General features: G+C 36.7%; 3 protein-coding genes across 3 annotated transcripts in view; 1 reads left to right on the forward strand and 2 right to left on the reverse strand.

Moving 5' to 3' along the window:
- Positions 1-11413, forward strand: part of LOC132546314 (LIM homeobox transcription factor 1-beta.1-like) — a 15636-nt gene extending 4223 nt beyond the window's left edge. The window contains exons 3-6 of the mRNA XM_060210040.1: positions 6137-6282; positions 7389-7466; positions 10864-11008; positions 11226-11413. Coding sequence (XP_060066023.1) covers positions 6137-6282; positions 7389-7466; positions 10864-11008; positions 11226-11413 — 557 coding nt within the window. The remainder of the gene's footprint in view (positions 1-6136; positions 6283-7388; positions 7467-10863; positions 11009-11225) is intronic.
- A 23910-nt stretch (positions 11414-35323) lies between these two features.
- On the reverse strand, positions 35324-105798 carry LOC132546284 (E3 ubiquitin-protein ligase UBR4-like). Its single transcript, XM_060209994.1, has 116 exons — positions 105683-105798; positions 104072-104169; positions 103443-103546; positions 102954-103083; positions 101841-102219; positions 101005-101248; positions 100736-100795; positions 100275-100420; positions 100115-100235; positions 99828-99968; positions 99493-99619; positions 99139-99326; positions 98724-98809; positions 97435-97517; positions 96704-96789; positions 95719-95959; positions 95387-95510; positions 95071-95173; positions 94335-94479; positions 93607-93683; positions 93202-93324; positions 92745-92927; positions 92447-92558; positions 91859-92037; positions 91420-91511; positions 91045-91273; positions 90327-90408; positions 89967-90045; positions 89334-89424; positions 88796-89024; positions 87659-87754; positions 87310-87404; positions 86813-86892; positions 86189-86383; positions 85917-85983; positions 84796-84872; positions 84455-84503; positions 84149-84214; positions 83743-83813; positions 82392-82539; positions 81942-82175; positions 81426-81596; positions 80856-81107; positions 80363-80452; positions 80077-80169; positions 79860-79919; positions 79113-79337; positions 78559-78643; positions 78256-78316; positions 77762-77939; positions 77486-77533; positions 77098-77257; positions 76752-76822; positions 76495-76584; positions 76085-76216; positions 75406-75493; positions 75046-75256; positions 74626-74689; positions 74272-74406; positions 73743-73914; positions 72444-72629; positions 72155-72276; positions 71707-71961; positions 71251-71424; positions 70995-71064; positions 70946-70953; positions 70595-70772; positions 70309-70462; positions 69668-69872; positions 69169-69282; positions 68433-68561; positions 67963-68130; positions 67607-67684; positions 67296-67343; positions 66764-66934; positions 66538-66616; positions 66036-66233; positions 65668-65839; positions 65174-65321; positions 64946-65031; positions 64634-64721; positions 64135-64263; positions 63728-63792; positions 63375-63614; positions 62442-62580; positions 61938-62063; positions 61331-61474; positions 60730-60890; positions 60451-60562; positions 59677-59859; positions 59405-59489; positions 59080-59213; positions 58812-58905; positions 58403-58670; positions 57982-58123; positions 57043-57298; positions 56619-56740; positions 56269-56422; positions 55295-55422; positions 54525-54612; positions 54107-54188; positions 52595-52748; positions 52249-52368; positions 50923-51113; positions 50580-50652; positions 50359-50468; positions 49663-49891; positions 49410-49499; positions 47220-47342; positions 46737-46996; positions 46376-46570; positions 45769-45853; positions 45415-45554; positions 45086-45179; positions 39108-39267; positions 35324-38470 (listed from the first exon to the last, which is right to left on the reverse strand). The coding sequence occupies exons 1-116, from the start codon at positions 105796-105798 to the stop codon at positions 38406-38408; spliced, it is 15534 nt and encodes a 5177-aa protein (XP_060065977.1). The 3' UTR covers positions 35324-38405.
- Positions 105799-122462: 16664 nt separating this feature from the next.
- LOC132546308 (tubulin polyglutamylase TTLL11-like) lies at positions 122463-141947 on the reverse strand. The gene is made up of 9 exons (XM_060210032.1): positions 141681-141947; positions 136954-137059; positions 135487-136187; positions 131005-131213; positions 129946-130139; positions 128971-129220; positions 127929-128032; positions 126478-126510; positions 122463-122857 (listed from the first exon to the last, which is right to left on the reverse strand). Exons 1-9 carry the CDS (start codon positions 141945-141947, stop codon positions 122463-122465), a joined length of 2259 nt encoding a protein of 752 aa, XP_060066015.1.
- Positions 141948-144179: the final 2232 nt, after the last annotated feature.

Below are 144179 nucleotides of genomic sequence, written 5' to 3' on the forward strand. Positions count from 1 at the left end.
ACATATTTGTTTAACCACGCCTTTTATTAATATGCCACACCTCCTACAAATGTCTGGGTTAACGAATAGGGCATGCCAAGTCACGTGTCATATCGAGCCTAATGAAGGGGGCATTTTTAGGGTTTACATTTACCACACCTAATGATTGAGGCTCTCCACGGGTTCACAGTGACCACACCTACAGATGGAGGCCTCCACGGGTTAACCGGTAGCAGACATTAAACATACATGGATATGATTGTAAATATTCTGTTGACACCGGCATACGTGTAAATTACTAGGCCTTCACATTGTTAACCTATGAACAAAATTAAAATGTATGTTTTGTCACTGTGTGTGACATTCATAAATCTGACCAAATGAGCTATCATTATATAATGCTTGAAAACAAATTGCCCTCTGGCGCATGCGTAAAGATAGACCACACAATGCCCCCTACCGCAGGGAGACAGCTTTGCTCGATTTACACTGATGGCATTGGCTCTTGGTCCTAACAGAGCCATTTGTATGATAACGTTATATTTGCGTTTGGCTGGGACGGACGCCTTAACATAAATCCTCTCAGTGTGCCAAATATTACCACATTTAGTTTGCAAATGATATGCTAATCACAAGTCGGCATGTCCAGAATGGCTCTTCTGAGTGGATAATGTGCGCAGGGTCAGCGGGTCAACTGCCATTAAAACTAAGACATGGAACGTGTAATGTTAATAGGAACATCGAATTTATGACAATCACATCGTCGTGGAATTTCTCTCCCACAAAAGTGACCATTTAAGTAAAATATGGGTAAGCCAAGTGCTGTTAAGTTTTGAAAAATATGAAAATTGTATACCTACATGCTTTTTGTTAGAAGGGACATTAATAAACAGCATTATTACATATGTATGTAAAAATAAAAATGCAGCTCTCGGTTACCTAGCCAGCTAGGATAGTTTAGGACAGAGACAGGAAACATGGCTGTTTTTTCAGTTGTCTTTGAGCATGTAAGCATCCTTTGGCATCACAAACGAAACGACATTTTTGTTGAGCGTAAAATAACTAACTGGTTATATCCTTGTTGAGATTATCGGGCTAATATATAAAACAGGAAATCGTTTGTTCATGCCAACTTTAAGCAATTTTTTGGGGTGGTGTCATGAGAACAATTTATTGACTATGGTACAATTTAGATAAGTTATGGATTCGAACCCCGATCTGCCAATATTAAACAAATGAACAATATAGCGTATGATATGCCTTATACAGACATGTCACTGCCATATGTTGCATGTCACCATGTTCTAACATCGGTATAGATTACATGTTACCTATAGTTATACAGGTACAAACCCATTCATAGCCTTGATCCTGGCCCCGTACAGGTAGGCGGGCCCCTATCCGTCGATCTCACATCTCTACGACTGCCAGTTCTCCGTGACACTGTAGCGGGTGCACTGGTCATCGATTCGGATATTTTGTGAAAATATAAAGTAATTTATCGATTGGAAAATTGAACTCTTGGTTTTGTTACACCTGTGTAAATGAACTTAAAGGTTTCATTTTCACCTGTTCAGCATCTTTGCAACAATACTGAAAAGTTGATACGGCAGAGCAATGCGACCTTGCGACAGAGTTTTCCATTCATTAACTTATTCCATTGCGTGCTGTGGTGTGGCTGGGTGGTCTTGGCTTGTAGGTAGCGGTGTTAATAGACATATATCCATGTACACAATGCATATAATTTTACGGTGGTGCTCTATATGTTTTCACCTGCCCACAGCCATTCAATACAGCTGTGATTTTATACCCTACCAGGTGAAGCTGGATGATGTAGAGTATACTTGTCAGGGCAGTCGGTTTTCTACTTCCATCCAGATGTTGACGATATTGGGTATACTTATCAGAACAATTGATTTTCCTATTTCTGGCAAAAATGTTGGCGAGGCAGCGCATTTTTTCGATCCAATTTCTGTTCAGATGTTTGAAGAGACGGGGCATATTTGTCAGAGCAGTTGCTTTTCTTATTTCCGATCAGACGTTTGAAGAGACGGGGCATATTTGTCAGAGCAGTTGCTTTTCTTATTTCCGATCAGACGTTTGAAGAGACGGGGCATATTTGTCAGAGCAGTTGCTTTTCTTATTTCCGATCAGACGTTTGAAGAGACGGGGCATATTTGTCAGAGCAGTTGCTTTTCTTATTTCCGATCAGACGTTTGAAGAGACGGGGCATATTTGTCAGAGCAGTTGCTTTTCTTATTTCCGATCAGACGTTTGAAGAGACGGGGCATATTTGTCAGAGCAGTTGCTTTTCTTATTTCCGATCAGACGTTTGAAGAGACGGGGCATATTTGTCAGAGCAGTTGCTTTTCTTATTTCCGATCAGACGTTTGAAGAGACGGGGCATATTTGTCAGAGCAGTTGCTTTTCTTATTTCCGATCAGACGTTTGAAGAGACGGGGCATATTTGTCAGAGCAGTTGCTTTTCTTATTTCCGATCAGACGTTTGAAGAGACGGGGCATATTTGTCAGAGCAGTTGCTTTTCTTATTTCCGATCAGACGTTTGAAGAGACGGGGCATATTTGTCAGAGGAGTTGCTTTTCTTATTTCCGATCAGACGTTTGAAGAGACAGGGCATATTTGTCAGGGCACACCCCTTATCTCCACGTCTCCACGTTCCCCACATGTTGTTCACTTAAAACGGTGTTAGACTATTTAAACAGTCCGTAAAAACATTGATAATGTGCAGTTTGTTCTTGTGAATGTTAATTTACATTTGATGATGTTTAACTTCCTGTAGTCGAAATCGTTTTTTTGTGGTTTTTTAATTATTATTATTATGTTTACACATTAAAATAAACAGTTATAGCATCGCCTGTCTGCATGGTCACATGTTGTATTTTCGGAGTTCTTTTGTGTCCTAAACCGTTTAAAAATAAGGCTCGTTCTCTTCAGCTTACAAGTAATTGTTTTAAACATACAATTTAATATCAATATATTGCCAAACAGAGTGTTGATTCCGAGTGTTTACAATTCCGATAGATACATTGACCGTGTGATTTCATTACGCTCTAAATGAGTCAGTTTTCACTTAAACAATCATATAATTCTCCATGTTCTGCAAGTGTACAACATACAAGAAATAAAATAGAAACAATTAAAAAAGGTGATTTTAAAGTACCATATCACGCGCTTTTAAGACTTAAGTCTATAAATAGATAAATAACGCCGGAAACGGATCACAAAATTATGAGAAGTTTAGAATATCGTAAGCTCATTTTGAGTGAAAGTGCATATAGATTATTATTTTTCGTGTCTTTTCGTGTCTTTTTCGAGCACTTTTGCACGGTAGGACCTTAACGACAGGGTTTTTTCATTATAATTTACATTTCATGATCATTGGTGACAAGTCCAAGATCCACTCTGCATCGTCAATGACGGATTTTATAATTCATATATGTGTTTAGGTCATTCAATTGACCCCGTTTCCTTAACTGCGCTCTTGGGGAAACCACTGCTTATCCTCTCAACTTCCTATCCTGATATCGGCGTTGTCGAATTCCAACAAAACCATAAGGTTTTGGAAAAAAATATGGCATTTACATTTGACACTCAAATTTGAATAAAGATGACACTTCCTCATGAAATTCGTTCTAAAACTCATAATTATTGCGCCGTCGAAAACACCTTATATCCTCTAATGTTGTCTGCAACCATCGTGGTAGAATCGTAGAATAAAATCATTGCTTTAAGCATCGTGTATATAAAACTGATTTGATGTAGCAATACATTGGTTAATACATCATTATCTGTCCTTGCTACACCAATCTTAAATGATATTAGACTTTATTTTTTTTCTGTCCCCATTACCAGATTTATACATTATGTTAAAAATATGTTAGATATTTTTATCAAGTATCAGAGGGAAAATATTACTACTTTTCGACTGTATAGACAGCAATTTATATAATAACTCAAAACACTATGTACAGTGTTTGGTGCTCCGTAAGGAGGTTGTCGAGTAAAAGCATCAGGTATGTCACACAGGTAAACACCACCCTGCTCCAATGAAGCACATAATAGGTTAATGAAACTATGCTGAATTACCTGTAGTTTACCTGTATTTGCTAGGTCGCTGATGTGTGGGAGATTCACCTGGCCCCCGACAGGTGCCATGATACAGGTAAAGAGCATTGTTACAGCAGTGACAAATAGCTGTTCTGTAACTCTACCTGGTCCCAGCCGTGGATCAGTATAGATTCTGGACCATTTAAACAAAGCAGTAACTTAATAGTCCCTTACTCGTCAGTAAAAGGGGCAGACCGTCATCCACATCAGCCTTTTAAACAAAGCGACACTGTGAAGCTCTGTTGACATTCTCTGCATCAGAAATTGTAAATGGTGATATTGGAGAACTGCAGTATGATCCCTGACCAGCCGTTCAGTATTACGGCGCTGTCACCATCACCCAACCCAACATCCATCATAGTAAAAACCAGAAAACAGTTTATATTTATAGAAAAACACTTCATAATGTTCATGTCTAAGATTGGGTGTCATAGACATCACTCGGTATTACAGAACAAGCTCTAATGAGAGAGTAAACTTACCCCAGACCTAACCATCTGAAAGTCGCGTTGCTGTCCAATCTGCATTAACGGGCATACAGACGCACTTTCTCTTTTCACTTGGAAAGTGTATATTCTGCTATTGTCTTGGTGTTTCACGTGAATAGAACCGATATCGATGGAGGTATTGTATAGTTTAAACCCTGACATATCCAATATATGCCTAAATTGGCACGTCACAAAGGAAACCAATAGAAAAAAACAGTATAATCGATTTTTAGATTAAGAAATTGAAGTAGTAAAAAGGGACATGTTATGCTACAAGTATTATCAAGAAATGCAGGGAACGAGAACACAGCTAGACAATAGCAAAACTCCCTGCAACAAGAAAGGATAGCCATATAGTTCAATGTTTTTATTTATCGAGACTTTTCAGTAAAAGAGAAATACAATGACAGTGCGACTTGATGTCGATACTTCATAAAAACATTTAAAGTGTTCGAAGATTATAAAATGAATAATTTTATTATGATATAGAAAGTGAAGGAAGACTCAATATTATAATCATAAAAACTCGTTATGATGTTGTTGGACAGAAGGACAGATTCCATGTAATATTTATAAAAACTCGTTATGATGTTGTAAGACAGAAGGACAGACTCAAAGTTATACATATAAAAACTCGTTATGATGTTGTTGGACAGAAGGACAGATTCCATGTAATATTTATAAAAACTCGTTATGATGTTGTAAGACAGAAGGACAGATTCCATGTAATAATTATAAAAACTCGTTATGATGTTGTTGGACAGAAGGACAGATTCCATGTAATATTTATAAAAACTCGTTATGATGTTGTAAGACAGAAGGACAGATTCCATGTAATAATTATAAAAACTCGTTATGATGTTGTTGGACAGAAGGACAGACTCAAAGTTATAATTATAAAAACTCGTTATGATGTGGTTGGAAGGAAGGACAGACTCAAAGTTATACATATAAAAACTCGCATGATGATGTTGTTGAACAGAAGGACAGATTCCATGTCATAATTTTAAAGACTCGTTATGATGGGGTTGGAAGGAAGGACAGACTCAATGTTGATTTTATATTGTAATAGAGCATGCGCATACCGATTCGATGTTTGAATTTGTGGAATCTGTGTAGTCGGTAGATAATTCTGTAATACAAACAAACATCTTTAACGATGAAAATAATTTTAATTATCATGTTTTATGGTCCATAACGGACAATTATGAAAACGTTTTATGACTAACATCACAAGTTCTCTTGATCGTTCTGCTAATTTTAGTCCCTGATGCCATCCATCATGTCAGTTGTGGTGGTGGTGGTCGGGGGAGGGGGGATGTCGTGAAATCTAATATGCTTAATGGCATGTTTAAAAAGTGTTAATTATGCTTATTTATCATTATATAATTATTTTTCTATAGCCCATAATGTTCAAGATTACTAATAATACGATTTGTCTGGTATCTATAATATGTCTGTAATTTTCTACTCGTTTCACTACTTAATACTATATCATATATCATGTTATATAATTGTTCTTCTCTCTTTCTCTTTCCAGATGCGATGGATGACGACAGCGATAGTTATGAAGACATGGATACCGACAATGAGAGACATACAAAGCGGCCACGGACGATACTGACGACGAGTCAACGTCGCAAGTTCAAGGCCGCATTCGAGATTAACCCAAAACCTTGTAGAAAGGTGAGTATCGTGCAAGTTTAAGACAACCTAAGAAATTGTTGTACTGAAAGTATAGGTCAATCAGTTTCAAGGTCAACACAAATCTACCCGAAGTTTTAAGTGTATTTGTCGTACAAAGCCAACATAAAGATATTATCCACCCGTTCAGGAGTGCAGCTCTGAAGTTCATGGCCATAATCAACCATTCTGAAAATGTATTCCTGAATTAGGATGCAATGGTTCCTGCCTGTAATATTCTGTAGGATATTCGCTGGCAATATTCCAATGTAGCGGTATGTTTTCACGACAACCCTGCTTTATCCAATAGAATCATTAAACTGGTGTTACACGTATCATAGACGACTGCGTCTACCTAGATCACCATTTCCTGTAGGATAGTCCCCAAAATTACAATAATATTGTGTGGTTGTACGTTCACGGAAAAGCTTAGGACACATGGCGACGGTTTCCTCAGGTAACGGGGCCTCTCATTTACGCTATATACTGTATTCTGCAACCACGCAAAAATGTCACAATATAGGCTCTCTAGCATGACATTCAAAACCTGTAACATAAGAGTGACATAGGATAAAAAAAAGTTCACCATTTCAAGAAGGAAAGGACAAATTTTAAAGATATTTGTCTCGGTCTGGGAACAGAACACTTAACCTTGTTTGTTTTATTGAACGCTCAACACAAAGGCTGAACGTAAGCTGACAATGAGACACAGATAGTAAGATAGAAGATCTTACAAAATCCTAAACTGTTCGTTTGTTGTATTTTCCATTGGGTAGCACGGTTCCCGACTTTCAGAGCATTTTTCCATGAAAATTTCTACCCGACATTCATCAATAATCAAAATGATCCCGCATCTGGTCGTTGTATACGTTCTAATTAACATAAGGTTCATTAAGTATCAAACCAGCAACCCGATAGATTGGTCTGCGTTTCGGTGATAGGTAATTTTGACGCATTAAGACGGGTAGATCGTGGTGTACACGATAAAACGGACATTTTTATGTCTCCAACTACTGCTCAAGTATATACTACAGACGGTCGTATCAGACCAAACACACGAGTCTTTACCCCACCACTTAGTTACTGATTTGTTACTTTTTCTCCTGTAGATACGAGAACAACTAGCTGCTGAGGCTGGACTTACTGTGAGGGTTGTTCAGGTGTGGTTTCAGAACCAGCGAGCTAAGGTAAGTCAAACATAACCCGTTTATACAGAGGGAACAGTTAGCTGGGTTTCGTAATGTTAGCAGGCAGTCTGGGAAACCAATAGCTGGGATGGGGGATTATAGGCCAGTGGGAAACAAACTCATGGGGTATATCGGCATTGTCTGTTCACAAGGCCAGACTGGTGACGTCACTTCAAAGTTAGGTACAATCACGTTTTCACAAGAAGAACGTCGAATGAAATGGGAGATAGAGGAAAAATCAATTTAACAGGAAGAGCATTTCAATGTGATATACAGCAGAGGAAGGTCATTTTTACTAGAACAGCTTTCACTGAAATGTACGACAGAAGATCACTTTGACAGGAAGAACATCCACTGTGGTGCATAGTAGAGGAAATATCCATTTGACAGTGAGAGCTTCCACTGTGCTGGATGATAGAGGAAAAACCAATTTGGCAGGAAGAGTACTCACAATGATGTACGGTAGAGGAAAGACCGATTGTGCAGGAAGAGTATCCACTGTGTTGTGATATACGTAGAGGAAAGACCGATTGTACAGGAAGAGTATCCATTGTGTTGTGATATACGTAGAGGAAAGACCAATTGTACTACAGGAAGAGTATCCACTGTGAGGAAAGACCGATTGCACAGGAAGAGTATCCACTGTGTTGTGATATACGTAGAGGAAAGACCAATTGTACTACAGGAAGAGTATCCACTGTGAGGAAAGACCGATTGCACAGGAAGAGTATTCACCATGATGTACGGTAGAGGAAAGACCGATTGTACAGGAAGAGTATCCACTGTGTTGTGATATACGTAGAGGAAAGACGAATTGTACAGGAAGAGTATCCACTGTGCTTTGATATACGTAGTGAAAAGAACGATTGTACAGGAAGAGTATTCACCATGATGTACGGTAGAGGAAAGACCGATTGTACAGGAAGAGTATCCACTGTGTTGTGATATACGTAGAGGAAAGACCGATTGTACAGGAAGAGTATCCACTGTGTTGTGATATACGTAGAGGAAAGACCAATTGTACAGGAAGAGTATCCACTGTGAGGAAAGACCGATTGTACAGGAAGAGTATTCACCATGATGTACGGTAGAGGAAAGACCGATTGTACAGGAAGAGTATCCACTGTGCTATGATATACGTAGTGAAAAGACCGATTGTACAGGAAGAGTATTCACCATGATGTACGGTAGAGGAAAGGCCGATTGTACAGGAAGAGTATCCACTGTGTTGTGATATACGTAGAGGAAAGGTCGATTGTACAGGAAGAGTATCCACTGTGCTGTGATATACGTAGAGGAAAGGTCGATTGTACAGGAAGAGTATTCACCATGATGTACGGTAGAGGAAAGACCGATTGTACAGGAAGAGTATTCACCATGATATACGTAGAAGAAAGGTCGATTGTACAGGAAGAGTATTCACCATGATGTACGGTAGAGGAAAGACCGATTGTACAGGAAGAGTATCCACTGTGTTGTGATATACGTAGAGGAAAGGTCGATTGTACAGGAAGAGTATACACTGTGCTATGATATACGTAGTGAAAAGACCGATTGTACAGGAAGAGTATTCACCATGATGTACGGTAGAGGAAAGACCGATTGTACAGGAAGAGTATCCACTGTGTTGTGATATACGTAGAGGAAAGGCCGATTGTACAGGAAGAACATACATAGTACGTAATACGTGTATACAATATGTAGATGTTTCGAGTCGCATTTCATAGGTTTAAATGACAGACAGGGATGGTAAAGCATAAGGGAAACGAAATGATTTAAGGTATAGAAGTTATCATGGAAAAATACAGTGACCACAAGAAAGAAAGTGAAATTAAGTGACCACAAGAAAGAAAATGAAATTAAGTGACCACAGGACAGAGGGTGAAATAAAGTGACCACAGGACAGAGGGTGAAATAAAGTGACCACAGGACAGAGAGTGAAATAATGTAACCACATGACAGACAGTGAAATAAAGTAACCACATGACAGACAGTGAAATAAAGTGACCACATGACAGAGAGTGAAATAAAGTGACCAGTGGACAGAGAGCGGGACGTGGACTCTGTCCTTGTGTCGTGTGTACGACAGGAAGGATGGCGATGGACAAATTTCACTTACTGAAGTTTAGTACAAGGCAATAACGACAATTTGGACTTGTGAGGGAATTAGTAGTCACAAAGAATAGATCTGTGTTGGAGTTTCGTGTGCACACAAAGTACGACTATTTACGAAAAAAAACAACACAATCGTCCTTTTCAGTACCCATACCCTGAAATAATTAAAGACGATAATTACACGCCCGTTCACGTAATATATACGCACCTTTCAGTGTTTGTATGGGGTATGGACAGTTATAGAAATGTCTGTCTCACCACAGCCTTATTACGTGGTGAGTATCACTACTGGAACAATACCCCGGGTGTCTCGTGTTTCCCGTTTGGTCAAGGCATGGCTGTAATCCACACCCCAATTACAGCACAGACCTTGAAATTGTCACATGACACTGTTCGGCGCCGCCTGGTCAACTATTGCCCATTGTATAGGAGGGACATTATTACCCTGCCAAAACATTTAAAACTTTTCTTCTCTCTTGATTTTCCTTATACTTTTCAATGGTATATAATCAATATGTATGAAATCTAATTGATTTCTGTACCGCTGATATCACACCTGTCATGACGACACGGTTACTAGTTTGGAGATTAATCACTCTTTCATCAACCGATATCAATGGCCTGTCCCGCAGACAAAAACGGAGAGATGATATTATACAAGTAACCATTGTTTCCCGAAAATAACTTGTCAAGTTTCTTAATTCGTCCAGATAACAGTTTCTGTAATGATAAAATAGTCATCACATTTTATGAATGAGAAGTACATACGCCTTTTCATCTGTCTAGTTTTGGAAATTTAGAACCTTACGATTTTGTATTCACGCTGTCCTGTAATTGTAAGAAACATGAATAATTCATCGAACATTTCACATGTTGATGGGAAATGTTTAAAGTACACGAGCCGCAGATCGACGTGTTGTCGTGCCTTTACTGTTATACCGTAGACAGAAATCTGGACATTTGACACTTTGTTCGGTACATCGTGTTCTGGTTTTGACCACGTGATGAGTGATGTCGTTAGAACAGGCGTTATCAATATATTTTAATGTCTGTTTTTTTTCATTCATTTGTGACAATGCCTTTTGTAGACTAAATATATTACAATGATGTCCTGACGACAACGTTGGCTATCCATGTAGACATGTAGAATTCAAAATATCTTTTTTTTTTAAATAAACATGTAAAACAATTATTCCCTAAATAAGCTGTGTGTGCAATTTGAAACTGTTATTGAATTTTTGGCAAGTGTAACCTTTGGTAACCTTTGACCTTTCTTGACCAGGTGAAAAAAATGTCACGACGACAAAGCCCGGACTCGTGCAGTAAAGAGCGGAAACGGAAGGGGAAGAACTCTGATATAGATCAAGATCGATTTCCGGTCCAAGAGGGCGATGAGAACAGAAAAATGTTTTCCGCTGACATGGAAGGTAATATTCGTTTGGAATGAGAATCTAAATTCAAGAACGTTTTTATATAAAACCGACGGTAAAAACTCGTGTCATAACAATATATATACGACAATCAAAGTTTCTTTATAATAAAAATTGTGATACATTTGATGGCATGGTAGATTGTCTTGTGACCCACGGGTCTGGGACAAGGGAAACACAATGTTGATAATTTTTTTTTGTGTTGTTGTTACAGGTGCCGTGTTTCCTGTCGTGGACGGATCCAATATATTCATGGATATGCCGACATCTTCGGACGATTCAGCTGGCTCACCGGAACAAAAATCACAGGAGGGCGCGCAGGATGGAATGAAAAATGGATGCGTTACCAATCATATTAACAAACTGTATTCAATGCAGACGTCGTATTTCTGTGCGGAGTGATATGTTGATCAAGAGTCCGGTTCCGAAATGTTGTTACGTTGTTAGAACGACTTGTGACTGTTAAACAGCCCGTTCTATTAACGTACAATGTAGTGACAAATATTGGGTACGTTATGACAAGTGAAGTGTGAACCTCGTGAGTTTGACATTCCGTGCTGGACATTTACGCATCTCAACAGGAGAAACAGAGCCGTTGTGAAATATTCGTATTCCGCCCATATTGGAGACAAGAATCTACACCTTTACTACTAACTGTGTTAGGACAGCATTGACTGATGACGTCATGGCAGGTTTGTCGACAGCCTGTCAGAAAATGACGTGACCATGGCTACCTAACTGGCACATTCTAGGAAGGGTTACATGTACTTTACCGTCATATCCTCGCCAGAGAGTAATGCGCATGCTCGTCGAAACGGTTCTTAGCAGCAATATAATGTCCTATCATATTCACACCTTTTTTTCTACATATATTTTTTAGGTAACTTCACATTTTTATAACATGACATTTGGTTATGGATAACGGCAGCAAGCACGGTTCGCCGAGATTGCTGTTCTTTTTGAGGGTGTTACAAAGCGTCTAGAGACTTCCTTATGGAGTTTGGGAACTTAGCTCGTGAACATAAAGCGACACCCTACACCAATCGCTCATGAAAAGTTTAAACTTATCAATGACTTTTCAAATATTCCCTTCGGGCTGTGTTAATTCATCTGTGAATGACATTTTGAAAACCCTTACAAAACAAAACAAAAGTATGACTTATAGTTGTCATATTTAGCTATTGGTATGTATACAATTACGTAAACGGATAAATGTGGATTGATTTTGTTTTTGAATTATTCACAGCACGTGCTCTCACGTGTAGCACTTGTAGTCCAATACAGTAGAATCATTTGAATTTTAGAATACCATATTCTTTTCTTATTGGATGATACACGGAACCCGGTCATTATTTCGGTTTTTATCGATTTGTCTTACAAAGAACATTATGTCATCATTAATGTATTACATGTCTGTACACGTCATCATTTTGTGTGTACTTCCGTAATATCATCAGAATATCAATGACTTTTCAATCTAACGTGTCTTGTTCAACACTTTGCGACATTTTTTTTGTGTTATATCACCAGATTTACTGAAAAGTGATTACAGATTAATTTGGAATCGATCTCTAAATGTTTGTAAAAATATCTTATGATTCCGTGTTTCTCACGAGGCATTTTGTTTGAGAATGTTGATATATAAAGTTATTTATTTATTTATTGTGTATAGTATTTTATACGGCAGTGCTATATCAATGGGACTTCTCAAACTAAATAGACTGTCTACTAATTTTTCTTTGTTTTTTCTCCGTCAAATGATAACATATTATGATCAGTTTTCATTTTATTTCATTTTACAGACGAAATCGTTTTCGTTGCTCTATTGTTCTTTCTGCTTTTCTCATGTAAATGAAATGAAATATATAAAATTTCAAACGATATTGAAATTCAAATTGTTTATGTATGAACTGTTTAGTAAATACCAGTACCGTAATGTCGAAAGAAAATTATTTATACATGATGATCAAGATGAATAATTTTCACCTACTTTCTTTGATAAGGTTTAAATTTCAGGTGTTCCATCCGGGTATCATGTCCTTACATGTTCCTAACATGTCTGATATATTCTGATGTAGATGCCTTTTTTAAAAATCAAAATCAAACTTTTAATTCTTTGTTCGTGACTTGTACTGACAAGGAGGGAGGATTTTTTTTATCATTATTAATTTAAAATCAAAATTCACCGATCTTAGTCTACAATGATAGGCTTCCTACGTCATATTAAATGACGATTAAACTCAGTTGTGACACACGTGTTGAGCCAAGCTTATTATCTGAACATTTCATTAAAACGTTCTCACTTCTGCGCAAGTCATAAGAAATTGCCGATTTTCACACCTTGAATTATTACCGTTTTGTCCCCAAATGTATGTGGTCCATATCTCACGCACGTGTAAAACACGCCTGTAAATATTATTACATTGTATTTATTTATAACACATTACATCGCAATAAACTTATTTCATGTTTCATCCTCGTCCATGTTGTGATTGTCGCGGGTCACTGTGAACGTTATGCTTTCAATATCATAACTGTGTTGAGCCAATATACAGAAAACTATTGCCCTTGCAGTTAATCCTTGATAGGGACAAGATCCTCATCAATGCTTTGACTGTGGCGGGTCTCTGCGTTTGACCTTTGGTCAAGGCAATATGTACCTGAAGGGGTGCATGTCGCCCCCTCACGTTGCCAGAACACTGATGTTCCGATATCCGGAAGGGAGGAGTCACGGTACGGAAAACCTGTCAATCAATCAATCAATCAATCAATCAATGAATTAATAGCATCACTGCGTTTTACCCTTCAGGACACGATTCACCTCACTGCTATAATTGTGTGCGGTTTACCAGTTAGGAGAAAATGTATAGCGAGATCACTTACTTTTGTTTTTGTTCTTCTGAAGAGACAAATTGAAGTTGCAGCGTGACAGTCCAACATTAATTAATTACGAAATGTGAAAGTTTATAAACTTCAGGGGACAACTCTATTAATTTAAGAAACATCGCTGGCAGTTTATGGGATTTCTCACAAGCAAAGCAGATAACTCTTATCATTATTATTCATGAAGCAATTTCTTGTCCTGGAGATAAAATCATGGTATACGGCGGTTTGTAAAAAAACAATACAAGTATTATAGCTGAGCCTACATCACTACAGGAATCACAGCTGATTACGTGTCTACAACAAGACAGGCATTACAGCCAAGTTAGTGTCTATACTGATTTAGTTATTACAGCTAAGTTAATGTCTACATCTTCACAGACATTACAGCTTACTAAGTGTCCACATCCTCACAGATATTACAGCTTACTAAGTGTCTACATCCTCACAGACATTACAGTCTACTAAGTGTTTACATCATCACAGATATTACAGCTTACTAAGTGTCTACATCCTCACAGACATTACAGTCTACTAAGTGTCTACATCCTCACAGACATTACAGTCTACTAAGTGTCTACATCCTCACAGATATTACAGCTTACTAAGTGTCTACATCCTCACAGACATTACAGCCTACTAAGTGTTTACATCATCACAGATATTACAGCTTACTAAGTGTCTACATCCTCACAGACATTACAGTCTACTAAGTGTCTACATCATCACAGATATTACATCCTACTAAGTGTTTACATCATCACAGATATTACAGCCTACTAAGTGTCTACATCATCACAGATATTACAGTCTACTAAGTGTCTACATCATCACAGATATTACAGTCTACTAAGTGTCTACATCATCACAGATATTACATCATACTAAGTGTCTACATCATCACAGATATTACAGCCTACTAAGTGTCTACATCAGTATTACAACCGATTTACTGTCTACATCAAGTGGTGTTTTCCTGCCGGTAATTTATTTGTTACAGTTTTGGTACCAAAGATGTAAACACCGAAAAGTATTTGAGCGAGTTTGCTACTTGGTGTTACATTGTTACAGGTCCACCCGCCCTATACTAAGTGGTAGTGTCTTGTACTAGCTAAACGGAAACGGCCTGGTCGAAGTGTTGAGATGTTCAGCTTTCAGCTGGCATTCATAGGCTTATGAATACAAACAGGATAAGGAGAGTAGCATTTCGTGTTGAATTGAATTGTGAATAATCATCAGTTCATAGCATATATAAATCATTTTTATGTTTTCCCTGTTATGAGTGAAAACACGATTAGTTTGTTTACATTAATTACAGTATTCCTACGACGTTGGCAGTTCATGAGCTGGTAATACGCATTGGTTAGATGACACTGTATATTGAGTGACAGTAAACTGTCTCTCTGAATATGGTCAAAATATCGTGGTATCAAGGAATATTTCTTTTTAGGTTTTCCGTGTTACGTATGTACAGTGTTACTTTCAGTTGGACACTTTCGTACACACGCGGTTGTAAACCGTGAGCTAGATTTTAGAGGCATTAGGATGCGTTATAAATTGACACTTTTGGAAAACGACAAACTGAAAGTGAGATGGATTTTTCTAATTTGTAACCATTCCCGTTTAATGTATATTCCATTAACCAGCTTTGTGTTTGAAGTACCAGGCAGATATGACTGTTTAGTGGATCTGGACTCCATGTATTTAATGGTAGACCTTCATTGTTGCGGTGCCTACGTCCCTTTGTGTGGTCCTTACTTGGCCACTCCGACCTACCTATTGATAACAATCCCACCACAACAGATACATATTTATGGTTGTGGTCGGGAGCCTTGAGACAGTTATTGAACGATTTCAGTGATATGCACTAATACTTGTACATATGTGTATACAAAAGGCCTATCTAGTCCTCCCACGGACAATCCGTCACATGCACCTTTGTGGAATTGACAAGGTGCTGCAGATTTATATAAACTCGCATATCAGATCATCCGCCAGTTGAAAGAATGTATATACATTGTGATTTCACGAATAGCAGAGTTTTGTGATCTTAAGTAGATTGTTTCTAGCTGGAGCACGATACACAGCTATTGTTGGTTCAATATATAGGCATTGTTGAGGACCCTCTAAATCCACCCATGCTCTCAAGCCTCTGACGGTATACCAACATACACACGTGTCTGACGATATACCCAGCAACATAAACACGTGTCTGATGGTATCCCAGGCAACATACACACGTGTCTAATGGTATACCAACATACACTCGTGTCTGATGGTTACCCAGCACCATACACACAGGTCTAATGGTATACTAATATACACACGTGTCTGATGGTTACCCAGCACCATACACACGTGTCTGACGGTATACTAACATACACACGTGTCTGACGATATACTCAGCACCATACACACGGGTCTAATGGTATACCACATACACACGTGTCTGATGGTTACCCAGAACCATACACACGGGTCTAATGGTATACCAACATACACACGTGTCTGACGGTATACTAACATACACACGTGTCTGACGATATACTCAGCACCATACACACGGGTCTAATGGTATACCAACATACACACGTGTCTGATGGTTACCCAGCACCATACACACAGGTCTAATGGTATACTAACATACACACGTGTCTGATGGTTACCCAGCACCATACACACGTGTCTGACGGTATACTAACATACACACGTGTCTGAAGATATACTCAGCACCATACACACGGGTCTAATGGTATACCAACATACACACGTGTCTGATGGTTACCCAGAACCATACACACGGGTCTAATGGTATACCAACATACACACGTGTCTGACGGTATACTAACATACACACGTGTCTGGCGATATACTCAGCACCATACACACGGGTCTAATGGTATACCAACATACACACGTGTCTGATGGTTACTCAGCACCATACACACGGGTCTAATGGTATACCAACATACACACGTGTCTGATGGTTACCCAGCACAATACACACGTATCTGATGGTATATCAACATACACACGTGTCTGACGATATACCCAGCAACATAAACACGTGTCTGATGGTATACCCAGCAACATACACACATGTCTGATGGTATCCCAGGCAACATACACACGCGTCTGACGGTATACCTATATACACACGTGTCTGATGGTATACCCAGCCACATACACACGTGTCTGATGGTATACTTAGCAACATACACACGTGTCTGATGGTATCCCAGGCAACATACACACGCGTCTGACGGTATACCAATATACACACGTGTCTGATGGTATACCCAGCCACATACACACGTGTCTGATGGTATACCCAGCAACATACACACGTGTCTGATGGTCACCCAGCACCATACACACGTATCTGACGGTATACCAACATATACACGTGTCTGATGGTTACCCAGCATCACACACACGGGTCTAATGGTATACCAACATACACACGTGTCTGATGGTTACCTAGCACCATACACACGTATCTGACGGTATACCAACATAAACACGTGTCTGATGGTATACTCAGCAACATACACACGTGTCTGATGGTATCTCAGGCAACATACATACTTGTTTGGCGTTATCCCTAGCGACATACATACTTGTTTGACGGTATCCCTAGCGACATATATATTTGTTTGACGGTATCCCTAGCGACATATATACTTGTTTGACTGCATACCTACCGACATATATACTTGTTTGACGGTATCCCTATCGACATATATACTTGTTTGACGGTATCCCTAGCAACATACATACTTGTTTGACGGTATCCCTAGCGACATATATACTTGTTTGACGACAGTATCCTTGGCGACATACATACTTGTTTGACGGTTTCCCTAGCGACATACATACTTGTTTGACGGTATCCCTAGCGACATATATACTTGTTTGACGGTATCCCTAGCGACATATATACTTGTTTGACGGTATCCCTAGCGACATATATACTTGTTTGACTGCATACCTACCGACATATATACTTGTTTGACGGTATCCCTAGCGACATATATACTTGTTTGACGGTATCCCTAGCGACATATATACTTGTTTGACGGTATCCCTAGCGACATACATACTTGTTTGACGGTATCCCTAGCGACATACATACTTGTTTGACGGTATCTCTAGCGACATATATACTTGTTTGACGGTATCCCTAGCGACATATATACTTGTTTGACGGTATCCCTAGCGACATGTATACTTGTTTGACGGTACAGCCAGCAGTATACACTTCTGTCTGACGGTACATATACCAATCTACATACGTGCATGACGGTATACCCATCAACATACACACGTGTTTGACGGTAAACCAAGCGATATATACTTTCTTGAAGTTGTACGTGTTTACCGAGCAAACATATCACACGAATACTAAGTGATGAACACACGTATCTGAAGGTATACCTAAAGACTTGTCTATCCGTATGACAATATATCTAGTAGAAATGGACGCGTTTCTACCAAGTAGACTCTGAAGCCTGGTTTAATGCTGAATCGCAAAAGACACACGTATCTTACTCAACACTCATCGATACACGAACGTCACTATTTCTGCAATGTATCTGTCTACACTGTGCCTGACTGGACTACCAGAGTGAAGATAATTCTACGGGATAATCAGTGATATTACGTCAGTAACCATGCGCACTACGTCAGTAGCATGCACATTACGTCAGTGACATACACACCACGTCAATGACAGACACATTTCTTCTGCACACGGCACTAGAGACAATCACACTGTGTCGGAACTCCAGTGCACACGGTACACTGTTCCATCTCCAATGAGATTTATGCTATCGTTGCCGAAATCTAGATCTTGCTGTGACCCATGGTGGAGAGGTTAAGGGCTTCTTCACGCGCCCAGTATACCGGTAAACAATGCAGCTGATAAGAGGTCCCCTTGACGAAGTCGCTCGTCTGAATGGTCTGATACCTCAGAAAAAATGACGGGTATGTGGACGAAATCTTATGAAGATAGAATAGCACTGATGTAACCAGAAATGACGAATATAAGCTGGTAGTGTGTTTGGAGGGGGAAGGACGTGTTTGGACGGTTACCAGTATATGTGAAGGAATGGTGACGAGTAGACTTAGGGTTTGGACGAGTACGTGTAATATGTTACAGTGAGGACGGGTTAATGTACCTATAAAGTGTTGTTGTGAGGACGAATATGTACCGGTGATGTGTTGGGGTATGAACGAACTCGTATGTTACAGTAATGTGTAATGGAGGGGTCGGATTTGTACTGTACAAGTTTACAAGTTAAGTGTTTAGACGGGGACGTGTATACACTGAGTATATATCGAATAAATGCCTGTAGTTAGGTCGGAATAAGGAAGATTAAATATCAGAATTGGAAGTTTAGGGACAACAGATAGTCCGCCTGCTGTCACACTTATCTACAACAAACAGTTATACCCCCCTCCCTCGACACATACCCGAGGTTTAACCCTTCTTTGATCGTTCGACGCAGACAAAATTTATAGGCGAGCGGACTTTTAAAAATCGCGGTGAGCTTCGCCACACGTTTACAAAGGGATAAAGCAGGGCGACTTTATTGCATAAAGGAACAAGACCAAGAGATACGACAACTATTTTTATGATGACGTTATATGTCCCAAAGCAGGCGGCCATTTTATCGCCGAATCATGTAAAGTTACGAGCGGATTGCGGTGATAAGAACATTGTCACTTGGATGTAAAACACATCAATGTAACTCACAGATAACGCCCACAATTACAACACAAATGTTTGATCTGACTCCTCCTAACGGTTCGCTGTTTGTTTGATACAGGTGGCGAAACGGAAGCTGTCAACACTGGGTGACCTTACACTAAAGAGAACCCAGCATCGAAGTGCAACTACGTATCATATGTCTGTTTTCTCCAATACATATCAATGTTTTGTCAAACTTTGAATATTCCCTTCCATTAAACTACTTGACAGAAATGTCTTTTTTCTTACTATTAATGCCATTGCTCGCGTGGTCATTATGACGTCACTATACTCGTTAGTATATGCTCTGTGGTTTAATTGCTATTCATCCGGCAGTATCAATCTACAGAAGCAGAAGACGCCTTCTCTTCCGGAACACCTAGTCTTTACTTGTTCTCGCTTAATCGGCTGCTTGCAGTTGAGTAACAACATTGTTGCCTCTGTCGTTTTTAAAAGCATGGACACGGCGATGGTACAGTAGGCAAAACGACCATTCTATCTATTTAACACTGGCGTCGATAAGAAACAGTTTATTTGTTTGTTTTTTTATCAAAAAATAACATTAATCATTTGAATCTCTGAATGTGATTCCCATTGCGAACATGAATGAGAAAACGCTGTTGTAAACGTACCATACTGTGCAATTGTCTTCAAAGGTATAAATGCCACATCAACAGCTTCCATTGTTTTATTTCACGGGAATTGTTGGGTTTTTTCCCGAATTAACACATATAAACTAGGATGTACGTAGTCTTTGCATAGTCTGAGTTATTGAATAAAAATATAATCGATATTCATGGATGACTTCATAACATATATGTATTATATCAACGTACCAAATTCACCGATACTGATACAATCAAATCGTTTAAAGGTTATCGACAGCTCTGCTTTTATTCGCTAGACCAATCAAAACATGACTTGCTGTTAAGAGTCGTTTTCGCGATGACGTGTTAAAAAGTCTATTCTCGTTTTCTATATATGGACACAGAAAACACAGTAGTTTATCAAGTATGGGTAATGTACATGTTTTGAGGATCCGATGTCTAACGCCACAATATCAGACCGGACAGTCCGGGATGTCTAACGCCACAATATCAGACCGGACACTCCGAGATGTCTTACTCCTTAATATCACCGGACAGTCCGAGATGTCTTACTCCTTAATATCACCGGACAGTCCGGGGTGTCTAACTCCTTAATGTCAGACCGGACAGTCCGGGATGTCTAATGCCTTAATATCAGACCGGACAGTCCGGGACGTCTTACTCCTTGATATCAGACCGGACAGTCCGGGATGTCTTACTCCTTAATATCAGACCGGACAGTCCGGGATGTCTTACTCCTTTATATCAGACCGGACAGTCCGGGATGTCTTACTTCTTTATATCAGACCGGACAGTCCGGGATGTCTTACTCCTTTATATCAGACCGGACAGTCCGGGATGTATAACTCCTTAATATCAGACCGGACAGTCCGGGATGTCTAACTCCTTAATATCAGACCGGACAGTCCGGGATGTCTAACTCCTTAATATCAGACCGGACAGTCCGGGATGTCTAACTCCTTAATATCAGACCGGACAGTCCGGGATGTCTTACTACTTAATATCACACCGGACAGTCCGGGATGTCTAACTCCTTAATATCAGACCGGACAGTCCGGGATGTCTTACTCCTTTATATCAGACCGGACAGTCCGGGATGTCTAACTCCTTAATATCACACCGGACAGTCCGGGATGTCTTACTCCTTTATATCAGACCGGACAGTCCGGGATGTCTTACTCCTTAATATCACACCGGACAGTCCGGGGTGTCTAACTCCTTAATGTCAGACCGGACAGTCCGGGATGTCTAACTCCTTAATATCACACCGGACAGTCCGGGATGTCTAACTCCTTAATATCAGACCGGACAGTCCGGGATGTCTAACTCCTTAATATCAGACCGGACAGTCCGGGATGTCTAATGCCTTAATATCAGACAGGACAGTCCGGGATGTCTAATGCCTTAATATCAGACCGGACAGTCCGGGATATCTAATGCCTTAATATCAGACCGGACAGTCCGAAACGTCTAACTCCTTTGTTTCAGACCGGACAGCTCGGAATATCCTTAATATCAGCAAGGAATTTAAGGTCAAGATTTTTATTGACCTTGAATCTATCGACTTGTCGGTTTAAAGACCACCAGTTTTACAGTATTTAAAATTATACTCATTCATATATAATGCACCTGTTTTTTTTTTTTTTTTTTTTTTCTTTTGTATTCTTAACATCAAATGATTCTTTCATTTAAAACATACTCGGTTTCAAAAAACTTTTTCAAAATAAAGAAGAATTCATCCTCAACAAAGTTCAATTTTTGAAAAAAATACACACTCTGCTCTGAAAATCTACCCTTTTCTTTATTTAAGTTCTGATCTGAAAACTTTATTTTCTTTAATTTTTCCCGGTTAGCACAGCAAATCCACTCATATTTCAGATGTGTACAAATATCCCTTTTCGAAGATGTTCTCTTTGCAATCTTGCCTGAAAATAATCACAAAATAAGAAAAATAATCTTGAAAAAGAAAAATAATTTTGAAATAAGAAATCTTTCCTGAAATAATATGATAGAAATGGCCGCTGTTTTCCGTTTCTCTATTATATCCTAAATCATCTGTTTTTGTTCGCTAACATATCTTTAGAGCAAGATTTAAAAATTACAATTATCTATTATTTAAAAAAACCGTATTTAAATATTCTTCTCTTTTAAATAATGTGAACGGAAATCTACCAAGTCGCAATAATTATAAGTCCTTCCACGCACTTTTGTTAATATTTTACAGAACATCGTATAGGATGTTTCAACGCGGGGATCCTTATATACACCCCGTAGTAACTTACATATCAAAAGCTATTATTTTGATCTCAATAGTAGTAAAATATTTTACGTCATACATTAGTATCAGGAAATAAACAGTTTAGTCCCTGATCTGTGATATTTTGATGAGTTTTTTTCTAAACATTCCATTGTAATTAAGTAAAATGTTCAGATAAGTGCACATAGGATATTCCATGCACTTTGAAATCTGATCACAGGGTGTACCAATATTAGACTTGCATACGTCCCTGTACAGGACTAGAGCAGCGTGACGAGTTTAATATCAGATACGGGATTTAGTGTTATATCAATATATGCAATGTCAACATGCAACAAAGAAATAATAAATCTTGGTTCTTATTAAATTACAGTGATATGGAGAAAGATCAAACGACTATTTCTGAAAGATAATAGTAAGTTTGATTGTAGATTTGACAAGGCCATTTTTCCAACATGGGCGATCTCGTTTGTGATAGTCCGTGATAAACCCCAGTTGAGTGGGAATGACGCTGGATCATCTATATTTCAACAAAAATCATTTTTAAAGTTCAGTTTTTCATCACTCTAACAATCACTCAGAAATCAGAATGAAAATATTATCACGTCATATATTTTTGAAAGTATGAAAGGCGAAAGGAAGGGTAAAATATTTTACGGAAATAAGATAAAACTGTCATTTTACTAAAAATATAATACTTTACTTACAATAAACCAATAGATAAAGTAAATAGATAAATAACAAATATGTCAATAAATAAAACAGCACTGTATCTGTACAGTTCTATTTACCTGTGTAGTACAACTCCTGGAGACATGGAAGTCATTCGTGGTACAACAGTACAACTCCGGGAGACATGGAGGTCATTCATGGTACAGCAGTACAACTCCGGGAGACATGGAGTTCACTCGGTGTACAGCAGTACAACTCATGGAGACATGGAAGTCATTCGTGGTACAGCAGTACAACTCATGGAGACATGGAGTACATTCGGAGTACAGCAGTACAACTCCAGGAGACATGGAGGCAATTCGAAGTACAGCAGTACAATTCCTGGAGACGTGGAAATCATTGTGAGTACGGCAGTACAACTCCAGGAGACATGGAGGCAATTCGAAGTACAGCAGTACAATTCCTGGAGACGTGGAAATCATTCAGAGTACGGCAGTACAACTCCTGGAGACATGGAGGTCACGCGGAGTACATCAGTACAATTCCTGGAGACGTGGAAATCATTCGGAGTACGGCAGTACAACTCCTGGAGACATGGAGGTCACTCGGAGTACAGCAGTACAATTCCTGGAGACGTGGAAATCATTCAGAGTACAGCAGTTCAACTCCTTGAGAAATGGTGGTCATTCGGAGTACAGCAGTACAACTCCGGGAGACATGGAGGTCATTCGTGGTACATCAGTACAACTCCAGGGGACATGGAGGTCATTCGGATTACAGCAGTACAACCACTGGAGACATGGTGGTCATTCGGAGTACAGCAGTACAACTCCGGGAGACATGGAGGTCATTCGTGGTACATCAGTACAACTCCAGGGGACATGGAGGTCATTCGGATTACAGCAGTACAACCACTGGAGACATGGTGGTCATTCGGAGTACAGCTGTACAACCACTGGAGACATGGTGGTCACTCGGAGTACAGCAGTACAACTCCTGGAGACGTGGAGGTCATCCGTGGTACAAAAGTACAGCTACGTGAACTAGTATGAAGGACAGACATTGTCAGTATCATAGTAAGTGCCTCGTAATCGAGCTGGAAGACCAGATGAGAACATTCTCTATGGAAAGAAAATAGGCTGTAGTATGTCGAAGTCGATTGAACCAAACAAATTGATGAGTGAACATCTGCAACAGACCCGATGTCACTTGTTCCTGAGAGAGAGCTCTGCTGTGAGAATGCTAGGCCGTCAACTACCTACATAAACATCTATTGACGTTCTTATTTATTGCAATATGGTATTTCTTTGATAAGACATGAGATGCAGGTTTTGTAGACCAGCAAACTATCATTTTAAAATTCTTTATAGTTGTCGTTAAGGTAAAGGCAGCTGATAACTCGGACGTTTAATTTGTGTTTGATGCGCATGTGCTGTTGCCGAATATATCCAACATACACTAGTGCAATTGTTTATTCTAAATAGTGTGACTATATAATGCATATTGATAAAAATATTAATATTTCACAATAAATTCTCTCAACCTGCAGGTCGCCTGCGTGCTAGGGGTAGCACAATACGTGACCCCATCCTTATTATGGAGATATGAAATCAACCCTCCAATCACTGCATCGTTATCTGCCTGTCACATCGGTATTTGTCCCTCCCCCGGGATACAGCATACCGCACCCCTTTCCTCGGAACTTCAGCAGTGCAAGTAACGTACCTCGCACGAGACAAGCATCGGGGGAAATTAAAAACATCAGATAAGCCTCTAAACGCCCTTTTCCTTCTCATCAAGGCGACGATCGTACAAACGTGGGGGATACATAGAGAGAGACTTGATTACAGAGTGCGGGACATCACCTGTATCATTAGCGCTAATGCAGTGAAGAGGCGGTTTATACACGTAAAATTCCACTCACCCGATACCCACATCTATTGTACCTTTCTGCTCATCGTATATCTACGGCTTTTTTCATTGAATGGACATGATGGAACCGAGGCTCTCGAAGGAAGAAATGCTTCCTTAGTGGAGAGAGTAATATCGAAAGTCTCCTTGCGTTGGAGACGTTGCACCGTAATAGGCAGCAAGATTACTCGGAATGTTTCCCCGGCAACAAAACATGACTACATTGTTTCCTTAGCGACACGATCCTTTTGTAAAAGTTCCTTAAGAAACGACATTCAGACACAGTTTCCCCAGCAACGCGGAAAGTCCCCATGGTTACAAAGCTTTTTTGTCCAGCAAATGTCCCCTGAGACAAGGTCGGTTTTACAAGTTCCCTTGCAAAGAAACTTCTTCGAATGTACCAGCTTGTTTCTAACACGACTTCTTCGCGCAATTTTCGTAGCAACGTGACCATTACCTATCCCAAATTGGTAGTGACAAGACTCACTGGCATAGCCTCCCTAGAGTCATAAGTTGACCGTACTTTCAACAGAATGTCTCTACCATCATGACATGCTTGCACACCTTCCTTCAATTTTACCTTGAATCTAAAACAAATTTCAAATTCTATTTACGCGTTTTCATTACAAAGACATTTCATTTAGTTATGTTTTACCTGTACAGTATAATACGGCACATGTACGTAACCAGGGGAGGCCCCCTTCTCTACACCCCCGGGAGTCCTCTGGTATCGTTACCTGTGCAGCAGCTTGTGGAAATATGTCACATTGACAGCTACTTATCATGTTTTCCGTGAATAAAAAGGTTCTGAACCTTTACTGACCCTTGACGGCAGAGTTTACACGGGTCGATTAGTTTCCGTGTGTACCTCTGTTAATTTGCCGTAATTTGTGGAAATGATAGGTCGGGCGTCAGTAAATTGTTAGCCACCCGATACCTACTCGTCTGACTTCCAAGTGATAAATTCAATTAGGATGAAGTGTGTAATCGCTTACTGGGATCTGGGCAGGTTGTTCTAGTCGCTAGCCGTGGGTATTCAGAACTTCCCTTAAAACAGTTTTGAACAATTTTCGTTTCTTATCATGAATATCAAGTGTTGAACCTTCTAATCAAATTGATTTATTTGAGTTCCCTTTACTTTAAATACGTGTGTAACGTAAAGACAGAAGCAGCACGCGGTACACGTTATGGTGTTTCCCTCTCCACCCTCTCTCGCCAGGCACAGTGAAAGACGGGGGTATCGAGTGACTACAGGGGGGCCAAACATGTAAACTAATGACACCAGGTGTCGCTCAGATCCGGGTACTTGGAGTCAAGGAAACGTGACGTTTGTTCCATGCGTTATGTAATAAGATACTCATGTATCTGCTCTTAGGTGTCAAAACAACAATTGAAGACCACGGTTGGTAAAAGTTGATGTCACTGAAGGAACTGTTTCTGTTCTAGACAGGCGGGGGTTCACCTCCCCGGGGGGCGGCACTGCTCAAGTGTGACATGAAGTGTCCCGTCATCATATCAAGTTGGTGTCGTGCCCTAGAATCTATCATCGCTACAAGGGCGTGAGTATATAGAAATATCCGCGTTTAATAAGTCCAGCAAACGTCATTTTGAATTGGACAAGTCACTGATGACTGTATGTGTAAACCTGCATAATTTCTAATCAAACGACGGCTTATGACAGCTGAGACAACGAGGGGAGACAACCGCACACACACCAAACAAATCGTCGAGTTTTTATCATCGATCATTTATCACGAAGACAGCTTACACAAGGGGAACTATTTTCTGTCAGGTAATTTCACACTGCGTTCTGTAATATTCTGACACCTCACCATTCACAGGGATGAACCAATCAACGCCTTTAAGACTCGCGCATTGAGAGGTGAGATGTCGTTAATGTAATATGAAGAATGAAGATTTAATATCTCAACCACAATGGACGGGATTTTAAACTCCAATATACAGCACTATGATAATGCAGTTTATTTAAATCGATTATTAAACTAATTTGAAAATGATGTTATCATTAGATGTGGGATGACATGGATCTGGCCAGTCGGCATTGTTGACTGTGTCATTCCCTTGGTCAAAATTCCCAGACCAGTTTCAGTCCTGCAACGGGTCAGTGGATTAACGCGGGCAAAACTTTCTAAGTTGCAGTAAGAAAGTATTGTTATTTTTCAAATGAAGTTTATATATACACGATGCTTTGATATTTACTGATCTAAATAACATGGTAAGTCACACAGAAGACTGTAAATATATACTTATCAAAAAATGTTCTTTTTAATCTTCGTGACGTATGAGTAGAATAATTAATTATTTTTTTTTATCTTTTTATTTATTTATTAAACGAGTTTTAAATCCGCTATAACGGCCAGTCTTTTTTTAACTGGACGAGAGTTGGAACTCAAAATATAAGAAATAAAGAATGTGGGACGCTACTTCCGGTCTGTGAGAGAGCCGGTGTCGATAAAGACTGGCACAATGAAGTACTCATTCTGCATGTGAATGTTATTCGTATTGTAATACTTTCAGTCTGTCGAATTTTTGAAGCCATAAGAATTTAAAATCTACGATACAACTTGTCATTGACGAGCAAATGCAGAGCAATGCTTCCGTGTTGTGATTTGCGGGATATCATTGACGATGAAACTCAGACCACTTCCGGTTTGTGAACAGGTATAATGACAGTACTGCAGTTTAGAATTAGCATAAACTGTGCATTTTATCGAATCCTTTTTGCTTCCTATAACATTTTTTCTTTTGAACAAACAAACAAACAAACAAACAAACAAAAATGTCATTGTATTGAATATTGATGACAACAAATATAAGCTGAAATGTAGGATGCCAGTAAGAAATGCTGTAGTAGTTGTACAATACTTTGGGGCTGTAATCCTAGTGAATAATGACGATTCAGTAGGAACTGAGGAACCAAACGTCAGGTAAACAATTGGAATTTTGTAGACGGTACAATTGTGGCAAGAATTTCGCAAACATTCGGACATTTGTAAAATAAACGAATTGTATAAGTCCCTGTTGACCAGGAAGTTATGCAAGAACAGGCTTTAGTTAGGGAGGGGGTTGGGGTGGGCTGGGGGTTAATTACCTCGGTCGCTATCCCTGGCTAGGCATCAGTAACATTTCATTTCGAGGCTCAGAACTTTTGTTTCGTTTGTCATTTGAGGAAGACTTATTTATTTCACACCTGGAGGATAAGACAAGTTAAAACTGTTAAGAAGGGAACAATCACAGTCTGTCGTTATTTGGAAGGACAGTGGATACTTTGGTAGCTATTTTTACGGGTATCTAGGATGTTTTGTGCTGAGATCTCTATCGTCACCGTAACTCATCCTCGCCTACGTCATAAATTACAGCGCGCGGAGTTTATAGGCGACGATGAGGGCGTAATGGGCCCCGGATGGAGTGAGTAATCTGACGATAACAATGACGGAAGTTTCTCTGATCTGTGATCAAAAGTGTCCTATCACCGATACTTGAACATCAAAGTTTCTAACATGGTTATTTAGAGCACGGATCAGTGTTTAATGCAGCCCAATAGGTATTTCGTGTTTACATTCGGAACGTTTCTAGGTTTCACATCTTTAGCGGTTGGACATACTCGGTAATATACGAGAGAATTGAAATGACAGAGAAAAATCAAACTTGACCCGTCCCATTGAGGAGGTTGTCGAGTTTCTGTTTATGTTTGTACATGGTTATACCTGTGATGGATTTTGTCTTTTGAGCTAGATACAATAAATCAAACACATTTACCGCCACGGGGGTCTTCATTGACTAGCTAAACTAACGAGCTCCTTTGATGCTTGAAGACCACAGCACAAGCAAACATGAAGACACTGTCCTACCTTCACCGACAAATCAACCGTTTCACCAGTGTCACATCTGACCTCAGTGGGGTAGCGGTTTGTGGACAGGTGGATGTGACTGGGGCTCAGTTCTCCTAAATTTTTTTACACATGTAGATACTAACTGTCCCGCCTATACTGCAAAAAAAATCTGTAGTTATATTGAAAATCAAATTGGGATGAGACTGGACTATGGCTGAGGATGTGCTGGACCGTGACTGGGATTTTACCGGACCGTGACTGGAGTTGTATTGGACAGTGACTGGGGTTGTACTGAATCTTGACTGGGATTGTACTGGACCATGAATGGGGTTATACATTACTTTGACTGGAATTTATTGGACCTCGACCGGGTAATACTGGACCATGATTGGGGTATTACTGGACCGTAGCTGGGATTGTACTAGACCGTGACTAGGAAGTGACACTGGACCGCGGCTAAAACTGTACTGAAAAGCGATTGGGGTAGCACTGGACCGTGACTTGGGTTGTACTGGACCGCGATTTGTGTTACAATGGCTCGAGACTGGTGTACTGGACCGTGACTAGGGTTATATTGGACTGTGACTGGTATTGTAGTAAATGTAAGGCTGGGGTGATAATGGGTGTTTAATTGATTCAGAGTTAATTAAGCTGTATTTTATATCAAGTTGAATCAACACTGACGTAAATATTTTATAATGTTGTTATATCATCATTGGATACTGTTTGACGCTGATGCACGCGACCACACATCCGTAACTACAGCCTTTTGGTGATATACTTTAATATTATTTTTTTTTTATTTTACGGAAATATTAAAAATCAAATTAATCATTATAATTACAGGTCATTAACGTTACCAAATAACCAATCACGGTGTCCGAAATGTTCCGCGAAACAGTGTACTGGAAGAAGTGCAGTCAATTTTAAAACCATGGACAATTCGAAAACAACAAGAACAACGACGACGACAAAAAACAAGTTTTCAATACTGATATTAATAATACATTTTTATTAACGAAACTCTAACATTACCCAGAAAATAATGTCTGTAAACACTGGTGTTGGACATTATTGCACCCCTATCATGATAATATTTATAAATAATAGTTTGTACAAGCATACACGAATGCCAATGATAGAGAGAAGTTGTTGTATACGGCTGTAGACACGTCACTAACAATGAATATTATAATCTTGTTGATATTTACTCTGAATTTACGAGAAATGTTAAAGCAACTCCACATCAACAGAAAGTCAACTTGAATCAACGGGTGTGAGTTCCAAACATCCTGGTTAATTTGTAAACACGAGATCGCACACTGACACACAATGAAGGTATTCTCTGTATATTTCTCATTGTTTCAAAAGTCCACTTTTTGTTTTTATATCAACATTTGTCTTACCCATTCCAAATTTATATAACATTTCACTGTTTATTATTTTCATATATGATTTTTAGAATGTACCTCCCTGAGTTCCCTTTTCATTTCACTGTTTATTATTTTCATATATGATTTTTAGAATGTACCTCCCTGTGTTCCCTTTTGTAATAAACTGACACGAGTTCCCATGCGTTACTTGTGGTTGTAGTTCATTCCTCTCTCACAAACAACAGTTTACACAAACATATAGACTAAACAATGTAAATAATTAATGTAACAATTATGTAAATCAACTATTACAGCAATTATGTAAATAAGCTTTTATAACAATTATGTAAATAAACTTAAATAACAATTATGTAAATAAACTTAAATAACAATTATGTGAATTAACTATTATAAAAATTAGAAAACTTCCATCTACAATCAGAAAATATATGCTATTTTTTCATATTTTCTCTTACAATAAAATGGAGCACCCTCTCCAAAATTTTTAGCTGACAATAAGTTACGTTAGCATAAAATAATGAGAGTTACAGTAGAAAAAGGCATATTCATGATAATAATTGTAAGGTGACTGATGATATGATACTAGAAAGCTGGTGGTAGTGATGACTGTTGATATGATACTAGAGAGCTGGTTGTAGTGGTGACTGATGATACGATACTAGAGAGCTGGTTGTAGTGGTGACAGTTGATATGATACTAGAGAGCTGGTTGTAGTGGTGACTGTTGATATGATACTAGAGAGCTGGTTGTAGTGGTGACAGTTGATATGATACTAGAGAGCTGGTTGTAGTGGTGACAGTTGATATGATACTAGAGAGCTGGTGGTAGTGGTGACGGTTGATATGATACTAGAGAGCTGGTGGTAGTGGTGACTGTTGATATGATACTAGAGAGCTGGTTGTAGTGGTGACGGTTGATATGATACTAGAGAGCTGGTTGTAGTTGTGACTGTTGATATGATACTAGAGAGCTGGTTGTAGTGGTGACTGTTGATATGATATTAGAGAGCTGGTGGTAGTGGTGACTGTTGATATGATACTAGAGAGCTGGTGGTAGTGGTGACTGTTGATATGATACTAGAGAGCTGGTGGTAGTGGGGACTGTTGATATGATACTAGAGAGCTGGTTGTAGTGGTGACTGTTGATATGATACTAGAGAGCTGGTTGTAGTGGTGACAGTTGATATGATACTAGAGAGCTGGTTGTAGTGGTGACTGTTGATATGCTTTTAGAGAGCTGGTGGCAGTGGTGACTGTTGATATGATACTAGAGCTGGATGTAGTGGTGACTGTTGATATGATACTAGAGAGCTGGTGGTAGTGGTGACTGTTGATATGATACTAGAGAGCTGGATGTAGTGTTGATATGATACTAGAGAGCTGGTTGTAGTGTTGACTGATGATATGGTACTAGAGAGCTGGTGGTAATGGTGACTGGTGATATGATACTAAGATTTGTTGTAATGTTTATTGTAGACGTGCAGCACAGTGTTTTGTGCACGTAGACGTGACTCGATATGATACAAAGAGTACGCTCTGCCTGCAGTGGTTACAGTTGGTGTGATACAATCCCATCAAACTGTATATAATTACAGGTTCAAGTTAGGATGATCAAATTAGAATCGTCGTTTCTTTGTTTAAAGGCATTATGAAAGCCGGCAACTCCAAAGGGTATCCCGAGTGACAGTCCACAATCGGGACTTATCTGGAGTGTCTCTGCGTGCTTAAGATATCGTATCGCTGTTAACATTTGGTCGTCCTTTTGAAGCAATTCAAATTGTTAGTCTTTTGTCAATACACCTCGATAACCTCAACAGATATACTGAAGACGATCGAAAATTTCTCGAGTACTCAATTCCTCCTCGCTATCAGTATAAAATTCCGGATTCTCCGATAGGGGGCGTGTTGATATGTACTTGTCCTCTCTGGTTATTTTACCTACAAAACGTCAACTCAGTCATAATTCTACTGTTGTGTTTCTCTTTTCTTTTCATAAATATATTTGTTAATTTAATTTTAATCAAGTACATCTACGTAGCTGGCAATTGGCATACTGTCATAAGACGAGCTGAGGAGAGAAAATGCTGTATTAAGATATTGTTATCTAATAAAAGGGATGGAACGAGAGTCATGCAGCGAGTGAAACATACTGTAGGCGTGGCTTTATGATTGACAGCTGTGCACACCTGGTTATCCGGGATAAAGCAGGACAAATACTGGCGGAAATCGACTATTGATAATGTTAATCGTTTAAGACTTGGCTTTCCAAAACAAGTGTTCCTGTGCTATCTAATTCTAACAGTTTCTCGGTTTGTAAAGTTCGTGTTCGCAGTTCACTACAAAATGGCTCGTTTGCAATCCTTATCGTTATAATTGTTAAATGTAACTTTAGAACAGGATTTTCGATATCAAATGTTATTATACTAAAGTATGAGTCCCCAAGCTTTAACATAGTGTGTAGTATAATCATCACCCAGACGACTTAACGTTTTGTACAGTAAAAACTTCATAATTCCAATGACTACAATATATGTAGTACGAACTTCATCATCCTAATGTCTGTAATCTGTGTAGTACGAACTTCATCATCCTAATGTCTGTAATATGTGTAGTACGAACTTCAACATCCCAATGTCTATGAATTATGTGTAGTGCGAACTTCATCATCCCAATGTCTATGAATTATGTGTAGCACGAACTTCATCATCCCAATGCCTATGAATTATGTGTAGTACGAACTTCATCATCCCAATGTCTGTAATATGTGTAGTGCGAACTTCATCATATGTGTAGAACGAACTTCATCATCCTAATGTCTGTAATATGTGTAGTACGAACTTCATCATCCCAATGCCTATGAATTATGTGTAGTACGAACTTCATCATCCCAATGCCTATGAATTATGTGTAGTACGAACTTCATCATCCCAATGTCTATGAATTATGTGTAGCACGAACTTCATCATCCCAATGCCTATGAATTATGTGTAGTACGAACTTCATCATCCCAATGTCTGTAATATGTGTAGTACGAACTTCATCATCCCAATGCCTATGAATTATGTGTAGTACGAACTTCATCATCCCAATGTCTATGAATTATGTGTAGTACGAACTTCATCATCCTAATGTCTGTAATATGTGTAGTACGAACTTCATCATCCCAATGCCTATGAATTATGTGTAGTACGAACTTCATCATCCTAATGTCTGTAATATGTGTAGTACGAACTTCATCATCCTAATGTCTGTAATATGTGTAGTACGAACTTCATCATCCCAATGCCTATGAATTATGTGTAGTACGAACTTCATCATCCCAATGCCTATGAATTATGTGTAGTACGAACTTCATCATCCCAATGCCTATGAATTATGTGTAGTACGAACTTCATCATCCCAATGCCTATGAATTATGTGTAGCACGAACTTCATCATCCTAATGTCTGTAATATGTGTAGTGCGAACTTCATCCTAATGTCTGTAATATGTGTAGTACGAACTTCATCATCCCAATGTCTATGAATTATGTGTAGTACGAACTTCATCATCGCAATATCTTTACATTGTGTGTAATACGAACTTCATCGCCCAAATTAACACTGCACTAAATCATGGCAGTGTCTCCATGTTTGTGTCAGAGCTTTATCGTCCTATGATATTTGTTTACTAAACTTCATACATGTAATACCATTAATTAATTTTCATGCCCTTTCTAATGATCTTTGTTCGTCCGTACGAAGCATGACCCTGGCGGACGGACCAGGTTAACAGAACCAAACTTAGATTTGGCGGTCCCACGTCCATTACTTAGTATCTATTGGGACGGTGCCCCGTTCGTTGTTTTTTGTTTTTTTACAAGGATATCAAAGCCATTTCCGACGTTTGAGGAGAATAGTGTACATCTGCAGTAGGGTTCCCTGACAGGTGGACGACCCTTTAGTTGTGACCGTCCAATTACCGCCGATAAGGTCCTTGCGGGTCTTGGACGGAGCCCAGGGGATCTGAGGGACAGGCCCGATAACAAGCGAAATGTGACTTTAAGTACTGGCATCGAGTTCTGCAGGCTATCGGGGGCAGTGCTACAACATTAGCGCCTTCGGTCGCTAATGAGGCAACAAATTGGCTTCCAACAGGTGCTCCCTAACCGTACTGCTCCAGTCAACGACGCTGGTAATGGCAACATCCAGTTTTATCAATCGAAATATTGGTAAAATGTAGCAAGGTATAGGGGTGGCTTCTAACGAACATAACCAGCAACAGCGCAAAGCCTCTCATACCCAGTCCGCGTTTCCTAAACGGAGATACACATGTTCAATATGATTTGTTTCAGTGACTAAAAAGTCGTAATTAAATTTAAATTGCGCGAATGTTTGATATTTTAGACACCAGATCCAAACTGGAAACTTCCTTTTGCAAGTTTTATTGTATTTTGTAACTGGTAAGGCCGGGTACTGATTCGAATTCAATATTTAATCTTTGTTCTGATGGATTGGATTTATTGTAACAACATACAATATCCGCTCTATACCGGGCGGCTATCTTATTCCGGACAAATTCGGTGCAAAAGCAGATTATCTTACAACATTCGGGGTGCCAGGATTTATCAACTGCATCTGTGACCCCTGGGTATTTCTTATGTACATTGTTGTAACTCCGAGATCCGTGCGTGTTGCCACGGTAATCAGTGTAAATTCACCCGGGTGTCGGGGAAACTCCGTACACGTGAGAAACATTTCCTTGCCCAAGTGCTAATTACCTATTGGCTCTCTTAATGCTGAAGTTTTGTCAATGTACGATTGCTTTGCCAGCGCCTTGGTGATACAACATGGTTCCCATGACCAGGGGCTGCACGTTATTGGAGCATGCATGTGCGTCGACATGCACGTGGGAAAGTGGTCATATCTGACTAACTGTATCTGTACAATTAATAAACCTAATTAGCTGATATCTCCCTTTTAACAAAAAACAAAAGTCCAACAAACACAGAAAGCTTGTATTGATAGTTTAGAAAACACTGGACTACAATGTAACGTCCGCCAAGGTTTCACATTCCAAACGTCCGCCATCATTTTCATTCCTTTCCTTTAATGCATCATTATGGTAAAATAGTTATTTTTGAACCTTTAAATCACGTGTATAACTACTGTTATCTGTCAGAAGATTCTTACAGAAAACCGTGTTTTAAGTATTGTCAGGGACGTATTTTATCAACATTTTACGTCTATGATATCATTACCTATCGGACAGTTACAATATGAAACGTTTGTGTAAATAGAACTGCTTTTACGTATCTGAGATGACACTACTGAAAACTTTATTGTTAAGGAGAAGAGGGAGGCACCTTTTCCAGATGTTTAATATCAAACACATGCACTGCTAACCATAACTGGTGCATACCTCAAACAACCAATTAATTTTCTGGACAGTAACAGATAAATTCAATTCCAGTTCCAGAACATGGACATCGGCTAGATTAGTCAGTCAAAACATTCCACACAACACATACACTAGTACAACAGTTCTGGGTTCACACAAATACAGGTGGCTGTGAAAGTTTTGGGGAGTACTTCACAGTATTTCACTATATTCTTTATGTCACAAGTAATACATAATAATGATTTTTTTTTGTCTTGACATTTTGTAGAGATTGAAAAACATTCCTATATTACACTATATTTGGTCTTCCCTCCAATACGGAAAACAGAGGTCAGGTTTATGGCGAATTATTGTTACGTTATCAATTCATTTGTTATCAATTCATTTGCCACAGAAAACCAAGTGTTGAGATTTTTTTATATAGAATTTTCTACAATTATTCAATTAATTTTATGAAACAGGGACTGAAAGATTAATGTTATGTTCCACCAATACTACAGGTAACAGTGTAAAAAGTGTTATCAGCATCTTCAACTCATAAAACAACAAACCCACCTACAAAAAATAAAATGATTTCTTATAAGTGCCCATTCCAGTAAAGCATTATGGACATTTGGTGTTTACTAATAAATGGCCAGTGCCTTACTCAACAGTTCTTGTGTGTTTTAGTAACAAGAGACCTGTGACTGACTCAACAGTTCTTGTGTGTTTTAGTAACAAGAGACCTTTGCCATACTTAACAGTTCTTGGGTGTTTTAGTAACAAGAGACCTGTGCCTTTTTCAACAGTTTTAAGTCCCTCACCAAGTCTGGTAAACCATCCTTAATCTGCAGACTCCTTCAGTCATTGTTGAATTGCTCCAGCAATAATTTTGTGTAGCAATCATCACAAATTTAAGCAGTGTTATAACACAGGAATTGTCTACAGTAAACAGCTAAGTAACTCTACATTGTAAGGTACTATAGACTGAAGGACTGTACAACACCAAATTAATGCAGTTGATATACCAGGGACAGATCTGAAGGCCGCAAAACTTGTGGGTGAAATGTTATCAATATGGCTACCAAAATACAACATGTATGCCACAAGTGCGTTATTTAGTTTATATGGCATTACCATACCGGAACAGGTTTTAGGATTGTAAAGGGGCAACGTTGTTGACATAGCTACCAAAATAGAAAGAACTGATTATATGGGTGAACACAAATGTCATATGTTTTAATGAATATCTAATTCAATTACATCATTAAACCCTTTCAATTAAATATTGATTTGCATAAACTGTTCTCCATGCATTTTTTATGGTTAAATAACTGTCTATCTAGGATGACAGTTTCCCAGAGAAATTACCAAACATTGAATTGTTAAATAGGTAAACTTGGCGAAGTTTTCCATCCTTCTTTTTTTCTTAACTTTTGAGAGTAAGCCAAATAATTCTATTGGTATTAAAGAGAACTTGAAATGGTGGCGAATTGTAGTAACTTAGCAATTTTCCACACAAATAAATAATGAAAACATACAAACAAAATTCACACAACAATATCTCCAATCATAGACTAGCAAGTAAAATACTAACATTCCACCACCGAAAGTTATCTCCCTTGTCACTCTCCTACACCCCACTCCAAATACAGTCAGATATCTCCCTTGTCACAGTATCTCCCTCTCCTACGTCCCACTCCGAATACAGAAAGTTATCTCCCTTGTCACTGTATCTCCCTCTCCTACATCCCTCTCCAAATACAGCCAGATATCTCCCTTGTCCCTGTATCTCCCTCTCCTACACCCCACTCCAAATAGAGCCAGTTATCTCCCTTGTCACTGTATCTCCCTCCCCTACATCAACTACAGCTACAGCCAGATATCTCCCTTGTCACTGTATCTCCCTCTTCTACACCCCACTCCAAATACAGCCAGATATCTTCCTTGTCACTGTATCTCCCTCTCCTACACCCCACTCCGAATACAGTCAGATATCTCCCTTGTCCCTTTATCTCCCTCTCCTACACCCCACTCCAAATAAAGCCAGTTATCTCCCTTGTCACTGTATCTCCCTCCCCTACATCAACTACAGCTACAGTCAGATATCTCCCTTGTCACTGTATCTCTCTCTCCAACACCCCACTCCAAATACAGCCAGATATCTCCGTTGTCACTGTATCTCCCTCTCCTACACCCCACTCCAAATACAGCCAGATATCTCCCTTGTCACTTTTTCTCCCTCTCCTACACCCCACTCCAAATAAAGCCCGAGATCTCCCTGGTGCCTGTATCTCCCTCTCCTACACCCCGCTCCAAATACAGTCAGATATCTCCATTGTCACTGTATCTCCCTCTTCTACACCCCACTCCAAATACAGCTAGATATCTCCCTTGTCACTGTATCTCCCTCTTCTACACCCTACTCCAAATAGAGCCAGTTATCTCCCTTGTCACTGTATCTCCCTCCCCTACATCTACTACAGCTACAGCCAGATATCTCCCTAGTCTCTGTATGTCTATTTTCAGACATCCACTCCAGTTTCCATCACTATGAGGGCTGTTATTACTTAACTAATCACAGTTTACAATATTGCTGAAGAAAGCTGACATATATATAACATTTAATTCCAAAAGTCTTTATGGAAGGAAGCAACAGAAAAAACACTGAAAGTTGAAGTTTCCACACAAAGGTATCAGTGTAGTCTACGGTACAGACTGGAAGAGTGATGACAGGAAACCATCAGGGTCTGCTACGTCCTCTAATAAACCTACAAAATAGTAGTCCAATGTTAACATGCATGGCTCTGATGTCACAGAATATTTAAAATGTCGCAGTATTTAATATCTCTGACGGATCGATAAAATGTGATACTAAAAGTTCTGATGTATCAAATAATGTCTTTAAAAAGTAATTGTTCTAGTAAGAATTTTTACCAGATCAAGCAGAGTTTGATATTTATAGAAGGCTTGATATGCAGGTCAGAGATTATTGTAACACCCCTTGTTCCCACAAGATATTAAAAGGATATAACAAATGGGGCTCTTTAGGAAATCAAAATGGAATTGTAAATATCTAACTTAATTTATAGTAATCACCACATATACTATGTATCAAAGAAATTGCTGACTGAAAGAAGAAAAAAGGTTTTTGAGAAAGAAAATTAATATACAAAAAATTAACAAGCATAATGAAAAAGAAGTTCTATTCCCACAAAATCATCTAAATCAGAAATTTACAAACAAACAAACACATGACTACTGTAATCAAGGGCTGATCTTATCAACCACGAATCAAAAAATAGTCTACAGTCAGAGGACATTCACAGTTCCAATATACCTCACCCTGACTTCATTACAGGGAACATAAAAACATGAAACAGTCAAAACGTAACAAATTTGTCTCACCAATAACATCCATGAACTCTGCCAAGGATTCACACGGAAGCATCTCCTCCTCGTACGCGGACATTACACGATCACACGACTCCACCAACACACGGTCATTGTTTCTGATGTAGTCTGCGGCCAGGTTACTCCACACACCATCTGGGGTAACAGTCACTTTCTGCAATACAAGAAAACCACTACTTTAAAGGGGAATCACAACTATAATATTAAGTAGAACCACACAAGACAAGTGGGTGGGGATGGGTGGAGGTGGGGGGTGTTGGGTGGGAATATTCAGAAACTAGCACAGAATCAACAGTCAATTTTTTTTTTGTAAAATGAGACATACAAACTGACAAGGGCAGACAACCAATCTTGTCTAGTAGCAGGAGACATGGAAAGTGACAAAGAAGATGAGGAATTTAATATAAATGTGTATATATTTAAAAAAAAATTTTTTTTGATTTGGAAATAACCAATACCAGAAAACAATGACAAAGGGAAAAGTCTAAATTGTACATTAACTGATACTGAACATGTTTAATTTACACATTACATGATATGTATGTTAGGATAGATTTTGATCATTTTACAACTTGTATATCTTGGAGCCCTTCTATTATATACAGGCAATAATATCACCTCCAACACCTTCACAATATATCTGTTGTATTTCAAGACCTGCATAAACCTACAGCTGTAAGGTGTTAACTGTGTTCAAGTCAACAGCAGTAAATCACAGAACTTAATAATTAAGAAACATGCTAAATATTCTTTTTCAAATGATGGGAATTAAAAAAAAAAACCAAAGTAATACCTAGAGTCGTATATTTATATCTGACTGTACATTCAAAAGATTGTCAATGATAATTAACAATAGAATCCAATAAAAACAAGTTAATATATTTAAATGTATTCAACATCTAGAAACAAGAATGACTCCAACCATAGCTTTGTCATTGTGGGTACAAGACCGCACACACCTTATTATGTAATAATGTATATGTACTGTGATCAAAATTCCTCCGATATGTTTGTTAAAGTTAGATACAAGATTTCTGACGAAGGCCAAACCCCAGACTGCACATCTCCAAATACTTTAAAAATATACACTATTATACTGGCATTTATCTATTTGTATTGACAAATTCCACAATTCCTGCACTGGTCTACACTAAAATCTGCACAGGTAGACAGTCAGATCTGATCTTAAAGTACACATGTCACATTTATTCAGATATATTGGTCATTTTCACAATTCCTGCAATAAAGCGAAAACCCCTAAGAATGTGGAAAGAACATGATCTACTTAACAGAGATAGGGGCAGGTCCGTGATAAATTAGGGACCAGCAGGAAATGCTCAGTGCAATGACATCACATCCCCCAACACTGCGTGTATTAATCTCTGCCAGATACTCTGTACAAACACCTCTAAATCCTTTAGGTATCCCGCACCATTGACAACGCTGGCCCGCGGCTCGCCACCTATTCCAGGTCTCTATCCCCTTCATCTCTTGGTGTAAGTATTGTCATAAATATGCTATTTTTGTATCTAAGTATCATATATAACCGAGGCTTTACAAAGCTTACATCTTTCACAACAATGCAGTAATTTTTCATTTTACAATACAAAGTCTAAATTTTGACTTCATTCCTTTATAGGGTTTGAAAACTGAATTTCTGCTGGTGTCTGTTCTTTTTTTGAAGTAATTCCCTAAAAATTACATATTTTCGAGATAAGTCATGAAAATTATAGAATTTGTTTTAATCAAAAATTAAAAGAAACATCTGCAACAATTGAGCATAAATAGTTCTGAAGCATTAAGTAAAGCTATTTCCTATCTAGCCTCACCCATGTTAAACACCTGTGTATAGAGATAAGTACCGATAAATGGCCCTAGTTCCACTCACGCTACCGATAAATAGCTCTGGTCCCCCTCACCCAGGCTTAACTGCTGCTGACTTGGGGATTAGAGGATTAACGTCGTGTGAATCCCCCATTGTGCCCCGCTAATCCAAGATCTGGTTCAACAGGGAGCCAGGATAGAATAAAGCCATTCCACTCACATAAGGTCCCCCCTCTCCTCCATACCAGAATCCATGTACAATCTAAAGAAAATCCTGACTGTCTACCCTGGCCTCATAAACATTTGTTTATTTGTTCACCCAGAGTTTTGTTTCTTAATAGCATATTGTATCGTACATATCAGAATGGACACTAAATTTTCCCCAAAACTCTTCCCAAAATTGTGAAATCTCAATCAACTGAGAAATACAAAATCCAATCTCTAAGTAATGGTTATAAAGCCTACCAAATTTCAGAAAAATTAGTTAAAACTTTAAGGAGATCTCAAAACAAAATTAAAAAATTTGAAAAAAAAAAAACACAAAGACAATAACTCCTTAAACATTGTTGCATCAAACTGCTTTCTAGGAAAACACAACTTCATATCATGTTGATTAAGCTTACAAAGTTTGAAAGAAATTGGGCAAAAACTGAGAGATCATCTCTTTACAAGATTAACAATATGAAAACAACAACAAGGGGCATTATCTCCAATTAGAGTCAAATTAAACTGTTGTTCAAGGGAACACAATTTTCTGTCATAGTGATTAAACCTACCAAATTTCCAAAAGATCAGTTGAAAGCTGTTGTCAGAGATCTCCAGACAAATTAAAGTTTACAATGGACAGACAGAGAGACAGACTACGCCACATTATGTCCAGTCAAATTTTTTGACATGTACATGAAAATTAATTGACCACGACCATATCAGAATCTGGCTTGCATATCATTACTACATACCTATATACAGTTCTAAATCTGCATCCTATACAGAGTAAATGACACTCAAAGGTACCAATATTTGTCCCTAACCATGAAAAAGTGAGAACATTAAAATTCTAATTGATCAAGAAAATAAAATTACAGCTTGTAAGTAGTTAGAACAATTCTACTGTAGGAAATTGATCTTTGTACTTTGATCAATTTTTCATCTCATTTCTCTCACTTGACATATTTTCCCCTTGTACTTCAGAACACAATGTTTGCACTTCAGTAAATGAGTAAACAATACAACAGCCTGATTAATTTATCATCATATCAATTTTCGTCAGCATTGACTAAGTTGTAAGAAATATTCCGACATAACTCCACTTTTCAAAATGTACAATCACGTATTGACAGTTTTAATTGCACGTGACCTTACACTATTGACCCTTTTACGGAGTGCCAATTATGTAAACATGTCTCATGTTGTTTGAATACAATGCAACAATCAAAGGTTCTATGTGTCACAACTAAGGAATTTTGTGACATCTGAATGATTTCTTTGTAATAAAAAATTATCTGTAAATCCTCCTTTGGTCTGGGACGGGACTTTTGCCTTAAATACACATTTCCCCTGGCAGAGTCATCCTACGCTTGCTATTTCACCGATACCGTAAGATTACACAAATCTTGTACATACAAATCCAATTTTTGAATGTGTATACATGTAAATATATTTTTCAGGGAAACATTAAAATACTTAAATTTTTAATATTTAAGAGGATAAAAGAAACGGGAAAAATGAAAATAGCGAAAAAGAAAGCCTGAAAGCTGTGACGATATACCAAATAATTGGTGTCAGCTACAGGATGTTTACCGTACTATATCGAGATCATCGCCACTACAGGCTTTAGGGGCCAGTTGATCCACCCCTTTCAATAGCATGCCCAATGTGCCGAGCTAGTTAATACATCCATTCACAATTCTATTTAAAAAGATTTACCTCTGCATTACATCTGCATCAACCAATCAAAACAGGGGTTAGAGGATTAGCAGTGACATGATAAATAGGGTGGTGTTTTGTGTTGGGGGGAGCGGGATCATACAACTGATTGTCAGATAGCACAATTCCACACACAACACCTCCGCCTGTTAATCTATTGCCACCTCCAAATACACTCTTACTTAATGTCACCCAGCCTTTATTAAATTCAGTGAATACAGCACTAATTCTGGGTTATGTAACTGTGGGTTTGATACTGTGCACTAATGCACTCGAGGTCTGTAGGTGGCATTTTTTTTAGTTAAACTAAATGGAGAAATACTTTCACTTTCAGTTTGGTTTCATCTTTTATTATAATATCATATGGTCTGCTTATGTTTCTCATATAAATCCAAAACCAAAATGCAAAATGAGGCATTTAAAGCAATATCAGTTCTCAAAGATGGCAGATAATTTTTAATCATGTAGCAGCCACTGATATGTCAGTCTTAAGTATGTACCTCAGTAATTGATTTGTAGTTTATAGATCATGATCTCTTACAAAAAAAATTTCACAGTCAAGAATATTTGCAAATATTTTTGTATTTGGGTCCAAGGGAGCACACATTCTTTAAATTATCAGAGAAGTAGATTGTTGATAATTTCAATCACCTGCATACATTGTTCCATTCTGTTATGATAAATGGAACATTATTTAATGAGAACAAGAAAATTCAGTTGCTGATTGTTCTATTCACTTTGACTAAAGCATGATTAGCATTCTTCTTTATTTTAAAATCCTAAAATAAAGGGATAAGCTTATTATTTGATGACAAAGTTTTGAAAAACTAAAAGCCCTTTTTCTAGGGTCAAAGGTCAAGGTTAATTTTATCATTTTATTTTATATACAAACAAATATCTTTCAGAAACTTGGCAACAAAGGTGGGAAAAGCAAAATCTACTCTGAAAGATAGCATTAATTGAGTTATACAGAAATGACAACATGAAAGAGAGAGTGGCGATTGGGGGTTGGGAGTGGGGGATGGGGGTGGGGGATGGGGGTGGGGAGTTGGGGGTGGGGGTTGGGAGAAACTTCTCTGTCATAACTTTTGGATACATCAGTTACATCCTGAAGTTTTTTTACCTTTGAACTTAAAATAACCTAAACTTTTGACATACAGGTCCCAAAAGTGTTACACAACATACTATATCCAGTTCAACCTTGACATATATAAAATTCCATTGACCTAACTTCCATGCACCAAAATATAAGGACCAGGCCCTGGGATTATGATACCATCTTAATCTTAAGTTTTTTGTTTAGTTAATCTTGTATGACATCTTTTTTTAATAATGTAATCAATGTTTGTTTAAGTCCATTTCAGACTTAACAATAAGATAGTTTCAGGATCCCAAGACCAGATAACAAATTAGATTTTTATCTTCATGTGACCTTGACCTCGACATACAGCCCTAAATACAGTATGTGACACACTACCTTAATATCGTATATATATATATGAATAAGTTTTCTTGGCTAGGACTTCATTAAGTGAGAAAGAATGACTCAGACAATCAGCTTGGAGATACAAATGAACATACAAAAGGAACAAAAAGCTATATTCTGCTGACAAAACTTTTCAATGGTGCATCAAAAGTTCAAAATATCTCAGAAACCAAAATCACACAAGGGCCGTCAGAGACAGGTTATGCTCCCCAACTGGGACTTAATTCAAGTATGAAAAATTATAAAGGACAATAAGTGCACTGCCCTCCTTCTTGTTGAGATCTATCTACCTATGAAGTTTTATGTTGACACCTCTTGATAGTTTTCGTGTTATGCTCCGGACAAAATTATCACGGATGGATGGACAGACGGACAAAGCAGTGACTAAATGCTCTCCCTTTCGGGAGTATAAAAAAGCCATTGCTAATCAATGTTATGTCTATCATAGCTGACCCAAGTTACATCACGCATATCAGAGCTCATACAGAGCTCTGACCAGACAATAGAACACCAAGTAGTAATGTTGGTCAGCTGACTAATAGGCTTTGTCATAAAAAGCTCAGACCAGACCATAGAACACAAAATAGTAGTATTTGTCAGTCTATCTTACAGGCTTTGTCATACAGAGTTCTGACCAGACCATAGAATGTGAAGTAGTATCATCATCAGCCGACTTTTAAACTTTGTCACATAGTACTACGACTACAATAGGAAGAAGTATCTTCGATCAGCTTACCTTATAGACTTTGTCATACAGAGCTACGACCAGACCATAGAACACTAAGTAGGGCTTGTAGGCAACATACTCCTTGGCCGTCTTGTTAGATAAACTAGAAAAGAGAAAGCTGGCATTAAATAGCTATCATGTTAGATAAACTGTAGAAAAGAGAAAGCTGGCATTAAATAGCTATCATATTAACTAACGATATCTATCCAGACAATATTGTTGGAGGAGATATACAGACTGTCTGACTTACCAACAAATGGGCCCAAGCTGGCCATGAATTTTATGTTAAATTACATGACTACAGATATCTGTGCAAATGTCATAAACACCCTGCCTACCTTTTGGCTCCACCAGGGCTAACTGCACGTGTGTGTGCGAGGACCAGAATTCTCTCCAAGAACTTCACACGATTCTGCTTCCACTTGTCCCAGGACATAACATGCAGTGCCATCACGGTCCAGTAGAGGGCACCCTCCGTCTACAACACCAGAAAAAGTCAGTCAAAAGAGATTTTACTGATCACGGTCAAAGGCAAATTATTATTGGGTAATACATAGTCCCAAACTGGTTAAAATTTCTTTATTGAAAAGTACTATTATCTTCAGTTTACCCATTGATACGGGACCTAGCTAGTATGTTAATGATTCAAAAATATGCTACATACTTTAAAATGAGTTACGTAAATCACTCACCTCATAACTGTTTTCTACCCATTTCTCTTTTGGTTGTTCTAAAAACGTTGTCAGATTTTTTTCCTCTCTGCTGAATGACCTTGTACTGGAAAAATAAATTTAACTGTGAGAAGGGAAGCAACTCCTACAACTAAGTTTTTCTTTTCAACTATAAGTTAATATCACAAGCTGCTACAGCTTGGATACTCATTATTTACCAACTTTAAATACTTCACTTCCTCCATTTAAAGTATTTCAAGAGTATTTATTCTACAGCACGAGTTAGTGGAACAGTGGATATTCAAGGATAATTTGGGAAATGATAATGACTACTATATAATACAGTACGTCAAGATAATTTCTATAATAAATGGTCTATGAGTCACATTCATAATTTATACATGGATTAATAATTATCCTAATCAATCTTGAGCAGAATTAATACAGAAACTTGACATTGTTGATCAGCTATATCATTGTTTTATTGCGTCGTAGCTATTAACAAAAATATGTCAGCACTTCTCAAATTAGTGTCCCATAAACAAGACACGAGTATATATGTTGTAGCCTAAAGGATATTATCCTGTCACTGACAACAAACCTTGAGAGTATGTAAATCTCTACTTACGTGTTTATGACATACAGGGCCATATGCATCATGTGTGGTATGAGGTGTACGTTACTCTGGCGCCCACCACCCCCACTGTCGTCACTAAAGGACCGTTCCTGGGAGAAGCGAAGGAGTAGGATCTTGAGGTCGTGTACCGTGTAGAGATAGGTAGGGTCTCTCACACCTGTACACTCTTGCAGGTACGAGTTGTGGCTGAAACACAGAGCATACATAACCACTCACTAGCTCATCAATCATCACGACAATAAAACTGTTCATCACACGTCTAAACTTCACAATCATATCTTAACAAAAAGTATCATTTAACTGTTAAATATTCTGTATCTGCAAATAGCTGTAGAATGACTGGAGGACTTACCGGGCAAGGCAGGTGGCAAAGGCTGACTCCTGGACCTGTGGTCCCCACAGCGGCAGTAAACCATTACATTTGGTGTTTGCATTCTGAAGAGCTGCACTCTCCCATTCCTCCCGGCCACGAGCATGACGCACCGCTGCTGTATGACAGTCTACGTGGATGACATTGAAGTGCGATACGGTACTGTAGCCTGGTGTTTTACGGAGCTTACACTCAAAGTCATCCAGGTTTACCCGTTTGGTAAATGTGTACACTCCAAGGACCTGTCAATTTAAATGTAGATTTCAATTTTCAATTTATATTTTTCTGACCTGATACATGAAAATGCAAGATGAAGGCAAAGCAGATCAGAAATGTCTCCTTTATAAACAAGTGGAGCTCAGGGATGGGTTACTAGAAGGTATAACTTTTGTTTTGCATCTCTACCATTTTGCCATTTATATCACTCAAGATAAGGCGATAGAATGCTGACGTTGCAAAATGTACCTTCTGTGGCTGATAACGGTATCCTTCCCTACATATGCAACATGTGAGACCAGTCTCCTCCTTCAGATCCTCCATCTGTTTCAGCACCGAGCTCTTCACAGTCACCTGACCTTTGTCATTAGTCTGAAACAAAAAGGATATTAATTATATGACAATGAGATGTTGACTGATGAAAAAGGGGGTGGGGCAACTTGTCAGAACGACAAAGACAAGAGGCCCATGGACCTTAACGGTCATCTGACAAAAAGCAAGCCAAACCTAGAAAGTGGGTTGAGGTCATTCATTTGAACAAACTTGGTAGCCTCTCCTCCAAGCATCTTACAGGCCCAATATCAGCACTCATGGACTTTTGCTTGTTGAGAAGAAGTCGTTTGTATATTTTAACATATTTGACCCCTGTGACCTTGAAAGTGGGTTGAGGTCATTCATTTGAATAAACTTGGTAGCCTTTCCTCCCAGCATGCTACAGACCCAATATCGGCACTCATAGACTTTTGCTTATTGAGATGAAGTCCTTTGTATATTTTAACATATTTGACCCCTGTGACCTTGAAAGTGGGCCAAGGTCATTCATTTGAACAAACTTTGTAGGGCTCCATGCCAGCATGCTATGGGCCAAGTATTAGTCCCCTAGGCCTTCTAGTATTTGAGAAGAAGTTATTTAAAGATTTTGACATATTTGACCCCTGCGACCTTGAAAGTTGTTCAAGGTCATTCATTTAAATAAACTTGGTAGCCTTTCCTCCCAGCATGCTACAGACCCAATATCGGCACTCATAGACTTTTGCTTATTGAGATGAAGTCCTTTGTATATTTTAACATATTTGACCCCTGTGACCTTGAAAGTGGGCCAAGGTCATTCATTTGAACAAACTTTGTAGGGCTCCATGCCAGCATGCTATGGGCCAAGTATTAGCCCCCTAGGCCTTCTAGTATTTGAGAAGACGTTATTTAAAGATTTTGACATATTTGACCCCTGCGACCTTGAAAGTTGTTCAAGGTCATTCATTTAAATAAACTTGGTAGCCTTTCCTCCCAGCATGCTACAGACCCAATATCGGCACTCATAGACTTTTGCTTATTGAGATGAAGTCCTTTGTATATTTTAACATATTTGACCCCTGTGACCTTGAAAGTGGGCCAAGGTCATTCATTTGAACAAACTTTGTAGGGCTCCATGCCAGTATGCTATGGGCCAAGTATTAGCCCCCTAGGCCTTCTAGTATTTGAGAAGAAGTTATTTAAAGATTTTGACATATTTGACCCCTGTGACCTTGAAAGTTGTTCAAGGTCATTCATTTAAACAAACTTGATAGCCCTTCATCCCAGCATGCCACAGGCACAATATCAGCAATCTGAGCCTTTTGGTTATTGAGAAGAAGTTGTTTAAAGATTTTAACATATTTGACCCCTGTGACCTTTAAAGTGGGTCAAGGTCATTCATTTGAACAAACTTGGTAGTCCTTCATCCCAGCATGTCACAGGCCCAATATCTACACTCTGAGCCTTTTGGTTAATGAGAAGAAGTTGTTTAAAGATTTTAACATATTTGACCCCTGTGACCTTTAAAGTGGGTCAAGGTCATTCATTTGAACAAACTTGGTAGAGCTCCATGCCAGTATCCTCTGTGCCAAGTATTAGCCCCCTAGACCTTCTAGTATTTGAGAAGAAGTCGTTTGAATGAAAAGTTTACAGACGGCGCACGGCGGACGACGACAGACGAAGCATGATGACTATAGGTCATCGGACCCTTCGGGTCAGATGACCTAATAAAACAGAAACAGGTCAGAACAATGAATTAAGGTGGCAATATACAAGGAACCTGTTTTCTCTAATTTGAAAAATATTTTTTTATATCAAATAGATATATAACAATTTGCTTTTGGTACAGAAATGCACATTTAATTAATATCTAACTTTTTGTTATGGAATGAACATCAAACGAATATCAACTTTTTGCAAAGGAAATGTACATCAAATTAATATTTAACATTTTACTTAGAAAATGCACATCAAATTAAAGTGTAACATTTTGCTATGGAAATGCACATTAAATAAATATTTTGGCTTTTTCAAGATTTTTCATTATGGTCTTATAGTTTAAACTGAGAAAAGGTAATGGTACGTCAGTCCTAGTCTCTAGACTGCCAGTGTATGTATTATTTGAAAGAAGTCTATTATCTGCCTCACCATCATTCCCAGTGCACCCAACTGTTTCTTCCTCTTTGCCATGGCCAAACGCTTCTTCTCTGCTTTGGTTTGGTGGCGGAAGTCTTCAATCTACAAATGAGTTGACATTTTCTTTTAAATTTCAAATAGGATGACGAAAAAAGTTATATGTTACTAGAAAACAAACAATGCAATGCAATTCCTTCAAAAAGTAGTTTAACAGAATATTAGCTTTTCATCAAACACTATTTGATTTTGTAACGAGAAGGATTACCTTAGCAGCAACCTCATCATGTGACCGTAGGGCCTCCAGCAGGTTCTCTGCCATGGTGCCTATATGTTGGTCAGACGAGGCCTGCTCCAGCTTGTGGAGGATAGGTATGCACTCTGCACCGATCAGTAGCTGGGATGGCGGATGGCCACTACATAGTCCTGTTAACAGGCGCAGTACATAGCTCAGAGCCTGTTTACCTAAGAAGTCCTTCCAGTTCTCAGCATCAGTCCTGAAAAACACAATCTAGAGTCAACCACGAACTTGATACGAAAATGACGAAGAACTGAAATTTAAGAAGTTGAAAACCAAAAGGAATGACAAGACTACTTCATGGGAGTGCAAAATACAAAAAGCTTATAGAAACATGTCTAAGTATACGAATCAAACAGAAAGACACCAGCATTACTGAACCAAAAGGAATACCTTGTATAGTTGATAATGTGTCTGACATTTGTAACAAGGTATGCACCTACATAATAACAAACTCAATTTAAGCAGTTATATTAATCTTCAATGCTTTAATGAATACCTTTTCTTACAAAGAAACTAATCTAGAGAAATTTATAATTTTGAGGTGAACAGAATAAAAAATTTCAAAACTTCAACATATATTTGAAAACTTTGGGACATTTTTAAACTCCTAATGTTGAAAATCACAGGATATTGGTGGTACATAATGAGGGTTTAGATACTTACGCCAGGAGGGTCTTGAACATGGGTGTGTTCTTTAGTATATAGTCCACAGCCATCTTACAGATACCATGGTCAACAATCATGTCCTTCAACTTGATACCATTAGCATTACTCTGAAAAAAATATTGTAATATAATAATGGCATGATTCAATTATCACTGTTTATTATCTATAGATTGTTACAAAATGGTTTGTCTACACAAAGTTTCGTAAATGTTGCTCACCTCTATACTACAGGCCACAGCACAGAAACAATCCAGGTGGACAAGCTCGTCTTGGCTATGTTCAAGGTCAAATCTACAGGTACCAAAAATCCAAGGATTAATGAAGGGTACAACAATATACAACCTTAGGTAAAACGAGAAAATATCACATATTAAAATCTTTGATCCTACATAATGATTAACTTCTAAAAAAGTAACAGTGACCTAGAATTTGAAGCCTTAGAGTACAAATTCAATCTTTGTGATTTTACTTTTATTAAAGTTGACAATGATGACTTAAGATTTTACAGGTACCAGTTGTTACAACACTATACTATCTGATACAGAGTAATTGATTGCTTACTTGGCAAAGTCCAGGTAGGGTTTGAAGTGGTTAATGAGAGCCAGCATCTTATCTTCTTCTCCAAAGGCAAGGAAGGGGATCAGTCTCATCAAGCCCTGCAGCACGCTTGCATTTGAGCGTACAAATGGACTGTTGATACGGTCCAGTAATAACATCAACTGGTCCTTATCTCCACACAGCTTGGAGAATTCCTAATCAAACAGATCATCATAAGTATCACTAATAACATAAAAGTTACTCAACTTTAAAATAAACCTAATAATTACAAAAACACAAAAAAAACAAACAATGAAACAGTTGAAATATCATTAAAGATCATCCAAATCAACACAACTTACCCTGTACTGCTCTGGAGGCTGTGAGCTGGCCTCCAGGAGTAACAAAACTTACCCTGTACTGCTCTGGAGGCTGTGAGCTGGCCTCCAGGAGTAACAAAACTTACCCTGTACTGCTCTGGAGGCTGTGAGCTGGCCTCCAGGAGTAACAAAACTTACCCTGTACTGCTCTGGAGGCTGTGAGCTGGCCTCCAGGAGTAACAAAACTTACCCTGTACTGCTCTGGAGGCTGTGAGCTGGCCTCCAGGAGTAACAAAACTTACCCTGTACTGCTCTGGAGGCTGTGAGCTGGCCTCCAGGGGTAACACAACTTACCCTGTACTGCTCTGGAGGCTGTGAGCTGGCCTCCAGAGGTAACAAAACTTACCCTGTACTGCTCTGGAGGCTGTGAGCTGGCCTCCAGGGGTAACACAACTTACCCTGTACTGCTCTGGAGGCTGTGAGCTGGCCTCCAGGAGTAACAAAACTTACCCTGTACTGCTCTGGAGGCTGTGAGCTGGCCTCCAGAGGTAACAAAACTTACCCTGTACTGCTCTGGAGGCTGTGAGCTGGCCTCCAGAGGTAACAAAACTTACCCTGTACTGCTCTGGAGGCTGTGAGCTGGCCTCCAGGAGTAACAAAACTTACCCTGTACTGCTCTGGAGGCTGTGAGCTGGCCTCCAGGAGTAACAAAACTTACCCTGTACTGCTCTGGAGGCTGTGAGCTGGCCTCCAGGAGTAACAAAACTTACCCTGTACTGCTCTGGAGGCTGTGAGCTGGCCTCCAGGAGTAACAAAACTTACCCTGTACTGCTCTGGAGGCTGTGAGCTGGCCTCCAGGAGTAACAAAACTTACCCTGTACTGCTCTGGAGGCTGTGAGCTGGCCTCCAGGAGTAACAAAACTTACCCTGTACTGCTCTGGAGGCTGTGAGCTGGCCTCCAGAGGTAACAAAACTTACCCTGTACTGCTCTGGAGGCTGTGAGCTGGCCTCCAGAGGTAACAAAACTTACCCTGTACTGCTCTGGAGGCTGTGAGCTGGCTTCCAGGAGAATCACTTCCATGATTTGTAGGATTTGTTCTGAGATGGTCTGTCCTTTGGTGGCTGAGCTTTCTTGTTCAGCCCATAATGCCTAAAACACAGAGAGATTCTTACTGAATATTGTAAATTAAGTTCATGCCTATAATACAGAGACATGGTGAGAAAACATTTCTGAACATTTCATATTTAATTTTGACATCTTTCTAGTGATGTAAATTGTTCTATAATGTTTAATATGGTTTTAATTCATAAAACCATAAATCATTTTTCTTTTCTTTTGAACCAATATTTGTGTGAGTAACATGTTATCAACCAACCATATTGAGGGCCCCCAGCATAATGTTTATAGTGTTCATCGCTGGTTTGATAAGCTCCTGGCGGTTGGCCTTGACGTTGACAGCAAATCCAAACAGCTTCAGGAGGACAGTCATCAGTTGTTTACCTAACACTAAGTCTTTGATAGATGACAACCTGTACAAAATAAACATTGGTTAGTGGGTAACCTGTACACAATAAAAAGTGGTTAGTGGGTAACCTGTACACAATAAAAAGTGGTTAGTGGGTAACCTGTACACAATAAACAGTGGTTAGTGGGTAACCTGTACGCAATCAGTGGTTAGTGGGTAACCTGTACGCAATCAGTGGCTAGTGGGTAACCTGTACACAATAAAAAGTGGTTAGTGGGTAACCTGTACACAATAAACAGTGGTTAGTGGGTAACCTGTACGCAATCAGTGGTTAGTGGGTAACCTGTACGCAATCAGTGGCTAGTGGGTAACCTGTACACAATCAGTGGTTAGTGGGTAACCTGTACACAATAAACAGTGGTTAGTGGGTAACCTGTACACAATCAGTGGTTAGTGGGTAACCTGTACACAATAAACAGTGGTTAGTGGGTAACCTGTACACAATCAGTGGTTAGTGGGTAACCTGTACACAATAAACAGTGGCTAGTGGGTAACCTGTACACAATCAGAGGCTAGTGGCTAACCTGTACACAATAATCAGTGGTTAGTGGGTAACCTGTACACAATAAACAGTGGTTAGTGGCTAAACTGTACACAATAAACAGTGGTTAGTGGGTAACCTGTACACAATCAGTGGTTAGTGGGTAACCTGTACACAATAATCAGTGGTTAGTGGCTAACCTGTACACAATCAGAGGCTAGTGGCTAACCTGTACACAATAATCAGTGGTTAGTGGCTAACCTGTACACAATAAACAGTGGTTAGTGGCTAACCTGTACACAATAAACAGTGGTTAGTGGGTAACCTGTACACAATCAGTGGTTAGTGGCTAACCTGTACACAATAATCATTGGTTAGTGGCTAACCTGTACACAATAAACAGTGGTTAGTGGCTAACCCGTACACAATGAACAGTGGTTAATGGCTAAACTGTAAACAATAATCAGTGGTTAGTGGCTAACCTGTACACAATACAGTGGTTAGTGGCTAACCTGTACACAATAATCAGTGGTTAGTGGCTATTCTGTACACAATAATCAGTGGTTAGTGGCTATTCTGTACACAATAATCAGTGGTTAGTGGGTACCCTTGAAAAAAACTTCGGTTTGTCCCAATTCATTTTTACAATGTTCTATTTAAAGTTGATAAACAAATTTTTCTGCATAAATCAAAATGGCCCAATTCTGCTCATAATTAAGATGACTAAAGGTGCTGGATACCATGGAAACAATTTATAAAGCCTTATCTGCTATTCTACAGAACTGATTGTAGATTTTAAGAAGAAAACATATATCATGATTATCTTGCAGGTTATGCATACCTTATCACTTATCCTATCCTACAGACCAGATTTTACTTACCTCTGTAAAATGACTCGGAGTCCTTCTCCTTCATTCAGCACATTTGCCATCTTGTACACCTCTTCCTTGTCTACATCTTCCTCTGTAAGACACCATCTCACATGTAACCATTTAATGTCAAGTCATATTAATGTAATATAAATCATATAAAAAACACCGTGATACTTTCCATAACTATTTAATTTAAAAATTCTAAATTCCTTTTCTAACAAAAAGTGTAAGTTTGTTACCAAGTCAATAACATCATCTTGTATCACTTCCTTTCCATTAAATTAACAAAATAAATTATATTTATGTCAAGTCGAAGCGATCTTAATTTTAATTTATATATATTTTAATGCCTTAAATTGTTACAGACTCAGAATCCAGCTATAAATCACAACAGCTGGACGCTCGTGTAGAAACCATGACTACTGACCGGTACTGGTGTCCAGTGAGTTCACCATGTCTTCAGTAGCATCTCCTAACAGTCCTCTCATCCGGTAGATAATGGGCATTGGTTCCCCCTAAATATGATGAGTGTAAACATTTATATACTAGTCACTAATAACAACAAATAGCAGTTGAAATCCATCCATATCAAATAGATGCTTTGAGTCAGAAATTAGTTGTAACTTTAGAAATTTGGTGACCAAGTGCTACTGTTGAAATTGAGGTACTTTTGGGTCAATAGATCATAAAAAGACACACATGTATACATATAAGAAAAAAGACTAAATCATTATTACTGACAATTAATGTTAACTTGTACTAATGGACCATAATGTAATTAAGACATATAGCTATTATCACTTTGAATTAAGGGCCACAAAACACTGAAACAATGAATGTGAGATTTCATTCAGATCTGCACCAGGAAGACATTTAGCTGTTTGATAAGAATTTGAATATGACCCAAATAGCTGATATGATCAAAAGGGTGTCAAAGTTGTACATGACATATTGGTCATAAATTATGCGAGTTATATTTTCTTCATGCATCTGAATAAAGGCTGACCTGAAATTTGATCTGAAGAATTGACCTTGACTGGAACAAGAATTCAGAGAAATGTGAGTAATACTTTTGCCCCCGATATATTAAGTCTGGAGACAGAAGTATAAAAGTTGATAAAATGGAAATCTTCAGATGTTTATTATTATCAGTGTGACTTAATTAAAGACAATATGAGGAAGTGGTCAACTACCTACCTCACCATGCTCCACTGCCCAGACTTTCTTGTAAACATCACGTACAGGTAAGTCAAGACTGATGATTTTTTTATTCACCAATAACTCCATCCCAGTATCATCTTCTAGGAGAGCTACCAACTCACAGTCTGTGGAATACAAACACTGGATTAATAACTAGGTTAATAACTAGTAAAGGCAAAAAGCTTGAAAAAACAAAGATGCATTTATTGTGAAGTCAAGAAATAAACTATGGTTTATTCTAGTTTTAAATCAATTTTCAAAGTGTTATTTTCTCAATTATATTCCATCCTTGATAATAACATAAAATTGAAACTCCTGATTGTAACACCCTTTACAGAGTATATACAAATAACTGTAAATATGAATATTCTAGTGGTAAATTAGTGCTTTCTGCACTGAAAACATTGTGATAAAATATGGTAATGCTAATTCCAGTTTCCATTTGCTGCTTATATAGCAATTATTTGGGAAGTGTTAATTTATCAACCCCATTTTTCTAAAATATGATAATGCATTAAATTTGATAGTGCAAAATACAGTATTTCTTAATTCGCAGTGTTCTTTATGCCCATACCTTTCCACATCTCAGAACCATCTGACCATCCCCAACTCAGAACCATCTGACAATCCCCACCTCAGAACCATCTGATCATCCCCAACTCAGAACCATCTGACCATTCCCATCTCAGAACCATCTGACCATCCCCAACTCAGAACCATCTGACCATCCCCATCTCAGAACCATCTGACCATCCCCATCTCAGAACCATCTGACCATCCCCAACTCAGAACCATCTGACCATCCCCATCTCAGAACCATCTGACCATCCCCATCTTAGAACCATCTGACCATACCCATCTCAGAAACATCTGACCTTCCCCATCTCAGAACCATTTGACCATCCCTATCTCAGAACCATCTCGGAATCTTTACAGTTTTTATCTTAACATAAAAATGATAATACACAGACCTTGGCAGATTTTATTTTTGACATCCCTCATCAGTGGCCCAAGACCAGGTTCATTTGAGCTGTAAGGATTACCCAGCATCCTCCCCTGCAGGAAGTCCTCCTGTTGAGGATCTTTCTCCAGGATCATAAGGAACTCTCCTGTGTCACTCTCCTCCTGTTAATATCACAAACATTGGATTACATTCTTGTTCATGACAATGAAGATTTTAGTAATTATTTATAAGGAAATACACAAGAAAACATTGCTGCTAACTTCTGATACCCATTCCACACAGCTACCCTAAGATATTAAAAAAAATGACAGTCTTCCACAAAAATGATGCCTTTAAAAAATACAAGCTCAGACTTACAGGGAAGATAATGCTACACAGCCTCTCAAAGATGAATACAGGTGACCTGTAGTCATCCTCCGGGTACTTCTTCACTGTCTGTACACACACCTGCATGAACTCCTTAGTCTCTGACTCAGTACCTGTAACATTGAGTAAATGTTAGTTTCTGCCTACCTCACAATTATCAAAAATAAAAAGTTGGTTAGCTTGTGCATTGTTAACTTGTATATTCTATCTTAAAAGCTTTCAGTCAATAGGAGATTAATAGATTGCATTGGTAAATTTAATTCCTAAAAGTTTCTTTACTGATAACACTGATATAGAAAGTCAGTGTATGTCTGATTCTGCTGCAAAGATTTAGAATATGAAGTTTATATTCTACTGTTTGTGGTGAATAGGATTATTAACTGTAACTTTGTAGAAGAACAGGCATGATATTCACCTGTGGTAAGCTCTTCCAGTAGCTCCAACAATTTGTCCTGTGTGTCATCAATCAACTTCGTTCTCTGGACGACAAGTTTACGTAACGACAAGTAACCGTTGAGGACATACCCCACCAGCTTATTTTTATAGTGTCTTTTGATCACGTCCTGTTCTACAAACAGGGACAGTAACTCTATCATAGCCTTAAGTGCAAAGCCCTGGGCAAGGTCAGAGGTCAAGGTCGTCTCCTCCAAGTACTGAAGCTGTTCTACCTCCTGTAATAGACAGTGTAGGTTAACCATTATCCAGAAAAACTTAAGACCAGATAATAACAAGGTTGGTATGTCTCATCATTTTGTATCTTAAATACCACTGTATCATGTCTTTTCAATCAGCAGATCAGGCATCAAACAAATGTTTCGTTAAATGAATGTTTCAAAATATTATAAATACATTTTTTTTTTAACAGAACAGCCATCCTTGATAATGCTATCTGCTTACTTAGGCAATCGTGAACAAAAAGACACTTCATAATTATATCATTTCAATTCTTGTGGGTGTTTTGATGTTCCATGTCAGTCAACAGTCAAAACTATTGACCAGTCAATAATTTAAACTGTTGTCCTGTTCCGAACAATTTTCTAGCAATTTTCCTGAGAAACAGGCAAAATTGCTAAATTTATATTCCAACAGAAAGTCAGGCAACAGTATCAATCATTAGCTAATGCCACATTGCAGGATTAATAGCAAATGTATATGTGCAGACTACTAGTATGAACCAGACATGCTGGCTTCATAAAGAAACAGTGTGACGGCTCTTCTTTGTGAGCACCAAGGAAAGAACAAACGACAAATCTTATTAACTACAAGCACTAAAACTGAACACCTTTCAATGAAGAGTTGTTTCTGTATTGAGAGTACCATTCCATGCAGCTAACGGTTCAATACCGGTACTTGCCTTTGTTATGAGTTCCCCAATATGGAAGAGCAGACCTTTGATAGCAAGGTAGTACTTCCAGTAGGACGGTGTGATGAGACGTTTATACAGCACCAAGAAGTTAGTAGCACTTTCCCCACTCTGACCAATGTCATCCAGGCAGCTGTAGGAAAATAGCACTTTTCTGAGCAATGTCAGGATACAGCATGTGCAAGCAAGTCATTAAATAACTAGGATTTGTTCTCATTTTTCACTCTCTAACTTAACTGAGGTACATAGTATAAAACAATCCAGATCAGATACAACGCATTCAAAGTCTAACCACTTTTTGCATTTCATTATCATTGCCAAACTTTAGCATTAATTTTCCAGATAATGACTTTATACTCACTACATAAGGACTTGGAGTGAGCAAATTCATGGTTTCATAATTCAGACTTACAGTGTGAGCATGTCAATGATTTCTTTCTTGCGAGTAGGTATTTGGGCGATGGATTCTACAATGCTGCAAGCTGTCTGACGTGCTGATCTAGATGAAGGGGAAAACATTGCCTGCTTTAACCATGTGGTCTGAGTCAACTTGAGCTGGACAGCAGGGGTCTTCCACATCTTCTGGCGCCACCTAGTGGCATACTTCTCCATCAAAAAGCGAGCTCTTATCTCTTTTTTGTTTGGTTTTTCTTTCGGTTTTTCCTCCAATTCTTGTGATACTGATGGAAAATAAAACAACTTTGATAAACAATGGCAACATGGTTACTATGTTGAGTAGCTTGTAACAACTACTTCATCAGAATATACATTAAGTAACGATCGATATTTATTTACAGAAAAATACATTTTGACACACTGACCTTTCTTAGGAAGACGTTTACGCCATGACTGGAATGAGTTCCTTGGATCACCAGCTAGCCATGCTTTACTGTTAACATGGAGCTCGGCAGGCAGCTGCCCTGCACTAGATGGCACTCCTTGTACGTCTGGACCTCGGTTATCCTGTAGGTGTAAATATTCAACTGTAACTACAACAAATCTTCACAATCACCAAACTCTTGTATCAATATATATATCAGAAAGAAAAATTGCTTAGTATTGGTCAGTATTGCATACCTTTTCATTGACAACAGTCACAGTGGTGCTGACTGTGGCTCCAGATGGCTTGATGAGATGCTGAAGGATCCGGAGGCAAGGCAGCGTGATGCTGTCCATGATTACAGGCTGTTTTAGCTGCATCCCCATTAAAAACAGCCTCATCACTGAAACAGTTAAAATCTCCCAGTAAAACAAGCATTAAAACCTTTAACTAGCTATACATCCCCATTAAAAACAGCCTCATCACTGAAATAGTTAAAATTCCTCAGTAAAACAAGCATTCAAACCTTCAACTGTCTAAAGTCATCAACATTACAATACTACAGTCTAACATAAACAATCAGACATGTCTTACCACAGCGGACGCGCTGTTCCCAACATGTATCCTCTTGTTGTAATGACCGAGCCAACAAAAGGATTTCATGTCTTACTGATGATCCCTGCAACACAAACAAAAGTTATTTAGAAATACACAAATCCTCCAATCACAAATAATCAGAACATTTCATATTTTAGAATTTAACACACAATCTATGAATTAATAAGACAAAGTGTCTTATACTAAATTGATTTGAGGTTCTTTAACTTAACAGTCTAAACAAAGATTGGCAAAGCGATTCTACTGACCAGATCTGGGTTGGAGAAGTGACCTTTGAGGGCAGCAGCAATGCGGGTCATAATGAGGTTGTTCATTTCCTCTGTACCACGACGGCTATCCTTGGTAAGGAGACAGAGGAGGTGGCGTACCTCTGTCCTTACATGTAATGTCCCATGCCTTAGGTTGTAGTCAATCAATTCTTTGATCATTCCCTATAAAAACAAAAACTCCATGTCATACACTTACAATGACAATATCTGAAGTATGCATTTGATTTAAATGTTTTTGTGAGAGGTTATTATGTTAAAGTTAATTTGACTACAGAGAAACAGTACACATTTACCCAACAACAGTGTCAGTAAGAGCTTAAACTTCCACTGAGTGTCTATGAGAGTTTTGCTGACCACTAAGAGTATATGAAAGCTTAGCTAATCAATGAGCGTTGATGAGCACTGATCAAACAAATGAGGGTCACTGAGAGCTTACATGATCATTGAGTATTTGTGAGAGCTTATCTGACCACTAATGGTTTATAAGTGCTTTCTTAGCCATTGACTGTTTGCAAGAGCTTACCTGATTACTGAGTGTTTCTAAACGCTCACCTGACCACTGGGTGCTTGTGAGAGCTTACCTGACTACTGAGTGTTTCTAAACGCTCACCTGACCACTGAGTATTTGTGAGAGCTTATCTGACCACAAATGGTTTTAATGCTTTCTTAGCCATCGAGTGTTTGCAAGAGCTTACCTGACTACTGAGTGTTTCTAAAAGCTCACCTGACCACTGGGTGCTTGTGAGAGCTTACCTGACTACAGAGTATCTGGCGGAGGTTGGTGTTAGTGACAAGGGCTCTCAGCAGTGTTATACAGTGCTCAACAGCTGAGCTAGCACATCCATAACAGTTACTAGGACGTCCTCTGTAACAGAATTATTGATAAAATAGAACAAGAAGAATTCAATAACATGATAAATCATCTTTTATAATTTATGTATTTATTTGAATTCATTATGCAACAATCACTGGATATCTTTAATCTATTCTCACAACTTGGACAATCATCCTTGTAACTATTGCCATACTTACATGTCTTTAGTAGCCTTTGGTTTACAAGTGACCTCCCTGACCTTAGTGCTGTCTGCAGTGTCGCGAGGAGAAGACAGCGGAGAGGCACGGCTGGCTGCAGCCACTGCTTCCCTCTGCTGACAATCATATTCAACCAACTCCTTGCGGCATGCCAGAACTTTCTGTTAAACAAAAAATTGATGAATGATACTTTACAACCAATAAATAAATAAAATGATGAAAGTGATAATAAAATCCTTGTAAAATACATAATCAATATTCCCTCATTAAATGAATATTTTTTTCATTTTTACTCATAAAATAATTTCATTGGGGATTGAAGTAAATTCCTAATAAACTCTTGAATCTATGAGAAATTTGATTACATTTTCTAACTAGAATCATAGTTACATATTTCATACTTGCTTTCAAACTTCATCTTTTCTTATTTAAGTTTTTTTGATGGTAGTGTTGTCTTATTCCTTATAACATCCTATTGACAAGGTTGTTTGTCTGGTTCATCACCATTAACTATTTGTTCAGTAGGATGTCCTTACCCGACACAATAATAAAAACATCCTCCGGGTATTTTGAAGTTCTATAGGTATTTTTGATCCCTTACCTGTATAGTCTTGCTGAGTTCATCAAACGAGGACTTGCACTCACTACAATATTTGATGGCGAGTTGCTGTATGGACTTGTTAACACTACTGTTGGTAATGGCAGCTCCAGCTCCAGCTCCTCCACCAGAACTAGCAGCAGCTGCCTCGTCCTGCTGTGTATGGAGAGATTAAAATCAAGTTAAATAGAATCATATTGCAACAACAGTAATCCAAAAAATATAAAATTTTAATGTAATACACAATACAACAAAAACACCAATGCAATATTGTCTTTTTTAGAAAATTTCAACTTGAATTTACCTTATAATCTTTCAAATTAAGAAATATTTTAAAGACACTTTTTGAAAATTGACACTATGATTTCACTCCAGGATATATGATTTCACCCCAGGATATAAGATTTCACCCCAGGATATATTAGTTGTGTAGCTATCTCGGCAATTTCCTGATTATTTATGTACAATTTAAATTTTTAGTATATAATTGTGTGCTTCATATATTATTTATCACAGAAATCTGGCTGTAGATTTAGTGTGTTTAATATGTATAGAAATCTAGTTATGATCACATGTTCTTTTAATTATGCCAGGAAGTGGAGTGTTGTACCGGTAGTTTCTCTGAACTGTGTTCTGTGACTTGTACCAGCAGCTGCTCCAGCAACGGACGGTGGTGTTGTAACTGTTTGTAGATTCTGTCAGCCTTCTCCAGTAGGCTGTTGATAGTTGAGATTGTCTACAAGAGAAAAAGTCACATATCAATACACAGAGCTTCAGTATGAATTCTCCCTACAGGATAAAATTAAGTCCAAGACCTTTTTATCAGGAAACAAAGCCCCAGTGTTTTTGGGGTTTTTTCAATCACTGATTAAATCTCTTCATTTTCTAAGGTGCTGAATTTGCTCATAAACACATGAAAACATATTTCAGCCCAAACGTTGAACATTAACCCATCATTGAACATAAGTTGCCTTAAAAGGATCCCTTCTGAATATAACTTTTCAATCTTTAACTGACCAGTTTGGATAGGATTTTTTCCCTCATTATATTTTTCAAAGATGATCAGGAATTTTATAGATAATATTGACTTCCATAAACCAGACAATTGTTATACCTTTTTGCGGTCCTCTTCATTCTCTATAGGATCGACAGCACAGCAGGTCTTGGCCGTCAGTGTAAAGTCAAACTTGGCATATTTACAGAAGCCACAAGCATTACACAGGAATGGATCCTTCTCATCATAGTTTATAGCTCTGGTAAAAATCCATTAGTTCTCATTTAATACACTACATAGTAAGAACTTCATATATTGACTATTTAAACCTACATTACAATTTCTGTCGAAGTATCAACACTACAGCATTGTTCAACACTACAGTATTGTTTAACACTGAAACATTGTTCAATTTTGAAACATTGTTCAACACTACAGCATTGTTTAACACTGAGACATTGTTCAACACTACAGCATTGTTTAACACTGAGACATTGTTCAACACTACAGCATTGTTTAACACTGAAACATTGTTCAACAATACAGCATTGTTTAACACTGAAACATTGTTCAATTTTGAAACATTGTTCAACACTACAATATTGTTCAACACTACAACATTGTTCAACACTACAGCATTGTTTAACACTGAAACATTGTTCAACACTACAGCATTGTTTAACACTGAAACATTGTTCAACACTACAGCATTGTTTAACACTGAAACATTGTTCAATTTTGAAACATTGTTCAACATTACAGCATTGTTTAACACTGAAACATTGTTCAATTTTGAAACATTGTTCAACACTACAGCATTGTTTAAAACTGAAACATTGTTCAACACTACAGCATTGTTCAACTCTACAACAATTTTTGAAAATAATAAATCTTCTATAAAAAACTGAAATCAGTTAATAATCTTTATTAATAAGAAATGACTAGATTGTATATGAAGAGACATTCTTCCAATCAATTCAATAATGGTGCATTTAATCCATTGCTTTAAAACACATACAGCTGGTTGTTCAGCTGGTGGTATGTGATGCATACCTGCACTTGTGGCACTGGAAGACATTCTCTCCACAGTTACCACACACTCCTGGGTTAGCAGGGACAGAAGCACTACATCGTGGACACTGTAGAGTCTCTGCGGTCGCCTGCAGGTTGTCATAGAAATCAGCATACTCTATCATCAGGTTACAAGCCACGATGGGAATGGGGAAGTCTACCTTCACATCTGTCTGACCAGCGGACAGGGTCACCTTTCGTGCCTTGTGCCAAAGTCCTGGTCTGCAAAATCATATTTAAAGGGTTGAGTTGCAATCATTACTCAACAATATTAATCAACAAACAGATTTGACAACAGTATAAAAACAGGCATTTTATTTCCAGATGTAACTCACTTGTTTTTGAGCTCGACTACAGCTTGTACTGTCCTGTTGTTGTAATAGATGTTCATCACACGTACCTGTGGTAAGAGTACAATATCACTGGCACAATCAGAATATAAAAGTATACATACATTGCTTGACTTTCACTTTTGCAAATTGAAAAACCAGCCATACTTTTTAAACATTAACATACAAAATGCCAGCTACTACATGACATTATTTTCAATGAAAAAAAGTGAACTGCAAGATATCTGTTATTTTTCAGTAATTCTTTTTAAACATTTTGAAATTTCAGACACCAAGTTGTTAAATCTAACGAAGTGTCAAATAAGAGGACCAGATACGTAATTGACGGCAGACTTATCTCCCTTACAAACTAAGACCTTTGATGGACCACAGATTGAGGTTACTATACTTACCATCTTGGTGCGCTTCAGGTCACTGATGCGGAGGGAAATCTTGGATATGGTGTGACTCCCTACCAGCTTCACAATCTGTGTAGTGGTGGTAAACTTCGAGTCAACCTTGATAGCCGACAGCTTCAGGTTCTGAAAACATACACCACACAGAAATCATAGTATTATCACTTAATTGTTAAAGGAAAAGATACCCTTCGACAATGTGGCAGAAATTAAATAACAACCAAGTACAGATCACAGACTTACAGATTAAGTTACATTTTTTCAATTAAATTAATGATCACACAGTCATTGATATACCCTGAGTACATTTACTATCTGTTCAGTAAAATATGAATGCACAGAAATAATTCTTTCATTTGAAGTGTCAAAGACAAAATTTTTCATTCCATAGCAATTTTTTTATTTTTCAAATATAATGTTTGCATGTGTACAATTCAGTTTAATATGTAAAAAACAACTAAATTATAAGCAAGAAGTATTATATTTGAAGGGTTACTGTGGATTCCTCTTCTGGGTTGTTACACACAAGGCAGGGGTCACTTTCCAGGTAGTACCCATCAAAGTCAACTAGCCCTTGTAACATACTGCAACAAACCATCACATCAAAATATATATTTTGTTTGGTCATGGATTGAGATTTCTGTTAATTTACAATATTCTGTACAAAAAAGGTTTGTCTTGATAAAGAATTAGACATTTTTTCCATCTAAAAGATGTATATAAATAGAAATCCTATGAAATCTGCATTCACTGAAAAAATAAAAATCAAATGTTGAGGAAAGACTATGTATAAATTTGAAGTACTTACTTGTAGATCTGGGCGTTTGGATGGTTTGACAGGATCTGGTTTTCTTCCTTAAGTACTGATATAGCCTTCTCCAAATATTGCTTTGTCTGTAAAAGAAAGTTAATACAAGAAGTATTATCACTGCTTTAAGCATGTTTTACTGATAGAATACAAAAAGGAGTAAATATTTTCTCCACTACATCCCCTTCCAGGTCATCACTTAAGGATCCTACGTGTTTGTCTGCTTACCTTTTTCTCTGATGTCTGTGGTGTCTTGAGTACAAAGTATCCCAGCAAGTCAACAAATTGTGCTGCCTTACGTCCATACAGAGGCAGTTCCTTCCATAGACTCCACATCAGTTCTAGCAGATGTTCCTGTTCCGTCAGACCGGAGTTCCTGGTACAGAAACACAGCGGTTAAATGTAGAATCTTCTTCTATGTTCAATTTCATGGGATAAAAGTGAGAATTGTTTTTCTCTATGTCACCTTAATAAATTAATCATGTCTACCAGGTCATTATTGCAGCTTAAAATTCTGCAATCTATTAACTCAATAATTAATCGATAGCATTCTGAATGCTACATCTGTGATCTTTAAGTTTTAATTCATCTTAATTTAGAAGAGGTAAAAGTTTTAATAGAAAATGTACTGTTTATATAGAAGTAAAGTTAGACAAGCTGTTTATATATACTTTACTTAGAGATATTAGAGCAAACTTGGTCAACCTGTTTATATCCCTTACTTGTAGATATGGTAGAGCAGGCTGTGAGCCTGCCAACGTATACTAGTAGCATTGGACTCCAGAAGGAATGTACGCAGGAATCGAATCATCAGGTCTTTGTCCAGGACACGATTTAACAGTTGTACCAGATTGACACACAGTTGTTCATCATGGCGCTGACCATCATCAGAATCTGTGCAAAAACAAATCAGATGTCATGCAGTTTCAGTTGTCTTGTGGTAATCCTTGTGACAGAAAAAAACAACAAAAAATCAAAAGATTTTATCTGATATCAAAAACTCTTTTATGATATGCTTCTAACATGGTGTCTGTATATTGCAGTAAATGCCACATCAGAAGGCTATAAACTTGTTTGACCTTTGACCTACCCTCATTTTTGTCTTTGTCTTTATCTTTGTCTTTCTTGTGTTTGGCTGGAGAGCTGGTTGCAGCTCCACCCCCTGTCCCTGTGTGTCCAGTAACTGGACCCTTTGACCCACACAGAGCACACTGAAGCAGCTGTAGAACCGTGGGTGCCACTCCCTCGTCTAACACGATACTGGCCCTTACTAGAAACGCCAACACTCCTACAAAATAAAGTTTACTACATGTAGCTGACTCCTATATTCCTGGCATAAAAAAAATCCCAAAATCTATCATGTGTATCCATCCATACTTAACAAAAAAAAATAAACAATAAATGGTAAGATTCAGTTGGGTGAGACAAAAAATTTCTGCAGACTTCTATCAGACAAGGTAATGATATGGAAATGAATCAATGCTTTACAGGTGTACCGTACAAATGACAGCACCTTTCGTTTCTGATGATATAGTGTAAAATTACTATCTGGATGTGGCTGTAACATTTGTACCACATTGTGCAGCCCGTACCTTGGTGATCTCTACAATATAACTGCCAGTTCACCGGACGTTCACTTGCAATTTCAGCACAGATCTTCAGATGTTCAACCTGTAAACATCATTATACATGATAATAGTTAGATGGTATTATTTTAACTTCTAGTCAGAACCTTCCTCTAAATTGTCACACTCTTTTTATTTCAAATCAGTCAAGTCAGTTACCAATATTACTAAGTGCTGCACCACAGATACTTACAATGTTAAGCAGCGTGTCGTATGATAGTATGATGGGGGTAGGTATGTTCTCCGACACAACAAGCCCTCCTTCTCGACACTGGTCCATCACTGTGTGTAGGTGGGACTCCACAGCATAAAGATCTCTCAGCTGGCGGTATTTGTCTTTGGTTCCACAGATAAACAACAGGAGCTGTAACACAAGTCATGAGTAATACTTCTAGTGTTAAACATGTCATTCTTGAACATATAACCTATTGGCTGATATTCATTACTAACTTTTAGAGTAGTAGATGTTACAAGCTCCTGACAGCTATCCACAGACTTAATGACAAGTTAACAGATTCAGCACTGACCTATAGCCCCTCCCATGATTTCAACATAATTCACAAAAATACCTGGACAAAATATGTAATTTTAATCTAATTGAGACAGATATTTATCTAGTATAGAGTTAATGTATAAAGATGTATGCTTTTCATATCAATACACAAGTATTTAACAAAATACTTCATCTTGAACATGGTTAACATCAATGAGAGATAATGACTTACCTTGCGTACTTGTCTTTTGACAAATGGTGTCTGCTGTGTCATCATATACTGCAAAGCAACCAAAACAAATATCATTAAAACAACCAAAACAAATATCATTAAAACATCCTTAACAAATACCATTAAAACATCCTTAACAAATACAATTAAAACATCTTCAGAAATGTAAAGGAAGATCTAACAGACTATTCAAACAATTACTAACTGCTTTCTACACCTAGGATTATTTTCATCAGTAATAAATACGGTAAAATAAAGATTTTGATATCTAGGTTTCTGAAATATAAAAGGACAGCATGTATTGTACGAACCTCGGCCAGTGTTGTATTCCAAACATAGTCGAAGCTGGCAGCTGGTACACTGGTGACGCTGTCAGATATCTTCTTTAGCTGTGTAAGAGAATAGGTCAGTGAGCAGTTAAAAAACTGATAGTAATAAAATGAGAATATACATACTAATATCTAAAAGTACTACAGATTAGATCTCTTATGTAACTTGTACATATTCAATGATGTCTCTACAAATTAAATATGAACAGAAAAACTATGCAACTCAACTAAGCACATCTCCATGTGTTATCTGTAAAATTGAATGCCATGTGCTACCTTTACAACAGAAGCATACTTTGATAATCTCCTTTTGCTACCTGTACTTATCTAAGAGTTACCTGGTATGGCAGTCGCAGAACCATTTCTGTGAGAAGTTGTGGGTAGTCTTCAAACACATCGCTGGCGTGACCTTTGACATACTGTCGCAGGAAGAATGGGGACATGTCTGGGGGTGGATGTGTGGGGTGTGGCTTCAGTAGCTGACCTGTCACAGCACTTCCTTCCTCCTGTTAATGTTTATTAAGACAATTATACAAATAAACATCAGATTAATTTTACAGATAATTATCAGATTGGCTGTGTTTAGTTTTCAAAGAAAACTGACAATGAAACAAAAACAGATACAAAAATTATTTACGATTAATATCAATCTCAACAGGAAGAAAAGGAAACTGGAATGCACCATTTGATGCTGAAATGAACATTTTCATGCAGATGTAAACCTGTCCGAAGGAATTTACACCAACTACTGATTACATGTACAGGATTACTAGCGATACTAGTTGTTGATCTTCTTTTCCAAACTCACCTCTTGAGAGGAGAACTGCTTCCAGAAGGGCAACAAGTTACACAGAATGTTGAGACAGTAAGTGATACCATCACTGGAGATCAGAGCTGTGGCTGATGTGTTGCTGATGAAGGAGGACGAGGTAGATGACTGAAAATTATATAAATGTAATCTAAATGCCTCAAAAACATTATTATATGACCCATTTTATGAAATAATCCATGTACAATTTCACTTGATGTAAAGTTTTACTTGAGCAGCAAAAAGGCCAGTAAGTTTTGAAGTCAGGGAATAGGAAAATGAAAATTCTAACATTATAAATCGTGAAAATACAGCTCGCCCAGTCAACTTTTGTAAACTCTGCCTCTGGGTCAGTAACTAAATCATGGAAATATGTGCTTCAAATAGTTATAGTTATCATCTAAAAACTATTTCTATCTTAAAGGACAATTCATATTCAATCCAAAATATGAGATAACCATTTCTGGTTAGTAAGAAATATGAATCTTCATAATTTTCTATAGTTAAATCATTGCTGTTAACAGCAATATTTTTAACTGAGAATCATATGATGAGCAAAACCTATGTTATATTAAAAGACAATCACCAACTCTTATTATACACAATATATGTTTTAGAGTTAACATCCCCCTTGACAAGATTTAACAGACTTGGCCCTGTGCTCTATTCTCTGACAGATCTACCCTAGTTACCAAACTGTGTCCCATTGTCAGGTTTAACTCTGTGATTTACTTACCTCAGAAGAAGGCTTGGTTCCAGCCTTGGTCCTGGACAACAACACACTTAAAAGTCTCAGCAACACCAGCTTCACCTCGTAGTTTTTACTCCTGCATGACACATTCTCCAGACCCTGGAATATTCCATTAATATAATAGCAACTAGTATTGAAGCATGCTGTCTAACCCTGTAATATATAATAACAGCCCATAGTAATGTATTTTAGCATGATGTCACACCCTATACTACATACTCCCAGTTTGTGATAACGTATCATAGCATGCTGTCTAACCATGTATTACATACTCCCAGTTCGTGATACATATCATAGCATGCTGTCTAACCCTGTAGTACATACTCCCAGTTCATGATAATGTATCGCAGCATGCTGCGTAACCCTGTAGTACATGAGCTGTTTTTGACCTGGTTCACCTAAGTTGATTACTTTACAATTATCAGTCAGATTTCATCTGTTACTTTATCACACAGAAAATGCATGTGCTAATGTTGATAATTACCTGTCCAGAGAGGTCCAATTCTTTGATAAGAGCGGTCAAAACATTGTCAAGTGCAGCTTTGTCCTTCTCATCATCACTGTCCAGGTCAGAGGTCAGCATGAGAAGCACCTGCATGAATGGAATTGCACGGACACCACCCACTTCACGCACTTCCGGTATGTACTGTAGAAGGCGTTCCAGTAGGATCAGGCGTAAGTTGTGTAATCTACAAAAAAAATTATATCACCTATTAGGCTCAGTACATCTTAGTCTGGAAACAACATCCAAAGAATGCTGTGAATTTTGGACAGGAATTCAATGACCTCTTACCTTATACAGAGAAAAAGTTGGCTACCTTATAGTTTGCCTTTGCCTTTGTAAACTCTGGAAATGACTGTTGGGTTTAATATACTGAGGAATACTGGATCTTAAAATACATTCATTAACATAAGAGGAATCCCGGTTCTTAAAATACATTCATTAACATAATAAAGTAAACACAAGGAAATTGAATTGATATAAAAATGATACAGAATACAGCAATTTTAGGTGGACACTTTTATGGTCACAACACAGCACAAACCAACACCACAAGTACATTAAAGTAGAAATATAAAATTCTGTTGTTCTCCACTTTTCACTGTATCTGGAAATTTGTATACCTGACACTTGTGTCATAGTCAGCATCCATTTCTGACCCTTCAGTCTCCTGAGGGAGGGAACCACTGTGCATTCCCACACTACTTGTCTCACTACGGGCACTAAACATGGTGCTCTCCCGGTCCCTCTCTCCGTATGCACTACTTCGTCCACTAGCTAAAACATAAATAAAACAATCATTTAATTTTGATTTTATATCATTTACAATTAGCAACATTAATCATTGTGAATGAAATCCTCCTGACAAGGTAATCATAGTTTGTAAGGAGTTACCTCCCCTGTCAAAACCTCCCCTGAAAAATTCAGTAGTGTTGTTTTGTTGAGAATTACCTCCACTTTCTGAGCCCCCACTGCCTGCATGTTCTGCGGGAGATGTGCGTAGAGTAGAACCATCTGTTGCAGCATTACTGCCAATCTCATCATCACTGCCTGGGGCTGAGGCTGTTGTATCTGACAATGGTCCTTCCTCCAAGGAAATGGCACCCTGCAGTAAGTAAATGCATTTATTAATACAACGGTTCTGATTTCTTGATTGTTCTAATTTTTAATGACATTTATTTTCATGACACATATATGACAATAAGTAATTCATATATCGATAAAAGTTGTTTGTCCTAGACAATAGCTTGATACAATTACTTGTAACTCTGTATAGGCAAAATATTTGCAAACATCTAATGACTTTGACTAGAACTACATACCTGTTGTGACCTGTTCATGCCTAGGCCCTGCAGTCCAAGTCCTCCACTGTGACCAGGCTGTAACAACAGAAGTAAGCATTATCACAACTTTAATTTAAAACAATAATTCATCAAAACAAGATTGTTTTTCCTTTAGTTCCTACTTCTTCATGACCTCAGGTCTTATAAAGGAAATATCAATATATTCTAACATTTTTTGACAAAGTTTTTTACTGCTACAGAAGATACTTCAGTTGACCTTACCTGATCCTGCAGACTAAGAGCAATAGCAAGCTCTACCATTGTCTCATCATCAGCATCTGGGGGAATGTCAACCATGGGAGGGAAGTTTACTCCACCCGCAAACAGGGCTTCAAGTGGTATAGGGCCTCCATGGCCTTGTTCTCCAGGCTCCATCACCATAGGCTCATTGTTCTCCTGGTACAAATCAGGGACAAATATATCACTCATTAGCAAAGCCTTCATACAATGTATGTCTTGACAAGTTACATAAAAACAGGAGACAATGCAATTTGTGTCTAATTTATCTTCCTACTATGAACGTCCCGATAAACATGTTACACAAAGCAGGAATAACACTATCAAATACTACCTACACATCATTTTGTATTTGAAAATTCCCTACTGAAAAACTGCAATATATCTAGGTCAGCGTGCAGACCTTTCTGTTATAGTACAACATGCAGTGTTAACACTTACCACCACCTCAAAGTGATCATCTCCATCCTCATTGTCCTGCTGTTCAGGGACTACTTCCTGCATCGCAGGCTGTACAGCTTGTGCTGGCTTATCTCCCTTGTCATCATCTTCATCGTCATCATCATCCTCATCATCATCTGCTCCCCCTGGAGAGCTACATCTTGGGGGAGAAGGGATACAGACCCGGCGACGGCGATGTCTGGGACGAAGACACCGGATCATGGCTTGCTTACAGGCAAAACTCACCGTCTGGTCCTGTAGAATGAGATATTGTCAAATCTAATTCCCTTTTCTTATCTCAATCTTTCATTGTTTTGTTTCGGTGAATGTGGATCTTGAATATAATCACACATGTCAAATGAACAACAATGTAAGAGAATCACCAAAGTTCCCTAGTGACATTTCAATTTATTCCTGTCACAATACCTACATATGATGATGGGCTTACCTGACAGAGTAGGAGGCGAACATACATCTTGGTGGCCAGAGAGATGTTATCAAACTCACACACAGTGAAGGCATGGATAATTTCTACAAGGGCACCTACAGTTGCATCTACATGACTCAGACCTGTAGATATAAACATAACTGACTTAATTATACTTGGTACATATATACCTGATAGAGGTCTTCCAACAGACAGATCTTGTACGTCACGAGACACTAACATAACTTCTGAGGCAAAGAAATGACACAAAAACATCAATATATAGACTTCTGAGATAAAACTTGCTTACCTGGCAGACAGACAGGAGCTAGCATTGGATTGGGAGGTTTCAGACTGTGTAGTTTCCAGAAGGCCTCCATCAAGTGTGTAACAAAGTGTCCAGTCTCCTTACTGTCCAGCTGGGAAAGGCTGGACATACAATGACCATCAAATTTCTCCTCTCCATCCTCTTGCTCCAGATCAGTGACTTCCAATACTACAAATCATCACAATATGGCCTCAATTATACTGTAGATAAATCTGGATACTTTGAAATATGGCCTCAATTATACCGTAGATAAATCTGGATACTTTGAAATATGGCCTCAATTCTACTGTAGATAAATCTGGATACTTTGAAATATGGCCCCAATTATACTGTAGATAAATCTGGATACTTTGAAATATGGCCTCAATTATACTGTAGATAAATCTGGATACTTTGAAATATGGCCTCAATTATATTATACTGTAGATAAATCTGGATACTTTGAAATATGGCCCCAATTATACTGTAGATAAATCTGGATACTTTGAAATATGGCCTCAATTATACTGTAGATAAATCTGGATACTTTGAAATATGGCCTCAATTATACTGTAGATAAATCTGGATACTTTGAAATATGGCCTCAATTATACTGTAGATAAATCTGGATACTTTGAAATATGGCCTCAATTATACCGTAGATAAATCTGGATACTTTGAAAAATGGCCTCAATTATACCGTAGATAAATCTGGATACTTTGAAATATGGCCTCAATTATACTGTAGATAAATCTGGATACTTTGAAATATGGCCTCAATTATACTGTAGATAAATCTGGATACTTTGAAATATGGCCCCAATTATACTATAGATAAATCTGAATACTTTGAAATATGGCCCCAATTATACTGTAGATAAATCTGGATACTTTGAAATATGGCCTCAATTATACTGTAGATAAATCTGGATACTTTGAAATATGGCCCCAATTATACTGTAGATAAATCTGGATACTTTGAAATGATCTGAACCTTATAAATCATCCACATATAGCACATCTGACATACACTATTCTTACACTTTTTAAAGAGGTATTTTTCAGGTAATTGTTTCAACTGACATGAAACAGGACTCATCCCTGAGGCTGACTTTGACTTAGAGTGAAACTCTCTGTACTTGACTTTGACTGGACTATGAGAACTAACATTCCTCCTAGCTGACTAAGAAAAGTGAACTCTCCTTACTTGACTTTGAGTAGACTATGAGAACTAAAATTCCTCCTAGCTTACTTAGAGTGAACTCTCCTTTACTTGACTTTGAGTAGACTACGAGAACTAACCTTCCTCACTGCTTACTCCTGTGGATCCTTTTTCTGCAAACTTGACAAGGTTGTGTGGTCTGGCTACGGCCACTGATCTGGCAGTGACCAGTAGACGTTGGTATGCCTCTACATCCATGTCACATTCTTCATGCGACAGTAAGGTCATCACATGCACAAGCTCGGCCTGGTCCTTAGGTCAAAAAGTCAACAACAGTATTATTTTAGCTTTATACTACATAGCTATGTCATAGACTCATGAGAGTTTAAAATAGCTTGATCATAGAATCTTCAAAAGATATCACATCAATAGTGATATGTTAATAGCGTTATCTTACCCTTAAAACATTATGGTAATGTAACAACAATATATTAGAGAATGATATAATAACATCATTACACTTTGTATACAATGAGGTCAGATTATTATATCCAAACGAAAATAAAGACTAAAGTCAAATATGTTGACCCATGTATTATGATACTCAGAAACAGAAATGTTATAATACACTGCATACTTTTACCATTAACTAGTCTGACGGTATAATACCTTGTGGTTGTAGTAGGACAGTCTGTTAGGGAACAGTGAAGCCAGGAGAGACTTTGTGTGCTGTTGTACACTGGGAGGTGTCGGCAGAGTCAGCAGACTGGTGGCAATATTCAGGGTCAACTGGTGTAGTGGATCCTACAGCACACAATATTGATAAACTAAGTCCAAATTACCATGGAATGTATAAATATTATCATGGTTATTGTCCTTCTATATATTACACATATCACCCAATTCAAATGACCTCTGTGAGTTATAAAAATCATAATGGTTGATGTCAATTTTGATCAATTTCTCACTCAGTCAATTTAGCAAAGAAAACTAGTACAATGAAATATCTTTCAGAGTTCTTACCTTTTCTTCACACAATGATGAAGCAAAGGCTCCATCTAATACCTCTAGTGCACTCCCGAGCAGTCTGGAAAAGAACAATCATTTGTAAACTGAAACACTAAAAGCAAAGATACGTTTTAGTCCATCATAATCCCAGAGCCAGGATACCAAATGTTCCACACTAAATTTCACACTGATATCCATCTTGTGGATGTGCATATGATAATATTTTTTCTGACATTTTTTCCACTTAAAATATTTACCAAGAATTAAATTCCATGCCAGTTTTCGTGACAAAAATAGTAGAATTATATTCTCCACGAAACCAACAATACAGTATCTCACTCTACAGTTACCTTTGTAAATATGTTTTTACAGGTAAAAATGAATATTTTTTCACATGATGATGGAGGTGTAGAGTAGGTTGAATATGAAGGTTACCTGTCAGCTGATGTTAAAGGTAAGGGAGTGGAGGGTATAGAATCACTGTCACTGTTTGTTATGGCTGTAGTTGATGCCGCAGGTTTGACTCCGGCCTGAGATTCTGGGAATTCATCTACTTCCTCTGGCCAGCCAAATACTTCCTTGGGCTTTACAAAAACCTTGATGGAGTCTACCATGGTCACTCCAGCAGAGTCGGCACTCGCTCCAACTACACAGAAACCAATGATAGTGCTTTATGTATCAATCTTCTATTTACTATATACATCAAACTCTGAATAAATGCCATTATCAGTTGTCAAGTTTATTTTTTCTAAATTGAAATTCATATATCTTCAAAAACACAGAATCTGTTCTCACCAAATAGAGTAAATTTCTTGTCAGCCATAAGGGATTCTTCTCTAGTGAAGGGCAAGTCAAACCAGCGGTACCTGCTGGTGAGGTTAACCTGAAACACACACATACCATCATTATAATCAATTAGTCACAGGTTAATATACAGTGGACAATTCCACACTAATAATTAGTTAGATAAGTAGCTCCTCTGAAATGAAAATACCTCAACATTTTACATGAAACTACTGATGTTTTCCAATGAGAGACTAACATTTCATAACAAGAGGCCCAACGGGCCCACAGTGCTCACCTGGTATATATATATATGTATCAGCCAAATATCATACATTTAGGACTATTAGTTCATGAGTAGATGTCATTTAAAGGTTTTAACAAATTTGACCCCTATGACCTTGAATATAGGTCAAGGTAATTTCTTTTCACAAACACTGTCAGGCTTCATCCTGGGAACATGCCAGCCAAATATCATGCCTCTAGGCCTTTAAGTTCATGGTAAGAAGTCGTTTAAAGATGAGTCGGGCCAGTTGAGCTAAAAATTTATCAAGAGCAACAACAAGCGACTATCCTTTACACTGTTTATATTACTATTACTCCTGTTCTTCACAATCATTGTGGATAATGCCCACAGTTACCACAATCCTGCACTAGTCTGAAACTTTGACATAACCTTTGAAAACCATACCTGCGTTGTTCGTCCAAACACCTCCAGGTAAGAGGGTGCTCTCTGTACATTCTGACTGCCGACCAGGACACGACAACCCACCATCACATTGGCTGTATTGGTGTTATTTACTTCAATGTTAAATCCGGCCGGCTAAAAATAAATGACATTTGACCCCGATAATGCATGGCTCAGAAGAACAGATGAAGCACTTCATAAATACTACATTTCAATTAAGATTTATTTAAAATTTGTCAATAATAATAATAACTAATCACCCTTCTTCTTTTATAACTCATTTTGCACAAAAAAAAAACTATCCTCCAGATAAATAATCTGCTGAGAAGGGTATTAAATATTTATCTTTATTTTCAGCATCCCACACATAAACAATCCTGTATCAACAGCGATAAGTGTTGCTGATTACTCACTTTGGTGCTAGCCACATACATGCCGGTTGTGTTGAGTCTGTGTTTCACCTGCTGGGTGTTATACACCTGTAGAAGGTCATTACCACCAAACTGGAAGGCAAGTGACATAACTGAAACATAGTCTCTATATTAAGGTTAAAATCAAGGTCAACAATGATCAATTTGTTTTTTTTCAGTCTAGTTGCTTCAAACTATTTCATTACAAAATTTGTTTCTATAAAAAATCAATTATAATTCTATGGAGTCTAAAGACAAACCTCTATATCGCCGTTCTGCTGGCAATGCTCAAAAAAGTCTATGGGGAAAGACACAGAGCCGACTGGTCTTCCTGTAACACAACACAACATACATATATAGCTAATGACCATACAGACAGGAATTGTGTCAAGTTTTTACTGCATAATCCAAGGTGTTAGTAAAATACTTAATATTACAAACTGTAGTACTACATCAGTCAACCAAAGGACCATGTTACTATAGGGAATCATAAGTGCTTCAATGTCACAAATGTGTTACATAAATAAATCTCAAGATTTACAATGAAAAAGACACTCCTTGGAGATGTATTACTTAGTATTTCATCAACGCTGTTAGGTTATATACCTGTTCTGCTGCTCTTCCTCTTCTTGGCAGGTTTGAGCACTGCGATGGGTGACTGGGGCTGGAGATACGGGGACAGCCAGAAGCTGGTGCTGTCTACATTAGCCATGTAGATCCTTAAGGAGCCGTCCTCACACAACAAGATCATTGTTGTCCTTTGTTGCTGTAACACAGACACATGAAAACTTGTTTATGAGTTTGGTGTAAACAATGATTAAATAAACAGGCAGATAAAAGTGATATTTTTCACATCAAAGCCTCAAATTACAGAAATATTTGCTTTTAGAAAGTTTACATTTATCAAAAATTTGACAGTACATCTCAAGGTCAGCAAATCGATATATCCTTTTCTGTAAGATTTTATCTGAATTAAGAAAAATAAACTACAGACCTGATCTGAATTGGAAGCAGAGTGGCGGATGGCAACTACATCTTGGATCTGTAAAAAAAATATCAGTTAAAGATATATAGGGTGACCACCAATATGTCAACTCTTCTGAAACCCAACTTTCTACAAATTACAAGTGATGTTTATGGAAAATGATATATCAGATATACTAATATAATAAGAATCAGAAATGAACTTTTTTTACTAATACAGCACACACAAAGACATACTGATATGCTTACTAATACAATAGGTTTGTATCATTGCTGGTGTACTGACCTTAGCCTTGGCAGGCACAACCTTAATCTCCTGTGCCTGGATGATATCTGGTTTGATCATGAGGACGACTGGATTGTTGGAGGTCTGGGTCATACAGTACATGAGACCTGTGTGTCCTGGGATCTCTGACCACTGGACCAGAGGCTGACCATTGTTACCTCCCTTTCCTCCACCATTACTGCAATAAGTGATAGTTGTTTATTTGGTTTAGTTTAAAACAATGAATGCCCTCAACATAAATGACAAGTTATAGAAGGATGATAGGTATGTATGATGAAGCTTAATTCGTTATTTGGCTTTAATGTATCTACTTCTAAATTTGTGTTGAATGATGCTGTTGGCTTTAAACACTTTCCTACCTAATTTAGGAAACAGAATATGATATGCCTGACTGTTCTGGGGATTTATATGATAATGGCTGAATATGATGGACCTTGAACTGTTTGCCAGATGTAACCTTGTGTTGGTTTCAGCAATGGAGAGAGGTGACTTACCTTTTGATAGCAATAGGGAACAGGAGAGGGTCCTCGGTTATGTAGGTTGCAAAACTCTTCCCTACAACCAGAAATTAGAACTGTGATTCTCCATGTTCTAGTTTTCATGAAAAGGATTCAAACTATTGACCACTGGTATCTATATGTCTCATAAAATTTCATGCACATATCACCAATTTTATGGATCATAGATCTGACTCATGGATACTGTAACATTATAAACGACAGAGGGACTCACTAATTCACTGACATTCTGATGCAGAAAATAAATGTAAAAGACTTAAAAAAATTAACCATCCTTACCTTGGGTGTAGCTGAAGAAGAGAAGCTGAAGTGAGTGTGAGTAGTAGACAGACACGCCCCCTCCAGCAATCTGACCATTACTCTCCTGTAAAACAAATACAAAGAATCAAATCATCCACTGAACTCATATAATATGATAATGAATATTTTTGTTTGAAACAGTTCTTGATTTTCACATATATCTAATACTAGAAAATGTGATGGAATATGAACGTTACACTTAATATGATGAAATTACTTCCAGACTTGAAGAGCAGGGTTATTTAATCTGCAGCTCATTCATTTATACCTGTGTTTTGTCATATTATTTTCACCATTTAGGAGAAGGAATTAAAATTTTATGTTACTCAATTCACCAGTAGCATATCTTCAGTGCAATCTTAATAGCACAAAACCTGTCTCATGGTACTCGTGTCATTGTTTTCCAATGCTGGGTTAAGTTCTTGCTCAAAAACCTGTCACATGATATTTGTGTCATTATTTGACTAAGTTAGGTTAAAGAACTTTCTCAACATTCAGTGGATTAAAATCTCACTCCATCACTTTTTGTTTACCTTGAGGTCAGGGTGCTGGACTTCTAGTACATTGGTGATATAGAAAGGACCATGTTTAGCACTACTGCTGTCTTCCATCTGTTGGGTGTACACATAGCCAGTGGACGACATCAGTACAATTTGACGTCCTTCCTCAGAGAAGATGAAGGTCGCATCACGAATCTTACCACTTGGCAGGAGGAAGAAGTACTGTGGACTGAGTGCATCGGTTCCGAGGTCGTAAATCTGTAATAGACAGGAAGAGTTCAATGAACAAACTTACAGAAACAGAGCTTTTACATACAGTTTTGAATGTCTGCTAAGTGACAGGTCCTTGGTTTAAAAAAAGAGCTACAGCTAAATGTATACAAATTACCATAAGTTACTCCCAGCATTTACTCAAGGTATGGGTTGTAATTAAATCTATTAATTAAGTTTCTGTAAACAATTGATATTTTATGCATACATCTAGGAAATTGTGAAAGGGTGTAAACAAATGTCAATGTTACAATTCTAACTGTTTAATTTAACTGTGTTCCAATATGAAACAAGATCACCATTTGCGAAAATTCCAAAAAAACAATTTCATCGTGTGCTGCAGTCTAGATGCTAACTGTGAATAATACAGAATTTGATTAACTAATTTGATCAAATATGCTAAAAAAAACCATGAAAAAGGTCTTAATAGATAGACAATTAACCAGTATTACTTAACACTGGAAATATTACATGAGTTTTATACAGGTGATGATAACAAAGGTTGCTTACCTTGACAAAGTCTGCTGTGACAATAGCCAGTTCAGTCTGGGTTCCTGGTAGCCACACAACCTAAAAATAAAACTTTAATGTATATATACTGTTTAAACTAGAGTTATGATAATGCTATTACTACCAAGGGTTGCACATTTGAGAAACAGCCAACATGCTAGATGACATTTCAGTGTGGAGATAAAGTGTTTGGTTATTTAAGGAGCAGCAAACTAACCTTGATGATGAAGTTGCCAGTTGGTAGTGTTGGGTGTAGAACAAGGTGATCAGCTACTGATCCAGAACTGTTGAAGGTCAATACATGACAGTCCTACAAAGTGAAAGTAGCCACATCAACTGTAATTCTAATTCTCAAACCAGTTAACCATGGTTTATATATTCACTAAAACATATCAATATATGCCCACAAAAATAAAGTACTATATTGTCATAAAAATACTCAGGCAGGCATCTTTTTGATGTCAGTACAATACTTCGAAACAGCACAACATTGAGATTATTACCTTGAGCCCACAGACGGCCAGGAAGTCCTCGTTACAGGGATTACCAGTGATGGACAGGACGGTGAAGGGGATTGGTGCTGATGCCAACCTCTGCAATAGATGAACATTTTGGCTTAAATCATTCTTTAGAACCAGCAGATACAAAGCATTTTCATCTGACTGTCACAGAGACAAAATGTTATTTTAAACCTTTCTTTAGTATCTAATTGACAAATAATTCATAGAATAAGTATCAGAGTGTACTGTGAGTTTTGTAGTCTACTGCTTACACACAGTTTTCCCATGTGAATGTTTTAGGGTATATACTAACTGATAGATGTAGCAAAAACTTTCACAAATTTGTATTTAAGTTTTTATAACACAACCAGTAAAAGAAATCAAATCTTCTGATTATGTTTTAAGAACTTTTATTCTACTGACATAATCAACTTGTAGTATTAGTCTTGCCCAAGAATGAACTGGGAATGAGCAAGCAAAATCTACATCAACTTACAGTGAGAGTCAGTTTCTTTTTACTGGAGTCGGCCTGCTTGAGGAGTGCTGAGAGCTGCAAAATTGTGATCTTTCCTTTTTCGTGACTAACAGCCAGATGTTGTCGCTTGCCGTGCGGGGATGCCAGTACACACATGGCTACACGACGGAGCATGTGAGCCGAGATTAGCTGACGTATTTGCTGACCCTGGTCACCACTATAGTTCATACGGACATTCTCAAAGGCTCCCTCCTGTGATCCTAATGTTACCGTCTGTAAAATTAGTTACAGCTGTATTACAAAACAACAGTGCATGTGTGACAAGATCACTAATTGTAATGTCTACAGGGTACCTACCCTTGTTCATATAAAGATTATGTTTGTAATGTGATGAATAGATTTAATGTCTGTGATCTCTGAGTATTTGGCAGTGCTATGTGCAGTGAAATCCGAGTTCTGTTCATTGTTAAGCGATCTTTGATTCATGGGGATATGAATAGTATTTATGTATGGATGTGGATATTTATTGGTATCAACAATAAAATATAAGTCATAAGATTATATAACTACAGAGGTTTATGGGGGACATACCATAAGCTGTTCAGTGGTCTCTGTGGTCTTGGGTAGAGTGTGAAGTTCATGGAGTGCCTTCTGGGCCCGCTGGGTACTGCCCATGGGAGACACTCTCTGGTAGCTGTCTGTCAGTGTAGGGAGGATGGTCTCCAGCATGTTAAGTATTGTCTTCACGGTGTTGGAGGATTCCTGGTACAAAGAATAAACCTAGTTACCAACACTTCTACTGTAATTCATTGTAAAAACCATCTACAGAATCTTTCTAAATCTAATCACAAGTATATGCTTTTTCACTATCTATTACTGTCATTCAAAGAAACTTTTACTTTATGTTTCTGCTGAAAGACCATTAAAATGTTCATTCTATATTCTCTGTGAAATTTAACATGACAATTTTTTCCACAAAATTATTATGAAACTTTATTTGTTGTGTAATTCAAAAAGAATGTGACACTGGGTTTTAAATTAAGTTAGTTTGAATTCAGCTTGCATCTAAACACCATACTAATGTAAATGTATTCCTTAAATACCCACCACATGCTGTAAAAGGGCATCCCTGCTCCCCTCAACTTGACGACTCAGAGCCTCTCGTGCTTTGTTCACTTGTTCAGCCATTTTGTTTACATCTGTTTGTTTCTCCAATGGACTCGGAGAAGACATGCGACGCCGGAGACTGCTGGGAAGCATGGTTTCCATGGAGAATGGTGAAGCTCCTGCTAGGTTGTCTAGACTGTCCAATCCACTCTGGACAGAACGCTTGACCAGAGACTGGACACCAAACACAGATATTAATATACATTATACAACATATATCATGTTTTTCTTTCTTTTTTTTTTTTTTTGCCACAAGCAGAACACTAACTACTCAAATTATAATGTAATTGTATTTCGTATATATCAAAATGTAATCTTATTTAAATTTGAACTAGACTGATTAAAAACATTTGTCATGATTAAGTTTTCAATTGATGAAAAAAAACCTACCTTGCAGGAGCCATCCTCCTTGGCTCCACAATCACAGAAGAAGGATCCAAACTTAGCATAGGTCAGGTCATGTTCTTTATGGCAGACTTTGGCACAAACTGTACATACCCCTACACCATCCACCATCTTACAGGTGTGGCAGTGGTACCTAGAACACAGTAAGTATAAGCTAAAATATATACTGTACTTGGTGTAACTACAATGTAATAGTAAAGGATATTTTCCTCAATGTGAATAACGATTCAGATAATTCTATGAAAAACTAATAATTAGGTGGGTATGTGAGTTTTTCCTCAAAACCACAAAACTATCTTCTTGTATCGACAGAGACCTAGCATCTGATGGTGTTGGCAGTGGCGGTGCAAGATCACCAAGTATTTATATGTACACTATTGAAAACATATAATTTTGAATAAAGTTTGGGGATTAGGTGTGAATAGATGATGATGAGGCAAAACACTAATAATAATAAACAGCTCTGTTGTTGATCAGTGTATGATGTGATAATGAGGATGAAAGGTTGATGATGAAGTGGTGATGATGATATGATGATTACAATGCTGAATATGTGTTACTGCTGATGATGATATGATAGTGATGATGATGATGACGATATGGTGATGATCATGATAATGAAGTGATGATGATACGATGATCATGATGATAACTATGTGATGATGATGACGACGACGATGATGACGATGATGATGATGACGATGATGATGATGATGATGATGATGATGATGATGATGATGATGATGACGATGACGATGATGATGATGATGACGATGACGATGATGATGACGATGATGATGATGATGATGACGATGATGATGATGACGACGACGACGACGACGATGACGGCGACGACGACGACGACGATGATGATGATGATGATGATGACAGCAGTCACTGAGTTTGTATTATTATTGGGGCGTGTGAATGAAACACAGTAGTACATTGTATGTCATGTCAGCAAAGAGGAAAGAGTAGGAAATAATGAGTGCATGTTTTGAGTGAGTGTACATGGGTGTAGTGTGATGTGTGCTAGGGTGTGTATGTATGTGAGTCTAGTATATATCGTGTGTTGCATACCTTTGTAAAATCTTGAAAAACAAAAAAAACAAAAAAAGTTTGTATATGTAATGACCTACCAGTGCAGGATCATTCAGTTTATATATATGGAGACCTACCAGTACTGATTTACTGAGTTTTTATTTGAGTGACCTACCTGTGCAGAATTATTTAGTTTTTATACGTGGTATTGTAGCTGTACTGGACCATTGAGTTTTTATATATGGTATCTTATCAGTGCAGCAGGACCATAAAGTTTGTATATGTAATGACCTACCAGTGCTGGTTCATGAATTCCTTCTGTGTGACAGTAAATGTACACAACTTGTTATTGAGTGATTCCTCATCCTACAACAAAAAGTGACACCATTAAATATGAAAATTTTTGGTTGATTATCCATCGCCTCATTAAAATGAAAATAGCATGACTGAGATTCAAACAAATGTTTTTCAGCTAAAATTTGGTAAAATATTCACTGCAAATTGCTGAGCATTTCTATCAATAAAACTTCCTGAAGCTTTCAAATTTTAATATCAAGAAAACAATAATATGATGCATTTCCTTTAAAATGTCCCTATCTTTTGTATGGGTTGATTCCATTGATTCCTAAAACAAATGTGCTTCAAATGATTGACCTATTTTACAAGTTCCTGTCACCTGAACCACATTTGGCTGTACTTACCGAGTCCTCGCCTCCAGAATCCTCGTCTTCCTGAGTCAGGTCCTCTATCCAGTCTATATCTCCTTCCTATAATGTGTTAAATATCAAGTCATTTCAGGATTAGAATTGATGGTAAAGATTTACTAGTTCTAAAACACTCTTAGACAACAAAAAATTTATATTTGAATATCATGGATAATTTGAAATAGCTTTTAAAAACAACTATTTGTAAAACAGAACTATTATAATAATATAACAGAGCAGGAGAGTTATTCTACAAAGATTTTAATTACTTGAAAATCATACTATCAACTACAACAATTTTACCTGTGTTACTGTCATATCACTGTCCACAGGAGGAGACAGAACACCACTTCTGGAAAACAAGTCAAAGTTATTACAGTAAGCTGATAAATAACATTTCATTCACAGGTAAATTTAACTCATGACAAGGAAATCATCTGTACATTCTATCAAAAGTCATATTTTACTACCTCTATTAATTTTCTTCCAAATATAGTCCATCCCTTTCTCTCACTTTTGAAATTATTTACAAGTTTTTCCTCATTTCATGGTATGTATTAAGAAGGATTATAAAAAATCCAAATCAGACTAAAGTTCAGAGATCAAATTAATTAACAAATCAAATATTAGATAAATTTTATTACTTCTCTGAGCTTCTCTTGAGAGCCCCGAGGATTTCTCCGATGTAGGACAGCAGACAGCATAAGGTGTCCAATATAGGCTGTAACACAAAGGAAATATCAACTTAAAACATTGTATATCAATATTACCTATCATTAGCAGTAAAACATTGTGTATCAATATTACCTATCATTAGAAGTAAAACATTGTGTATCAATATTACCTATCATTAGAAGTAAAACATTGTATATCAATATTACCTATCATTAGTAAAACATTGTGTATCAATATTACCTATCATTAGAAGTAAAACATTGTGTATCAATATTACCTATCATTAGAAGTAAAACATTGTATATCAATATTACCTATCATTAGCAGTAAAACATTGTGTATCAATATTACCTATCATTAGAAGTAAAACATTGTATATCAATATTACCTATCATTAGAAGTAAAACATTGTGTATCAATATCGTCTATCATTAGAAGTAAAACATTGTGTATCAATATTACCTATCATTAGAAGTAAAACATTGTGTATCAATATTACCTAACATTAGAAGTAAAACATTGTATATCAATATTACCTATCATAAGAAGTAAAACATTGTGTATCAATATTACCTATCATTAGAAGTAAAACATTGTATATCAATATTACCTATCATTAAGAAGTAAAACATTGTATATCAATATTACCTATCATTAGAAGTAAAACATTGTATATCAATATTACCTATCATTAGAAGTAAAACATTGTATATCAATATTACCTATCATTATCAATATTACCAATATTACCTATCATTAGAAGTAAAACATTGTATATCAATATTACCTATCATTAGAAGTAAAACATTGTATCAATAAAACATTGTGTATCAATATTATGTACCATTAGAAGTAAAATATTGTATATCAATATTACCTATCATTAGAAGTAAAACATTGTATATCAATATTACCTACCATTAATAGCTTGTATGGTTACTTCAAAATCAAAGCTATTCTAGCCCAGTAAGTCCCAAAAGAACAGAACTAAATGATTAAACACAAAAATATAAGTGTACCCAAAGTCAATATCATGTAACAAATATTCCATGACTTGTGTAACTACGATGTGATCTTACAACGTGTTTACCTTGTTGGTTTGTCCATTTTCTGTAGTGATCTTTTCCAATACCTCTTTTTTGTTCAAAAAGACCGTACTGCAATACCAAAATGCAGAATATCAAATCAAACAGATTGTATTAGTGGTAAAATAGAATCTGTTAAATCTTTGTAAATTATAACATACAATCCAGGCTGTAATGAATATAAAATATTTCCTAAAATCAGTTAAAATCTTAATTTTAAACAAACATGAATGTGGATAACATAAACGAAAGTAAGACAATTAACATGTTAACCTACCATTGGTCAAGCCATCCAGTAGCAGCCTGAAACAGCATGCTGTGTCCACTACCTTGACCAGCTCCAGCCAATGTGTGCATGACCATCATCAGTTCCGGGAATCCTGCAGTCTCTCTGTCTGATCCCGTCAGTAGCATTCCACCCAAGGGAATCAGGGAACAAAGAATGGACAAGGGCACCTTCTCACTCACAAGGCTAAAACACAGCACAAACCAGTATATCAGATCAGAGCTACATTTTACAACTTTATTAGCTAATGCTTTCAAACTGCTACAATACAATCCATACCAGGCATACAGTCTATGAAATGCCAGTTACATAGAACTATATAGATATAGGGACTTCTTAAATATCATAGTACAATTTATTTCACCAAATGGTCAAACATGTAATTCAAGTTTGATGATCTGGAACAATATATAGTGTCCAATGAAATCTTATGTTAACATAGCCTTTTAATTAGTGAGATGAGAAAAAAAGTAATTATTCTTTGGTTCCACAAAAACTGAATCAATTTTACACAGACTGAAATATCTATTCTATTAAACAAAATAATAATATTTGAGCAATAATGATAAGTTTATAATGTCAAAAAGTCTTTGTACAGTTTTAGAGTAGTTTTACCTGTTTGGTTTCACAAGATACATAGTAATTGTCCGAAGTAGCATTCTGTTTTCTTTCAAGGTGTTCTCATCCTCCTGATCCTACATCAAACAAAAATCATGTTGAGTTATCAGGTAACACATAATGCTGTATTCACCTGTCAGATATCTCATAACACTAACACTCCTGGCTCTGATAAACCCATTCATGTAAACCATTGGCTTGGCTTGCAATGGTCAAAATAAAGTCTTATATAATGTAGAGGTAGGTAAAGGATAGGCTTGTCATAAGCATTATTCTGCACATAATATTTATATATATAAGTTCAGGCAATATCTCCTAAAAAGAATTTGTTTACAACTTTTTCTCTTAGTTTTCAAAGTAACAAAATAATTGAAGGGTCCATGGTATCTATTAGCATTTCTGTAAAACAGTTAACAAGAAAGATAAAACTATGAAAATGACCAATGTTAGAAAAACTCTGGCCTAGGTTTATAGATTATTAAGGGTCTTTTTACCTCTGATGGGAGTATCATCTTAGACAGGTTCATCTGTGCTAGACTTGACAGTGATCCACATCGTAAATCATAATATCTGTCACCACTCTTGTCCGCTGTTGATCAGATGAAACCCAAAGTAACAAATACATTCACTAAACTTGGTACTTAATACCAGAATCTGCTGCAGAGTTAGATGTATACTTATAACACCTACATAACTATATAAAGATGTATGGAATAACTATAAGTACAAAGCAAATAATAATGATGTCGAAGAGATTTCTCTTCAAATTTTTTTTTAGTTGAAAAGAAAATAATTGAACAAAGAGTTAGCCTACTTGCTATTGACCAGTTTGCTCAGTCTTACCCAGCTGAAACATCTTGCTGAGAAGTCGCAATATCCTCGTGGAGTACTGAGATGTCAGATTTTCCTTGGAAGCAGATAACACCAGCTGGGTCAAATCTAAATTAAAACCATATTAAACTTAGAGCCTGGTACATATTTATCAGTTTGGTCCTGATATAACCTAATATGGCTATATCTCATTATCAAGTAAGTTGTGATGTACCCAGTATAACCTGCTCACATGTCACTATCAGATCGGTTGTGACATACTCAGTATATCTACTGATAAGTTCCCCCAACACTGATATTTCACTTGTCAGTTCCACAGTAATTTGCCCAGTATGTCAACTGTCAGTTCAGATTTGATATACTCATTATATCCACTTTTTAATTCAGTCTTAACATACATTGTATCTATACATAATATTAATTAATTACAAGTTAGTGTACGCTAAAAACATCCAATGGAATAGAAATAAAACCTCTCATTCATTGAAGGAGACTCGATGAGAAACCAGAATCTTTTTCAAACTAGAAAATGTCTATAAGAAATGAATGCCCCCGCCCCCCCCCCCCCCCCCCATGTGAAATAATAGTGAAAGGTCCGAAAGAGATGATTTTGTTAATTTGTATGCAACTATGTACAACTTAAGTTTCATACTGAAATTGACAAGTTGATTTAACGTACATGAATTTGGAATTTTGTTCTCTGGAAAAAATGAGGGAGTATATCAGTTCCTTATGCCTTAAAACCCACAAGTACCAAATTATGTAGGAATAAGATGATGTTCCTCTTTTTTGAGTTATCTCCCCCTGGTGGCCATCTTTTTTTAGAATGCCGAGAAATTCAACACTGCATGAGGTCTTTCCATACTTGATATTTGTATTAAGTTTCATGAAAATTGCTTTCCGAATGAAGTTGTTAGGTGGTATATACTGATTTGGGACGGGACGGGACGGGACGGATGGATATGGGCAACGCTATATGCCCCCGGCCATAAATGGCGGGGGCATAAAAATATAGTAACTTTACAGCCTTTCATACCAATGCTTATTGCAAAATTTATTAAGAATTTTCTAATATTTGTAATATGTTCATCAGTGTATCAATACTAGAGTATTCCCCTGCAGACTCAGTGAAGAACTGCTAACATTTACCTGCCGACTCTGTGTAAAACTTGTAGAATGCCTTGCGTTCTGGCTCCTTCTCCAGGTGATTCTCCATAAACTTCAGACAATCAAGGAAAACTTTTTCCTCTAGGCCAGTCTCTGGCTCTGACAGGTTCACACACAGGTCATGACAAACAGAAAATGCATGGTGGAATGTTTTCTCCACAAATTCATCTCCGTCGATAGGTCCAAGGAACCGTTCGAGGGATTGGGAAACCTAATAATTAGAAATATGACATAATTGGAGAAAATGGTACGACGATTATAAGATAATGACATCATCTGTCCTTCTAGAACAAACATACCATATCAACAGTTTTTAGATACTGAACAAGTAAGAAACATTATGACATTTCTATAGTTTTGGTAAATATAGTTTTTACTGATAAAACATCAGGTGGTTTACGTTACAAGACCTAATCCATTTACGTTATCATTGCTGATGACAATAAATGATAACCGAGAGGTATATTATGGATAACAAGCACAACCTAAACATTTAAATGACTGGAGTGTGATTATTTACCATATCAGCAAGGTAGGCTGTGGATGCATCAAGTGTGAAGGGAAACATGACTCGAATCATTTCCTTACTGCTGGCTGTGTCCGGGCACCATCTGTATGTCACAGTTCATGTTAAATCAATAGTAAAGTATATCTTACAAACTTACATTTAAGTCTGATTTTGAATATCCTTAATCTTAAATCTGTAGACAACAAAACTGGTGTTATACAATTAAGGAGATAACTTTACAATCACTGACTACTCTAATAACAACAATATATCTTTAGTCACATGATCACTTCCTTAAACTTGATTGTAGCTTCAGACATGTCTGTAAAACAAGAATGACTCCATTCCCATGCATGTGACCTTTGACCCTTTAACCTTAAATTATGATGACCTTAGTACAATAAGGTGTAAAACTTGACATTATGATACTATTGGATTAATTTTAATCAAAGCTGAGTATTTTAAGATATGACATTGACTTGGAATGGAATACAACTGGATGGGACAGGACACAACAGGGCTGGACAACGGACATGTTGAGAATATTGTAGGACACAAAAAGGCTGGACGAACAGATATGGGGAGAATATTGTATGCCTCCCTCCAATCAAATGATGTAAGCTTACAATTACAAAGTTTACTTACATGACTAGGTCAGAGGCGAATTTGACCAATGCCATGAGGACATGTTTCAGGGAAGCATTGATGCTGAATACTGGCTCCACTGTAACACAAGTTAGATAAATGTGTCACAATTAATGTACGTTTTTTCACTTACATCACACATGCACTTACTTTCCTAACTTCAAGTATACATTTACTTGATTTTAAGTCATACAGATGTGTACATTGTACATTGTCAATTAGCAATGACAAGGTCAAATTTTCCAATTTTTTTATTTTGATAATCAGATACCAAACTTTACCTTAAAATAACTGAGCAAAGATTTGTGAGAGATATTTCTCAGTAATGGATATACCTAACCTATGGTTTATTGTACTTACTGGACAGTGTACCAGTGTGGGCTGTCAGAATGGCATCTATGTAGCTTTCTGCTGGTAAAATGTCATTGGAAAAGTCACTTTTCTGAAATACAAACAAACTTGACATACATAATTAATTCAGATAGCTATGGTATAGATATGAAAATTAGTTATGTTATGTTTAGTAATTTAGAAACACTTGTAAGATTTAAGACCTCCCCTAAAGGACTCATTCTAAAAATATTTTCGTACTCACACAAGCTCCTCTACTAGAAATCTCAATGTAAGAATATTTATCCAGGGTTTTCTTGTCTGCTAGGCAATTCATTGCAAGAATATTTACCCAGTCTCTGTTGATCGATAACTAATTGTTAGAATGTTTACCCAGAATCCTCTCCTAGGCAACCCATTGTTAGAATGTTTACCTATGCTCCCTTTCTGGGCAACTCATTTAAGGTTATGTGAACCTTATATATAAAACTTTCAAAAATTAGACTTGATTATCAATCAAACATTTTCTAACCATGAAATATCTGAAGTTTTAAGCAAGGATACTCTTGTGGCATATTAATAACCACAATCCTCTTTCCAGGGAAATTGACCATTCTCATATACTTAAAAAACCTATTTTGAATTACGCTAGTTTGATGACAGTATTCCCCAGAGTGTACTGAAAGAACACTTTTCTGACTTGCTGGGAAACTCATTGTGAGTACTTAAGATACACTGTTTCACTTACCCAGGCCCCTGTGCTTGGAAATTCATTGTGAGTGCTGGAGGACCACTTAACATCTATGGCTAGAGAGATGGGGCGAGGCAAGGTGCCCATGATCTCAGCGCCCAGGACAGAGACCTTGGAAGGAGAACTGGAGCCTAGACTCATTACAGTACCATACCCTTCAAGCTGGCGTGGTGTCAGCACCATCTCACTGTCCTCGTCCAGTTTCAGCTGGTGTAGGATGCATGATCTGAAATAAGTATATCATCACATCAGACCACAGCTTAAATAGCAGTTTCAGGGTTATTATATTGTATCTATATATCATCATTCTGGTCTAGTTTTTGGTGTACAGAGTGTGAATATCGTTTGTAGATATTGAATGTTATTACTGACCTCACATAAACACTATAGGTCTCAAGCTGAAGCAGTGTGGCTGGGATCAGGTCTAGGGCAATCTCCATAGCTTTGCGGGGATCTATGTCTCCCTGATAATGAAATGCATATTATGAAAGTGATGACTATGTTTGATGGTAACATCCAAATTTACGACACAACTCAGAGTTAAATTAGTATGTTATAAAAATCATATCACAATGTATAGTCTACAGTCATTTCTGCTGTCAAATCAGTGTTTATACTACAGAATACAAATATACAGCCAAAAAAAAAGTTGATGTAGATTTCATTAATATCAATGCATGGCAATACTTTTTATTATAATTATCAACATTGAACATTTCTTAAACTTTGAATGAATGCTGTAGAATTGTAAAAGAAGATAATCTACATATTTAGGTCTGAGAGTTCCTCCATATGGGTCGTCTTTATTTACCATAGCCTTGGTGAATGTTTCCTCAAGGGACACCTGTGTCTTAGCAATGACTGCATCTAGTAACATGACAGAAGTCAAGCCAGGTAGATCTGTAGGTCCAATGATTTCCTTCTGGCTGATCAGCAACATGGCATTTACCTGTTGCAAGTAGAACGGCAAGATAATGATAATTTCATCAAGAATGGTAGAATGCAAACTGAAATCTTTTTAAAGTTAATTTTAAGATAAATTTTACTACACTACACTGGATTTAACAGTGGCATTTTTATATCCTTGCCTGTTGAATTATATATAGCACCTCACCTGCGACAAGAAATTTTGTTTAATTCATACAATGGCTTCTCCTAGTAAACAGTTCTTGTATCATATTTGTGTCCCACATCACTTTTGCTTATACAACATGTAAATGTAGTTGTTACATTTATCTCTGGATTTACTTGAGCTTTGACAGCTTGTCTGGTACACAAACATATTATCCATTATATTAAGGTCTTCGTTCGTTAACTCTAGTTTAAGGTTGATGATGCATAAGTCACTAATATCAGGTACAACTTCTGCATCAGCATGACAGAGAGAAGTGACTTACATTGAAGTTCATTGCAAGGCGGATATCATAGTTGACATTGTTGGCGACCTTGTTAGCACTAGTCAGCAGGGTCTCGGATTGCTGTGTGGTCAATCCCTGCTTCACCAGATAATCCTATCAAAGAAAAAGACTCCATGACAGAAAACATACAATAAAATCAGTAACAATGAACTTCTACCGAATATAACAAGATAATACGTAATTCAAAAGTTCTAAATCAGTGATGAGCTGTCATCATAAAACAGGCTATGTGTACATCATTGACACCCAAATTTGTATAAACTGCACAGTGCAAGTTACCTTCATCCAACCACTGAAGACCTTGTGTCCAAGTCTGGAAACCCATCGTAAGGTGTGTAAAATGTGTCCATTGGACATGTCCAGCTCGCCGCTCTCAAGCATACGGAGATAATGTATAGAAGGGGGCAGGCATGCCAATAGTCTCCAACAAATATGGAAGTGATAGTGCAGAGCTGAAGCATCCTTTGTAAGAAAACAAATCATCCAGATTAACCAACCTATATATATATCATCCATTAGTCAAGTTACAGCTGTAAACAATAAGAAGTTATACCTAATAAAAACACTGAGCAATTTGTAAAAAATTTTATTCAATTCATTAAATTGAGAGAAGACAGAAGACAATATCAAAGATAGGATTCAGCATCTAGTTTAAAATGATCTTAAGATGACGTGGAATATCTCAACTTCACAAAATATATACATTTATCTTCTGCTTTTCTGAAGCAGTACTGACCAGGATGGAGAGTTTGCCCCTGACTTTGTCACACTTGGAGCCCACCATCAGTAGAGAGATACAGGCATCATACAGCTGGTTATAGTTGACCACATCAGCACTGGACAGCAGGAAACTGCATGCCTATTGACAAACCACACTACGTGATATCACTTATCTCACTTAGATCTTTTAAACAAAATAAGCTGCATAAAACATACGTACTGTCATATCACTTAACTTAATACTCTTAGGCTTTAAATACTGTAGTTTCATAGCTTTTAATACTTTAATAGTGTATAATGCTGAATTTGTTATACTGGTACACCTTTCTCTGAGTCAATACCTTGTTTTTACAAACTAGTAACAATATTCAAAATCCTTTATGCAAGTAAAAAGGACCATGTGATATGAAGGAGTACTTACCAGTCCATCTACCCTGGGGGTCTCCTGGGAATTGACAATGACTGGTCCAAGATTGTAAAATCGTGGTCTCTGTATGCCTGTGGATAGAAAGTTATTTTAGATTATGAGTATTTAAATAAATCAATGGGATCATGAAGTCTAGAGTCAAATTACAACGGAGAATAGATAATTCTATTACATATTCATAAGTAATAATTAAATCCAAATTATACAAACAAATCAAATTCTGATTTACAATTCAAAGGAAACCAGTTACATGTATGGGATACTTTCTATTATTAGTAAATCTGTATATGTAACAGAGGTCTTTATTTATTTCAATGCCTTCGCTAGGATTTGAACCCGAGACATCTGGCTTACTAGCCTCACACTTAACGGATCAAGCTAAAGAGAAGTTCTCTCAAGCCGAGTGATGTTTTGTGAGTAGTATTTTACCCGGGTTACATATATATCTATTGCAGCTAAGTGATCATAAAGTACATCATTAAAAGTGTGGATCTAAATGCTTTATCTCTGCAGCATTCCAAAACTTACACAGTAATTCAGGTTTTAAACTTTGGTAGAATCATTCATGTTAAAATCGATATTCTGCATTTCACCTAGGCTAGATAATGCAACATAGAGAATCTTATGATTATATTTCCAGCAGGAAAGTCAGCTAGAAAGTTTAAAATTTCATTATATCAACATTTATCTGTGTTTTAAACAGTAAATGAAGGGAAACATACCATCAGAGATTTCCTGTGCTGTGAGGTTACGACGGTAGTTCTCCTCCACTTCCCTACATGGGAAGAACTCTGTCTGTCTGCAGGTAAGACCATCTTCCTCTGAAGCAGCTGCCTGGGCATGGACTGCAAACAGGTTCCATCTCACCTGTCAAATAGTTAACATTAACTTAACTTCAAACTTTATGCTGAAAATTCATCTAAATCTTATTCACATATGTTTCATTTGAATTCCATTCATTAGAAATGTATTTCTTTTGTTTATCAATTCCTTTTATCTCAGATACATGTTTTCATGTTGATATAGTTGTATATTATACCAACACATATCATACAGATGTATATCATACAGACATATAAAGTTTAGCCGTATATGGTATAGACACATATCATACAGATGTATATCATACAGACATATAAAGTTTAGCCGTATATGGCATAGACACATATCATACAGATGTATATTATATAGACATATAAAGTTTAGCAATATATGGCAAAGACATATATCATACAGATGTATATCAATATAGATATATATCAGACAGACATAAATTACATAGATATATATATCATACAGATTATACAGACATCTATTATATAGACTTATTTTATACAGACATATACACAACATGTATAATATATATAATATATACAATGTATATCATACAGATGTATATTATGAAATCTTCTGTTATCAATCAATATCTTGACCTTATTAATGACACATGTGACCTACCTGTTCCATGAGTTCAGCAGGTGGATCATAAAAGTAGTGTAACAGGTACTCAAACACTACTAACAGGCGAGTGAGAGGTAGAGGCACCATGGTCTCAAGCTTACTGTAAGTACAATATACAACAGTTCATATCTACCATCATTTCTCTTCAATGATATACAACTGACAGTTTATAAACTAAATTCCTGCTTTCCATAATTACTTCAACTTTCTTGGATTTCTTGTAAAATGATTACAATTTTAATTCCAACTTTATAAGATGTAGTTAATAGGTCTACATTTACACAGCTTAGTGATACAATGAGAGTGTACACACCCATCATCCATCTCATTTATGGCAATAAGATTCTGGGCCATCTGTAACAGGAGTGATTTTTTCTTCATCAATGGCAGGCTGTGAAACAGGAAGATTAGCACCTGCAGGTGTTCCACGTTAATGTCTGTAATCAAACAATCATAATTTAGCTGCAGTATATACATACTCTAAAGATAGATAACAAAAAATCCTATCCCTTGAACTGTGATTTTCCTGTCTTACCATCAAAAAGGAAAAACAATAATTAATTTTCATTCTGGTGATAAAAAAGTTTCAAACTATCAATATTTATTGTATAAAAATACAAAAAAAAAGTCATACAGAAGACCTACCATCACAAGAGTCAACCTGGGGATCTAGATCAATGATGTTACTTTTCAGCGTCGTGATAAAGTTCATCCAGATACTGATCACCGAAGCCTCACTTTGGCTTTTCATGAGCTTCGCCTCACGTTCGCGCTGCTGCTTGAGAAGGACAACTTCTGCGAGGATAGCCAAGGTACGGGAGTGAACGGTCATTGGCCAGGGTTCCACAGCATTAGGATTGACTCCTAACTGACTCAGCAGAATATCCTGCACAACAATGACATGATCATCATCTGCTGTGTGGTTTAACTTTATGTAACACTGTTATAACATATTTGTTGTGTAATACCACTTACAATTTCTGTTGTCTAAGAAAACTATGAATATTAAAATCACAAATAATGATCAATAATACTGTAATCATATTTCAATTAGCACAATCAATTAATTAGCACAATCAATTAATTAGCACAATCAATTAAATTAGCACAATCAATTAATTAGCACAATCAATTAATTAGCACAATCAATTAAATTAGCACAATCAATTAATTAGCACAATCAATTAAATTAGCACAATCAATTAATTAGCACAATCAATTAAATTAGCACAATCAATTAATTAGCACAATCAATTAAATTAGCACAATCAATTAATTAGCACAATCAATTAATTAGCACAATCGAATTTTAGTGTAACAGTAATAGCTATATAAAAACATGCAGAAACTACAATTCACACAATCAGGATTCAACACAATGCTTTCAGTGTGATAACCACTAAAATAAGATTACTACTAATATATGTACATTTATAGTAATTAAAGTCTTCCATAAAATCATATATTTCTCTAATTGAAGCCTGGATAAAAATTAAACCAATTCATAAAACAAAAGGTACACTTGAAAGAAAACACACTGATATACACTACACAATGAGTATCAGTATACATTCATTATATTTAAACTCCACCTAATGTTGAAAGACACTCCTTCAGGTTCTATACTTACCTCAAGTGTTTCAGTCAAACATCCTTTGGAGATGAGATTGTGGTTAAACTTGGCCAAAGCTATTGACAATCCATCAAACACCTTGTCTAAAACACAAAAATCATTTCAGTACATCAACTATTATTCTGGATACAGAAACTTCAGTCACAGACTACTCTCTGTTACCCACAATCCCATTCATTCCTCAGTACTATGAAAATGCAAAATAAAATTTCGATACCCTATGACACAGTATAAAACTATAACATATGATGATGCTAAATGTGAAATTTCATGAAAGACTAGGGACATCTCATCAAACTTTTCTATATACAACAAGTTCTAAAAGTAAGAGAGATTGACTAATGTCCCCAAAACTACCTATCCAATCGATGAAGAATTTAACAAGATATTAGATACTGACTGTTGCAACCAAACTGAGAGAAATATGGTCCTCTTAAATTCTCTCAATAAGATTAAAGATTTGTCTTTTTGTATCACAAAATATGAATGAAATGAACCTGCTAATTAATCAAAGTACATATACCAAAAATAATTATAATAGCTAACTATGATATTATTGTTATTTATCAAACTTGAAATACAGAGTGTGATATGGTTGTTATTCACTAAACTTGAAATACAGAGTGTGATATGGTTGTTATTCACTAAACTTGAAATATAGAGTGTTTAATCAGCAACTTTGCCTAACAATCAGAATAACAAGTCATGATTCACACAAATTGACTTACCAGATGCATATTTGATACATTCTTTGTCAAGTTCACGTATAAGTGTGGCCAGATTTCCCATGTGATCTTCATTCAGTGAAGATCTACAACACAAAGGTATTATACACTTCAAACTCATCACACCATTACAGAGATTGGCCACTAAACATTAAACTAAAACGTGGAATTGAACCAGATTTTAAAGAAATAGGACCCATTCCTAATCGAAAGTCAATCCTATCTTCACATTATCAAGTCTTCTTATGGTTCGTTCTGATCTCACATAGAAAAAAAAACTAGACCATTGTCGAGGAAGGGCCCCGCATAATACCTACCCCTTATGATTGAGTTTCTTAATATTAAGAAATATATGGACAGGTGTCAAGTATTGAAAGCAACTTTCATCAAAATCCAATGAAAATGGACAGATGGACAGATATATGGATCGACGGACAGACAGACGGACAGGGTGAACATTGAACTCGAATGAGGGGCTTATGTACCAAGTATCACGAAGCAAGTTTTAAAGAAATCCCAAATCATTCCTTCAGAAGATATTCTCTGTAAAACATTCAGCCAATCAGATTGCAGCAGCCTCATTAAATATGTGCGGAATTCGGCAAACATCGAACTTGAGCGAGGGACTTATGTACCAAGTATCATAAGCAAGTTTCATCGAAATCCCATCATTCCTTCTCAAGATATCGCGTGGAAAGCGAAACCGACAGACATGTAAAACATTCAGCCAATCAGATTGCAGCAGCCTCATTAAATATGCGCGGAATTTGGCGAACATCGAACTTGAGCAAGGGACTTATGTACCAAGTATCATAAGCATGTTTCATCGAAATCCCATCATTCCTTCTCAAGATATCGCGCGGAAAGCGAAACCGACAGACATGTAAAACATTCAGCCAATCAGATTGCAGCAGCCTCATTAAATATGCGCGGAATTTGGCGAACATCGAACTTGAGCGAGGGACTTATGTACCAAGTATCATAAGCAAGTTTCATCGAAATATCATCATTCCTTCTCAAGATATCGTGCGGAAAGCAAAACGGACAGACAGACGGAGACAGACGGACAGACAGACAGACGGACAGACGGACAAGGTGATTACTATAGGGCACCCGCATCGCGATGCGGGGCCCTAATTATTTCCTTGTGTGATATGAAATCGGACATGTCTGATGCTCATTAGTTTGCCTGGTGGTAACATTGTTGACCTTGTTCTCATTATTTTTACAATTTTATCTAGATGCGACGTTTCAAATTCATCATTGACATATTAGATGCTAAGGTTTTTTACCGTAATATCTTCTGCAGTTCACGGTCTGTGGCATTAAGGAAGGATTGACTAAGGAAGGTCAGGATGTCTGCTGCCAGTTGAACAAACTAAAGAAATGAAGTTTACACTTAAAGAAAGATACTTTATATCATGATCATCCTCAAAGAAAACTTCATTTTCCAAACATTTTTTAAAGCATACATTAAAACTATATTTGTTACAACTCATTTATTGTAAATACCAGTATATATGCAATTGATGTTTATATACATTCTCTTTTCAAGCAATAATTATATAGTCATCAAAATCTGTACAAAACAACCCTTTAAATAGTTTGACTTATATCATAAATATATATTGTGATCAATTTGTAATTATAGGTCACTACAATAATTGGTGTTAGACTGTAAAGAGATTTCTGTCGCAGACAGCTTACCCCTTCTGGCTCCCGTTTGTCTGGGACAAAGTTGGGACTGTCCCCACTACTAATCTTGCGTGAGCGCTTGCCCTCGCTAGGAACATCAACACGTGCTGGAACCGGGGGTGGGGCGGATGGCTCCACGGTATCTGTGGGTAGGGCTGGCTCCTCAAACAGGCCCCCAAGAATTGGCTCTGAATCCTCATCTAGACATAAACGCCATTCAGAATTGTATGTTACAAATCTTGATTTTCAAAGATACAATGCTTTTTAAAAATAAGGTCATACCACTACCAACTTTATATAAACATAATTATATATAAATGACATACAAAAGATATATGGTAGCTTCCTATCAGTATCACTGCTTACCATCATCATCACTGCTTTCCTCAGAACAGCTGAAGTCATCCTCATAGAATGTGTTGGAGTCAGATGCACTGCTACTGCTTGTTTCAGAGGACTCTGTCCCCTGCTTCAGTCTTCGTAGTAAAGATGCCTGTTAAAGATTGAAAGAGAAGTGAAGACTTCATGAACAGATTAAAGAGATTTGTGAAGTCTAAAATACTGTTTGAATATCTATTAGCCTAATAATGACTTAAAAAATATATTTTAAAACTTTCAGAAATATGGAAATATTTCTATGGGATCATCTATACTAACACCTGGTCCCATTTTCACGAAGAAATGACTGCAGTAACACACACCTTTCTGAAGGAGTTTTCCACCAGGTTGAACAAGAGGTCTGTCAGATTGATGGCATTCAGCAACTTCTTGACACGTTTCCAGGCAGTTTGGTATGTCATTATGGTAAAGTCAAGACCAGGTTTGGATGGTGCAGTTGTTCCCTGCATAAAACAAGCATATTCTTGATCACTTTTGCATTCACATTATATCACAACATCCTTAAGTTACATATATCATATAACAGGTCCTTATTTCATTTAATCCCCCCTAACTCTTTCCCTTACACACCAGAAGTCTCTCCACTCACCAGATCAGGCACCATGCCTTCAACTTGTAAATCAGCCAGTAGTTCCTGCACCAGTTGTACAGCCTTGGTTGCCAAGGCAACAGATAAAGCTCCAAAGCCATGGAATGAACTTTTCCAGGTGCTGCTACGACTGAAGGATTGGGATTGTGCTTCCCTTGGCTTGGTAGAGCTATCAGATGACAGGGCAGACCCTTTGGGTTTACAGGGTTCCTTCCTCTCCAGTACAGTAGAGGGTGTGAGAGCAATAATATTTTGTAAACCTCTCATTAACAACCATGCTGCCATCAGGTTAAGGTTCTGGGCCGTCTGCAAAGTTACAATTCAGCATAAAGTTTGTATCTTTTCTTTTCATAGAGACAGAAATTTATCACAGAATTTTTGAAAGAACGGTTCATTTGTTTTTTTCTTTATTATCATCTGTCCATCATCATTGTCCTGTATTCTCAAAATATAATCTCCTTATTTTTGTCCATGGTTAACACTATATTCATACTGAAATAAATTATAGCTTCCAAGAAGTTATAGAAACATTTAAAGCAAACTTCCACTCATCAAGCTTATTCAACAAGACTGGGTAAATGATCTTTGTGTCAGGTGTACTGGTTCCAATGCTGTACTTACATTGCCTCCTGCTCTTGTGGAATTCCTCATAACAGTTGATACAGTGTTGAATACTTCCAACTAGAGATACAACACAAACAATAAATATGAATAAAAAATAAATTTATCCTTAAAATAAAGTTTTGTACAAACGACTGAAATACTGTTAAGAAGATATTCAATTACACCGGAAACTATAGGAAATATATTAATTTTCTTAATTAGTCCTTAAAAAGTTACATTTCCCTTTATTACAGAGGTTCATCATTTGTTGACTAGACAAAACTTACACTTCTTTGGATAACAGTAGTTCCATAGTTGTCAATCTCTTCATCTTTAGTTGATGTTGACTTGGCCGGGGTAGTGCTGGTTAATGCCACAACATTGTTTGCCATGGCAACAGAAAGAGAGGCATACAGGCAGCTCATGGTGATGTTGACAATTTTCTCCATCCTCTTTGGAGAGAGTGGTTCCAGGATAGGAAGACTGAAGGCGCGCCACACAATGGAGATATCACTCAGCAAACACTGGTAGCTACAAGGAGATAGAAAAAAGATTATCGGGGATACCACAAGCCTAAAGAGGAAGGAATATTACCAAGCCTCAAGAAGAAGGAAAAAGTATGCTTGCAAAAATGTCAGCAAAATCAAAACAGATACAAATTCTAAATGTCAAACTTGTTACTCTTGTTTGATGAGGGTTACTTGAAATTGAAACATCAACAACTATCCCCTTTAGAATAAACCCTGTTTTGGAAGGGATCTGCAGTGTTGTTGTCACTCCTGGACAACTATTTTACTTTTTTAGTGATTTAGCGAGGATTCTATATCCATGGCAAATCCCACACGAACTCCTAAATGCTTCAATATTTTGAGGGACATTGTGCCTCAACTCCACTGTGTGTTAAATTTTACTGTCTATGGGTAAACAGTTGAATTTTCACCCATGTCATCCTTATCAATAAGTCATAGATGAACAGGATATATTTATATATTTTGAGCAAATTTTACAATATGTGAAAATGAAGTACAAAGTATGGGTGGAAATAACACTGTACATATGTTTCCTTATACTTGTCTACACATTCCTAGAGATTATGCTTCAGCTATTTTACACAACAGCCTACCTCGTCCTTGATGTAAGGGCTTCCACCAGGGTGTTAGGCATGATGAAAGAGGAGCCTGCCACTGCCTCTTTGTAGCGCTGGGAATACCTTCCAAGGAATGTCAGATTTGAACAAACATTCACTAAAATATCAGCTCCATCCATTTGCAGGAGATGCGACAGGTTTCTCTTTCCAAAAGCATGTTTCAAGTCATCCGACTCACGACTGTGTCGACTGTGGGATGTGTCATCATCGTTGACTACAGGATCAACAACAGGTTCAGTTTTCTGAGGACTTGAGATGCTCACCTCCTCAAATACTGAGGTCAACTGGTCAAATATGTCACTTCCTGTATCTATTCTCGATCGAGCAATTTCTTTGGGCTGAATTTCCTCACAATCTAAAATCAGCCAAACAAAAATAATTCAATATTGTTTAATCAAATGGTCTGTATGTGTGAAGGAATGGCCTCCAATGATTTTGATAATTTTTCCTATACAAAACAAAGATCCTATGTTTTTCAGGGTTTATACGCCTTATAGAGAAAAGGTCAAATTTTGTTTTAATGTGCCATACATGTTTGTGTTTATGTGCCCATCATAAAGCCGAAAATTAGACCTTCTGACTTTAAAGTGTAGTCAACAAGAACTTATACTACACCAATAAAGTTAGAAGCCAAATCAATATTTTTGTTTTAATTTCAATCACAATTCCAGGACATCATAAAATAATGAGTCAAAAAAACTGAAGATGCAAATTTTCTTCGTGGGTTCAGATTGACATTTGCTATTAAATCCTTGTCTGGCAAACTTTTCAATACAGTGAAAGAATTGATGCAGTTTATTTTTTTCAGGTTAGGTTTAAACTCTAATGCAGAAGAGGTTTAATCAGCATGGCTTATCTGCATTTAAAAATCACACAGAGACCTTCACATTCTCTATATTCACCAGTTTAAAAGTTTGTCTGTATATAACTGGTTAAAATGCAGAGCTTGAACATTTTATTATGGGGAGGGGCCTTGGCTTTGGTGTTGGACAGTCGTATAGATTATATCACTTACCTGTGTCTGACTCGCGTACATGGCGAGGGGCCTTGGCTTTGGTGTTGGACAGTCGTATAGATTATATTACTTACCTGTGTCTGACTCGCGTACATGGGGAGGGGCCTGGGCTTGGCGGAGGACAGCCACATAGGATGTTACATCAGCCTTATTTAGACCACTGCTTCCTGTACACAGGGCTTTTATCAACATCATCAGGTGTTTCTGTCAAAAAGAACATGAATCCATAATTCTTATATCAGGTTCTTATATTCAAAGATGATTAAACTATTTGAGAATAAAGTATTTAATTTGTAAATCATTATACAGGATTAAATTTGACCAATTCGATACAATAGGAAGTTTAATTTTGATTTGAGGACTAGAAATCTGCATGACTTGAAGAAAAGTGAGCATATCTAAAACATGTTACAATTTCTATCCGTCTTTCACCTAGTAAATACTTTGAAAAATTTTTTTAGTTCAAAACTAGGAATGAATAAATGACCTGTTTCCTTTGCTTTGAAACAGTGTAGTCACACACAAAGACACTAAGTAAAGTTAATATATCTGGCTTGTATTACCTGTGTTATGCAGCATTCTTCATGATAGGTCTGTAATTTAGTCAGGAGGAACTTCAGTAGTACACGACATGCGTTGGACACAGTTCCAAGTTGTGTTGATGGCACTACAAACACATATTCATTTTTAACAAATATTTCCATCGCAGATTTTCTTTAATAAAAACTCTTTGTATACATGCTGAATATTAAATAATTGACACATATATATCTGGTGAAAATGTCAATAAATTATGTGACACAAAATATGCACATTGATATTAAAGTGATCAAACCAGTGTTTTTCTTTCCTGTCTGTATATATAGTTTTGTATTAAGGCCTCATTCCTGATTTTGTATAATGATTATTTTTCCAAATTAATTCCTAGATATTCCAAAAATCTTTACAGCTTATATTTCATTGGTGACAAAGGAAAGTCCAGAATAGTTATTCCTATTTTTCCCTTTCATTGCAAAAAAGAATTTCCAACTTCTATCACTTAACAGATAGCAGCAAAATGAACAGGAAAATTAAAGCTGAATAAAAGCTTTATTGTAATAATGCAAAAGATATACATTAAAACATCATTTAAATTATCACAACTACTTAATCAAACATACATTAAATGTTTTGTCAAATGTGAATACCATACCTGATCTAGCACTTGCACTCATATAGTGTGAAGCCAGAGCCACAAATGCAGAGTAGAACTTTTCATGCTGAGCTTCATGTTCGAGTATGTCTGCTTCACTGTGAAATATAACATACATATACATATAGCAAAGGAAATTAAGTAAAGTTTTTGACACTTCAATTTTCCTAATGTTTAAAAATATGCTTTTTCATATTTCGACTAATACATATTTGTATATGTACAACTCAATTATGCAATCCAGAAAAACAACACATATAAAAATGACATTTTCTGAGTCAATCCTCCAAAATAGGAGCATGTTACATTAAGAATTTTTATCCTGAATCTGACACTGTAACTGTCAGGATACACCTATAACATATACCTTTGTTTGCTGTATTTAACAGTAACATCTTTATTCTAATATGTGCATTAATCTAAATAGTTAGAATGACTTAGTGAATAACAAAAAAAAACAAGAAATTTTGGAAAAAGTTTTTTGCAAGTTTATCTTGAAAAAAAAGACACAAAAATAAAACTGTTGTGGTATAAGATTGAAGCAATATTTGTGAATGGGGCATTTACTTGTCAAAATTGTACATTAACCATGTGGCCTAATTTAGTACTCTTAAGTCAACATATTGCACTTAACACTGTTAAACATGAAGCCTGTATATAAGGCCTATAGTATCGCTCACCTGGCCTTGTTTGCCTGAAATTACTTCATCTAAATTAAGGAAAAAGAATTCTAAAGGTTGATATTTAAGAATTAGAAGGATTTTAAAGTATCTATTCTATTTCACCAGTTAGGCCTGGTCCCTCCTGCCCCTGGGGAATGAGATCCACCATTTATATAAAATTGATTCCTCTTCACCCCATGATGTTTCAGACCAAAGTGGCACAGAAACCACACATTGTTACAGAAGAAGCAGGATTGTGAAGAATTTGCTTGATTTCTGGTAGCTCCATCCCAGGGAGCTAAGACCCACTGTTTCAGATGAAATTTGAACAAAATTCAATCATTCATAAAGAAAAAAATGCTAAATATCCCATTTTAGGCCCCACCCCCAGGCCCCAAAGGAGTCAGCCCTTCTGAAACTCCTTTCGTGGCTCTTTCCAATCAGGCCAGCATCCCTTGAAACACGGCCTTTCACTCACCCATGGGTTATCGTCTGCAGCGCATTTTTGGACCAGGAAATTTACTTATTCATAGCTGGCTCGCGGCTAACTTTTACCTAAATCTATTTCTATTGTCCCAATATTTAAGATACAGACCATGTATTCTCTTTGTTAATGTAAGACCTATTTAACACATAATTCACCCGTCGATCCAGTAACAGTCAAAGGAATCTGAATGCAACCCAATGTTACTCTATATCATAATCATACTTATTATTTTTAAAGCACAAATTGAAAAAATATATATACATGCAGAGAACCGAAAAAACGATAGTAAAACTGTTAGGTATATTATACCAAGAAAGAGTGACGTAAATCTAAAAATACATCTGACAAAATCGAACATCCTGATTCTCGTGATAAGAAGCAACAAACAGGATCATAAGCGTAACTAAGACCCCTACATATCAAGTAGAACGCAATACTTGGAATGAAGTAACATATTCAAACCTCTTAGTTAAAGCTTTTGCAAATCCAGGTAGATCATCTTTGTTGAATGACGAGTATGACGCGGTCAGGAGCGGTTTTATGCTCACTGACCACTTCATCCCTGGACTCGTCGCCATTTTTTAGTTTGACTTCCGGTCTGTATACAAATTAGACCCCTAAAAGATTAGTTCCAAAATAAAGTACGCAGGATGAACTTAAACATTTAAAAACGCGTATCTTCTCAAACTGATAATGTGTATAACATTTTTTTTGAAAAAATAAAACAGTTAAATTGCAATGAAAATGCATTGGGATAAAAATATTGATGAGATGAAATGTCGGTGCGTACTGAAATTATACATACCAATAATGCCTCCGCGAGAGATTATCAGAGGGGAGCGTTCACAGGGATCATGCACGGAATCCCGATCATAATCATTGTATGGTATTTTCTTTCTGTTTTGTTTGTTTGTGTTTTTTTTTCATTTCATGTATGTAAGGGTAGATGTTTTTTTTACCCCTTTTCGATCGACATTTTCTCTTTTCTATATTCTTTTATCTTGCAACTGGCACCGCCGTTGTCGGATAACACCTGCCTCATATATATATATTTGCTTTTTGGCAGTAATGAAAAACAGTTAAATTTTAGCACGTGACTGAAATACTCTCTGAATTTACTTAAATATTACGTTTAGAAATATAAACAATTGTTGAAATAGGCTATTTTACATGTTGTAATGAACAATTTGATTTATGAAAAGTCATGACGTTAAATTTCAAATCCAAACACGGCCGCTTTTCGGCTATTCGTTTTTGTGATCAGAACAAAATAGATAAACCATAGCCATGCTAGGAACCAAATGAAACTTACAAATAAAACTTTATCCGTCAAGTAGGTACTTCTCACGAAAAAGTGATTTAGTTAACATCTATTTCAAAGTTCGTTTTCTTTTTTCTAACCATTCTCGAAATTAGAGGGCGCTTATGGGGACTCGGAGAAACCTTTATGCGAAATTCGGAAAAAATCTATTTGTCCAGTATTTCCCAATAAAGAGCGATAACGACCTTTCATGGAAATCGAAAAAATCAAAATAACCACGTCAGCCATTTATTTTCTGATCAGATTGGAAATTAAAAGGCCACAACTCGAGACAAAGGAGAACATGCATTTAAAGCAGGGTCAATGCAATATTTCTCTTGAGATAGAGGTTAATGGCTACAGGCTCGCGGCGATTTGATCGACTCACAAGTTTGATGGATGTTGGTTAGAATAATACCGATATGTTAACAAAGCCGTGATGAGGATTCCGCCAGGCGGACAATATCTATTACATCTTATACAATTTTGGTTTTTTATTTCGCACGACTTGATAATTCATGGAGAGAAGATAGTCAATCAAGACCGCGGCTGACGTTGGATGTCTGCTCAGAATGCTCAAGGTTATTACCCATCTAAATAGCATCTTACTCCACACTCTTCAACCCAGCGCCTTAGATACCATATCTTTGAGCGCACTCTCGCGCAACTTCATGGACAAATGTGATTGGCTGAAATCACGCAATGTCACAGAACATTTGAATATGGTGGTGTAACATGACTTTTTATTACTATTGCAGAGAACCAATAATAGACTAACACGCGATCGGAAACAGACCAATCAGCATCTGATGCAAAACAGAAAATGACTTAAAATATCGTATCGTAACCAGTTGATAATTTCCAACCAAAATGAGATTATGGTGATGAACATAAGAAATCAACTTGTATCTTTGGAAACCATGTGTTCTGAATTTTATATTTTAGCTATCGACATTTTTCTAGTTTGTTTATTTCGGAAAGAGGAGGGACTGGAAAGATGGTGGATGAACACAGGAAGCATTTAAAGATAATTATATCTAGTTGGCAAAATAGTAATTTCAGATATGGCTAAAATCAGAACAGCAAGCACCTGCGTTCGAGTAAGCTCCTAAACCGAAGTTTGCTCTCTAAATAAGCACATATATCAAGGAAGCTTTATGAACATTGATGGACTATATGGAACTCGAGTTATCGCGAAAAGAAAATAATTTATGTGTATAGCGAACAGTTATATCAAGCTACAAGATATTTGAAAAGAAAAGAAACATTGCTTTTGGTAGAGCACGTGACCTATAATTTTCCTGGTATTCACCCGTATAAGCCAAAGAAGCGTAGGATCAAGTTTAATTAGTGTGGACAGAGACGTATATATGTGTTATATATGTCTCTGGTGTGGACAACCGCCTCTGCAGTCAACGTTCTGGTCGTCAAATATATTGTAACGAAGCGACTTTTGATTGAAGCACAAAACATTGTAACTTAAAACTTGTTGAGTATTTAATATTGTCTCTGCTTATATCGCTTGCAAAAGTTAGAGGAATAATTTCCATTATTAATTATGATTATTATTGATGTTTTGGAAGTAAATTAAGGTTTCTAAGATTAGCGGTTATTTTGATGAGTTCAACGAACACTCAGCTTCAGCCGCCATCTTGAAGAGAGCAACAATGTTAACATCACACTTCTAGGTATGTAATCTTATTTCTTTTTAAGGCATGATTTCTATTGAAAGGAACGATTTTACAGGAAATATGTGTTTTATGTATTTACAGTATGGACCGCAATTTTCCATGCATAGGTTGTAAGAAGGGATATAAGACGATGAAGGCCCATGAGGTAACGCAAACTAGACAAGCACGAGGGGCAAAAGAACTGCTCTGTAATTGGGTACAGTTACAGGTATCCTTCATCAGGGTCCCATCATCTGAAAGGTCACATGATGTCGCACCATGTGGACCAGACCATGAAAAATGTCCTTGTCGTTCGGCGACTGGATGGTGCCACACAACCTTATGGTTTTGAGGAGATGGTGGAAGGGGATGACCTCAAGACCCCCACCTTACATCGGGTTGGAATCCCTCGTAATCACCCACTGTACATGCCTTGTGTTCTATGATGGTGATTGTTTTGCATTGTGTCATGATATACTACAATGATGAGTAGAGAAATGAATAATTCCAGCCTGTTGTCGGTATGACAGCTACTCCTAGGAAGATGGGCTGGTTGTGATCCAAGTGGACACGTGCTAGCACATCTGAAAAATCCAGATCGTTATTCTGAAGTACTGCTTATACCGGAGTGACTACACAGTTAAGCGCAATGAGGATTCAAGCATTACCATATGGACCACATGACCTTCATCGTGAACATGATTGGCCGGGTGACGAGTCTACTTCCTGGTATATCCAGCGTGAAGTATGAAGAGACATAGATTGCACGAAGAAAGAAATTGCTTATTATTTATGAATGATTCAAGTCTCATAAGTTTAAAAAAATCATATAAAAGGGCGGGGGATATAAGAAACCAAATTATACACTATTTATACCATTCACAGAAGTCAGGAAGTATAAAATTGACCTATGACTGACTGAGGCCATAGAAGACATCATCGGTTGTTGGAGAGTAGTCTCTGATTACACTTACTAATAAGACGACTCTTGACGAATAGCTGTGTGAACGCAGCACTCGTCGTCAGAGTATGTATAATGTTCTACAAAGAGATGACAAGATCCTCCATTCATTGGCCGGAGACGGATCCCTTTGTTAAGTGGATATGGATTCGGAGTACAACCAAATTAACTTATTTGATCATTTTACAGGACAGGCACCAGTGATGGACAATCGTCTTCATCCGTGTTGTGAACGCTTTGAACAATGTGTCTTTCAGAGATGGCAGAAACAAGAAATAAAGAGGTTTGTTTCCACACAGAAATGCAATCTATACACAAGCAAAGCAATGTTTATGGAGCATATCAAATTGGCAACACCCACAGACATGCGAGGCTGTTTCTTACTATCAAGAAGCCTAAAACGATTGTATAAAGACGTTTAAGAAAGTATCATATTTCTACAACTTTATAATTTGATCAATCTGCACAAGGAACCGGAATGGTCAGTTGCTAAAGAATTTGTAGAGGACAGCAAGCTGCATTGACGAATCATCTTCTTGGCTTTCTGTTTTCGAGCATAATATCACAGTTAACGTATAGTGCAGTGATTAGCAAGAAGAAATTAGGGACTGAAGTTACGAAGAAATGAAGAAATTGATACCAATAGAGATGAAACTTCCGAGTACAACCGAATTGTAAAACCAATTGTTCGATCGTCCGACGATGGGGCCGCGTAGTACAACTAACAGTGATGAGTTCAGCTTTTTCATTACAGGGACAAGAAGAGTATTTCATTTGTGTGTTTTTTTGGGGTTTTTTTTGTACAATCAGTTTCATTCCAATTGAATAAGTCTTCTCATTTCTCGAGCTCAAACACGTGCTGAGAATATTTTGATGTTATCCCGAGGTACTTTAGTCTATAAAGATGAAACGTTGGTTAAGGAACCCTGGTGAATGCTGGTACTTTGAATCTTCTCTTGTCGGTGCCATGCAGAGTGAAAGATACCACAGAAAGAAGATATCCTAATTTTCGAAAATCTTTCAGCTTGGAGGGACAATTAAGATAATTTGTAATTGAAAGACGTGCTTTTCAGCATTACTCTGTTGGACGGAGAGGATGGACCATTATTGTATTATTGCCTAGGTTACACTTGAGTTAGGAGGTGATAGATTATTATCATTTCTATAGTGTGTATGTCGGTAAAGTAAGGTCTATAAGAAATGTATCACATCAGCACATCTGCCTCTTTGATCTATTAGCAGTTGCTTACAAATTTCATCGTATATCCACTTGGGAACAACTGCGTCAACATGAAAATAAGGAAGATTTTATTATATCTAAATAATTTTCGCTATGACGACACTTACATATTATAACTATGAAAAACGAAGACATCGCGTAAATGTACTTGAATGGTAGCACATCAGAGCCCGTATTCATGAAAGTCGTTCTTATGCTCAAACATTAATTTTGTGCTCAAGACTTATGTATTGTTTAAGTTAAAAATTGATAAATAAGGCTGATTTAAAAAAAAAGGAATTGAAAGGACTTCAAGTCAAAGTCATAATCAATGTTTACATTTCATATTTGTATTATTTTATATGATTAAGGCGAGTTATAAAAAGTTTGCTTGAGCACATAATCTATGCTTGAGCATGAGAATGGTTTCACGAATACAAGCCCAGGTCATGGGTTTAAAGTTGCTTTGTAATTGTCATAAAATTACGTTCTCGTATCTAACTTCATCTTGAACCTTCTAACCACTTAGTTATATCATAGAGAAATCAACTACCACCCATCCTTGGTGAAATCGTGGATGATATGAGATGATTCGGAATCACGGTCTACTCCTTAAGTACAGGTGCTGGTCACAATGTTACTTTTCTCTGGGTCGTGTGCTCTAATTTATAAGATAACCACTTCTGACCCATGTAAGGAGTGTGAACACAACAGATAAAACATACTATACATAAATAAAACCAAAATAAATAGGGGATCACAAACATATACCAACATATGCCTACTCACATTATTTTATACATTAGTGTACATAGAATTGTAGTACTGCCGGAAAAATCGCCCATTTCCCTACAATGTCGTTCACTCCATACTTAATTGCTCATACGCTTTGCGCTTAAATCTTCTGCTGGTTGTGTTATGAGAACTTTTATTCCAACGACATTACTTACTAAGAAAGTACAAATAGAAACTGCATCATACAGCTGTAATGTCCTTCTAAGACTCGTCAAAGATGCAAAGAGTCTAGTTTTCATAACCCTAGGAGGCGACAGACGGAAATGCAATATGAAAAAAGTCGGAATTTAGATTAGGAGGTACAGCAGCCCCATAATTTATTACATTTAACAAGTTTGATATGTGTATTAATTTCAGAAGAAAGCGCATGTGTTTATTCCGAGCCGTGTCATAATTTGAAAAAATCAAACGTAGCATTTTTAAGACAATTTAGAAATGAGTGCAGTACTCCCAATTAATGGATTCAACTGCATCAGACCACAGGCACTCGAGGCCAGGATATTATTTTTTAAACATTGATTTTTGTTTTAGCACTCATGACTGACGTTATTTAAACGAAATATCAGCAGAATTCAAGTTTATGTGCCGGTTGACAAATCCGAGGTCCACGGTCATTAAAAATACACATTAATGACCGTGGACCTCGGATTTGTCAACCGGCACATAAACTTGAATATGATATTTCGTTTAAATAACGTCAGTCATGAGTGCTAAAACAAAAATCAATGTTTAAAAAATAATATCCTGGCCTCGAGTGCCTGTGCATCAGACAGCTGTTTCGTGCTTCTATGCGCCATCGGTAATGTCATGGGCCTATATATTTTTTAAAAAAAAACCTAGGAGTCGACTGAAGATAATATTGTGAAATATACAATCATGCAATAACAGGTACACAGTCTGAAGCGCCGTGTGCACTCAGAAAAAGTTTGTGGAGCATGTCGAATTAACATAGACCTGATATGACCAATTGCTCAACACGAGGTTCAACGCTATGACAACGATCACGTGATGTCACAGATATGTCAACCTTTTTTTCATCTCAGGCAAGACGAGTATTTCATTGATATCTTTTGTACAAACGCTCAGTTTTCGAGTTCGGTCATGATGTGTTGAGGAAGTTTCGATATCAGCTAAAGTGTTTTGTCTATGAAAGATGCAATTATCATACCGGATACCCCGTTGGTTGCTGAGAATTCAGTATATTCCTTATAGATACCATGGAGAATGGGAGATACAAGACAAAAGAGATATATTTTCTCAGAAATCGTTCCGCTTGGAGCACAAGAAACAATTTAGCAAGTATGCAGTTAAGAGTTGTGCTTTGCAGAATCACACCCATAGCTTCAGAGAGAAGACACTAAATGCATTACGCCATGATTGCAGTAGAAGAACCATTTCCGATCATTCTTCCACATCATACAGGTAAGTACCAATTTCCAGGTTGTTTTAATTTATGTAGTGTGCGTGTCAACAAAGTGAGGTAAGTGTATCACCTGTCGCGTCTTTACAAATCAATGACGTTGCAGGCACCAGTCCTATAGATTGTAAGGCAACTCGTATAACAATAACATCGTGACCAGTACATGTAGCAGGTAGATCATGTTTCTGAATCATTGCGTTTCCTTTGCTTTTTAATTACGTTAGGACGGGGTTGTTTTAGTTCTCCATAATAACAATGAAACATTGATAGGGTTTAAGATAAAGGCTTTCATCAACGCGACAAATTCGTTATCATTATGTGATTGATTTTGCGACAATGTGATGATAACAAACTAATTGCCAATGTTTTGAAAAAGAACATTTGTTCACAAATTGGTGTGATATGGAGTTCGAAAAAATTTTGCCTCAATACAGGGTTTTTTAAATAAGCCCCGTCTGTCAATGTGCATTGTCAACTAGTATTGTTGTCCCGTTATGGTAACATATCCGTTCTAAATTTTGACGCCAGTAGCATATTCGAGTTTCTTCATGTCCACCTGTGTTGGGTCAATCCTTTAACAAGAACTGTTTAAAGAATCCAAACTTCAAAGCCAATACACAATTTCCGTTGTCAAAGACATAAATAAGTTCTGAATTGTGAATGCAAATACCGATATATTTATTTGTTAACAGAAATCTGTATATAAACTTAATTGTGATGACCTATAGATTGGTGTTATAATAGCAAGAAGAACTATATTTTTCTCACTCACTCTAAATATCTCATTACCTACATGTTATAACATATATTTTTTTTCGTTTTTTTTTTCTCCAAACTTATATGTACGCTACTTTTGTGATTATATTGCATGATATATCTTCGCTGTACATTATTCAGGTTTTTTTCGGAAGGAGTGAAAGTCAGATCATTATTGCTTTTCAAATTGAATAAATAACAATTTTAAAAATAAATACACAAAACAAAACAAAAAAAGAAAAAAAAAAAAAAACCACAAAACAAACAAAACAAATTTACGGGAGCAATTAATTTCTTCAACTTCATTATCTATATTTTTAAGAATAATAGATATATAAAAATATATCTCTGATGATGTGTCCTTTGTGTGTTGTATAGATTTTATAAAAGAAATTTTAAGATTTATCAGTCGATTTATTTTTTAATAATATACTGTACTATTATTTTGGTTTGTTAATTTGTCATCGTTATCTTAGAGCCATGAACATGACATTTCTTCAGATAAAAACAAGTTTCAAAAAACATATATAAAAAACATAAATATTTAGAATCAAGAATATATCTTCGTTATATATACAATATATACTAGAAGGATGAAATAGGATCGGGAATATGTCTACGTGTATATATATATATTTAGAATAATGAAGATACTTTATTCCTGCGTGCAGTGTGGGACACTCGACAGTTAGCTGCCCTGCGTCTTTTGCGGGATGACAGAAAAAAACTCCTACTTGTATCAATTACCTCCAAATGTCTTGAGAGTTGTTTAAATGTCACCTTCATGCTTCATGTACTTTTGAATATGTATCTAGTCATTTATTCACACAAAACAGAAACCGATCTGTTTTATATCATTTATAACATGGTTATATTAAATGTTGTCTACATATCATTTACATGCATTCCAGTGGTCAATGCTGTACACGGGATCAATTACAGCACTACACCATCAAAGATATCACTGCGGAACATGGAAAACTTTTGTTCAGCGGTATACCGTTTGGGTACTTAGATCGTTCAGGTAAATGTACTTATATTCTTTTGTTGTACACTCACAAACTACCTCTATACAATAAACACACACATATAAAGATATTCACAAATTTACAAACTATGGTAAAATACGAACAAAAGACAGATTTATAAAAAGATGCCTGAAAAACATGTCAGGAGAATATCAGCAGGTGTTCCGGAAGAGCAAGCGTCTTCTGCCCCGTCCACTACACCAGCAATGTAAATCTAGGTAAACCCAAGTAAGTAATGTCACGTTCCAAAAGAAGAAACAGGGTAAACATCAAGGGAACTATCTGGATAACTAACGAGCATCAATAGTTTGATGGAACCGTCCATGATGCTCTCGTTGTGGAAAATGTGGCTGATGTAGAATCTGTCCCTGATTTAAAATAGATAAATCAAAATTCTAAATATTACACATTTGACACTCTTTTTTTTTTGTCTAACATCTTTTTCCGTTCACTAACAAGCATTACTTATTTTATTTTATTCCTCATTAATTGTTCTTTAATTCTTCAACTGAAAGTTACTATTGCATATAACTACAGGAATGGTAAAAATGAAATATAAAGATAACTCTGTGTGTTGTTTGTTATCACTTCGGCTGTCCCAATATTGAATTGAAATACCAGTAGCACCCTATTTGATATTTTTGTGAATCATTACAGGTCATATATCAATATGGAACGTAATCAACATAATGAGGGATGCATTCAACTGTGTGTACAATCAAGGCTACATGGACCATGCTAGACTGATGGAAAATAATACCTTATTTTCAGTGAAAGTGCATTACATGGCAACAGATGAGTTCTACACCAAGGCTGCCTTATTTAACCCGGTAGCATTTGAGTGCACGACAGCTCTGAAATCAATCGGGCAGTCATCGATTATAGATTCGATCACCTTGACGGAAGAAACATCAGGAATACTGTTTGCAAAATCGCTATGTAAATGGGTATATTTTTGCAATCAAAACAAGAAACCAGTCCCTTTGCCAGACTGGTTTGCCGAAAAGTATACCAATCCTAACTCGGATGAGGCAACACTTCTGTTAGGTAAAACACCACCACTGAGTGTCCCTCAGCAGATGTTCTCACACAAATTGCAGACCCGTTATACTGACATTGACAGTAATGGTCACGTTGCCACCGAAGAGTACTTCCGGTTTTGTATGGAATGCGCGATGGAAGCCTCTAGAGCAGGGTTTTGCCGGCAATTCGTTTCCGAATTTTGGCTTTTTCCTGTGTTGGAGGCGGATATGACATTATTGAGTCCTATCATTGAGAGAACGGAGCTGAATATCCTCACTTGGCAATGTGAATATAATGCTGCCAAGATGTATTTTGTTGTAATGGAAAGGAACAGCAGGAAATTTGAAGGCTCGTTCTTGTTCAGCGAAAACAAGCTGAAACCAGTACCAAACAAACTTTAATGGATAAACCGAACGAAACGTGTTGTTTGTGTACATGAAAATGTTTAACCTTTATTCTGTAACCTTCATTAACACATATTTCGTAGAACTGGGCTAATGTATTTGATATACTACATATCATATAAGCATGTATTATGGTTTAAAATTCCTTGGTTTATTTTTTCGCCAATGGATGAGAGTAACTTAAGTGTCCACGACTGTTTAAATTCAGTTGAACATTGATCTATCTTTATTATTTTATAAAAGATTGGTAGATGGTTATATGGTTTGACAACTCTGTATGTAAGTAAATAATAGTAGTATAGGAGAACTTCTTTAATACTAATTTGTGATCTTGCATATGGGTGTTAGGTGATTATAAAGAGGAAAGAATTAACGCAATTACCTCTCATTTGTTTTAATAGATCTGACATGTGTTTGACACGTATCAACATTTAAGTGACTCATGTCAGAAAGTTCATAGATATTAATCCTAGAATCCGGAGTACGATGTGGGAATGGTGCACTAATGTAGAATTGTCTTTTCAATTAACAACATTAGTATTAAAAAGGAGGAATGTAAGCACTTAACCGCATTTAGTGGCATTCATGTGCTTTATGAATGTCAATTATAATGATCAATTGTCCTTTTTCTGTCGACTACAATTCAGATGAAAAAATCTCTTTCTCCATTTTTTTTGTTATTGTTTCACAGCATATACCAATCATTAAAACAAAACAAATAAATTCTGATGCAATTTGGTCGATGGTTAACCAAAAATTGACGGGACTAAATGCGTGCTTGACTTGGTTTTCATAGGAATGATATAGCTCACTGGTCCTCCTCGGAATCCAGCCAGATGTTTGCTAAATATACCTGGTACAGACTTCTGCATCCTTATATTACTATATAATTAGCAAATGATGATTCTATTAGAAAATGAGTTTGATATTACCTCTCTCCGCAATGAAAATGACTTGTTTATAAGGATCTCAGCAGTTGATCGGTTGGTGGGTGTATTGTTTACAACCATGAGACAGCGGTTGATTGGTTTAATATTTCTGACCCTGTGGCTATTTGACGATTAGGCGTAATATACAAACATCATTTGTCAATATATAGCATGTTAACTATAACCTATGTACACTTCATGTTAGAAACTTGAGATAAAAGGATTTAGTTTAGTATGTATTGAATAACTTTCCGTGACATAAAGCTGCAATCAAAATCAAAACATTGGTAAAATATCAGTGTAAAGAACATGTTCTTAGAAATGCTTCATAGTGCTATGTATCTATTCAAACTTGAATCAGCTGAATCCATGCCAAACATGTTCTACAAAAAAAGCATGTTTCAGAGCAAATTTATATATGTCATAATAATTTACACTAAACAGAGGTGAAATGTACTGTTTAATCAATAGCTCACCATATTGCTACTTGTAATAAAACAAATGTTAATAGTTTCATGTTAGTTTCTTGTTTTCATTTCACCAGATATAAAAGACTTAGCTTATGCGATGGCCAACGTTCTTAATTTCAACATCTGTAAAGTTTTTTCGCCGAGTCTGGTGTAGTGTGTCCTTGTATAAGAGAGTTTCGGTTGCTTAGGGGAAATAGTCATATTTTAAATTCATTTCGGAAAATAGATTTTTTCCAAATTTGGTCAGAGCATTCTTTAGAGAGGGGAATTAATTTTTAAATGAAAGAACCTCCTTAGGGTAAAGGGTAGTAGTAGTCATATCAGTGAAAAAGGAAGGAGTAATGAAAACCACCCTGCCACTGCTGGGGTTCGAAATAGCGATCCTTTGGTCTCTAGCCAGACATTCTACCGTCTTAAGGGGAAATTCTTACTAGGTAAGGCTTCTACAGTACCTCCTCTACAAAGTCCTTGACCCCAAAACAACATATCTCCAAGGAAGCATCATAACCTATAGTTCTACCCTTGGAATGGTCAATGGCACCAAATCTGTAATAGGAAGGAGTCACGAAAAAATATCATGACACAGCCTGGGTTGGAACAAGCGACCCTTCGGTCTCTAGGCGACGACCTGTCCTCTCAGCTTCTACATAAGTATACTCAACAAAAACGGAAACGCACAATTAAATTATGATATTTTGGGAAATTTGTACAAACTTTTACATCAATGTGAAGGAACAAGTCTACTCTTTACAATACTGTAGAAGAAAAGTCTGTGTGACGTCACTCGTGTTGTCAGTAGTTACTCTATGGGGGATACCCACAAAACGACACTTCAGCATCTGGTGTGGGCACCTCTTTCACGAATCCTTGCGCGGATTATCCTATGCATTGAATTCATGAGAACATTAATTCTCCTCAATAGACCATTGTTCCGTCCCTGTGTTAATGCTGTGATCAACTGGGCGCGGTTAGTTTGGAGAATTGACGTTTCCTAAAACGCCTGTCCAGCTCATTCCACAATGGGAGAGATGTAGGGTCTATATAGGGGCCATTCCAGAGGCTGAATGTTGTTTGCCAGGAGAAAATCACGTCAGACTCCGGCAACATGCGGTCGAGCATTGTCTTGCTGGAAAATTCGGTTATGACGTCTGAGAAATGGAAGGACATGTGGTTGGAGGATCTGGTCTCTGTATCGAACGGCATTGAAGTTTGGATCCAGGACCACTAAGGGGGATTTTACTCCATGGGAGATGCCTCCCCAAACCATTACGAAAGACCCACGGAATCTATCGCATTCAACCACGCATGAGTCGGCGAAACGCTTTTTGAATGATAGACAGAATCTAGACTCGTCGGTGAACATAATTTCACAATTGTCCTTTCTTTGTACTTTATTTACCGAGTACATAGTTACTATTTTTATATCTGGGACACAAGTCTCACCAACCTGACATGTATATACAACACAACAGATATAGAATACAACATTAAATATTGATCCTTTTCTTTATTAATATCACACGAACAGCTATGATACTGCCCATTATTTAAACAGCTGATGTAAACATACGTATCATGGTATATATATATGTATCACAGAGATTGAGAGTCTGATAAAATTATCCCATATAAATAAGTAGCCACACACACCAACACACATATGTACAATTTGTCATATTGTAACGGTAAACATACTTTCCCAAACATCCTTAATAATAGTATTTGTAACAATACTGAATATCTTAAATGCTTCTAATAGTTACATTTCATGTACAATTATTATGACATAAACAAATTCTGAAAGCATTTAAAAGTTCAATGACATTTGTTTCTGTCAATGTCACATGGATACATTTATAAAATATCATGTATTTGGGGTCAAGGTAATAAATTTTCACTAAGTCATATAGAACAAACGTCTATTGGTTCTTGTTTCCAAAATCAAGAATCCTGCTTGGCAGCAAATTTCAAGGTCACAACTATCTTGTCACTAAGATTTTTCCAATCCAAGGTCACCAATATATTATCATAAGGTTATGTTTTTCAGTTCAAGGTCACATATATGTTATCATGAGGTTATGTATTCCAGTTCAAGGTCAACTATACGTTATTAGGTCATTTTTATGAGGTCACATATACCTTGTCATTAGGGTATTTATCTCAATAGAAAGTCACATATAGGTTATCCACCACAATGCTTACATAGTATATTATTAAACAATACTGAAGGGTTCCTTATCATATGTCAGTAAAATATCACAGTAATGAGAAACAAACATCAACCAATCAGCTGATACTACTGTCGCTTTATTGTCATATGACCACATCTGATTGTCATTGTCGCCATTGCTCTGAAGCAGAGATGAAACTGTCGTTGAGAAAGATTCAAATTTGTTCAAACTGGAACCTGTAGAGGTACACATATACTGTGGATGTCTTGCTGCAGTTATGAAAGAAAAGTTCCTTCTAATACTTATCACACTCAGACATTTTTATCTTTCCTTACTACAAACAGCTGATTGTCCAAACCACAAATCTGAATACAATTCTTCTCAATACATGCGGTACCACAATGCACCCTGGAAGAATGGTACTGCAATGCACTCTTGGAGAGTGGTACTGCAATGTACTTTGGGAAATTGGTATTGCAATGCACCCTGGTAGATTGCTACTGCAATGCATTCGGGAGAGTGGTACTGAATTGCATTTTGGGAGAGTGGTACCGCAATGCATTCTGGGAGATATTGATATAGATCATCACTAACAACCCTGTCTCTGTAATTGAGCTTGATATGTAAATAACATGTAACCTATTACAATTGTCTATATCATAAATCAAACATATCCATCACAAAATAAAACATTAACCCTATCTAAAATTCAAACTCCAACTGATCTCAAAGTAGGCCATTTTTTCTATAGAAATCAACAGGATGGCAAAACTCCATCAAATACTGAGCACTCAACAAGGATCACAAGAATGGATATCTATACTATATCACAGCCTCCAAAGCACTTTCATAAATAACACAGATCTCGACAAGACTTTGTAATCAGTGATCACAAAAGACTGATAGAGACTAAACCTTCGACTTTTTCTACAGGTTGTGTTACCTTTTAACCATTAGGGTGATTAATCAAACATTTGATCAATTTATATGACAAGTAAATGAGCTAAATATGATATGACACCAGCATGAACATCATTACCACAGAACATGTACTGGGAATCCTTTTCTCACATTACGCCATATAGTAGCAAAAACGGTAAGATATCTTGATTAAACTAGGTCACATCTACTATATATATTTCACAAGTATAAGATAAAATTCTATAGGAAAGTCTTATAAGCTAAATGGCATCCAACAACCGGAGGACAGTATTGTAAAAACAATATTACATTGTTATGTATGTTTAAACAACATCATCAAGTCAAATATATTGCACCAACAAGATAACAAGACATCTTCACATACTTCCTCACCACTTTTATGTATCAAATGATTGGCAAGTGTTTAAGCAATTTTTTACCTGAAAGCTGAGCTATTGTCTCTACACAGCTGTGCACTCTACATGACTGAGGACATGCTCGGAATAAACATTCCCATCACACACTAATGGACATGATAATCTGCATACTTCACACCATATACTATTTAACAAGCTTAAATGGAAGAACATTTCATCTGGAAATTAAAACAAAAAACTTGAAGTTATGTGTAGTAATACAATTACAGTAAAACCTTGTTATTTCATGGAAAAGCTTCAAGATAACCGAGTATTCAATTTAAGTGAGTTCAAATGTTTTGTGTCAAGGGACCGACAAAATGCTTTAAATTAAACAGAGTGTTCGATTTATATGAGTTCAAGATAACAAGGCTTGACTGTAATCCAATACTTAAAAGGTAAAAATATCCAGGGTTTCCTTTGATAACTATAAAAAAAGTCTAATTGTATGCCAAACTCTAAATTTTTTTCAATTTCAGATGGTCATATAAAGAAGGTTAAAATGGTGCTTTACATTGTCAGGCACAACATATGATAATACAATGTCATAGATTATGCTACTTGGTCCCGAACTTTTTGTTGATTTTTTTATTTAGTTTATTATAGAAAATAAAATGAATAGAAAATCTAGTGGTTTCCCTTTGAAAACATGTATATACTTTCTTCATATCATATAATAATCCAATAATTTTAACTTGTGTTTTTGTATTTTTGAAAAATATCAACATTTTGCCATACTCAAATTTGATGGAAAACGATTCTATCTATTACATTTTACATAAAATGGAAATTGTCCTATTTTCCTATTTTTGGGTGGAAATTTCATTGTAGAAACTAGCAACCATTGTTGTACATCAAACACTGTTTGATTGTAGTAAACCTTCAGATCAGGGTACAGGATGACAGTATCAGTGGCACCATAACACTGGCAGTATCAAAAAACCTAAAAAAAAAGACATCTAAATCAAAGTTATAAATATCATGTACACATAGCATACCCAGGGTATAACTGATAGAACCAAGGGCATGAGTGAGAGTACCCAGGATTTTACCTTAGACTACCCAGGGTATAACTGATAGAACCAAGGGCATAAGTGAGAGTACCCAGGATTTACCAAAGAGTACCCAGGGTATAACTGATAGTACTGTGGCATTAGTAACAGTACTCAGGATTTAACATAGAGTACCCAAGGTACAACTGAAAGAACTGTGACATTGGTTATAGAACACAGAATTTACCTTAGAGTACCCGGGGTATAACTGATAGTACTAGAAGCATTAGTGAGAGTACCCAAGATTTACCTAAGAGTACCCAGGGTACAACTGATAGTACTGTGGCATTACTGATAGTACACAAGATTTACCTAAGAGTACCCAGGGTACAACTGATAGTACTGTGGCATTACTGATAGTACACAAGATTTACCTAAGAGTACCCAGGGTACAACTGATAGTACTAGTGGCATTACTGATAGTACACAAGATTTACCTTTAGAGTACACAGGGTGTAACTGATAGTACTAGTGGCATTACTGATAGTACACAAGATTTACCATAGAGTACCCAAGGTATAACTGATAGTAATAGTGGCATTAGTGATAGTACATATGTGCAGTTCCTGGGATACTAATATTAACCAGGACACCACTGTTGTACCTGGGGTACTAATATTAACCAGGACATCACTGTTGTACCTGTAGTGTTGTACCTGGGTACTAATATTATCCAGGACATCACTGTTTACTATATCAGTAATACATTATTCTGGTGACTGTACAAGGGAGACGCGGGTCATGTATCTCATCAATGTAGGCTGGTAAGCATTTTTTCTTCGTTGACGCAGAAAGTTTTCAATCTCTTCAGATGGGTGATGTGATGAGTGACTCTCAGCAGAGTACAGTTCCTGCACTGTCTCCTCAGTCATACAGTCTGTTGACCTGCGATGCACCTGAAAACCAGCTGGACGATACGCCAGGCCAAGGCGCCGGAAGTGAAGTTTGGGAAGGTTAGGCATTTTACCATCATCATCATGATGACTTAAACTATTTTCACAAAAGTCAACCAGTGTTTCAAGCATTTCTATCTTTGATGGACCAGGAAATTTCCTTCGTGCAATTTCCAGACACGAGTCAAGAAATCCTTGGAAACATAATCCTGCAAAATATTTAAGATTTTGAACATAAGAAAGCTGAAAGCAATTATTGGATAAATGACTTGATAAAACTACCAAAATAATATTGCTAATTATCATTAAGGAGTTCCACCCGTACAAACCATTACTTTGTATTACAATGATAGTCCTGTTAACATTTCAGTACAGGGGTAGATTTCAAAGATAAAAATTTAAAATGCTAAGTATCATCATAAAAATTTGTCACGAAAGCAAGGGAGACAATTTACAGAGTTTCTCTATCGTGAATTGAAATAAAAATCATCAAATACAGTAAATCCACTTTGTCAATTACAGCTGACCATAGGTCATCATGTGCGAGGAGACAATTCCAACAAGGCACTCTCTGTTCAAAAAGCAGCAGTGGTTAATTGAGAATCCATCACCAGACACACGGTTAGTTCTTAATTGTTAAACACGTCTAACGACATACCGTAATCTGAACCTCTGTTATTATTTTTTCTATAATAAAACGTGCCGAAATAATATCTTTATGCTAAAGAATGTACTTATACATATATCCACAAATATTTAAAACTCCAAGTTTGTTTGGCAATTGTTGTAAAATAGATAAAGTATATATATATAACCAGTAATTATAACATGGTTGGCAAATTTATTCATCTTTTATAGTGATTAGTTAAGAATACATAGAAATTTTGTGATAAATGAATTATTTGTTCACAAACAATCCTTGCATTCATTAATATCAATGTTCAGTGACCTCTGACCTCTATATACTGATAATAATAGAAAATCTGTTCCCAAAAGATCAAGATTCTTATTTATGATCTACAGCTTTGTACTGCTGTCCCGAACATCTATACTTCTAACTACGATATAAAGCCTTGTACTGCTGTCCTAGACATCTATACTTCTAACTACGATATAAAGCCTTGTACTGCTGTCCCGAACATCTATACTTCTAACTACGATATAAAGCCTTGTACTGCTGTCCCGAACATCTATACTTCTAACTATGAAATAAAGCCTTGTACTGCTGTCCCAGACATCTATACTTCTAACTACGATATAAAGCCTTGTACTGCTGTCCCGAACATCTATACTTCTAACTATGAAATAAAGCCTTGTACTGCTGTCCCGAACATCTATACTTCTAACTACGATATAAAGCCTTGTACTGCTGTCCCGAACATCTATACTTCTAACTACGATATAAAGCCTTGTACTGCTGTCCCGAACATCTATACTTCTAACTACGATATAAAGCCTTGTACTGCTGTCCCAGACATCTATACTTCTAACTACGATATAAAGCCTTGTACTGCTGTCCCGAACATCTATACTTCTAACTACGAAATAAAGCCTTGTACTGCTGTCCCAGACATCTATACTTCTAACTATGAAATAAAGCCTTGTACTGCTGTCCCGAACATCTATACTTCTAACTACGATATAAAGCCTTGTACTGCTGTCCCGAACATCTATACTTCTAACTACGAAATAAAGCCTTGTACTGCTGTCCCGAACATCTATACTTCTAACTACGAAATAAAGCCTTGTACTGCTGTCCCGAACATCTATACTTCTAACTACGATATAAAGCCTTGTACTGCTGTCCCAGACATCTATACTCCTAACTACGATATAAAGCTTTGTACTGCTGTCCCGAACATCTATACTTCTAACTACGATATAAAGCCTTGTACTGCTGTCCCGAACATCTATACTTCTAACTATGATATAAAGCCTTGTACTGCTGTCCCAGACATCTATACTCCTAACTACGATATAAAGCTTTGTACTGCTGTCCCGAACATCTATACTTCTAACTACGATATAAAGCCTTGTACTGCTGTCCCGAACATCTATACTTCTAACTATGAAATAAAGCCTTGTACTGCTGTCCCAGACATCTATACTTCTAACTATGAAATAAAGCCTTGTACTGCTGTCCCGAACATCTATACTTCTAACTACGATATAAAGCCTTGTACTGCTGTCCCGAACATCTATACTTCTAACTACGAAATAAAGCCTTGTACTGCTGTCCCGAACATCTATACTTCTAACTACGAAATAAAGCCTTGTACTGCTGTCCCGAACATCTATACTTCTAACTACGATATAAAGCCTTGTACTGCTGTCCCAGACATCTATACTCCTAACTACGATATAAAGCTTTGTACTGCTGTCCCGAACGTCTATACTTCTAACTACGATATAAAGCCTTGTACTGCTGTCCCAGACATCTATACTTCTAACTACAAAATAAAGCCTTGTACTGCTGTCCCAGACATCTATACTCCTAACTACGATATAAAGCCTTGTACTGCTGTCCCAGACATCTATACTTCTAACTACAAAATAAAGCCTTGTACTGCTGTCCCAAATACTATACTCCTAACTACGAAACAAAGCCTTGTACTGCTCTCCCAAACATCTATACTCCTAACTACGAAATAAAGCCTTGTACTGCTGTCCCAAACATCAAGACTTCTGACCTATTCAGATCGAAGGAAAATGCCAATATCCTTTATTAAGTGAGATGACTTTGTGTACACAAACAATTATCTGTGATTTAAAAAAAAAGTTTTCCATAATTAACAAGATGGAGATTATTTTACAACTGAAAGAGTACAAGATGAACTTTTAAAATATCACAAGTCACATAATTAAGTTAACAGTTAGAGAGCTTGTTACATGATAAAAACAATTTTCTATCTGCACTGATATCAGAATCTTTATTGGACATATTCCGACTCCACAAGACTTTATACTCAAAAAGTGTGAATTGTTAATAAATATATTTACAACTGATGTTAGGAATTATGATGAACACTCCTATAGAACTGAAGCAAGGATATTTATTAGTATTTTACAAAAATCACTCTACATCAATACATGTTATACTGATGTATATTATATTAGATATCTTTTAGAGAATATACTTGTCAGATCAATAAATGTCAGCCGCTTAACTAATTCTTTTTTTTACTAAACTTCAATATTTCATCAAAGATTGACTGTTTCATGTAGCTGTGTTGATAAATACATGACTTTTTCATGACTTCTTATTACCCAGATAGCACTTCAGAGTAAAAGTAACTGGTTTTCTTCATAGATACTTTACTGAATAAATCATTAAAGACTTTTAAATGTTTTTTAATGGAAAAAGCATGAAAAACTACAGCATACTTTTTACTGAATGAAGCATTAAAACTGCTACAAATTCTTAATAAAGCATGAAAAACTCTGTCTAATAAAGCATTAAAAACATTCACAAAATCTTCACTGAATAAACCATTAAAACTGACATTGTTAAGATGTGTGATAATTTAGATTTCATGATGTTTAAATGCACCAAAACGGAAAAGAGTATTAGATTAGCACTCGGACAGCAGAAAATGTTACGGCATTCAGATGGCAGAAAAAATTCATTTCTTGTTAATTATAACATAAAAGCAATATTTAATGAGTTATCTATAAATGAGAGAGAGAGACCATGTGATGAGCACATGCTAATATGGACTACTCAGAGGAAGTCATGATAACTAGTATGGAAGGCATGGGGTATTGGTTGCTAGGCAGCTATTGCCTTGGTGACACTAAATAATTACCCATCATACAATATTTCACCCACCTACTGTACTCTTGGACTTTTTCTCTGACATGGCTGCATATATAGGTTTAGAGAAAGGTAGTTTTAATATTAGTTATTATCATATCCAACGCTGGATAAACAAAATCATAACAATGACACTTAAAACAGACAATAAAGAAGAAAACGATTGGTAGAAGATGCTGGTACCGTACAATCAGAAACTCAGCATATACATACATGAAAATACCATAAATAGTTATCAGTGATTGTATCTGTGAAAATACATTAACTTTATTTTCATTGCAAGAACTTTCACTTCTAATTAAAATAAAAAAAATAATGTAAAACATTTACATGTAACTTACATTCAAAAAAAATTATTGTTTACACTCAACATATTTAAGTTTTGGTTCATTTATCATTGGCAAACCTGTCTAAACATTTACACTTAAGAATTCTAACATATACTACATGTATTTACATTTATAAAGTACACAGCTTACACTTGACTGCTACTCCTTACATTCATTTAATACAATTGTTGATTTTTTATTACCAAGCGGTAAGCACAAACAAGACTAGAATTAAAGGGAGATAATTCGGTTCCTAATACCTTGAGTGAGACGTCTGATTGTACAGTGTAAAAACCAGCATGTATATTAAGCATTTTAAATTTAAATAATTGAATGTGTTATGTCACAAATATATTAACTTCTTCCAAAATAATACTTGTATTATTTTTGAAAATTTAGCTGTTGTTATGAAAATGAGGCTTTTTCATATACATGTACAGCATTATGCAAACAGCAAAAACCTTGTATTTATCGGGTAAAAGTAATTTAAATCAGAAAGCATAAGTCAGTTTTTTTTTAGAAATACAGATATTCATTTAAGCACAGTTTGAAATGTTTATTTCAGTAAATAAATGCATTATTCAATTTTCATTAGCGCTAGATATTTTAATATTCTACAACAAAGCATGCATGTTATACTGGATAGACTAGATAAGACTACTGGGTAAACTACCGACAAATTAACAGGTGGGCAATCATTAATGTTTGGAAGGAAAACTACAATAATTAAGATACAAAATATATAATATTTTTCTGCATCATCAGATTAAATCCATTACTGCCATCCACAGAGCTGTCCGATAGTGGTGCACGTCTAAATATTCCATATAACTGTGCTATAGTTTGTAATGTAAAGTATAAGTATTCAAGGTAAGGCTCCAAGGATTAGGAAACAATCTTAGACAGTAATTTGAAAAATGTTGAATGACTGAAGGACATACCAAAATATTTAGTATGTTAAATTTTTGAAAAATTTTGAGAAAAATGTTCTTTTTAAGTTAAGCTAAGTTCAGATCAAATACAACTGTTTCTGAGTTCCTTGAACCAGCTCTCACATGTGAAAGTTATGCAACACAGGTGAAAACTTTTGTATTCCCTATATGTTATAAAGACAGAATGTTTATAGGTGTGACCTACCAGATGTCCTATCAGGGTTCATGTGGTCCCAGCGTCGCTGCATGTCTATGTACATAATATCCACTGCTGCGTTGGTGATGCCCCGCCTACACAGTCGACACTTCCTATAACACAGGATCATTTCTATATGACTGACGTGAAACTTCTATCTGATGAAACATGTTAGTGTTTACGCTGGCTAAATTTACTTTCTGCAATACAATATAACTTCCATATTGCATTATATAAACAATGATTTAATATAACATGTGAACAAGTCAGTACTTTCTTACCTCTGATTGGCTAAAACAACATTACATCTGAAACAGTATTCTCTTTCAACAAACTGACTAAAACTTGTAAGTTATTTTCAAAAACAGCATGTCTTGTTTTTATGGCATGTATGAAGGGCTGTCTGAAGACACCATTAACAAGGGTCAAATCAGCACTCACTGTGTACGAAGGGCCATTTGTTTACTGTTGCTTTACGTCCTATCAACAGCCAGGGTCAATTAACGATGTGACAGGTTTGGGTGGTAGGGGAGGCCGATGTTCTCACAGAAAAATCACCAACATACAGCCAGTACCTGGTGACATTTGAACAATCAGCAAGCCAAAATGGACACCTGAACAGTCACCATGTTGGATGGGACAATTGTAAAATCACCGAGTCAGAAGGGACATTTGAATAGTTACCATGTTGGATGGGATATCTGACCAAGTCCAAAAGGACATTTGAACAGTCACCATGTAGGAAAGGCTATTTGAACAGTCACCATGTAGGAAGGGCTATTTGAACAGTCACCATGTAGGAAAGGCTATTTGAACAGTCACCATGTAGGAAGGGCTATTTGAACAGTCACCATGTAGGAAGGGCTATTTGAACAGTCACCATGTAGGAAGGGCTATTTGAACAGTCACCATGTAGGAAAGGCTATTTGAACAGTCACCATGTAGGAAGGGCTATTTGAACAGTCATAATGTTAGATGAGAACTTTGAACAGTTCCACACCTGATGATGGTGAAATAAACATAAGACTCTGTGTAAAGAATTTCATTTTACCTTGCAAAGGTACGAAAACCTGTAGGACCAATCCTTAGTGACCCCCTGACCCCTAGAAAACTGATGAAAAGATTGGCAACTCGCTCAAGAATCCTCAGTCGTTCAAATGCCTCATCGTAGATGGCAGGGTACAACTGCTTCAGGCAGCTCTCTTTTGCTAACTTTTCCAAAATTTTCACAAATTTTTCATCGTCATTTAGATTTTCGTCTTCTGTGTGGCTGTCCAGGAAATCTTCTTCTTCTTTCTCATCTGATGGGGAAACAAAAGATGTGTTTAATACACCATTGATGGAAGTTAGAACAGTACTGAAGAAGTACACTAGGTAAGAGAATTATAACTAAGTCTACAGTGTATTTTTGTAACTGATGGAACTAATTATGGCATTACTGTAAATATTTTCTTTTACAATGGTTCAAGTTTTTGTGGTTTTATAGAAACCTAGAAGCAACAAAGACATATTTTTCATTGAAGTCCTGAAATGGACTATGTTCAATATGTATATTTTTCACGATTTCATTTCAGTTTCAAAGATAGGGAAAAAATTCCCTAACAAATAACTGCCTTTTCAGTTTGTTGTATGGGACCAGATTGATAAATGTAAATTAACGGTATTTTGTATAAATGTATATTACAGAACTAAGTATATTACTCACAAACCACAGAATTAATGATATCACAAATTTGATCTATTTGACAAGAAAAGTGAAAGTTATGTCAACTTAACTATTAACTCTCCCTCGTAAGTGTGAATCGAAGTGAGCATGTGATTTGAATGTGGGAAAAACTGTGAATCCAGAGAGAACCCACATGGTGATAAAGTAACATTCTGTTATCTTTTTATGTCTAATTGAGAAAAAGAACCCTAGTGTTCATTGTGAAAGGAAGGTGTGTTACCACCACTGTCCCTCTCAATCATCCATTTGTAACTATAAGTAATTGCATTGAACTGTGACCACGTAAAGATATGGACTTACGCCTGGTGAAATCCAGTTCATTGTTGAGTTCCGACATCTGCTGAGTGACGTCTACCTCTCGTTTCTCCTCATCAGACTCGTCTGCTTTAATTATCAGGATGTGCGTCCTCTGGTGCTGTACAGGCTCAGGGCAGCCATTCCCATTAGAGTGGCCTCCCTTCTTTCTCTTCCGCCTTCGTCTTTTGTTCATGAATCTGCAAAAAAACTGGATACATTAATATTTTTTACACAATACATGTACATTGAGGTTATATTTAATTTGTGTAATTCAGTCCAAAAAGGGTAATTAAGCTTATTGATACACGTTTATGTTACACCCTGTGATGACTTTCCCAGACTTAAGCTTATTCATACACATTTATGTTACACCCTGTGATGACTTATTCAGACTTAAGCTTATTCATACACATTTATGTTACACCCTGTGATGACTTACCCAGACTTAAGCTTATTGATACACATTTATGTTACACCCTGTGATGACTTATTCAGACTTAAGCTTATTCATACACATTTATGTTACACCCTGTGATGACTTACCCAGACTTAAGCTTATTGATACACATTTATGTTACACCCTGTGATGACTTATTCAGACTTAAGCTTATTCATACACATTTATGTTACACCCTGTGATGACTTACCCAGACTTAAGCTTATTGATACACATTTATGTTACACCCTGTGATGACTTACACAGACTTAAGCTTATTGATACACATTTATGTTACATCCTGTGATGACTTATTCAGACTTAAGCTTATTGATACACGTTTATGTTACACCCTGTGATGACTTACCCAGACTTAAGCTTATTGATACACATTTATGTTACACCCTGTGATGACTTATTCAGACTTAAGCTTATTCATACACATTTATGTTACACCCTGTGATGACTTACCCAGACTTAAGCTTATTGATACACATTTACATACATCCTGTGATGACTTATTCAGACTTAAGCTTATTGATACACGTTTATGTTACACCCTGTGATGACTTATTCAGACTTAAGCTTATTGATACACATTTATGTTACACCCTGTGATGACTTACCCAGACTTAAGCTTGTTGACAGGTGACATCAACAAAAGAGCGTCTCTCACAAGGGGTCGCTTCACCATTTCATCCAGCGCACATGTAACATACTCAAACACACCTGGTGACACTTCCTGCTCGCCATCAATACTGAGACTGGGACTAGCGTTCACCTCCAGTAGGATTGGCTTTAGGTTATCAAGTAGTAGGATGTCAAACCCAAGGATCTGCACAAAATAATCGTGTTGGAAAATAAGTAATTTAGTCAGGATACATAAGGTTAATACAAAGTTATTATAACCATGTAATGAAATGTATGGTGTTTGCTGACTTTACATTTTAATGTAAATTTGCATGTATCTCCTTTTTGACAAATGAAAAAGTTATTGAACCAGCACAAGTGAACAGGACTTTGCTAACCCTTGACAACACCATTTTACCTATTCCATCTTTTGACCCTCAATCCTCCATTTCTAGTACGATAACAATAATTTCTCCTAGTGAACCACATACACTTCTTCAATCCTAAATAGATCATACCATTAGACAAATTCATATCATCCGATGAAGACAGCACTGTCTTAATTAATGTATCGGAACCTAACATTAAATTTACTATTGCAATCAATTAGGATTGTTCAATTTCTTCCATTACAAACTTTATATGATTCCACTAACATGTCCAATATCTCTACCACTCAGAGCTCCATATCCGTTCCCTACTGGGTCAAATTCTCTTCCATTACAAACTTTATATAATCCTCCTACTAGTTCCTATATTTCTATCACTTGGGGCTCCATGTCATTTCAGTACTAAACCCAATCTCTTTACCATAAGGTGCTCTACATCATTCCCCTACTGGGTCAAGCCTTTCTTATATTAAGGTCTACCAGCTTTACCCTACTAAGTCCATCCTCTCTACCATTAGGATCTTAACATTATTCCTTTACTGAGTCCATCCCCTCTATCATTATGGTCTCCACATTATTCCTCTACTGGGTCCATCCCCTCTACCATTAGGGTCTCCACATTATTCCTCTACTGGGTCCATCCCCTCTACCATTAGGGTCTCCACATTATTCCTCTACTGGGTCCATCCCCTCTACCATTAGGGTCTCCACATTATTCCTCTACTGGGTCCATCCCCTCTACCATTAGGGTATCAACATTATTCCTCTACTGGGTCCATTCCCTCTACCATTAGGGTCTTAACATCATCCCTCTACTGGGTCCATTCCCTCTACCATTAGGGTCTCCACATTATTCCTTTACTGGATCAAGCCCCGTCTCACCAAGCTAGTAAATCTACCTTGCCTATAACAGCTTCAAACTGCCATAAACAGCCAAAATACATAGCTGTACTTGATCAAAAGAGCAAATATGCATTTACAGTTTACAAGATCATTCAGTAAAGCATTGACTGTTGAAAATATCAGAATTTATAATACTGAAATTCTATATCATTTACGGAATAAATTTGAATAGTAACTAAGAGAGAGTGATGTGATCTGTAACAAAACGTGGTGTACTAACCCACCAGGATCAATATTCCATTAACAATGCATCAACTGTCACGTTTGACAGGCTGATGAGAAACTTGACAATAGTGTCACTAATTGCATTTTTGTGTTAACTTGAGCAAAATTAAAACAATTTAGAATGTAAAAATCATATGATTTTTTTTTCATGATGTGGCGTGCCAAACTACCTTATAAATAAAACTATAGAGGACATTGAGACCATAAAATATTCCACTACTCCGTGTATATATTATCAAAAAGCCTGGTACCAAGGGGGTAATTCTGGTCTAGTGTATGATTGAGTTCCGTCAGAGTATTGATACACTAAGCACCAGAATCACATTAATATCACACTGGCATGTACACAAACCAAATAAGTGTCAGGCTATTCGTACTACCAGCTTCGATCTATCTGATAAATTATTGACACTATTCTGTGACAGTGTTATTAGCAGAGCACTAATCAAGATGTATTTTGCAATTATGTACCATTATTTAACTTTTAAAACATTAATTATATCTGATTGATACCAACTTTGGTTATTTAAAAGTTGGATCTTTTCCCTTCTTCAGGACTTTGTATTTCTTCTTGACCATATGAAATCAAACTCCAAGATGGCCACCTATAAGCTTGCTTTTCTGACCAATGCCAAAAAGGGCACAACTAGAGATCAAGGGGAATCTCAATATGAAATTTGATGAAAAAGATCCATCAAGTACTTCTCAAGAAATAGTGATAACAAGAATTCTTTACACACAGACAACAGATCATTGACATAGGATGATTTGAATAGGATCAATTTTTTCTATCTGATGATGGTGGGCCAAAGATAACAGCATGTTGAGGAGACATCGCCTCAATGAAATATATCTGTAGAATTGATATCATTACACTACGGATTTCTTACACTACTTATATACCATCTATTGTTATAGTTAGTTTATATGGGAGTTTGGTGACTTTAAATAGGACATATCCTAATGGTTTGTGTACTATACTTTATTATAACACACTACATTACCTATCATGGTCTAACCTGGAATAATTACAAAGTACTTATTTAAATGTAGTACCATATATCTATATATATATATATATATACCACCCCCGGGCACGTCGCCAATGTGGTAGGAACCTGGTCGTGTAACACAATCCAAGATTATAACAAATGTTTTTACCAATACACCTCCATGTAAATCATTGTTGGTTCTGTATATTCACCTGTGTGATTTACCTACATGGGGAACCTGATACCGAGACCTTATCCCTTTGTTAATTAAATGTCAAACAATGGCCTATTCTTTCAGTTTTTACCCATTTCAAACAACAATTCATTTTTCTTAACAGGTTGAAACAGATTCCGTTAGATAAAGAGCTGTTAAAAGATCACATTACAGATACTCTAATATACATCTGACAAAGACAAAAAGACATTAACACTGAGAACCAAGTTAAACCGGTCTGTATACTCAATCATAATAATAGTTTTTTTAATATCATATGAAAATATATAGCTAATATTGATTATATCATCTTGATAACATGGTGACCTTCGTAAATGGTTGGCCTTAAATGAATGGGAAACCGATTATTTTGCTTTCCATTGAGTTTACAGGTAATAGAACAGCCGATAGAACGTTTTAATCCTGGTACCAGACATATATTGTAGGGGTGATACTCTGGGGAATTTATCTTCAAATATTGAGAACCTGGTTTGTTGGGCTGAATTAGGGCTTGGACACAGATATGAAGGGAATGAAATATTTGTAGCAAAAATGAGGGAGATCATTTGGTAGAAAGGCCTAAAGGAAACAGTCATGATGAGTGTGTACCATACCTGTAGCTTATAGTGGAAGCAGTTGGGAAACAGGTATGAAGGTAATGACATACCTGTACTGGAAACAGTTGGGAAACAGGTATGAAGGTAATGACATACCTGTACTGGAAACAGTTGGGAAACAGGTATGAAGGTAATGACATACCTGTACTGGAAACAGTTAGGAAACAGGTATGAAGGTAATGACATACCTGTACTGGAAACAGGTGGGAAACAGGTATGAAGGTAATGACATACCTGTACTGGAAACAGTTGGGAAACAGGTATGAAGGTAATGACATACCTGTACTGAATTGGGAAACAGGTATTACCAGGTAAGATTTACCTTAAAACAGTGAGGATTTTGCTTTTTGAATAAAAGAAGAAAGGATCTCTAAGGAATATGCAATATGCAAGATACCACATATGGAATAATGTACTAGCCCAAATTGCTTTGCATGCACAAACAGGAAAGAAACATGTTTCAGAAAGCTGTGAGGTCTGATTGGTTTAGAGGAATGATGACCATAGAACATAAGAGGGATATGATAAGATGTCACAGCCCTGTATACATATAGAGATCTATACAATCTGATTAAAATGCGGATTCTAATTCTCGCTTCATCACTTTCCACATTTGGATCTGACAACATCCCACTAGGGGTCATGTTGTGGTGACCTTTGCATCCTTTGTACTTCACACAAGGCAAATGGTCTAATGGACGATTCCATCTGCAGCAGGTCATTTCATCTCATTATCTTAATCTGATTGATATGTAGTATGCTCTAGTAATTATTGACAAATTGTGACAAAATGACATAATGCACACCTTCCATTACTTTCAAGATTCGGTAAGCGGTAATTTAATTGGCTAATGCAAAATTTCATCAGAACACAATCCCTTATTGTATGTTGCCGAGAGTAACAGAGCGAACATTAGGATCTGCATCATAATAGAATTAAGATTGATCACTGCTGTCTGTGGAAACCAAACAGTCATAACATTAAACAGATTTTTACAGACAAAATATTTTTTATGTACAAAATGAATTCTCACACCGAAAATTCTTATCAAAATTACAGATATTCATAATCTTTATTGTTTGGGTCTAAAACAGGAGAATGGTCTTGACAGGCCCTTAGCAAAGTCTTGAGACTTACCTGAAAGCAGCGAGGTCCTGGTTTGTTGGGTGGGATGGTGGCCTGATACTCTACTTTAAGCTCTGGCAGTATGGCAATAACAGTTTTACACACACACTTTTCAATGTTGGTCCAAACTTTATCTGTATCATGACCGTTGATTCCGATACGTCGCAGCACACTAGTTAATGTTCGTTTGCTCCCGTCATCCTCTCGCTCTGAACGATTAAATGTGGCACTACGTTTGTTTAAGGAATAATTTGTCAAATGCATGAAAGTTTCGTGAATGTTTCCCTTTGTGGGGGTTTCATATTGCACTGTAGAGAACCTGGCGAGTCCTTCCTTACAGATGTAGATCTGTAGGGGCTCCAGGGACTTGAGCACCACATAAACCCTTAGGTCAAATTTGTAATTATTGATGAGGTACACATTGCTCAAATACTCCTGCACTACATGGGATTTACCGTTATTCGGGTTGTATTCATGTGGGTCTCGCATAAGATATATTCCGTCACCTTGTGATCCCGTGTCAGGCTTAACAATGAAAGTTGGCTTGGGTTTCACTCTCTTTTCATGGAGTTTACGCAGCTCTGCGCTAAACTCCAGATATTGAGCAGGTAGGTACCACGTCCGAGGGTAAAAGTCATATTCAGCTGGAAACAGCTCCTTCATCGTGTCTAAACTTCGGAACAAAGACATTTTGCTACAGATGTCTCCCATTCCTGGAGAAACAAGAAATTAGAAATTAGGAATTAGAAACATATTTCTAGTCAAATGCTATTTCTGTTCTACATTCTATGATGAGGTAAAGTCATATCTTCAGATATTAGTAATGTTCACCACAGATAACAGTTTATCACCTTGAACAGTAGTTAGAATGTACTATAATCCTGTTCACTAGACCATTCTGTTTATGAAATGTACAAATCTATTAGACTGATCATTTTTATGATAAATATATCTACAAATACAATAAGGAATTTGGATAAAAGAGTCAACACTGTTCGTTCTGGTTGGGAGGGATGTGGGTTCCTTCATCCCCAGCTGGATGCCTATGGTATGCAGGGTGATTGAGCACAAGGGAAAATCTAGGGGAGATAAAGTAGAAATTTTTGTCCTGATAAAGCCTGGGAGGGCAAAAACCAGTCAACAATTACCTATCAGATTTTAAACATATCAACTTCCTTGGCTGTTGTAATTGATATCCTTACCAATATATTAGACACACATAATTTTCTCACAGATACAGATTTACAGAATGAGATATATATAAACTTTAATTGTGTATGCATATCATATGCAGGTACTTACCAACCTGAAAACCAACCAAGAAAATGTTTCATAATATAACTGTGTAGATGACACAAACAACATTAACCTGGCCATGATGTCTCAGTTTGAAGATTTGCATTGTTATCTATTATGGCTAGAAAACTATAGATTAATCCTGTATGCTGTATATATAATTTTAGTACAACATTAACAAACCTGGAAACTTGTTGACAGCACCATTGTAGACTTCTGGGTTTTCATCAAAGTTGCAGGCATGCCAATGTATGTCACATGTCAAATTTTCACGACGACCAAATGGGAACTGGAAATGAAATGATAAGATATGTCATTCTTTCACAGTGACAAGATGGGTCCTAGAAATGGAAAGATCAAAATGTATTTAACTTTCACTTCATCAAATTGGGAACTAGAAAGACAAGATTAATCATGTCAAACTATCACAACAACCAAACAGGAATTAGATTAGGAATGACCAAGTATTTCAAACTTTACAAACAGCCAAAAGGGGCATATTGATTTTTTTAACTTTAATGATGACGCAATTGAGAACAAAATTTCAAATGAAGTTTTAAAATGTCAATTAAAATTTCACAGCCACTAAATGGCAAATAGAAGCTGTTTAATAAAATTCAGCAAAAAAAAAAAAAAAAAAATTAAATTAGGCCTTTAGTCAAATTTAAATCTCCAAGCTACCTACTTTATGAATACTTTTTTATCTATGTTTTACTGAAATTTGATAGTATGGAAAGTTGCCAAAAACATGCCCTAATTAGGAAAGTAATTAACAAGGTTACACTTAATTCCTTTCAAAACAGTTGTAACATAAGATATATACCACATATGGTTTGTCAGATGATGTCATGCCTGATATTCACATCTGACTGCAGTGCTACTAAGTAGTAGGTTATCTTGGTAAAGGGTTTTTAATTTTTATTATAAAAATGTTGATACTTCTTAAACAGCTGCTGTAGCAATGGCATGGGAAACTTCACAGATATTCATTAATACAACGTTGACACAGGAATGAAATAATTTGTTTGGTTTTCAAATTTGATTAAATCTACAGGTGTCCAACTTTAATCCAAATTTTATTTTGAGACTTTGTTATCTGTTTAATCAATCATTAATTTGATGATATTCATGCCTAATAATAGACACAAAATTACGTTATTATTGGTGATTGTAAGCATGTACCAATACATAACAAACTAATGACTCAATATACAAACAATCAAAGAGAAAAAAATTAAGATAAATGAATGGTAAATCAGACTGTTATCTATCTTAAAGAGATTAAAAAATGGAGGTAAAATTCACAACATCATGTCGATAATGATTTCCTCATAAAGCCATCTTTTGTTGACATTATCTGTAGTGTTTATCACCTCATGGCAGCAGTCATCTAAGGTTGTATAGAATGGGGTATTGATAGTAATATATAAAACAGCCAGTCTAATATAAAACATTTTATAAATTGAAGCAACAAAGCCCAGAACTGTAATGATTCTCTGTAGACTTTCTGTTATCTATAAACTGTTCTATTGAACTTAATTTAATCAAAGCATAGAGACACTGTTCAAACAGAAAACCAGGGGGCGGTCTTATTACGTATTCTTTATATTTGGTTTAGTTTAGTTTATTGTTGCTTTAGATCCTACCGACAGATAAGGTCACTTAAGGACGTGCCAGGTTTGGTTGGTGGAGGAGAAACAAATTTTCTGGAGAAATACCACCAACCTGAGGCAAGTACCAGGACTACCCCACGTAGGCCTCAAACCTGTGACCCAGAGGTGGAGGGCTAATGATAAAGACCATCAGGTGCCTTTACCACTCAGCCACTGTGGCCCATATTCTTCATAGACATCTATATTTAAATCAATTCAACACAAAAACACTAAGTAAATAAAATCCTTAATATTTATTTTAAGAATAAGATGTTTAAGGAATAAATATTTTAGCATTAATTGATAAATCAATATCACCTTCAGTAATGTGTATAACATTAAAACTTCAAAAAAATACACACTGACTTCTGAATCCACAAAACAAAGTCTGAGTTGTCAAGACACTGGTAAATCATAACATTTGGTAATAAAATAATATTGACCTAAACAAGAGCAAAGTAAATCTTTGGCACCACTTCAAATTTTCTTTACTGCATCATAAGGTATTTACATGGCCTCAATATCACACCTTTCTCTGTTATCTACATCATACATCAAAGGTTGAATACAACCTTGCCATTTTCTGCACATGTATGCCTAATGGATTGGGAAATAGTATGTATATACATGAATAACTTAATATCTCAATCTGTTCCATGGCCTAGCTATTATTATTGTGACTTCAGCGAAATTGATGTCTTAATATATATTTATATCCTTCATACATTTCTAATGTCATAAAAACTTGAATTCAAATATTTAATCCTACAGGTGGTCTTCTGTTGACAAGATTTGGTTCAATCATAAACTGTTTTATTTTTATTATTTGTTTACTTCTTTTAAAGAAAACCTCTGTATACCACTAGATATCCTTCTATGAACAAAGCAGGATGTTGACTCTGGAAATTTTCCAACTGAGATTTTTCTTGTCAGATATATAGTGTAAATGTTTTCTGGAAAGCGATACAACACTCTGAAGTCAAGCAAAAAGCTCTTGATGTCACCACCAACAACCAATTGATAGATTTATTTAAAAGGTAGTGGTTACCATATCCCTGATCAAGCTGTTCTACATATATTGATTATGGATATTTTATCAATTTGTTTACAGCCGAGATAAAAGTCATTTCACAAATCTATACTTTATTTCATTGTTATGGTGCTGTCATAATTAGATACCATACACATGTATCCCACCACTTCCGCTAAATGTGATTCATAAAAAAGAAAGCTTTCCTCTGATGGATGAAGTAAAGATTTGTCACAGAATGGAAGGTCTGACAAGGATCCCTAAAAAATCATACTAATCCTTCTCTGTGCAGACAACAATGAAATATTTCATTTTTCAAATTGGATTTGACACAATATAACCTAGATGGTTTAGAAACTTATGATTAATATATTTAGACAACAGGAAACAATTTACCATATCTATTCTTCTGCAATAAGCTCAGAACCTCTGACTCAGAATAATGGGACAGCCTTATTACGGGATATTGAAAAAGCTTTTGCAATGAATACTACTAAACAGCTATGTATATGGATAGGCTTATTACCAGGCATGTGCTTATTGCCAAACAAACACAAATATGTATCCATTATCATTACCAGGAGGCATTTTGTGTACTGCAAGAGCTAAAAGAAAGATAGTGAAAATCTACTAACCCTATTTATTTTAGTGTAAAATATGCATAATTTTCAGACTCCAATAAATTAGAAATGTTCATGTTTGAAAAGTTACCGATATTTTTGGGAAAGTCATCATACAGTTTTTTATGTTTCTAATTATTACAAACCAATCCACCCATCCCCAAAACATAATAATAATAATAATAATAAAAATAAATAAATAAATGTCATCAAATAATCCAACATGGCAATCAGGCATATATGCATTTAAGTTCACTGTCACCATCTGAAGTTAGTTGAATTTTTTTTAAAATCAAGTATATTTTGAATACTAATTTTATTGGACATTAAACTTCAGAGCAAAAATCTGATCTTTCTCTCAGTAAAGCGTGTGTGGGGCAATCATTGGAATTGACCAGACTCTAAAATTGACTTCCTGATAATGATACATTTCAAAGGATTCCTTCATGCATACTGAGAGCTTTTTTTTTTAAAAATTAAACCTATTTGTTACATGTACTAGTATCATATATGTAGGTAAGATATGTGAAAACACCTAATCGACCATAACAGTATTGCCATTCAAAAACAAATCTGCCAATCATCCTTTGTATTCGGCACACCTGACTTGAAGTCCACAACAATGATTTTGTCACAATGCCTTATATTATCCTAATGACAAAGTATCGGATAGAACACCAGTAGAAATTATCTAGCTTAAATAACTGGCAATCCCTGTCTGTGCCAATAATCTGTTATGTCAACAAGTTATATGAGAAACAAAAACAAAACTCTGGCCGAAATAAATATTTGTTTAGCCCTAGCTATGATCTGCATGGGTAAATATACCTTTTTAAAGTTATACTTTAAAAAAACTAAAGAGTACAAAGTAATAGTGAAAACAAACGTCACCTCACATGATCACGAGTCAACCATTACTATTTGCGTTTGATTTCTGGCGTTTATTTAGGACATAGTCCTTAATAGATACAACTGAATTGGGAAGTTGGCAGGTATGGGACATTAGAATTTCCAAAATACATTAATTCTACCAAAAAACAATGAAAAGTATCTTGCTTAAAAGTATCAGTTTGTCAAAAGCTTATTTTTGAGCCTTGGCTAGTAATCCATGAAAATTTCAAGAAATTGGGCTGATAAATTTAACATGTACATAACATATAGGATAAGTCTTTAACAGTCTAAAATGTTTTATTGGTCAGAACAGTATGACTAGGTTATTATTACAGTATGTTTCTGTTAGACTATTTCCTATGTGTGTCATCCTCTCACTTATCAGATTTATAATATAAATCTGAAACAATTCAAAAGACTAAAGGTTTTATTTATAATATTTATTCTAATCCTCGAATGACAGAATTTATTACAATGGCAAATTTCAATTGTGCACATTATATAGTATAAGAAATTCAGTGACTTTATCCCTTCCTGTTACATGCCTATTTATTAGTTAAGCTTTATTTCCAGACATCACTCAAGCATGCCAATTAATATTCTACAGTTTACATGATATATGCACATGTAAGAGCGGGATATTTAGCTACATGTATATCAACTAAAGAGAAGTTCATAAATCCCTAGAAATCATAATTCTCAGTTAGTGACAGTTACCTCTCTGAATCCGAGTTCCTTTATACACAGCCTGAGGACCTCAATGTTGGATCTACCACGAGACGTGTCGATCGTCACAGCATTTTTTGACAGGTGTTTTGCTTCCGACAGGCTCCTTAATCTTTCCTTTCGCGCGTGCTGTTCCCGTTTACTCCGTATTTGTAGATCACGACGAAAATCCGTCATTTTGAATTGTAAAGGTTCCGGCTTCTTAAGACTTCCCAAGTCTATAGACCGGGCGTTGTAATCTCGTGAATGAGAAGTCATTTTTACGTAGAGTATAAATATATAGAAAATGTCAATTGGCGTAATTACATCAGTTATGAAAACGGGCACCTGCTAATAATAAACGACACTAATTATGTACATAAGTACTAATACTATATTTAGCCATTGTCATACAGTAAAACCATTGCTTACTGTGTTGTAAAATATTGTCATAATCACGTAATGAGAGACTCCATTCTGTCACTGCAATTAACCCATGACACTCGTACACTAACAGGAGACCCGACTTACATTCCGTACTCCATTGTGACGCTCTTTTGTTTTGACATGACAACCAGCATGCGCTGATCCGTACATCCGCGAAGGGACATTACTCCAGTAGCAAATACAATTAGCGTATATCAATTTAGGCAGCACGGAGTAAATTATTCATGTAAACACTTTCACTGTGTGGGATACTCTACCGTGTGCTGACTTTGACAAGATATTGATAACCCGACAATATGGCTTCAGACCGATAGGGGAAGGCAGTGATCCTTTGAAATGTTTCTTTTTATTTTCATGCATTTCTTTTTTCATTTCACTGTGACTTCAGGTTTCTTTTCTCTTTTTTTTTTGTTAATTAATGTCATAACAATTTTATATCAACTTAACTTTAAATTTCTGATTCCAGTCTTCGGCATTTAAAAAACATTTCGATAGAAATTTATCAATTCATCATTCGTTAAAAGTCTCCACTTTTTCAATTCCTTTTTCAATTAAGATTTTTCAATGAAAATTTAACGTTGCAGTCTAGATGGAAGAGAAAACGTTTTTAGTTTCCAAAAGTTGTAGATATTTGGAATAGTTTTTACTTGACACATAGCTAATGCTTCTACTGTGAAGCAATTAGAAATCTTTTTATATGAACATTTGAAAAAATGACAATAGTACCATTCAACAACTGATTACATGAAAGTTTGCACCTGAAGTTGTATATGAATGTACATTTGATCGTTAAATGTACCCGATATGGACATAGAGGCATGTTCCCATTAGCAATCGTAATATATCGTAATTAATAGCTTACTGCAGAATGTTTCTAGGTATTTTTTTTACCACATTTAATATGAGAAAAAAAAGAAATGAATGCACACTCACGAAAGAAACGAGGGGACGTGTAGGTGTGCTCTTTCATCATTGCCTACGGGAATTAGACAATCTAAAACAAACAGTAAATATATATATATATATCGTTAGGAACGACTTAAGTCAGTCAAGGACCTGAAATATTGAGTAAAAAAATGTAACCACTGGGACTCAAACCACGGATCTCAACTACAAGGTTTTCATGCACTATTCCTTCACAAAATCTTTGACCCCAAGGACAACCTAAACACACGTCAGCTTCTTGGAAGTCCACGGAGTTTATCAGTCCCCTTACTCTTGAAATGGTCAACAGCACGCAACGGCACGAAAGATACCCTAACACACAGGCTCAAACTATGCATACTAGCTTTCATGTAAATGTGGTTCTGAAATTTTCACGCGTTATATAGCAATATGGTCATATTTAGAGCACTATGTTTGTACAGCCAGTCCTAATTTCTCGATCCCTATTGGTATTGTATATTGTTGATGGAGTACTATGTAATTAATTGATAATTCAATACTATATAACACAGACCTCAATACTATATAACACAGACCTCAATACTATATAACACAGACCTAACACAGACATATATCCCACAGATGATGTGACATGCACAAATAACGATTTACCTCTGTACATTTTCTCCGTGTAATATTTCCCAGAGTTACTCCCCTTCGTTTTACAATACGTGGACATTTGGGTGCCGACACGTTTGAAGTGTGAATATTTCAGACCAAGTTGGGCAAATAAGGTTTTATTAAACCAGCAATACCCATCCCCTCAATCCGATATTGAAGTTATTTTCAACAATAATATATTTTTTCTGAACTTAACGCGTACCTTCTCTCCCAAAACCGAATGCTTATATCTGAAAGCGAGGCTTAACGGTTCTTAAGACCATTTTTTTTCTGGTAATTTGTGTTAAACGGATATAAAAAAAAAGTTGACCGCTTGTGGTTTTTTTCTTAAATATCTGAAAATAAAACGAACAATATGATTGCTTCTTTGTTTATTATTAATCATAGTTCTTCTCAAGAAATGGTATGTATATATGAAATATCAATGCGGCATTTACACAGGTGTTCATGTCAGGAAGGACTGATATTGTAAGGTTGCTTCATAAAGACTGGCTGTTT

This window comes from Ylistrum balloti, unplaced genomic scaffold (genome assembly GCF_031769215.1).
Source record: "Ylistrum balloti isolate Yb309-2 unplaced genomic scaffold, AGI_CSIRO_Ybal_v1 Utg369882, whole genome shotgun sequence".
In the NCBI taxonomy this organism is placed as follows: domain Eukaryota; kingdom Metazoa; phylum Mollusca; class Bivalvia; order Pectinida; family Pectinidae; genus Ylistrum; species Ylistrum balloti.

Excerpts from the sequence above, each read along its gene's own strand:
- LOC132546284 (XM_060209994.1), bottom strand. The coding sequence starts at position 105,798 with ATGGCGACGAGTCCAGGGATGAAGTGGTCAGTGAGCATAAAACCGCTC. Across the intron at positions 84,873-85,916 it reads AAAATGGACAAACCAACAAG|CCTATATTGGACACCTTATG; the intron begins GTAAACACGTTG and ends TTTGTGTTACAG. Across the intron at positions 52,369-52,594 it reads TGCTGGGGGCCCTCAATATG|GCATTATGGGCTGAACAAGA; the intron begins GTTGGTTGATAA and ends TCTGTGTTTTAG.
- LOC132546308 (XM_060210032.1), bottom strand. The coding sequence starts at position 141,947 with ATGACTTCTCATTCACGAGATTACAACGCCCGGTCTATAGACTTGGGA. Across the intron at positions 130,140-131,004 it reads GTCAACAAGCTTAAGTCTGG|ATTCATGAACAAAAGACGAA; the intron begins GTAAGTCATCAC and ends GTTTTTTTGCAG. Across the intron at positions 122,858-126,477 it reads AAAGTCCAAGAGTACAGTAG|GATTATGTTTCCAAGGATTT; the intron begins GTGGGTGAAATA and ends AATATTTTGCAG.